General features: G+C 38.3%; 3 protein-coding genes across 3 annotated transcripts; all 3 read left to right on the top strand.

The window, feature by feature from the left end:
• The first annotated feature begins 27,069 nt into the window (after window positions 1-27,069).
• Window positions 27,070-36,945, top strand: CCNJ (cyclin J). Its single transcript, XM_027710977.2, has 5 exons — window positions 27,070-27,387; window positions 29,113-29,323; window positions 31,767-32,066; window positions 32,153-32,312; window positions 33,783-36,945. Exons 1-5 carry the CDS (start codon window positions 27,319-27,321, stop codon window positions 34,192-34,194), a joined length of 1,152 nt encoding a protein of 383 aa, XP_027566778.1. The 5' UTR covers window positions 27,070-27,318; the 3' UTR covers window positions 34,195-36,945.
• Window positions 36,946-57,758: 20,813 nt separating this feature from the next.
• LOC113982534 lies at window positions 57,759-80,352 on the top strand. The gene is made up of 13 exons (XM_027710839.2): window positions 57,759-57,770; window positions 58,240-58,557; window positions 59,363-59,439; window positions 65,519-65,594; window positions 69,113-69,244; window positions 69,863-69,986; window positions 72,249-72,309; window positions 72,412-72,458; window positions 72,895-72,970; window positions 73,908-74,009; window positions 74,529-75,446; window positions 76,246-76,356; window positions 77,469-80,352. Exons 1-13 carry the CDS (start codon window positions 57,759-57,761, stop codon window positions 77,776-77,778), a joined length of 2,364 nt encoding a protein of 787 aa, XP_027566640.2. The 3' UTR covers window positions 77,779-80,352.
• Window positions 80,353-88,530: 8,178 nt separating this feature from the next.
• BTAF1 (B-TFIID TATA-box binding protein associated factor 1) lies at window positions 88,531-132,647 on the top strand. The gene is made up of 38 exons (XM_027711016.2): window positions 88,531-88,708; window positions 97,001-97,124; window positions 98,175-98,289; window positions 101,117-101,263; window positions 104,692-104,855; window positions 105,133-105,269; window positions 105,899-106,010; window positions 107,274-107,342; window positions 109,529-109,618; window positions 111,688-111,783; window positions 112,062-112,238; window positions 112,769-112,909; window positions 113,045-113,169; window positions 114,012-114,132; window positions 114,207-114,311; window positions 114,547-114,696; window positions 115,278-115,420; window positions 115,605-115,779; window positions 116,245-116,448; window positions 117,342-117,768; window positions 118,809-118,999; window positions 119,915-120,068; window positions 120,158-120,267; window positions 122,096-122,297; window positions 122,697-122,845; window positions 124,689-124,841; window positions 125,348-125,469; window positions 125,663-125,830; window positions 126,011-126,088; window positions 126,170-126,299; window positions 126,952-127,093; window positions 127,259-127,389; window positions 127,835-127,954; window positions 128,717-128,869; window positions 129,440-129,651; window positions 129,802-129,961; window positions 130,550-130,720; window positions 130,962-132,647. The coding sequence occupies exons 1-38, from the start codon at window positions 88,695-88,697 to the stop codon at window positions 131,106-131,108; spliced, it is 5,529 nt and encodes a 1,842-aa protein (XP_027566817.1). The 5' UTR covers window positions 88,531-88,694; the 3' UTR covers window positions 131,109-132,647.
• Window positions 132,648-133,751: the final 1,104 nt, after the last annotated feature.

The raw sequence follows: 133,751 nt of genomic DNA, 5'->3' as shown, positions 1-133,751 counted from the left end.
AGATGAGAAACTGGCAAACCCAGAGAAGTTTGAATCAAAGTGAACTGCAGTGATCTCTTAACGCACAGAAATGCTGAGAAAACAAGATCAACCTCAAGCCTTTCTCTAAATGGGGAAGATTTTACTCTTGGTAGAAAACTAACTAGAAATCACACACCATTGCACATACTGTCCTGATGCAACATTACATAATACATCCTGAGTACTGGTCTGGTTTTCTTTTGCAAGGCTGGTGCTAATTTCCGTTTTGGAAGGTGCAGATAAACTGAAATATCTAAACCGCCAAGTTGTTCTATGCCATAACATAAGGCATGGCATTACATATTCTATAACACTACAACTTCTGTCCCTTTTTTGCATTTCTAACAGTTATGAGTACCTGTTAGTAGAGCTCTCCCATGAGTTTTTACCATCTAGGAACACATGTCCATACCTACACACTTCAGCTCAAGTTGTTTACCCTCTCTGCCTCAGTGCATCCATCAGTTGGAGTGAAGGAGTATGCTCATGGGGGTCCTAAAGCATTAGTTATTTATAAGGTTAATTTGTTTTTTTCAACAGCTTTGTACAGTCTTCGATATAAATTAGGAAATTCTTGAGTTTCTTTTTCAAGAACTGTTTGACATTTCTCATACATCTTTTTTCCCATGAATATTAGCAGTACTTCCTGCATTTCAGTCTGAGATACGTACATACACTTCACACCACAATCAAATGGGAGAAGTAAACAACATTCAGGTATGAGTGCTTGCTTCCTGTAGGATTCTGTGGAAATCACAGATATCTCCATGTGGAATAGGACACAACTTGTTTCCTCTCAGCTGCTTGAACAACTTCCATTCCACTGCTGATAAATCTCTCCTAACGAAAACTGTACCAACCTTGAATCTAATGGGAAACTACATTCCTTTCTTATTCTCAGATACCTTTATACTTTTTTGTACCTCTACTATATCACCACATGTGGAATTCTATCTGGATCTTCTAGAAATTGCTCTGAAGATGTCTCAAAATGGTATCAAGTTAGACACTGGAAGAAATCTCTCCAGTTTTATCCAATTTTGATCCATTTCATTGGCTCCCTACAAGGTTTCAAATGGATTTTAAAGGATTATTCTTAGACTAAAATCTAATAATCTATTGGTTTAATATAGTCAACAATTCTTAAATTTTGTGTCATCTTGAATCTTTAGCTAGCAGATCCTCTACTGCACTCCAGGTCTGACAAAGACAGCAGCACAATAGAGTTTTATGGGTTTCCCTTTCCCCATCCACGACGTGGGGGAGCCCAGCTCTAGTTCCTTCTCCGTCTGAAGAACCATTTCCGACGTCTTGTGGGACGGGGAAGGGGAACTCCAGAAACAGGGTTTTTCAGGCCCCGAGCCTGGAGGGGAGAGGTGCCCTCCCCTCCCCCCAGCACCCACGTGGCTCCATGGCAGGCACAGAGACAGCACACCGGGCGTGGAGAGGAGGCAAGAGAGAGTTTATTGTTGGGAAGGGGTTTATAAGGCTTTTAGGAGGGTCAAAGGGGAACCAATCACGAGTTCAGGGTCACACAGAAAAAACCATCAGGTAAAGGGTCAACAGCCAATAGGAAGGGGTTAAACAAAGGACCAATGGGACGCCTCAGGACACCTTTCCCAGGACACTCCTACATGGGAGATAACAGTTGCTGTGGGGGGTGTTGGGAAGAAGAAACACGTGTTTGCAAAGGGACCACAAAGAGCCATTTTAAAACATGTTTAAACAAGTTTCTCATCAGATTCACTGCCACAGAGTTTCTCTGCATAGCCCCACAACTATGTCATTGCATTTAATCTTCTCTAATCGCTGTGCAAATGAGTCCCATTTCCATATTCATTCATCTTTGGAATTTTTGCTGAGATTATTAATATAGAGTGGTAGCTTTCGAAGAGTGGAGATAGAGATTGTAGGAGTCCAAGCCATATAGTACTAGACTAACTCTGAAGTAGGAATTTACCATGGATAACCCTTCATATACCATCCTCAATCCCTTGATAAACTGCATATTCTCTTTCTAGCTATTTCAAAAGGTGTATTGGAGACAGCAGGTGCCAGGTTGCCTTTTAATTGCACCCCATGGCTTTGGATTTCACAGCCTAATGGCAGGAGATCAGTTACACTGTGCTGACATAGTTTAGCAACAAGCTAAATAAAGACATTTTTGTTTTTCTGGCTCCTTAATCCTTGTGAGAAGTGTTGGCTATTATTTTAGTTCTGTGCCCCACAAGGCTTTCCAAATTTTCCAGTCTTGTACATTGTACCCATTCCTATTTACAGAATCAGGGCAGACTACTGGTGTGAACATGTTTGTTGGTTTGTAATGAAGTGTCTTTGTATTGGGGAAACTAAGCCTTTAATTAAAACCAGCTGGCACTATAAACTGTTTCATGCTCCATAATACTTGCCGTGGTTTTCAGTTAGAGATACGTAAAATCAGGGTTTTTCTTCATCCTAACTGAAAACTCTGTTGATGGTTTTCTGCTTAAAGGTGGAGTGCTCCATCCCACCCAAGAGATGAGTAAAACAACTACATTATAACATTTTTGTTAAATGCTGCAGCATTTGCCTCACAGAGAGTTTTACAAAAGAACAAATAAACCATGTGACAGCCATCTTGTTACTGTTTCTGCATTTCCAATCAGCCAATTTCTTTGAGTTATAATAAATGTAAATACAGAGTCCAAAAATTTCAGCAAATATCATGCTTCTCGATAGCATGTGTATGGGCAGTTGATAAGGGAGAGTGGTCAGATGAGCACAGTTCTGAGACATAAGAGATCAAGAAGTACAACATCGCCATTAAAATAATATCTCCCATAAGCAAAATCCAGTCATAATTATTTTACATTTCAGTTATGAGTTAGCTTTGCTAATGCTATTTCATTATTTCCATTCTCATGAAATCTATTCCCCCAAATTAAGTGAGTTTGCCCACAACATTGTGTTTGTGAAACTGCAAATATGAACCTGTTAAGTATTTGCAGAAAGAGACTAGAGTGATTAATAAGGCAAAAGATTAGGAGCGAGGCCAATCTGGGTCCTAATCCCAGCTGAGCCACTTATGGTGTAACCTTGGAGAAGTTACTTGACCTTCATGTTTCTTAGCAAACTCTGCTGGAAATTGGATACCAGCTGGACCTCAGAGGATACCAGACACGTCTGCTGAACTCTTCCCAATTAGCAGTGTTAGAATAACAGTGAGCAGGCTTGCATTACTATTGTGGGGTATATGCACATAAATCAAGGGTTAATGACCTTCTTTCCCTTTCCTGAAAGGGCTAAACTGATCCTAAGAGGTGACCTACACACTACATGTCCTGTCCAATTGTTGGCTGTATCAAACATTAAAATAATGGTGCATATGAGGCAATTAAGATTTAAAAAGATTCCAACTCTTCCCTTCCACCCAGCATTCTTCTGCACTTCCAGCAAGGACATTTATCAGATTATCTGATTACTATGATTAGATTTATAGGCCCAGACTCTGAGCTGCATCCATGATAAACTATCTGCAGTTCTTTAATATGAGATCAGTTCTATGCAACTGGAAAAGGCAACTCCAAGAATTGGTAATCCCTTAGCTGAAGTATCAGTCTGGCCACATTTACTCCAAATGCACCTGCCAATGATCCTATGCCAGTGACTTTATATCATAAAGAAATTCCTCTTGTCAAGTGTATCCCAAAGTCCTTTCAAACAACTAAGTTATTTTCCTGAACTGAGCCTAAATTTTCCACTGGTATGCTAGTAATATTTGTTCTGCTTTTATTTAAAAGAAAAAAAAAGGAAAGGAAAGAAAGAAAAAAAATGAGATAAAGGAAAGCAAAACCACAAAGCACACCAGTCCCACATAATCCTCAGACTTCATTGTTCACTGAAGGGAGGATAGTGAGAAGAAGAGTATGCTCAATATGACTGCCATTATATATAGTTCAGACATGGTTTCATGCAGGTATCAATAAAAGAAAAATCAAAACCTAATACATAAACATGGAAGTAATTTGAAAACACAAATGATAAATCAACACCATATTATTGTATGAAATCTTCCATATTTCCTATAAAAGAGAAGATAGTTCTCCATAAATAATTAGAACAGTAGCTAATTTGGTACAGTATAATAACTAATACAAAATGTCAAAATTATCAAATTGTGAAGAAGCTGTGATGTGCAAGCTTAAATAAAATATCCAGCATTTTGGTTTTTATTGCAGTCCTCAGTCAGTACATTTGTTGTTTTTTTTGTTTATTCACAATGGTATAGAGCTGTACTTTCCAAAACAAATACACAGCACCTTTCTTACAAAAAAAAGTCTTTGAAACTCCTCTATGTGACAATACATGCCCCTTTAAGCCTTGTGGGGGAAGGAGAGTAGGGAATTCTGACAGATAACTGCTATTGTGTTGCAAAGTTCTCCATCCATTATTTACTGTTCTATTATTTTACAACCAAATTATTTTCCAGCAGAGCAATGGAGACACACACATCCTTGAGTGCAGTCTTGTTGTTAGTGCTTATTTGTCTGCTAAATAAAAAACTAATACACCTATCTTACTTCTTTTACGTCCTCTCTGTATGGGATCATGTAGGGCCATAAAAGACCTCAGTTGTTCAGTTTAACCAACAGATGACTTATCTAAATATGCAGATACAACACAGATGCAAATACTATACCAGCAAAGAAAAAGCAGAGAAGAAATGATGTCCAGATGTCCACAGTCTGATAGGATTTTTTCTGCAGTTGGTACAGCTAATGCCTCATCAATTTTTCCTCTATGCCAGGACCACCAGGTCAGCAGGATCTGCTGGTAAATTTTGTGAGGATCAGCTCTCCAGGGAAGCAGATAACATCTCAAGGTTTGGCACTCAGCATCACATCTTCTTAGATGGAAAATGTGCTGGCACATTCCTGCTGCTTTCCAAGAGATCTGGTGAACATCTACAAACATAGGATCTCTACAGGAATATGGGAAAATTTCACATTTCTGCAGTGTTTGGAAGTCCCAGTAAAATGTATCCAGGGAAATAAACCAAACTTCAGCTCATCTTCTTTGGCCCTCCTTTTCAGTGTCCCATTGCCATGATATAGTTCACAGCAAAATCTGACATTTGGTAGGCGCTACATTGTCTGTGTCAGAAAAGGTGCAAGTGCTAACTATTGAGTTGTGGTAGCATTTATTCCACCTTTCAGATTTGTAATTTTCCACCTTGTTCTACACCTGACCGAGAAACTCTCAGAAAGAACTCGTGCAGTAAATGCAGCTGCATTGGTATGCTGGAGAATACAGTTTTATGCCTGCCTTTTCTAGAAGTCCCTTGCCTGGTATGCTGACTAGGCCCCTGAAACACCATGTTACCTCTGTTTGGAATTTCAGTGTCTCATTTTCTGAATAAAAGCTAGTTACATTCCCAGCATGCAGAAACACACAGCAGTTGGATCTGCCACCCACTGTCAATATGCATAGTGAAGTATCATGCTGAATTCTTTGAAGAATTACCTTCCAGTTTTCTTAAATCAGGCACCCAACGCTAATTTCAATTTTATTCTCCTCGTGCCCTACATCCACTTCTGTAAGAGGAAGGCAAAACTTATCTCAAAGATTTTGTAAAGAAAACTGTTAATGAAGAGACAGATATCCTTGTAACCATCACACACCCATGAGAAAATTCAAACTTAACTTTTCAAAAGGGATCTAACTAAACTGCAGTGAGTGAAGTATACGTAGATGCTTCATGCAGAACACTGAGAAAGAAGCAGCATCATGTAAGCAAACACTGTTCTTCCTGTGCATCAAGTGAGGCAGAAATCCTGCAGAAAACAAAATGAGCCTGCTGGGGATATGTGGTCTGTCCTGCTCCAGGCTGCAGTGATCAGGCTCAACAGGGACCCTACAACAGCCCTGTCTGCTTTATTTCATATCCCTTCCACACACACATTAAATAAGCAAGCCACCCTGTTTTACTCTTTCCTCACTGGCCTCTGTTTTGCTGACAGTATCCTTACTTGAGAATTTCAGCCTCGGTCAGCACATCCCCACCACTGTCCTTTAAAATTTTCAGCTACAGGGAGCTCCCCACACTCCCTGTTCACATCTTTTCCTTGTAGTCCCTCTCGTTACTGTATTGCTATTTTAGCCTTGGGTTGGCCCACTCCTTTCCCTGTCTGCAATGCCAGCAGTTTCTCACACTATAAGCCCGTGTTACCAGTGAGGAGTGAGGGGAGCTCCAGCCCAAAGTCCTGCTGTTGCCAGCACCACAACAGCTGAGGAGCAGCACAGCCTGCACACGTGCCTTTGGCTTTGTGGCACACACCTCATCTCCCTCACTGAAGGGTACACTGGTGTTTGCAGTGAGGTGGAACACACTCCTCCTCTCACTGGCTGGTGGCACAAGATCTGGTCCCTCTTCATCACCTGTGCTACAGGCAGGTCTGTATTGAACACCAAACCTTGTAACAACCCTCCTGCTGACAGACTCCAGGGGCCATTGCTGTGGTGTCTTTCCAACTGATTCACTTTACCTTCCCAAGGCACCTGATCATTTAGTGTAAACCACTGTCCAACACCCTTGACAGAGATGATGTAAAAAACTAAAGGCTGTATCATAAAGGCTGTGCTGAAAATGCCAGACTAAAGGACCACCCAACCCAGTATCTCTATCACCGTCTAAGTTCACAGAGAGGAGCACAGACCAGAGCAAGATGCTTCCTCAAAAAATGCCAACATCTAAGGATTTGTATCCCTGCATGTTATAACTCCTAACAACTCTTTTAATCCATCAATTTCTCTAATTATTTATTTGAAGTCACCTATCTGGCAGATGATAACACACAGGGAGCAATCGTTTTGTTTTCCTATGCTACATTATCATGTTCTTTGCCTACCTGTCTTTACGTAGAAAAAATAATTGTCTATTTAATTATTCTTTATATTCAAACCATCCTATGTATTGATCTTTATTAGCACTCTGGTTTTCTCTGAGAGGGGAGAACTGAACTGCATCCAGCATCTAAGATGTGAGCACACAAAGAACATCTACATGCAAAACTATGTTATCTCATTTCTTTTTTTTAGTATTTTCCTAATAATTCCTGAATTCTGTCTCCTTTTTCGTGGCTACTCAGCATTGAGGTTACATTTTTATGTGCTTGTCTGTTGAAGTTCCTGAACAGTACCAGCTAGTTCAGTCTCCATCACTATGTATTTAAAGCTGAGATTGGTTCTTGCCATGTGCATGACCTTGACCCATATCTACACAAATGTCATTGTCCGTTTAATCACCTGATAATAGCATGAAAGTTTTTTGCTATTCTTCAGAAGAACCTCCTGTCTTCATTAATTTCAGTTTTACTAAGTATCACCAGCAAACTTGACTTGGCAGCCTTAATTACTTTTTTTAAAGTAATTACTATGCTAAGTCTATAAACATATACTTACAAGCAAATAGATTTTTTTCCAATAATAATGGTAAAAGTTCCCCAAAGATTAAAAATGCTTATGACATGCATTTACCTTCTTCAGTTGAAGTTCATTAATTTCTGCATGAAAATTTCAAAGCCAGATTCCAAATCTTTAACAGGAAAGGCAGCAGAAAATGTTGTCTGAATAAGAAGTGCCAGAACTCCGTATTTTTTGTTGTTTCCATCCTCAAACATTTCCCTTGCACTTTCACCACCTCTTATATCTTTTCCTATAAAATTACCTTCTTATTTTGTTACTTCCCATCTGCTCCTGTTTACATTTTTATCTTGGATTTTTCTCTTCGTTTCAGTGTCCTTCTTTTGTTTACTCTGCTTCATGAGTTTCTACCCTTCTTTTTTGCTTGTTTTGTAGGATCCTCTGCAGTTCTGTGTTTTTCCATTATTATGATTACAACCATTCCATCATTTAATGCTTATTATTTTTATTGCCGTACTGAATCAATAAACATTCCTATAAGCCCTGATGGATCTGACAAAGAGCTGAACACTTGGCCTAAGTCAGTGACAAAACATAATAGGGAAAAACAGTGGGTGTGGAACTGCAATGTAACAGCAAAAGAGTTAAGGGGAGTAAGCTGAAACCATAGTATGTCAGTCACTTGGCTCTGCTGACTGGAGATGGTACATTGTTTGAGAGGCAATGTGGAACTTCACGGAGTTGTTAGATTTTCCACCAGTATATAAGGGGGAAAAAAAGTACTTGTAGAAAATTAGTTACTGAATAAATAAAAAAATCATAGAAGAGATGCTTCAGAAGTGTAAGTCTTAGGGCAAAGCTAACGTGCCAGTTTGGTGTCATTCCCACCTAGCCCCCACTTACTCTGACATAACTGGGGAAAAGGGACACACATGTTACTGCTTGGAGATGTGTTCACAGCTGCCTTTAGGACATATTATGGAATTTGGATGTTGTCCCCTGATATTAAATCTGCCCTCAAACCTGGAAAACAGACTTTTTAATTACAACTAACATTATCTCCTTATCCTGGTTACAGAGCAGTCTGTAGTGCATTTCTCTGTCTGCCAGCTAAATTCTCCAGAACTCAGTCTTGCCTCCTTCTCTGAGTTTGATGGGACAGAAAGAGCAGAATTAAAGGAAGACACCAAGAAAATACAGCATACCAGCAAGAGGTATATCAAGTGTTTAAGACTTGCCACATTCAGCTCTGAACATCTGATAAACCAAGGAACAGCTGAGGTAAGTATGCTAATTCTTGTAGCAGCCCTGCAGGGAAAGAAGAAAAAGGGGTTCTGAGGATGTTGATGTGACATATGGGGCAGCCAGGTTGAAGTTGCTTCCAGTTTCAGAAGCAGAGGAGTAAGCATCCTTTTGGAAGGCTAAAAACCTAACTACAACACAACCTGTGGATAGAAGGCAACCTGTGGATGATTCCTCATCCAAAAAGGTAAAGTCAACCTTCTTCAAAGAATAAGTTATTTTTATTATTATATATGCTTCTCTGAAGAATAAATAATAGGAAACCTCAACCCATATAATGCAGAAGGACATCTCCACAGCAGTAACAGGTTTTCTTACCTTGGATGGGGGAACCAGGTTTTCAAGTGCTTCAGTATTTGTACTCAAAGTTAAAAACAAACAAACAAAAATAAAACAAACAAAACCCCCAAACAAATGGGGGAAAAAACGAAGCCAAAACCAAAAAAGCCACCAGACCTCCTTGATGTACAGGAAAAATAAGTGAAACAAAATCCTACATTTGTTAAGGATTCCCTAATCCCTCTAAAGAGATCTGTGTATCCTGTCCAGAGCAGCAGAAGCACTAAAGATGGAAGATCAATATAAAACAGTCAGTTTTTCTGAGCAGTGATTTTGGCATTAAAAGCTTGGAAATCGCTGCAAGAAAATTAACCTCTATGCAGTGTTCTGTAACAAAGAAATTTAAAAAAAAATTGTCTGAGCATGCTGCCTGAAAAATTACAAGAATATAACATTAAATATGAAAACAAATAAAATTCAAAGCAATCAAAGCAAACATGAATATTTTTCCTTCACAGCAGCAATGAGAAATCACATCTTGTGAGCATATAACTGATTTAGAACATAATTCTGCAGAAGCTTCCAAGAGTGTAGAAGAGACTCATGCAAGCAAAAGCTTGCATGAGTTGCATGTTCAGCAATGCCGGTAACAAACTCAGTGCACGATAATGAAGACTTTAAACCTGTTGGGCAGTAGAACAGGTTATTTTGGTATCCTTAACACCTATTCTATTTTGATGTGCTGCCAACAACGGAGTTGCAACACCTTTCTGAAGCTGATTGTGAAGCTACATTGCTTTCAGCTAAAGGAGGGTAATGTCCCTTTGTTTAAGAATAGCTGAAACAATGGAAAACCACCATCCCCAGAAGAGGTCTCTGGAGAAAATGGACAGGAATACTGGGGGGCGGTTTCCAAGGATCTGCTAAAGGTGGGAGTGGTGAAAGACCAGTTTATATAGCAAGATAATTGAGAGATTAAAAACAGAAGAAATACCCAAGGAGCACTCCAAGAGAACAGCAAAGTCATTACACAGGGCTGTTGCTGCAATTTTTCTGATACTTTATTTTTGCATAGTCTTCAAAAGAGAGACAGAAAAATAGCATGGTTGCTATGAAACTGCTTCCTGCTCTTTGGTTACTCTCTATCTACAGGATGCAAAAACAGGATGGCTCCAGAAAAAACCCAGCCACCTTCATCTCCACTGTCTTCTCCTGAAAGTGATAATACCCAAACTATAAGGAAGCTGTAGGAAAGGGTGAGGCTGTTTGCAAGAAAAAAACCCTTGAGTTGGTCTTATAACTTAGCAGGGAGAAAACTACAGATGCTTGCAAAAAGAAGTCACTTAGGAATTATGGTCTGAAGAAATTAAAGTAAGAGCTGATTATTTCACAGAAAGAATTAACCAATTTCAAAGGTTTCCTGGAAAACAAAACTCATTCCATGAGGACACTGATTGCTGGAAAGCAACAGTAACCACCCAGCCATGCAGAAAAGACAAGTATCATCACTTACTGGTGGAAACAGCAACACAGACCATCAGGGTGGCCTATATTCTGTGGAACAATTTCTCCAGAAAAAAGGAAAGTCAAAAAATAGCTTTGGCCAGCTTGAAACTTGCTAGACATTCTCAACGAATGGGATATATAGCTACACCAACCAGAAAATACCAGCATTTCTCTGCCCCATGAGTAACACACAGATATCCAGAAGGTCAAGAGCAGACCTGTGCCATGACACAAGAGCCCATTTCTTTAAGTGCAATTCTATAAGTTGCCTTGCAAGACTTCAGGAGATGTAATACTACAGTGCAAATTAATAGTTTTGGAGAGAAACAAAATAAGAGAGATTAATTTGTGAAACCTCCTGCTCTTTGTGGTTTTTGCAGTGCTGCAAAATATATTGTCAGAAGAGAAGAGTGTTCACCAGATTCTTTTTAAAGGCATCTGTCAGTCTGAATGAGACAAGGTGGGAGTGGGAAAGGGAAGGCTCTCTCCAAACAGGTGGGCAATGGACAAACAAGATTTTACTCTGGCTAGATTCAGTAGAGATACTACAGATTAATTGACAGCAGAGTAGTTTACTGCTGCATGTAGGGCTTGGATTTGTAGAGTAACAGATCACAAGAACAACAGAACTATGAACAGAAAGCAGCTAGTACTGAAGAAGATGAAAATCAATCATTGGAAGAAAAAATAATGGAAATATTAATACCCTTCTGTGAAATACCCTTCTATGAAATGGGCTACACAAATGCAGCTTTTAACATGATTCAATACCAAGATTTTCTGAAGCGCAAGGAAGCTTTGCACTTGCATTTCCTGAGTCTTTGTATTTCATCCTGTAATCTAAGTTCACTACCAGAAAAAAACCCACTTCAATCGTCTTTCACTCACCTACACTTCATTAAGTGTAATATTTTAATTCTTGTTGTTTCCAGATTAAAGTTTCCTGTTCTTAGAAGACTGTCTGAAATTCTCCTACTATCACCAAAAAACTATTGAGCAGGATTTGTGATCTCAAGCTCCTGCCTTGAAGAAAAGAGGTGCTTCATGATCATGGTAGCTACAGAAAGCAACAACAGAAAGAGCAAAAGAGACAAAACTGCCTTCTAATTATCTAAGACCCACAGAAAAACAAAATGGCTACTAAGCAAGGTGATTGGAGAAAGAAGGGATGAACTATTAGTCCAGTTTTCCTTAACACTCAATAACTACTGTTATGACTCTGAAACAGAAGGTCTCAGTACCTGTACTGCCTGCCTGGTTCTCTGCTCAGATATTACTGCCACAGTGGCCAGTCTGGATGCAATCCTCTCAGTTTATTTCTCAAGTAGGAATCTCAAATTCAAGCAATGCAATGGTAATGCTAACTCTCTCCTGCAACCACAGCTGTCCCCTTACTTTATGTAATGGTCCCCTCTCTCCCTCTTCGCCCCTTTCCACTGGAGAAGAACCAAGAAGTGTCTGATCGAGCCCCAGGCAGACACAGTTCATTCCCCTAGAAGACCCCCCCCAGCAGAGGGTTTTCCCAGAGATGTGAGCCAAGCCAGTGAAAACACATGAACTTCACTGTTTAGACCCACAGACATTACAGTACCTGTTGGCCTTTATCACTTACACAACAAAATCTATGTCTGGGAGGTCTCCTGAATTTTGCAGTTGGTTTGTTTCTGATCATCTGTTTTGCAACCACCAAGGGGTACTTGATCCCCTGCAGTCAGCTGCTTGCTTGCTAGCCAGCTGGTCCACAAAATTAGGCATCCAGTGAGAGGAGATGGGAATAAAAACATGCCAGAAAGTCACCTTCCCTCCTGTCTTCCTTTGGACGCACAGCAGAAGCATACAAAGCAGACCAGGACTGGCCAGTGAGCGCACAGTGCCCGCAGTGTTACACCACCTCGAGGTGTAGCAGTGCTCAGAGCTCTGGGAAGCGTTAGTCAATTGCACTGCAGCGGTGGCAAATGGAACCTCAGGGAGATTAAAGAGATGAAATGACCTGCTCACAGTCAGATAAGAGACATCTTGCAAAGCTAACATGTAAATCCAAACCATCAATATACCAGTTTAACACATAATAACCAGGTCACTCACCTCTTCAGTTTTTTCAAGAGTTTGTCCCTCAGAGCTGGTGTAGACCTGTAAAAGTTTGTCCCCGTTTTTTCCAGAGCGTTCTTCAATCTTTTCCAGTCTGATGCAGAGGGGTTACAGTCAGACTATTCTGAGGGCTCGCAGGTGTTGAGTAATACATTTGGTGCATGTAGCTGGGTGTGCAAGATGCAAGCTGAGCTCTGGGTGGTGGGAGTCCGAGAAAAGAGGCCGTGAACAGCCTCCCTTTGCATAACAAAGGGCCTGTGGCACCGGCCAGGGCAGAGGACACTCGGATAGCGGAGGAACCGATGGCTTCAGACTTTCACGCGCCCAGACTGTAAGGACACAAAACCCCCAGGATTTCCTTTGTTCAGGGGTCCTCCTCGGAGGGTCAGTCTCGAGCTGACTATTCCTTTGTTGAGCCAAGATTAAATTATTTTAAGGACCCACAGGTCTGAGACTCTGCTATGGGAAAGCTGGGGTCGAGCCGGTAAGGAAACCTGGTCTGACTGTGAGTGTGGTGAGTGCAGGGAGTCAAGCGGGGCACCCGTCGGCTCGCTGGAGCCGCCGCTGCGATGGGACCTCGGTCCCAGCTCAGGTGGTGTGAGACTGACCGACAGAGTGGCTCCTGGATGGTCGGACAGGAAAGTTTCCACAGGAAAGTTTCCTTAACACAGATACATATAGTAATCTGAAATTTCAGTGTAATCTTAAAGATACTTAGTCCAGGCTTTCCAGATGAAGAGCAAACAGAGGTTTCAGCTCTCCAAATATCAGTAAATTCAACACCGAGTCATCTTAGGTAGAACATGACTATGTCAACAGCCAGGACCGAGCAAAACAATTTAAAAAAATGTGCATTGTGTGGTCATCCAACCACAACCCAGAGCTCTGAGCCGAAGAGGAAAGACTCTGCTTTTTACAAATTTCATTCAACTAAATCTTTTAACTGTCTACACAGTGTTTTCATATGTGTGTTTTCTATATATCTATATATACCTAAAGCTTTTTTCCTCCCATTGATAGAGGTTTAAGAACAAAAAGTTGAAAATGTGGTCAAAGCATTTAACTGTAAGTAGTTATCAAAAGTAAATAAATCAAAGATCATGGAGACACATTTGGCAAAGAGTAGGAGGAAACTATGAAGAATTTTGCTTGAAAGAGTGTAGTCATGCTGAAGAGCAAGTTCAGACTAGTTTGGAGAGACAGTAACAAGGAAATCATGTTCACCTTGATTTATTCTGAACGAGGCCAGTGAGTGATTTCTCATTTATCATGAAAGTGATAAGTGTTCTACTCTAACTGATCCCAGCAGAATTTTCACAGCGCAACTGCTTAATGCAGAGACACAGAGATAAAATGCTGCAGGGATGTCCAGACATCACATAACCCGCGATATTCTGAGGGCTCATTCTGCCCTGACAGCGGCGGCAGAGGTCAGACGGGAGAGGGACGGTGCTTTAAAGTGGTTTGAACCGCAAACACAAATGATAGAGAGTAATAACACTCTGTCGACATGAGCACAATCATCTGTCTACGCTGTCCTCTCACAGGGAGGAAGAAGGGGGACGGTGCAGGACACATCCGAGCCCTGTTGGGAGGGATTTCTCACCTCCCTGAACACTGCACGTTGCCACTGTCATTCCTGTCAAATTTTTGCTTCCCGCGGTTTCTCTCCTCTCAGGATTTCGTTATTATTGATCTGGTGACGCCTGGGGCTCTGTCTTCAGGCAGAGCAGGTAGGGAAGGGAAAGGAGAGAGCTGAGCTGCTGGCCCGCGGTTACCAGGCTTCATCTCTGGTCCTGGTGGTCCCTCTAGAGGTAAAACAGCAGCGCTGTTTCCAAGTCTGCTTATCCACATATATCCCTGCCGAGTTGGCAAACAAGGAAAAGAGTGTGAGTTCTGAGAAGCTGGCATGTAGGTCTCATGCTCAGATTCAGCTGCTACAAATTACCAGGTTGTAGTATGTATGCATCAGGTTGCACAAACTTAACACACCTATCAGCTGAGCATGGGCTCTGCTGCTGCATTCAGTTCTGCCTCACCCCCAGCTCCCCAAACCCCAAGGCTGAAGACTTCAATAAACTAAGAATGATTATGCTTGATGGGTTATCTATTTCTTTTTCCATACATTCATTCCTTTCACCTGCAGCATGCATGTTTTCATTTTCAGACACTAAAGGGAAAACTAAAACATTTAAATGAGGACTGTTATGTGAATAAACAAAATTACATTATTGATGTTTATTGATTTTTTTATGCCCTCCAACTCAAGTTCAATTACACTCAGGAAAAATATCCAAGTGTTACTAATGAAAAACATATACACATGTGTGCACATATATATACACAAACACATATATATATAAAAGGAACATTGGATCTTTTGCTTCCTTCTCACAGTGATTGCATATTTGATCACAACAAGCTCCTCGAGAGAAGAGAGAGCAACAAAAGCTCTTTGTCTGATTGCTCTGCTGCCGATTGACAGCATTTCACAGTCTGGATGCCCAATTTCACACACACATACACACACAAACACATATGCCTTCTGCTCTGCAGTCGCACACAGTCAATGGAGCTCTAAGTCAACAGCTTGTCACTTAGTGTTACCAGATGAACTGTGTGCTTCAAATCAGCTGGGCACCCAAGGGAGTTGCACCGATTTCGCCACTGCATTTCAGGGCAGCTAAGCTGGATCCTTGGTGAAGAGTACAGAAAAAAATGTACATGTACAAACCTGGAAACCAAAGCTGACACAAGCCTGAGAGCAGTGCCTTGCATTGTGCCTAACAAGGCTGTGGCAATCTATCTGGGACTGCAGCTACGTAGTCACAGGCTGCATTACTCCAAACCTGAGCCTTTGCTATCAGCACTAGTTTCTCGCCACAACCCTTCACTAGATCCCAACCAATCTAAGCATCATGGGAGACTTTCCACGATACGCGTTGTGGAGTTAGACATTGATACCAGCTGTCTCTAACCAATATATCATTCATTACCCAGCAAAATCAAGTCTTTGTGCACATGCATCTACTGGATAAATTCATTTAAAAAAACCCAGAAAATTCTCCGGCACCCTTTAGCTGAAGTGACTAATCCCAATGGCACACACGGGATGTCCACAAATACCAGGATGGTTCTGTACCTAGAATGACAGGAGATTCAAGAATCTACTAATTCTCTTATATATGAAAATGATCCTGAATCTAAGGCAATCCCATGCATTCTCAGAGTTGAACTTACTTTCAACTTGTTGAAATTAATTTCAATCATTTCTGTTTCTTTTACAATAGCACCATGTATATTATAACTGTTTCAAGTGAGGTACTTCAAAATACTTTGCACACAAGCAAACCTGACAGGCTTCCTCACAGTAACCACCTGGCTACATTTTTGTCCACAGCACATAGAAGCACCTGGCTTTTCTTTTATACTGGGGCAAGCAGCTTCAAATCACATCACATTATCAAGAGCTTGAAAATGACCTGTAATCTGTCATAGCTTCATATTCAGTAACTCCAAGCTGAAGACTGGAACTTAAATGCCTCAGAAGCACACAAAAATTTGTGGGCATGTGGCAGTCAACATCAAATTGCTGTGAAGTAAAAGCTGCCTGTTTTTGCTGTTCTCTCCTTATTCTCATTACAATATTACTCTGACTTGGGTTTCTGCATGCAACATCTTAATTTATTTGAAACCATTACATGTACATATTAATCTACCCAGCTAATTTTGCTAACAATATTCAATGCCATCTTTTAAAATATGTGAACAGGGTTTATCCCAGATATACACCGCAAAAGGTTCTGTTAGTAGGAGTAAACCTGCAGCAATCAATAAAGAAAGTTAGGAAGAGAGCTTAGGTTTTGGTTTTTGGTTTTAATATGTTGTTTCTTTATCCTCTTTAAACCAGGACAATCTGTGAATACTACTGAAACAACAGCATCATTAGATACTATAGGAGAACTAGAAGGCAAGTGGCAGTGCTAGATTTGACAGCTCTATAAACAGAAACATTTCATTATCAGGAAAAGGGCCATGGCAAATTCAGCAAATTCCATCCCAGAGCCTTCACCATTGTTGTCCAGGGTTTCATGAGCAGAAATCACAACAGTTGCCATAGCTGTCCCTATCCATGCTCTTCCTAAATACTGGTCCTCAAAGTAGCCTGTAGCATGACATTCTCCTAAATCCATTTGCTTCATATGCAAAAAGCCTGCAGGCAGTGGGACAGTGTTTGGGAACATACTGAGGATGGAAGATTCACTAAAGGCACACTAAGGCAAGCAGCATCCTTTAGGCTTCCAAAGAGCTTCTCTTCCTGTGACAAGTGGGACACATTCAGTGATCTGGCAATTAATGCGGCCTCTAAGCCTTTTTAAATAGCATGCATACACAATTATTCAGTCTTCTGATTCTGAAGGAATTTATATTCCTCAATTATGCCATTAATATCCCAGGTAAATAAATTCTGTGAGATAGAGAGCTACTCTCCCAGATTATAGCTATTCCTACAACTGGGAACAGGAATGGTACCAGAACAGTTTCTGGTGCATGTGGCACTGAAAGTAATAAATTATTCAGTAAAGAGTATCCAGGTTTGACAACTTAAAAACAATAGCTTCTCAGTATCAAAACTTCAACTGACTTCAGCGGGAACAGAACCAAACTGTTGCAGTAACTAGCATCATATTTAAAAATCTGGATTATGGGTAGCCCTCAATTAAACCTTGGTGATAAAATACTTCTGACACATTTAAATTATGCTAATACAGTCTTTGAATGTTTTATTAATTCCACTGAGCAACCTGGCTGCTTCCCAGCCAGTTGGAAGCAGGTCAAAGCCAGGCTAGGCAATGTTTTCAGGGCGGGCTCTTGCCAGACATGAGTAATTACCCTGGAATCTTACTCCTGAGAACTCTTTCTAAATGATGTGAAAAAATAACCTACATTAAACTGCATTTTCCAAATGGTCATTTTCTCTCCATATCAGGCCCTTAGTTAAGTAAGTAGTTTAGGTGTTCATGAGAAAACCCTGGTTGTAATGATACCATATATTCTTCTACTTCAGGAAGAAGCTAAAAATAGGAAGATAAGACAAACACTGTGTTCCTCTGCAATACTGCTCAGTTCATCTAGCTGTTCATTATACAGTTAAATAAAACAGTGATGATTCCATGACACTATAAAATTAATCTTGATACACACATATAGATTTATGTTGCAAATAATCCAAATTTGGAAATAGCTGAAAAGAGGTGCATGCACTCCATACCACTTCCCCTACATCTATGTATCTACTTTTCCTACTTTGTGATCTATGGAGACTTCTCTGATCATATGCTGCTGGCTTGTTCCCTCATTTTTTCTGCCTAAAGTATGTCTTAAGAAGTGAAATGCACACTGCCATCATTAAATTTTACATCATGACTTCAGTAGTTTAATGGCAAACACAAAATCCCAGTCAAAAAGGATGGGGACAGTGAAATAATGTTTCTCCTCTTGTGAGGACGATGTTGTAGCTATGCTGGAGAGCTCTGTCAATCTGCTTTGTGTTCTGCAATCTCAAGAGTATTTCACTACTTGCCCTCACTTAACTGCAGACCATTAATCAGTCAAAAATGTATATTTTGGCTTTGGAAAGTACTCACAAACCACTAGAGAAATGCCATGAAATAATATTCAGTATTACTTAACCTGAACTCAGAAGCAAACCCAGTAGATTCTTTTATTACTTCTCCTCTGTTTTTTCTTTGAATTCAGACAATCTGTGTTATGTTTCTACAAAGTTGAGCAATAAGAATGTAATTTTATCTTTTTTAAATAATTTCAGTTTCCAACCTCCTCCATTGATGGTAAAAAAAAAAAAATAAAAATAAATCAAAGCCTTCACTGTCTTTTTGCTTCCAGTAACTACATTGATAGCTGTTCCATCTTATGTACTCCACTACATCACGTTACCCATTTGATTTCAATTTAGCATTGAGGTGAGCAAGATCTGTGGGATTTGCATCCAATGATTGCATGGCATGACTGTCACTCAGTTACTTGGGCCACAGTTAACTTCTTTACAGAACAAGGAAGTGGAACTCAAACACTGAGGATGCAGATGTTCTTATCCATAGGTAAGACCAGACTTCCATAGGCACCAATCTATGTGCTGTTGGATCAGACAGCAGCAAAAATTTGATCGATAGCAGGATCTATACAGATCATATTTAGATGTGATTGAAATAGTAAGAATATAAATTACAGAGCTTGTACTGGATTTGTCATTTTATGTCAGCTTTCAGAGGCTGTCAAAGGACAGGTGATTCCTGTTCTTATATAATGTAATTGTAGCACCAAGACATAAACAGCACAAGCAAAACCCAATAAGTGTTTTAAACTGAGATGAACTATCAGAGAAACTTTATGCCAGATCAAAGCTTTGGGTCATACAGCAACATTTTTAAACTACTTGTAGAAGTCCAAAAGTTGGACTTCACATTCTGTTAAGCTACAACCCAAATTGGTTCCAGCATCAGTGGCTCTGTGTCTGCAGCATTACACCTCTGATTTTCATAACAAAATTAATAACTTAGATTTAAGTAAAATGTGGGTGAGGTTTTTTTCTAATTTCACTTCTAGATCGTCATCACGGAAATGTTTACCTGAAATCCTTAGTACATGGTCAGGTAGTAAAACCTAACTGTTGGAAAAGTCAGTCTAATCTGACGTGTTTTTTTTCTCCACATTTAGCCCCTGTGATCTCACAGACCTGTTCATCCAGCAGTCAACATCTGATCCTGTTTGAAGAACTAACTTTTCCATGGTGACCCCGACCAAGCACAGTATCACTGTTTGAGCATAGCTTTGAATATCAGCCTCTAAGAACTTATTAGCTCATTGCCAATGCTATTTATCACCTGCTTCTGCTCTTCTCCGACTCCATGCCACCATATGACCCCAGCCCTGTTCAATCATCTGCAGCCACATATTCACACCAACATTGCTGAGATGCATTTCCCTTCACCTTCTGCGGTCCAGAGCTCTTGCTCCCCTACAACACCACAAAAACACAAAAAGCCAGTTTTGACCATGTAAACACACTGTCACAGGCTCAGGATAACTTTAAATGGCACTGTTCATGTTCACAAACCTTTAGAAGAGGATCAGAACTCAGTTCAATTCAATTCTGATGGTTAATTAAAAAAAACCAACCAGAAACCAACAATAATGCCACTTGGCTTTTATAAATCAGTAACACAGTAAATTACAAACTGCAGATGGCAAACTTGAAAGAATTCTACAAGCATTTTCAAGCAAAGAGTAATTTAGAAATTGTAACAAACATCCACAAAACAAACATCCAGCAGTATCAATCAATTTATTTATTACAAGCAATACTTACTCTAATCACAGTCACATACTAAGCAAAGTAATGGCTCAAACACAAAGATTGACTTTTGCCATCTGTTTTGAAATTGTTGGACTACCATTCAAAGAAAAAACGCAAGCTGGCATTTCATAAGACTGAGGCTATTAGTGACAGAAGAAAAATGAAGTGCTAGTTTGTTTTCTTGCCAAAGAGAATCTTGCAAAAATTTAAAATATGTAGTATGAGTGTTTCACAGATACTGTTTATTTACCATATTGATATCTCAAATTTCAATCTGAGATTTATATTGTTTTTTGATATGCAGTGTTTGCACTCAAAAAGCTAAGCAAACATGACTCCATTTTGTCAACAGCACAAAAGAGATGGTTCTTACACACTGTCCTTCAAAGTAACTCTGGAATGGGACAAGAAAACGAATATATGACTTCATTAGAAATCATGCACATGATCACAGCAACGTGCATAGCAACTAAATAGAGCCCACAGACGCACACTGACTCGACAGCACTTTTCCTCCAAGTCTGAGGTTGATTAAGGTCTCACCGATTCCTTTCACCTCTTACACAGTGGTGGTGGACATTGCCCTTCTCCTAGAGCAGAACCTGTCTTAATAATGCCTCTTTCCTTAGTGTTAGAGAAGCAGTCAGTGCTGATTAATTTCAACAGAAAAAATACCTCCTACTGAACCCTTCCTCTCACGAGGTGTTCACTACCTGTTAAGGGCACAGCTTTTATACATCTGCATATGTGTTCATCAAACAGTCCCAGAGACTCTAATTCAAAATGGGGGTCATGGTTTCAGATGGAAATTACCACTGGCAAGGAACTGTGAAACCAAACAGTTTGGCTTCATTTTAGCCTTCCATCCAGATATCCTTTCAACTGGACTGATCATTTAACAGGCTTGTTAAATCAGTCATCAGAGTTTTTTTACTGATGTCCAAGTGCATGTATGTTTCTGCCTTTTTAATAATGCAGTGGGTGTAATGAGTCACAATGTAATGAGTGAAAATAGAGTACTGACTCATGTCTGTTAAAACATGTCTCAACGAGATGTGTTGTGACGAGGTAATTATGCACTAAAGAGCATAAGATATTAAGAAGCAGAAGTGAAGGTCTACTCATCCGTGAAGCTCAAGAAAGGTACATCCACACACTGGCTAGATACAATATTGTTAATCAGCTCCTTCAACACTTGACCACGTGCCTGACAGTAAAATATATCCCAAACATACAAAAATCTCAAATTCTTTCAGCATATTGAGACGCTAAGATTACATTAGGAGCCCCTGGGCTCTGGCTATCAGAAGAATTGGCCACAGGCCTCAGACACTGATGCAGAACCAGAACCCAGACCTCACTGTGATCCACGATCATGCTGGGAAACACTATTCGTACTTACTGCAACCCCAAATCACTGACTCATCCCTAACACAACTGAATAAGGTGCAGTACTTCTAAATAATGGATCAAGGAGCACAACACTTTTAACACACATAAACCCTGGGGGATTTGGCAGGATTTACCCCAGCCACAAATCTGCTGAAATTTGCCATTCTTCATTTTTGGTCTGGTTTGTTTTGGGTTTTTTTTTTTTTGCCTCATAGACACAGAGTAAACCATGCTGTGACCCCGGCAAACATCCTGGAAGGGAGCACAACATAGACCAGCCAGCACTGAAGGGAAGCTGAAGACTACTACAGTAGCAAGGTGAACATGAGTCAACAGTATGGTCTGGCACTGAAGAGGGCTAACAGTGGCCTATGTTAACAGAACCATAGCAAAAGAATACAAAGAAGTGATTATTACCATTTATTCATCACTTGTTGAGCCACATTTAGAATACCACATACAGTTTTGGGGCCCCCTTCTCCCCCCAGTACAACAAAGACATTAAGTCATGGAGCAAATCCATCAGATGGCCACCAAAATGGTTAGAGATTGGAGCACTTGCCCTTTGAAGAGGCTGAGTGATCTGGACCTGTTCATCCCAGAGAAGATACAGCTCCAGAACGACCTTAGAATAGCCTTCCCTAACCTAAAAGGAAGTGCAGTGTTCTACACATCTCTGCCCCACCGCTGTGCACCTAAATCAGGACAGATTAAAGAAGCTCAGCAAGTCCTCTGAAAAGAGGACAATAATGGTTACTTTCAGCAGTAGCAGTTGAGTGTTCATTAGCAAGAAACTGGAACTGTGAAGTTTTCCACTACGGCCTGCTACAGAGATGAAAACCTACTAGTCATGTACTCGAACAAAAAGCACCACAAAGACCAAGTGCCCCTGCCCCAGGTCTGCATGCAGTTCTTTTCCTCGGTAGTCCCTTGCAGGCAAAAGCATTAACTTTTGTGGTACTCTGCCTGGGCTTCTAATTTGGCAGCCCTACATATTGTATTAAAAAAAAAAAAAAGAATTTTTGATGGACTCTAAGTTTGAAACGAAGAGGAACAGGCCACTTTGCCCTACCTAAATTCTGTAGACATAACTAAATCAAAACATGTTTGACAGGAACAACGGCATATTACTAACTGTTCTATCCCTCCATCCCTAAACTAACTGCACAACAAATAACCTTTACTAAATTCCAGTCAAATAAACTGAAGACTTCCAAGCAGGAAGTACATTTGCTTTAGATGCAAAATTCCTCCCGTCTGTCTTTTTAGTTACTGACAACCAAGAGTGTGACTTACAGAAAAGAACCATCCTTCAGTACAAATTACATCCACCAACACTCTTCCACTTATATGTGTTTCCTTCATCCAACACATTACCAAAAACATATACATTTATCCTAATGCCAAATAAAACATTCATGGGCACACATTTTTATAGTAGCTTCCCAGAAGATGGGAAAACATTTAAAGCCAAATTGCTCATTAAAATGCTTCATGAAAAGCATGTATCATTCTCAGATGTTTTCTCTCTTAATAGTCATATTAACTAAAGTCAACCGTTCCAAAGGATTTGGAACTATTTACCAGCTCAGTTCAAACCTATTAATCACATTTCAGTAGCTATTCTGGGAATCCAAATCCCCAGACAATTTGAAAATCTCACCCACAGAGTACCTTTAGCATTCAATACAGTCTTCACAAATACAACCCTGGAGTACTTTCTTTAGGAGACTGTCCTCATTAATGCTTCTGAAGCGTTAGGACTGTTTTACCAACATGGCACATTTCATCTACCACCACGCTGCAAAAGAGCTCTGTGAGCAATTACAGTCCTGTCTTCACGGTGATTCATTCTCTTTAATTAAATGCCCCTGAAATATTACTGCTATGAATGTCATCAGATGCAGCCTCCGTTTGAAAATAAGATGAACAAGGGCAGAACAGAAGCAGAGCTAACATTCTCAGCACCAAGAAACTCAGAAAATAAGTTTGGACAATTTTTTTTTTTAAATAATTCTCAGTTCTACAAAACTGAGATTCTTTTACATTATAACTCAAAAAGTACAGTCCTTCAAAAAATGCCTTTTAAGGAATTACCATCTCTTTATTCAGATAAGAATGACCAAGGAGCAACAACAACAAAAAAAAAAAACACAACCAAAAAACAAGAACGAATAAACAAAACCACAATTAACATAGCAACTGAGTTGTTATTTAAATATTTCTGTCAGTGCTATGTCACTCCAGAATTTAGCTACTATCCTGGGCACTGCTTACATAGCTGAAGTGTTTGATTCATCCCATTTTGCCAGTCAAGACAACCCCAAACTTCAGAGACGTATCTTATGACAATGGGCACAGAAGTAGAATAGTGTGTCAGTCTTTAGAAACTTGTACTCTGTGGCTGATGTACCATTAAAACTAAGAACAATACACCAGAAACAGATCTTTTTTTATTAGGGGGTTCTAATGTAGAGAGATGATGGTTTGCAGGATCAGAGCATTTGCTGTACTTGGCAATTACTTCCAAGTTCTTAATTTGTATTTTAAAACCCACATTTCTTTTTCCACAGGCCAAGAAGAACCACCAGAAAAACACGAGGAAAAAGCAGCTTAAGCACATAAATACATGCATCAACTCCTGAGATACCGATCTAACCTTCCAGCAACTACAAAGAGAAGCCAGCTCACCCACCACGTCTGAAACTGTGTTAGGACTATAACCTGTGAATTACAGATCCATAAATTGTAAGACTTCAGCAACATCCTCTTTAGAAGATTCCACAAAAACGATACAGGCATTTTAGTCCAGATTTCACAGGTTACATTCTAGCCTGTTTTGGATGTAGTTCAGAGTAATAATTTTTCTTGGTGAGTTCCAAGAATAACAGTGTTTCTTGCTACTTGGCACCTTTTCAAAGCACAGACAGCAGCTCTCAAAGCCAATTTCATTCCCCCCTTGAGATACATGTATTTGCTTAGGTGATCCAGGGTCATTTACAGAAAGAGGATACCAATTTCAAAATGGTTTCATAACATTTAATTCTGTTTTCTGTTCTCTCAGGTTCCATATAGCATACATACTTCACACTTTTCTGTTTCTCGCTAATGAAAACTTAAGGACTGCTACTGAAAGTCATGTTTAATTTTCTCTGTTTATTCTAAAGACTTACTGAGTTGGTTTTATTCCATCCTGACTTACATACAGAGGACTACAGTAGGAATACTTAAAGCACTGCACACAACCTTGACCATTAAAAGTAGACAAAATCTGAACCAGTCAAAAAAATACCACTGGTTAGTGCTTTTAGGATAAATTATAAAACATGCAAAGAAGCTGTATTAACCTATTCTCATTACAGCTGTGCTACTCACACTCCCATTTAAACCCCTAAATTGTGATCTTGCAAACTCTGAAAACAATCAGCCGCAGTTTGGCACTCCAAGACTGTACTCAAATCTTCCAGTCGGGGCCAATGCACCAACTGAGGTCATAGAAGGGGAGCTCCAGGATCATCTGGTCCAAACTTTCTTGGCAAAAGCATGGTCCAGACAAGATGGTCCAGCACCCTATCCAACTGAATCTTAAAAGTGTCCAACGTTGGGGAAACCACCACTTCCCTGAGGGGATTATTCCAATGGCTGATTGGTAACAGCTGAAAAGATGTATGCTTCCTGCAGATAACGACCTGGCTGTACTTAAGCACTTAGCCTTTTCAATAGGATGAGTTTCTGAATGTCTCCAGGAGAAGAAAAATGCATGCCAGGAGCAATCCTGGCCTTGGGCGGGATAATGCTCTTTCCAAACTTATGTTTTCATTGCATGAAAAGCAGATACACATGTAACTGTTCACAAGATCAGCAACTCAATTAACATAGGCTGTAATGGGAACTTGGGAAAAGTATCTGAAATAGGTAATTCCACAGCTCACTCAACTTTCTAGAGTGGCAAGTAACAGCGACATAATTGTTTTCTCAGAGCACATAGCCTTGTGAGGATGGTGTTTCCTACCCCGGTCAAAAAAGCGCACCTGAAAAATAAGCCAGCAAGTATCAATATTTTTTTTCCCCGCTTCACAGTTCATCAAGAGACTAATCCACATAGCCTTTAAAAGCTCTAGGGGGAGGTAGCAGTGCTAGTAGTCATAACAGCAGAAACATCACTTCCCTCTTTCAGCCCATTGTAACAGGTTTTTAGCATGTTGGTGTTTATTAGTTTTCCCCTCTTCATGCAGGCAACACATTTTTGAAGGCCATAAAGATTTTGTAAAAGACAAGGTCTCCGTTTGGAATCTGCTTTTGAGATTTATCTTACCCTTCAAACATACTATTTGGTATGGTCTTTCTTCGAGAATAAACAATTTAAAAACAATATATCTGCAAATATCAAAATTAGCTGGAGCATGCACTTGCCTATAACATAATGTTATAGGCATAAATTAAAACTGTCCAAAACTGCATCCTCAAAAACAAGGGTTCCCACCTATGAGCACACACCCTCAGAGGAAAGGGACTACTGCAGTTCATAGACACTCATGTTGAAAGGAACAGGCTTTTACAGTCCCCACCACAGAGTAATTAAGCTGCTTATGTCAAAAAGTTGGTTTCCATTTTCTTAATTAAAAAGAAAGGAAAAATATCTGAGCAAGAGTAGAAATGAAAAATTAAATATACTTCCTCAACATAAATTGCATCCAAAGCACTTCTTCTCCAACGCTTTGCCTTGTACCAGGTTTTACATTCTCATTAGCTGGTTGTTTGGATATTGAGAAATTCAAATACGTATGAAACACCAACTATTGCTTTTGTTTCCGTAGCAGGGGGTTACCGAGAAGTGGCGGCACCCAGGAAAAGTCTTTCTGAGCACAGAGCAGGTGCCGAGCACCTCCTGCTGACACGGGGCAGGAGCTCCCGGTCACCAGCCGCCAGGACGCGGACCTTGCGCTCGGGTGAGCGGCACAGGCTATCGACAACGGGATGTGTGCCACTGCAAACCGTCCCACTGGGATTTAGCCAGCAGGGAACAAGCGCTCGGCCGCGAAATAAATCCAACACCGGAGCCTCAGAGCTCCTGCAGCCCAGGAGGGCTGTGCGCCCCGCACTGCTCCCGGGACAGTGTGCCTGCGGGGCAAGGGCTGAGCGAGGGGCCGCCGCCACCACGTGCAAACACTGCACAGCTCAGCCAGACGGGGAGAGAACCGGGGGAAAGGGAGGGAATAAACAAACAAACAAATAAACAAAACCCCAAACTAACAAAGAAAAAGGTCTTATCCAGAGCTCGGGGCGGGGGCTGAACACCGCCGTGCTCCGGCCGGGCGAGCCCCGCCGATCGGGACAGCACAGAAACTCCACAACACTCACCCAGCCCGACCCCCTCCCGGCCCGGCCCTTTATCGGCGCGGCCGCGGAGCCTCCGCGGGCCCGAAGCCCCCCCGCGCCCGGCCAGCGAGCGCCGCGCGCTGATTGGCGATCGGCGGGCGCGCCGCGCTGTAAGGCGGTTGGCCATTGGCGGGCGGGAGGGCCGTGCTGTAAGACGGGCGGCCATTGGTGGGCGGGCGGCCGCGTGCGGGCGCTGCCCGGCTTTGTACACGCGCGGCCCTTTAACAATGGGCGCGGCGCGCGGCACCGCGTGATGGCGGCGCAGCCCCGGGGCCGCCGCGCCGCGCTCGGGTGTCCCGGGCCGGGCCCCGCCGCCTCCCCCGCGCCCGCCGCCACCTCCGAGCCCCCCTCGCCCGGCCGTGCCCCGCCGCGGGAGGGGGTGGCTTAACGAGCCGCACTTGTGCCCCGCATGGCGGCCAGCTGGGCCGGGGGGCCGGGGGCGCCCCGCGGCAGCTGATCGCGGTTAACCGGAGGCGAGTCAGAAAGGGGCGAGGGTGGCGCTGCCCGTCCCGCCCTCAGCCAGCGCCGCTTCCTTCCCGGGGCCCGGGCCCGGGTGCTGCGCCGCGCCGCCGATGGAGCTGGAGGCGCAGTGGTGGACAGGACAGCTGGCGGCCGACATCCACCAAGCGCTTCGGTACAAGGTACCCCGGGGGGGGGTGGCCCCGGCGCCTTTGTGGGGCTGCGGCGGGCGGAGAGCGCGTGTGGGGCGGCCCCGCTCGGCCGCCGAGGCTCGGCGGGGTCGGCTTTTGTAAATCTTGTAAACCTTGAACCCGCCGTGCCTTCCTTCCCTCCCGCGGATGTTCGGACTGTGTGCCCTGACAGCGGGTCCGAGCGGCCGGACTGTACCCTCGCTGCTCTGGAAGGCACAGGGGTCACGGAGCGCCCGGTGCTGCTGTCGGGATGTGTACGGCGGTCCAGGTCTGAACTCCGCGGGGAGCGTGGTGATGTTATTGGAACAAAAAAAAACTCAGACAAACAAAAACCCGATGGTACAAACGCTGGGTGCGGTAAGAATAGTAGAGGGTTTAGGCAATCTCTCGGAATTTGCTTCGACTGACTCAAAAGTTGCTCTTTCGTGCTACTTTCATAAAGCACATGTTACGCACAGAGCTGAAAATCAGTTTACAGAGACTGAACCTACTGAAAACGTGCCTTTGCTGCCTGATAGTAGTCGGCCAGCGGATTATTTTTCCTGAAGGTGTGGTGGCTACTAAAGCAACTTTTTTTTTTGGTGGGGGGGGGTATGGGGACGTGAGAGAAGGACAAGGTCATTTATTTGCTACCAAAGTTATCATTACTAAAGCTAAGTTGCTGTGGAAGGTGAATTCTGAAGCTTAGTAGGTGGAGGGTTGGTTTGTGCAGGGTCTTTTTAACTTCAATAGCATGTTTCAGAACTTTGAATTCACATTAAAACTTTTAAAAATTTGTGTGACTCCATTCCTACTTGATGTCATCAAGTTAAATTAATCAAGTTAAATCAAGTTAATTTCTGCTGGAAATGTAATTTTACTCAAAATCCTATTTACACATTGTGAGTGGGCTGCACAATCTAACTCATAAATTTATTCATGATACTGCTGTATACAAGAGGAGGTACTGACTACTAGGCAGGAGCCTGAGGAACGATGTTTTCTGCCAGTTCAAATTTTTTGCTCAAAGTAGATCATGCCACGGATTTTTCTCAGCTTTCGTGTTGGTAAGGCTTTGTTTCGAGGGGTCCCCCCTGGAAGTCTGAGACGATGTGAGGTTTGTGTACACTTAACTGTAATCGGTGTCAGTGCAACATCGGTCAGGTCAGCGTTTAAACACGCGCATGCAGCAAATGTTGGTACGTGCACTGCCCATTCCTCTTCTTAAGGTTCAGCTAGCTGTTAGTGGTCTTTTCCTGGAAGCAGGAGATTTGGCAGCATTGGAACTTGCAAATACTGCGGTGCAAAGTCTGGTTGCTGGGATTGAGCTGTAGCAAGAGAGGGGTTGAGTTAAACTATTGGACTTCGAGTTGAAGCAGCTGAGGAGTACTTGCATACCCTTGCTGTGTCCCTGCTGGCAGGTACAGCCTTTGCAGCAGAGGTAATACAATAGAAACTGTAAAAGCTGAAGTCGCTCTGGCAGATTGCCCAGTTGAAAGATGTTAAATTTTAAATTGTTATACTAATGTTGTGTAGAAATAAAGTATTTCTTAGTTCTTCTGTAATACAACAAACAGATTTTGTTCTGTGAAAAAGGAGTCCGAGATCATGTGAAGAGAAGGAAGAAACCCTTTATTCCATGATAAATTGGAGAATATCAGCTATATTAATTTGATACCAATTAATACCAAACTAAAATGATGGTTTTAATAAAACTACCTGCTGCTGTCCACTTAGGAGCTGAAGCTGCCCTCCTACAAAGGCCAGTCTCCCCAGTTACACCTCAGAAGATACTTTGCAGACCTGATTGCCATAGTGAGCAATCGGTTCAGGCTCTGCCCTGCTGCACGACACCTGGCTGTGTATCTGCTGGACCTCTTCATGGACCGCTATGACATATCCACACAGCAGCTGCACGTGGTTGCTCTTTCCTGTTTACTTTTAGCGAGTAAGTATGTGGTACCAATCTTTATATAGATTATAATAGAGATATATCATCTACAGATAGAGATATATAATTGAGATACGTAATATAGGTTGTACCGCCAAATGCAAGTTGTGTCTTGGTGGGGTAGAGCAGATGGGGGAAACAAAGTGAATATGAAAGATGAGCAGATTAGTGTGTATCAGTTTGGCCCAGTTGGTAGAGCCTTTCTTTAGACTCTCATTTTGATTTCTGTTGGCACCTGATGAAACTGAGGGTAGAAAAAACAAACTGATTAAAACTAATGTTTATGCTTGGAAGCAAATTATTCTAATGTGAACTTTTAGAGCTATGTTGTAGGAGCAGAAAAACTGTCTTTCTAGAGATATCTCAAAATAGGTAGATCACGTGGTGGAAATGAGAAATTTGCATATCTGATTAAGGAAGAAGTTAAATAAACCATATGTAGACTGTGCTGCATTCTGCTGATGGTGTTTGTGCTTCTGGAATACTTCAGATTTTGTAAATCGCAATGTTCTCTAAGCAAGCTAAAGCTAACATAAATCCTGTATTGTCACATACAAAATGTAATACTGGTGAAATACATTTGTCAATGCACAATACTCTGAAGACAGAACTAATTACAAACAGTCATTATGAACAGTGCTGCCTGTATTGACCTCAGCTAGATTCTTGTTGTGTCTATCCATCTTTCAACATTTGTGGACCCCTTTTCGATGTCCCTAAAGAAATATGGGTGTGGTTTGCTGGGAAATCTGCTGGCACTTGTTCTTAAACCAATAGATTCAAAGAACCTGGTCCTAGCAGCAGAACTAACTGTTGGTTCAGTTTCTGCTGATCTATTTCTCTGAATCTATTTTCATTTTCTCAAGTAAGGTGTATCACACTAGCTCTAGGCCCTCTTCACTACAACATTGGAGCGCTATGGTGTTGGCTGGTTTTGGTGAACAACATCCTTTCATTGCGTCCCCTGTCTCCACCAACACAGCTATTCAGCAGAATAGTTAAACCAGAAAAGCATTATTTCAGATTCTTCTAAAGGGTAGACATTGACTAGGTGCCACCAGCCAGCAATCTTCTCTTGGCAAAGGATGTCATGCTGAGTATGAAAGCCTTGCCTCAGAAACCACTGTAATCCATTTAGGAAAATGGATTGGCTTTGAACTAATGCCAGATTTTCAAATTAAATTCATGTTCTGAAGAGAATTTGTTTTTTTTTTTAAATGACCTCTGCCATCTTTCATGACAAGCTGCAAGTGGCTCTGAAAGCCTGGAATACTCACTCTTCTGAGAAGCAGTGTATGGATTGGTTCAGAGATCACAAACTAGAATGCTATTTTAAACTTTTGCCCTGAGTGGCTTAAACAAGCAGTTTAATCAGTGGTGTAATAAGTTATGACACTGATATATCTGATAAAGTTATATAAGTAATAAGAGAAATTATTATGTGACACCTGAAGTTTTTATTTCTGTAATTGCTAGAGTATGAGAAACAAAAACTAACAGACTGGGACTGGTATTGGATAAGTACCTTCACTGTTGAAAAAAGCAAACGTTCACGTATGTTCAGTCCTGCAAAACTCAAAGAATGTGCATTTACAACATATGTAGTACTGAATAGAGTGTAAGATGGAAAGAATTTGCAATGAAATTGAAATAGCACAACCATATGGCAAACTGTATGGAAATGTGACACTTGTTTCTTTTATTAATGGGTTTTCTACGTACATAATTTTGCTTTAGGCTAAAAACATACACGCCTGACAAGTTAAAAGTCCAAGGAAAGCTGAAGCTGCTAGCAGTGTTAAAGTTGAAACTGTGTATGGCAGAGGGGGTTTTCAGATGCACATTGCTGAAATCCACTTGTTTGAACTGCTGGAGCAGTTTGCCAGCTCTCAAATCTAAAACTGTACTTACCGTAGCAGGCATTAAAAGCAGCCACATTTACTAGAGCTCTAACTATGCTCTAATGAGTTCTAGAAACAAAAAGGGTCTGTGAGGGTGGGAGGGTGATTAAAGCCAAATGCTGTGGTGGTTGTTTGCCAAGTCACATCACAGGGGTATTTCATTGATGATGGGGGCACATTACACAATAATTTGGTGACAAAAACTTGCATATGCAGTGCCAGTGATGTCCTAACACATCTTACTTTTGCTCTTGGCAACCAGCTTCTGTGTGCCAGCGTGAGAAAACCAACAGGAAACATGGCACTGCACAATATCCTACCCAGTGTTTGACATTAAACAGCTAGATTTCAGCAGATATAGTACATACCCCTTTTTGTCTCTGATGTATTCCATTTGAGCTTTGCATCTGCAGGAAAGTCTCAGGCTTGTTTGATCTAGTAGAATTGAAATATGACCAATGAAGACATTAGATACAATCCATTTTATAGTTCACTTGTGCTGAACCTTTTTTTCCCCTCCTCTTTCTGTTCACCTGAAGGTAAATTTGAAGAAAAGGAAGACAGTGTTCCCAAACTTGAACAGTTGAACAGCTTGGGCTGTATGACTAACATGAATTTGGTACTAACAAAACAGAATTTGCTTCATATGGAGTTGTTGTTGCTAGAAACATTTCAGTGGAATTTGTGCCTCCCAACTGCTGCTCATTTCATCGACTATTATCTTTCTATTGCTGTCCATGAGACTGATCTTCATGATGGCTGGCCAATGGTCTGCTTAGAGAAGACTAAGTTATATATGGCAAAGTATGCTGATTACTTTCTGGAAGTATCATTGCAAGGTGAGTTATGGATATAAGAGTATGACTCCTTTGTTGTCTTGACAGATAACATCAAACTTAATCTTTTTCTCATTCCTTCTTTCTAGATCATGAGTTTTTAAATTATGCTCCATCTTTAGTTGCTACTGCATGCGTAGCTTCTTCAAGGATTATCTTGCGTCTCTCACCAACGTGGCCTACCCGCCTGCACCATCTGACTGCCTATTCCTGGGATTTCCTGGTGCCCTGTATTGAGCGACTGTTGATGTAAGTTAACAGCACCAGCTTTTTTAAAGCCTGTTTCTGCATCTGTTGTTATGCTTAATTGCTGTCAACACTGCAATTAAATTTCTTTCTTAATTTCTATTTCTCTGTTCTAAAAATACTTACGTATTAGGGAATATTGTTAGGTAATAGCTGTTTTGTTCTTTCCGAAAAAGAAACTTTGTCAGATCTCTTTCCTGTTCTTTCAACAAACAAACCTCAGCCTCGCATTTCCACTGAACATCTGGGATGCTTTGAGAATCTTAGATAACTTGTTCCCAATCTCTCTGTTCTGCTCAGAGAGCAAAAGGAGATGGTGAAGCACACCGAAGGCATAGGAGCTTCCATACAGAAGACTTAGAAGTTCAAGGCATGCTCCAAACAGATGATGGATCAAATGTGCAGACTGTTTGAGTGGCCAGCTTCTGGGGGAGGAAATGACAGGGAGTTTGTATCTATTTTTGCTGTATCCATTCTTGCACTACAGTGGAGAGATACAGCTGACATGAGATAAAGATGTCAACGTACGCCAAGTGAACCTTACTGGGAAAGGATGTTACACAATCTGCTTTCCCCCTACAGAAGTTTGCTCTTGCCCAGATCTGAACATAATTTTGATCAGTAGAAGCACAGTGGTATCTAGAAGAATCACACTGGTGTTAGAAGTGTGACATTGTGACCCCAATGGCCTCTTTTGGTTTCACTAATGTGTGTAATGAAAGTCAAACTAGTACCTGAAGCATGCAAGTGCTGTTGCAGAAGTGTTTTCAGTATTGCTCTGGAACAGTTTGTGGGGGGAGCACCATAACAAATTAGGAATGAAGTGTGCACATCTGCTTAGCCTCAGCATAAGAGCAAGAAGGAGTGTGTCTAGATATACTTCAGACAGGTGTAAATCAAAGGGAATTCAAGTGAGCCTACTGGGTGGTGTAGAAAAAAGGGGAGAGGAAGGAAAAAAAAAAAGTTTCTGCTTCCCAGAACAGGATCCAATATCAGTATAATCAGTATACATGTGAACTTTAAGTACTGTAATGGAGACCTTAAAAACATTTCTGATATCCTATCTTCAAAAACTTTATGCTCTGTTTAATTTAAATGAGGTAGAAGTAGAAAATACCTTCCAATTTCAGGTTATGATAATCTGGAAATTTATTGGGATAATAAAGTACAGTACCAAACTTTACTGCACTTTAACTCTAGATACTGCTGTATTATTTGTATTGTACTTGGCTATCATCTGCATTTTTATTGCTATGCAATGAAGTGAAATGCTGAAAAAAGACTGTACCCTAACCAAATTTTAAAACCTTAGATGATTGTAAAGGGTAGGCTAAAACTATTTTCTTTCATCTTTTAAAAAAGCTTTGGAAGATTTCAGATATTTGCATCATTTTTAGGGTACTCTTAAAAGTTAGCCCAGAAAAGTTAAATTGTATCTATTTTGATGTATTTTCTGTTCTCCATTTGTTTCAGTGCGCATGATAATGACGTGAAGGAAGCAAACAAGCAAAAAGGACAACATGCTCAGTCTGCCCAACACTCTGTATTTCAGCCCCCAGCCCCAACCCCCCAGCAGGCCAATGCTCAGCAGCACATACCCCACTATCTCCAGGCTCATCAGTCTTCATTACAGTACCACCATCAGACATCACAGCAGCAAAGCTGCCAACAGATACTGTCATCTAATCACACAGCATCTTACCCACTTCAGACTTGCCCTGCTGCCTTACAGTCCAGTGGTCAGGCCCGAGGCCACGTACAGACTGGTGCTGCCACGTCCTTGGCTGTGCCACTGGAAGTGAAGCCATGTATTAGTGTCTCCTACAACCGGAGTTACCAAGTGAATGGACGATATTCCTGTATTACTCCCTGCTTTGAGAGGTGATAACTACAAAATATTTTTGTGCTTGTTTGTTTGGGGTGGGGAGTTGTGTGGAAATTGTTTCATTTTTTTGGTTAAATCTCAAGTTTGAGGGCAAAAAATTGAATAAAAAAGGTGTCTTTCCAGGAAAAAAAGGAACTGGATTGGCAACCAGTACCACAGCTCAAATACAGACTGCAAAAAATAAGCACTCAGACCATCCTCTAGAAAAGACTCTGTATGCTTGGGGATAATAAGTTCTTACTCTGACACTCAGCATATTCAGTTCTTCTAAGGCGTGTCTGTGAAATACTATTCAAAAGAAAAATAGCTGTGGACTAACTACAGACTTACCTTTTAATGAAGGAGATAATGCAGTATTATTTTGAAGACATTTATGCAATACCACCATACAGTATTAACAGTTACCTTCTATTTACTGAAACTCAAGAATCCACTGAATGCCAGACTTCTACAGATACATGGTGATCACAGGAAGAAACAAATCTCATTTGGCTGACTCCATACTCTTGCCCCTTTTTCACCACTTGCGTTGGATATTTGCTTTAGGCTAAGGCATGTGAGGTAACTGGTATTTTGGCTAGTTTTTAAGTTTTGTACCTTGCAGGAGAGACAATATCTTTTTGCCTCTTTTCTCCTCCCTATCCTTGTTATGTTTAAAGTAACTCTTTCATACTAACTCAGGGAATTTTCTATTCATTACTCTGTGCTGCTGGTTTGTACACTAATTTGGGTATAACTTGAGGAAGGAAGGCAGAGAGGGAAGATACTATAGCAAGTGAAGTGGCTTTTCTTCAGGGCATCTATGCAGAGAACCAAAGGGATATGTCAGTGTTCACAGAACATAGCTGTGAACTACTGCCCAGCAGTGTGGTAATTGAAGAAAAGAGAAAGTTTCAGCTGAACTTGTACTGTACTAGAACTTCTGCACTGGCTGTGATTGCTCTGTGTACACACACGCAAACACGTGTATTATTAACCAACAGAAAGCATCCTCCAGTTGTACTGACAGTGTCACTCGTACAAAACAAGTACAGTTAAATGCTTACAGAAATCCAGTTCTGTCGGGCTTAATAGCGGAGGGAAATTCTCAGGTAATAATGGGGCAACTTTTTCTTCTACTATTTGGGAGTTCTAGAAGAAGATACAGAGATTTACTCTTCTAAATGGGTGGATCAAAAATATATTGCAGAGCGAACTGCTTTATCGCAATTAAGGTGCTAATTACGTAACTTTATGGAATTACACTCTCTCCTGTGGAGTGGATAGTGTGAGGGTAGAAAGCTTCACTCATCCAACTCTTGGATGAAAATGGTGGTAGAGATATTAATGGAGATGGTTTGGGGGTTTTTTGTTTGTTTCTTTTTGTTTGGTTGGTTTTTTCCCTAATACAAGAGGATACCTGACTTTTTCCTGTGGTAGAATGGAAGAGGTATGGATGACAGGACTCTTACTATTTAAAAATATCTTTATAGTATATAGGCTTAAGGGCTTTTTTTTTGGTTGTTTTATTTGTTCTTTTACCACCTTCTCCCCTGTCTTAGTGGCAGCACTTAAAATTGTGTACCATCGAATGACACTGAAGTATTGTGAATCTTACAGAGACTGTTTTGAAAGCAGGGGCAATTAAGTTACAATATTAATATTAAAATGAAGCCTTTATGACTATAATGTTCAGAATAGAGGGAGGACAGCTGTGTTCATTCGTTCTGGTATTGAATTATGTAACATGCTATGAAAACCTATTTATTGTTGAGGAGAAGAAATCCTGTTTCTCTTGTTTTTGTCTTTTAAATCCCAATTTTTGTTGTGGGCTTTTGTAGCATAGATGTGCAAGTCAGGAGGGATGGGAGGGTGAATGGAAAAGATGACCCCCTCTGTTTTATGCTAGAGAATCAACTTTGAAATAGGCATAGTGTGATCAGTTCTTTATTAAAGTGCCAGTTGGTTTGAGTTTTTTTTCTTCTCCTCTCCTCTTAATGAATATTTCCCCATGTCTGAGAGTAGTGTTAAGTAGAGACTTTCCACCTCATAAGATGCTGTGCTTTTTACTTGGCACTGTTACCCATTTTAGAGGGAAATGGACTTCTTTCTGCTGGTTTGATTTGTTGCAATGCTGTATCCAAGTCCTCAGTGCTCTAACTACCTCTGATGCTATGAATGTACAGTCTTGTAATAGACCATGACTTGAAATAACAGCAGATGCCTGTAGCAATTTTTTCTGTAAAATCTTTAAATCAGCTAACTTGTCATCTTTTTTTGTGACACAGCAGTATAGGCTCTTCTTTTTTGGGGGTATTAGTAAATTTATTCCATAGGCATTCAATATATAAAAATTTAACTAATACTTAACACTGGAATTATAATGGGTGGGGGGCTTATTCAGTTAGTTAATACTGCAAATTTGCATTTAATAGGGTATTATTTGACTATTTTGAGACATTAGGTCAATTGTAAAAAGATCCACTACATGCTGTTTGTTTTTAATTTATTACTTAGTTTGCAGGTTTTTTCTGACACTACAGCTGCATCATGACTACAGAGAAAATGTACACTGAACAGTTTCAATCTATATTATTTAAAAGGGCTTTACCAGTGTACATTAAAAATACACTGTTCTTACTATTAGAACCAAAATGTGTTTTTTATGGCATAAATAAGAATGGTGCTCCTAAATGCAAAATGTCCAAAACAATGGAATCTTTGTGAGTGCTATGCATTCAACTTATTTTTTAAAATAAAACTAGTTTTGAGTAAGAAGGCTCCAGTGTGTATTATGCTTGTGTGTGTGTGGTTTTTTAAAATATGTAAACTGTCTTGCCCTGGGTATGGGCTGAAGCTGTAAGGACTTCTTTCTCTCCCTCCCCCCTACCTTTCTGTAACACTATCATCAGCTTCAGGAACACACTGACTTCACAATTGAAAAAATAGGAAGGAAATCATGCAGGAAGAGGCTTTAAAACTAATTGCAGCCATAGCATATGCTAAATATTTGTACACTTCAACAATGTGTCTAGTACAGAGCTGTAACAAAGGAATCAAGAACAAAAGGACTGAAGTAGTTCAAGAGCCTGGGGGATGAACTCATTTTGTTCTTATAACAAAATCAAGCAGTGATACTGGCAGTCTCCAATTTCTAATACTAAAAATCATTTAGGACACGTAGGAATAGCCATTTGTCAAGAGCTACAAGCACTTACGTTATTTACAATAACTGTGAAGGCTCAGTCATGCTGAAGGCAGCATAAAATCACATGATGCATCCTAGCACAAATATTTTTGATTGTTTTGAACTTCTGATAACTGCTTCTTAGTAGAAGAAATTCTAGTTTTTCCTACCAATGTGCACATTTCACATTGGTAATAAGGTGGTGATCACGGCTAGAGTTCAAAAATTAGGTAGCTTGCATAGAATTTAATTCCTCTAAAGTTAGAAAATGAAGTTATGAGGCCTCAGTTAGCTTTCACCCATCCACTTAGGAATAACCTCTGTGAAAACCTTTTTTAGAGGGCCTAGAGCCAGAGGGAGAGCAAGCTCTACTCTGTCCCGCTAAGGAACAAGGGCAATGCTCAGCATGATGGTGGCATGCACATTACATGGTTACTTTGATCTGGAAAGTTTCATCCTCACCCTTAAGGCTGAAAAAGTCAAGTCTGTCTAGACTGTCTCCTTGAGATTTCAAGGTTTTATATTTTTTTTAATTGTAATTACAAAATAGGAACTATCCCTGGCATTTATGAGTCTTAAAAACTACCAGGACTGCCAGATACTTTTCAGCATTTCAGTAAAGTCTCAGATTCAGATATTAAACTGCAAGTCCGAGGCTTTTTTTGTGTTTGTACATAACCAGAAAATCTAAATCTCTGCTTCCCGTGACCCAGGTTCATTATCTACATTAAAATATGAGTATATTTAAGCATTGCAAATTTAGCTTAAAAGATGAAATTTCAAGTTAACATTTGCATGACTGGCACATCACCAGGAATAAAGACTTTTTGCAACTGTAGTACTGCTGTTTATACAAGCCAGAAAGTAATGCAGTATCCTCCTTTAATACTTCATAAACTCTACAGTCTGACGGTTCACGGGAACAAAAGTCTTGTGAGCAGATAAGGCCTTATCTGAGCGAGCACAAGTGCCCAGTTAGTCATCTCGTACTACAAGGCTGTCAACAGCAATTTTTGAAAACACGAAGTAAAGCAGCAATAACAAAATACACAGCTATTTTTAGTCTCCATCACAGGGATATTTTAGAAGTTATGGCACAAGCACAGTTGTGAAGTTTACGTTACACATTTTGCTCTTTCCCTATAATTAAATGGTAGATAGTAAATTTTGATAACTTCAATAAACAAGATATACATTCTGACAAAGTAAAGCATTTGCTACTAAACATTCAAAACAACGTATTAACTGAATTAATTAAAGGGTAACCATATAGAAAGTAGCTCCAGGTTTTAGAAATCCACAGTGCAACCAAGGATGTGGACTTCTGCTGCCAGTCCTACCAAGATAAGAAGGGAACCTTAAGGAAGACTTCCAGGTGTTAAAATTATAAACTTGAGATTCAGTATATAATGTTCATATTCATCACTGCAAGTCAGTTAAATTATCACACCTATTAGCTGGTGTATGCATTTGAAAACTGTTTAGAACTATTATTTGCTTTTCTTTGAACATTTGCATTTACTCTCTTGAAGGAGCAAGATACAGGAATACTTCCATAGAACAACCCATTAAAGCTCTCTTAAAAGAAAGTATGCACTTCCTATCTTCTATTAATAATTTAAAAGACCACTCTAAGGCTATATATTCTATAGGAATTTGTTCATGCTAATCAGTCAGTAATTACTAGGAGATTTACTAGGAGCTATTAGAATACCAATTTATAGTTTATTCCACAAATAATGCATGGTTAGCATCTTCCTGGAACAAATAACAATTTTTTGTGTGGTACTGAAATGATGCATTATGGTTTTGCCACATTTTGCAACCAAAAAGCTGCATTTCCTAGTTTTCATTCCTTATCTAGATGATTGCTATAAGTCCTTCCAACTGAAATATCGAGTCTATTATCTTTTTCATGAGAGGTCAGCAACAGTAACTTTGTTTTGAGACATAATTTAACTAAAGGATTCTTTTTCATGCCTGATAAGAGAAACTTAAGAAAACCCACAAATATTTGAATATGGATGAAAACACTTATCAAGAGAAAATTCTTTGCTAGGAATTTTGGAAAAATAAGTGCCAGGCTGATACTCAGCTTCAGTTACTAGCTGCAAATGCATGTGTGGCATCTGCATACAGTGTCTGATAACTGGGGGAAAATTTATTACATCTGCAACTGGGAAGGATTATTTAAGAGGACAAAACAATTGTTACATATCTTTATCAACAACCACTCTCTGGTTAAAACCTTTTAATATATAAAAGGTACTCTACTGCATGTGCAATGCTTATAGTTAAAATGAAGCATTTTACAATTACCTTTTATGGACTTTGTTACTTGTCAAGTATTACATTTCAAGAATTATTTTCAAGATGTATTGTCAAGAGTTATTTTTTCCTTATCAAGAGTTATTTTCTCCTTAAACACCTTTTTCTATGCATTGAGGTATCTCGGTATCTTTATCATATTTAAGAAAACGAAGATATGTAAAACATTACTTAGAAATTTTCAGAAAACTGTAACATATAATTGAATAGAAGTATTTGAAAATTATTGTATGCACAATGGATATTGTATGCACAATGGATATGCACACTGTACACACTGTGGATATTCCAGTACTCAAGCTCACCAGATTGAGTACTTTTAAGACTTACCCTCCTTTCAGCTCCCCCTCAAATTTATTAATGAGACTCCACAGCGGAAGAGAAAGACATTAGGAATCTGCTTCTTGTCAACACAATGTCATGAAAGATTTTGCCAAATCCCTCTTTTACCCTCTTCTACAGTCATCTACTTACATATTTTTATTCCAACCACCAATCAACTATTTTACTTAGAGAGGAGCTTTCTATTTATTTTGTTTGCTTTTAAAGTGGTAACAGCAGCAAAGCTTTGCTAAGTGTTGCAGTGTGCTTAGATGCATAAATTTTGCAGGAGGGTAGATGACACTCCAGATGGTTTCGCTGCAGATCTCCAGAGATGGAGAAATTCTTCAGAAAAGCCACAGAAACTGTTTCCAGGGAAAGTGCCTGTATTTTGGAGAGCACTTCCATGCTTCTGGCCTTGCATTGTATCTCAGCGCTCATATCTCAGTGCACACTCACTGGGGTGCAATAAGGACAATCTCCAAGGACTTGGATATTCCATACCCTTCTAGCAGAGATTATGAATACCTAGACTATTTTCATTGACAGACAAAGGAGTGGGTGTGTCTCCTAAGACTTAAGAGAACTAGCTGGTAAAAAGGCGGCAAGCATGCAGCACTACACCTAGGAGAGACCACCAAGAATTTTTTCCACATCCTCGATCAGCTAGACTGTGAGAACACAAAACTAGCTTGGAAGCACTTCCACTGCAATTTTCTCTTGGCAAACGCTGCCTGTTTTGTTTGTTTCCATAAGCCATCCCCTGTTTATATATTCCTGTTTACACTTAATGTTAGTGCATGCATTGGTTTATTTTTAACAGGATACTATCTTATCTCCACATTCTTGCATTCTCCCCATTGATGAAGCATCAGCATTCTGGAGAGCATAAAAATGTATCAAACTTCTTGTAACAGATCCCCTTGCAATACAGACCCATTAAGAGAATCCAAAAGAATTTTTCTAGTTAGTACAAATGCCATTTTCCCTCCTATATCAGCACAAAACGGATATCAGCAATGACGTGCACCTCCATTAGAAAAGAAAGTAAAAAGGCTATTTAGCTTCCTTATATACTTGCAGTAACATTATAAAACAGATTTAAAGCAGCACTTTCTTCTGCAACCTTTTACAAATTGTTCTCTTTCCTTTGAAAAAATGTGCAGGACAACTCTGAATAAATCAAAGTCAAATATGTCAAAAGAATAATTACAGCACAAATCACAGCTGTCTTGAATACTACTGTATATTTAAAAACAGGATTAAAGTAATCAACTTCCATAAGTATTTAATTTTACCTCACAATTGCAGTGACTGCACTGACAAATTGACAAAAAATGGTATTGCTTAAAAAGAGTCTAAGAAGACCAAACAGCAGAGGGATGCAAAATAATAACACAAAGAAAAAAAAAGTGTTCTTATTCATCTCTCCATTATTTAAAAAAAAATAAAAGCAAGGAACATTTAGTGGAACTGAAAAGCAATGTATTTAAATCAAAATTAACTAGAACAAATTATCACAGCTTTCAATGAGGGCAAAAGTTTAGCAGGATTTTCAAGAGATTAAGCCTTTACATAGCTAATGAAATCATTCAGGATTTAAGCCATATACTAATGGAGGCAAGGAAGAAATATCTCTTAATGCAAATTAGTCAATAAGTGTCTATGAAGGGATTTCTTGCACCTTCCACTCAGAGAATCTAACTAAATGAAGAAAGGAGAGGACTTTCCTAGACTTGATACAGTAAAGCAGTTACTTTTCAGTACATTTTTCTGTATAATAGATGTATATTCAATTCTGCTGAGTTCCTCATATGCTGTATGCTTTCTTAGGAACACAAATAAAAATGTGCAAACATTTATTGAATTGAAGACTTACTTCTAAAAAAGACATTCCCAAAAGCACCCATGCTTTTTTCCCCAAAATACAGAAAATATTTACACAAGTATTGCATTATTTCTTATTGTTTTTATTTCCCACAGTTGAATTGATGCAACATTACATGCAGAAGTATAAGGAATGAACTTTACCAGAAATCATGTCCCCTCTCTGTAATACTGTTTCTCTCCTAGATTAAAAAAAAACAAAAACAAAAACAAAAACAAACAAAACCCAAAAAGTGTGTTTTTAAGAGAGTCTCTTTCTTCCTCTGCCTCACACACTTCCTCTAGAGCTCTTTGAGGAAAGAGTTGCCAGGGTTTGCATAATTAAGCTTGAAAACTCTCCTGGAACTGCATTATTATGTGGGTATTTCTATATACTGCTTTGGCTATTATAGCAAACCATACAGTCTTTATTTAGCTAGCAATTAAAGATTTTACAATTTTCCTCTCTGTAAAGAAAATAATGATTCTGCAAGAATTTAAATGAACTTAAAACATTGTTTCAGTAATCTCCCACCTCATTTACATTTATTATGCAATTTTTACATCTGATGTCCTCTAAATATCAACATCATTTTCATCCAGGGTGTTTGATACATAAGGTATTAAAGATACAAGTCAAGAAAAAAGGAACTACAAAGATTAAAATATATGTAGAGTATGCATGTAATAAATAGTAGTGAAAGAACAATACACATTATTTAAAAATCATCTATAGGAATTATGATAAAAATAACACTCTACTGGTTTAGCTTCCATAGCCACTACCAGCAAGTTATCAATTACAGTGTTAAATTGTCAGTCAAAGACTAAATTCACAAATTCTGGGGTTTTTACTGGATGCTAAAAAATAAACTCATACTTACCTAAGCTGGGATAAGCATTCAATAGCTCTTGTGACAGACTCAGCACTTTTAGTACAGTTCATTACTAAAATTCTTTTTCCTCTGTTGTTAAACTTAAAGTTATTATTTATTCTGTTTGGAAACAGTGCTTACATTTCTTTTAGAAATACATGGTCTTTGAAGAAGTGTTTCTTTTAGTGTCCTATGAATTAGAACATACAAATTACTTTGATTTGTAACTTCAAAGGATGACTACAGAGGAAAATCATGTAGGTAAATAACGTGTGCTCCAAGGCATTAATCTATCTACACACTTCTGTAGGAAATAAATGTCTTATTCAAGCTGTATCCAAGTAAAACTTGTTGTATAGTCACATGAAATGCACTACAATTAATTTATTTTTGCTGATAGATCTGTATTACATAAAATCACTTTGATATCACATAAGAGATGGTATTTAAGTTATTAAATACATTTTATTTATAATACATTATATGAAACAAGAGGAAATTATAATTATTTATATCTTCCTCAAAGGATTCTACTCACTAAGTTTTGGAAAAGGACAACAACACTTGAAGAGATGAACAGCAGTGGACTTTTCCCAGGAGATATATCCTGTGACAAATTCTCTTGGGAAATGGTCTTTTGCTAGTCTTCTAGCCTCAGAGAAGTGGAAGGGAAATCTTTGCATGATGTACTGAAACATTATAATCTAAGGAACTTGTAAAATTAAATTCACTTGGCAGTATTAGCTTTACGGTTGGATTCAAACCTCAGGGTTCTTTTCCAACCTACATGATTCTGTGGTTCTATTCTGTCATGTTAAAATGTCCAGTTGTGCTGATTTAAAAGTTAACCAGCAGGGGAAATGAACTCAACTCAAAAGAGAGATTATAAGTCAGAATAACAATTTAATAAAATAATACAATAAGTATGATTATACAGACAAGCAATTTGGTTTTAACCCACAAAACCCAAATGTATAACCCAGCACCCTGGGACATGAACAAAGTGGTGTTCCTTGGGCCCCCCCCGAGTCCAAAGTAAAGGGAGAGGGGAAAAAACCTGCTGGTGGGAGAGCTGTTGCAGTCTGGTCAAAAGTGGTGATTGGTCCAGTTGAGGATGGTGGTCTCAGTCTGGTTGAGAGCGGTGAGCTGCACCTTCCTCTGGATCCCACGAGTGGTAAAAGGGTTCCAAAACTCCAAGTTTATATATTCTCCAGTTCAGGCAGGAATGCTCAGTCCTTCCCTCAGAGCGGGGAATTCCATAAAAGGGTATGAGGACAGGAACATCTACAGGCCTCTACTGCTAACAGTTTCTGGGAAATGGCATGGAAGGCTATAGAATACACAGTTTTGGGTTACACCCATACCATGATGAACTGGTCTCAGCTGTCCTAACTAGGACACCAGTATTCTGCAATTCACTTCCCATGACCCTATTCAAAATGAAAAACTCAATTTAAATAAAAGAACTCTAAAATAGCTGATTAAACATTTTATTTCAAACACAGCTATATTTGCAATACCCCTTAATTCACTTTTTTTTTTTTATAAACTTCCTACTTTGTATGTTCCCAAGATAGGCATCAGCTATGGCTGAATGCAGAGTCTGGAGCTTGAATAGAATAGAATCCAAATATTGTAAAAGAACTTTCTATTAATCTCAGAACTCCTTGTGTTGCTCTGAGAAACTTCATTTCAGTTCCTCCTTGAGGCCTCCATGCCCTCCTCATCATGATGGAAACATGCCCCCACCTTCCACTGTAGTCACAAATCAGACAAAAGAAGTGCTTCCTACAACGGTTTTGTAAAAGGCTATTTTGGAATCGTGCTAGCAAAGTGGGCAGCTGTCTTCACATCAGCTCCAAGACATACAGAGACACAAAGAGTTCTCATAAACAGTAACATTCACTGCAGTTGTTGAGATACTATCTACTACTGGACACTGTAGAACATCATCACTCTGAAAATTTAAAAATCCTATCACCTTGCTTTTATAACAACCAAACCTCCTACAGAGTTTTGTGAATACCCCAGAAATATTTTGTATTTAATTTTGTATGACTTTCAATTGCTCTAGAGGAGCTGAGAACAGAATGATAACTGATCCAAGCCATTTCTTTCTCATATGGGCGGATGCTGTGACACAACACATCGTATCAAAAGCAAAGATGATATAATTGAGAACACAAAGCTAAAACTATTTGTTGGCAAACTGAACAAGAAACAAGTAACAGTGCTGCTGGTATAGAAACCAGCACTGGCTCCTCACGTGTTAGCTTGGATCTAGCCAGTTTTCTTAGCTCAAGATGGAGCATAGTGTTGATGCAGCTGTACAGTTTCCAAAACCCATGGAAGTCAGACACATAATTTTCATGCAGCATTTCACTTTGAACTAATAAGCACTGCTGGATCCAAGACAATGCTCTGAACATCAAAGACTCAAGTCCTAAGCTCAGAGTTCACCTTTTCAAAACGCAAAAAACCCCACAGAACAGCAAAATAACTATCCCAAATTATAGCTGCAGCATCCAAAGCAATTCCTGCGTCAGGTGAAGGGTTCTCAGTGCTATGAACACTTTCTCATTTCACCACCTCTCAAACTTCCCTGAGCATCGTGGAAAGAGAAGCTTTGCATTTGTCTGCTTTGCACTGAAGCGTTTGGGAAGTTCCCTCTGATGACAGATTTTGAACTGTCTGGAGAACAGTAATATTGCAATATAGGAAAAGGTTGTCAAGACTGGAAACAACAAGACAGAAGTCTTGACAAGGGGTCTAGAGCTCAAAGAAGAGAAAACCCAAAACTTTAAAATATTATAAAGGCAGAGATGTCAAGTTCTGGTTACACAGGTAAAGCAACACTTTTCCTCATTAGGATATTAGTGTTTTTCTGTCACCTACTGATACCTTCCAGCTCCCTTTTAACCTTTTAGTTTACTCATACGATATTCAGTAGATGAGTAGGTGAAGAAGTAGCAGCTTCTTCTGACATATGTACATACAATTATAAATTTATTTGAAATTACTAGAATTTTTTAATCTACAGCTCTTCAAGTAAGAATGTAATGAATGGCCCTGTGCACAGCTGTCACTGACAGCGCAGCACTCATGTGGATACATATGTGTACAAGAAAGGTATACATTAATTTTATAATGCCTATAAAGAGAACAACTAGAGTAATTACTCAGGAAGTGATTTTTTTAAAGGTCATCATGCTACAAAGGGTCTGAGAATTGAGACAGTAGATATCTCTTACTATCAATATATTTCATGTCAGTTATTTATATCTCATTATCAATATTTGTGTCAGTTGTTTATATCACAGGCTTTATTTCCATTTAAGTTCTCTCTATGACTTGGGAATCCACACAATTTTTTTCTGGCCCCAAGAGTAACAATGAAGAAATACATAAATATCGGCAGGAAACTACAGTCTCCACAAAAATGGACCTCAAAAGCTAGTAACTCCCAGAATACACCCATCCTCTGCATGAAAAGGTTTAAGAACCATGAATTTCATTGCTAATCTTACCGTAAAGACAGAGCACTATGAAAATATTTATTACCAGGAAAAGAATCCCAAATTTATTAATTTAATGGGAAAGCTTCAGAAATAGGTGCAAGAAAAATTTACAAGAAAACTTGCATTCTAGAGATAGACTGAAGAAAGTCAACTTAACCTCATAAATAAAGTGTCACCAACAGCCTATCAGCATCTGCTCAACAAGAACAGTGTCCTAAATTAGTAGATATGGGCATATCAAAAAATGAATCCAGGAAGTTCACTCTTGATAAATTTAAACTTGATGTACATGACAGAAATAAAACATTGTGATAACTAAATATTAGGACAATTCTTCTAAGGGTATGATAGATATATCATCATGATATCCAAATTTTAAAATTACTAATTGAAAGAGGAGCCATAAGACTTTTTTTACAAAGGAAAAGACAGAAGTTCATATGAGTTGGGTTGCTGAAGAAAGTCAACTCAGAATTTCAACACCAACAGTATTTCAGAGAATGTCAGGTTTCTTGGGAAATTTCTAATTGTAGCTGGAAAGTTCACAGTTTAGAGAACCCAGAATTTTTCCCAAATCAGCAACATTTAAAAGGAATAACGTCCATACTGCTTTAGTGCCATTGCCTTTGCTGACTCTTGCTCTGCCTCAGGGCTCCATCTCATGATAAATTGTGGCAGCTCATTGTCAGGGCTCACAATGTTTCATGTTTCTATACAGTCTCCTTGGTAAGAATGGGACAGAAGTATTGCAGTCTACAACAATCAGCATGCTAGATGCAGTATCTAATCAAAAGGTTAGTTTTCAACCTATTTTTAAAGTTTTTACCCAGCATTTCACTTTGAGAACATTTGAGGGAAAAATAGTTAATTTTGTGCAAAGCATCATAGATCTAGTTATGTATCTAACACCTATGAGTAAAATTTTTCTAGCTGGAATAAAATTCTTATTGGATTTTGATCACATAATTTGTACTGATAACTCATATATCTAAGATGCTTCTAATTACAGTTAATTGAAATATAAAAGAGGGAATATACATAGATCTGACTTGATATTTAATGTTATAATGAACTAAATTCTCTGCTACATAAACAGAACAGGAAAGCTGGATTCAGAAAATATAAAAAAAGCCAGAGATTAAACTTAATACAACTTATCACATACAAGTTTAAACAAAGACTATGTCTGAAATACCAAATCCCTGAAATACTGTATGTGGTATCTCCCTATAAACAGAAGTTTAACTACTTAAAATTGTAAATTGCAACAGCTGGAAGCATTTACACTCTCTAATATCTTCTTCAGTAACAAAGTTAAATTCTTCTTGCAGCTGTTCAGAAGTATTTTGGAATGGTTTGTTCCTTGGATACTACATACTGTGAAAGAATGTAAGAGCAAGGCTGGAGGGTTTTACCAATTGTCTCAATTTCAAAATAACTTTTTTCTTAATTAACCTTTACACAAATTTCCTTAAGACATCTGATATATCTTTCTGGCTAGCACCAATAGCATAAGCATATGCTAGTTTGTGGCTTATCTGAGCAGAAATTATTTATCAGGTCTAATTTAAATGTCTTTTAGTTGTAAACAAATCCACAGGTTTTTTTTACTGGAGTGAATTTTTCAAAAGTAAAAGAATATGTTAATGCTCGTTCTACTTCCTTTGTTGTACTTTTACTTTAAAGCGTACATAAATATTTTTCTGCATCAAAAAATCGTCCTTTTCTAATGAGTAGTATTGTAAATTAAAGATGTTCCTTGCAAAGTAATTTCATTTATTTTTTCTCTTTTCACTGGATTATCAGATACTTACTATCCCCGTTAGTTACGAGATGCATCAGATATGTGGAGCACAAGCCAATGAACTGTACAGGACACGTGTTACATCAGAGTTCCAGCCCCTGCACTCTCGAGTTAATCTGAGTACATGCAATAAACCCAGGGCGTTCAGAACACCCCAGAGTTACTGAGCGTGCACAAGACATCTGTGCATCCTGGAGAGGGCAGGACCTTTATCTCAGTCACACAAGTGACCTTTGTGGAACTGCAGCAAAAGATACAGCTTTCTCAACTTGGTTATTCTGGGAATCTCAAGCAACAGTTCTGCACTGGCGTTTTAAATAACTATGATAACTACCAACGTTTTTTCCCAAGCTTTGCTTTTCTCTATTAAACTTTTTAAAAACATAATGAGTCGTAACTTGGTCCCTGTTATTTGCAATCTTGAAGCCAAAGAACTTGCATGAAAAATATTAATAGTACCTACAATTACCCTGTCTCCTAACACAGTACAGACAATATGTATTTTCTTCTAAAAAAGCATGTAAAAATGTGCTATCAAAGTCTGCTAAACATTACCATAATCAATTGCATCATCTATGAATACCATCATACATGAATACGTAGGGTATTTGGGATCAAACTCAATGGCTTTAGCTCATATGTGACTAGCCATCAAATGCCAGTAGCTATTTCTGCACTGATATTTCTTGGCACATTAAAATAAAACCATCTAGCATTAATTGCAGAACATTTAAAGGAACAAATGATGATTGCAACAGAAATTTCTTATAATGTATACAGTTTTTTAGAACACCCTTCAAATTCTGACAGATTAATCAGGTTAACATTATAGCTATCTAAAAATGCCAACGAGGAAGAACTAAGAAACCCTAAACCATCTTACAAACAGTTCCCACTGTTCTGAACATGAAATTCCAACAGATGAGAACCCTGATAAACCTTAGAAATATACAATTCATTACCACCTGCATGAAGCAGAATTTATCAGCTGAGAAACAGGTGCTACAGAAAAGCACTTCCTTCATCAGGTGCCCATGATGAAGCATGCATGAGTTTGCCTGACATCAAAGCATATAGTTTCTCTTTTTCATCTAGAAAGAAAGGTACATCTAGATCAAAATCTGTTGACAGAAGAGAAAAGACCATTCAATAAGAGTGTGTGTGTGTATATGTACATTTTTTTAAATATATTTGAAGAGTTACCCTCTTCCCTGCTCCAAATGAAGTGAAACTTCCACTTTGTTTTAATTGACCATAGAAACTACGTGGCTTTCAAAGAAAATTTACATTTCGCTACCTCAGCTACAGCACCTCACCTGCACTTTAACATCTGAACTGCTGATAAGCATGTATTTTCCTGAAGGAGGATGGTTTCTTGAATTTAGAGTCAAGGAAGGAGAAAAACTGAATTCTCTAAAATCTTTAGAAAACTATTCACAAAAGCTTAACAAACCAGTCAGAGGTCAGTATTGCAGCCTGTCAGATCAGAGTTCAGAAAGGACTTTTTTTGTGGGGAAAAAATCACATCCTTTGGTCTCTTTTCAGGACAAGGACAATGGTGTTCAGAACCCAGCCCAGACTTCATCTGCTTTTTTTTAGCAATTGCCTACTGTAGCTGTAACAGAATTGCTACAGAAAGGGTACAGTCATGGACTTGGGCACTTCTACTACAAATCAGGCTAATTTAACTTCAAATATTTTTCTTAAAAACTGTCAAAAGCACAAAAAGCTCTAAAAAAACCTGTAAACTGGCCCACCTTGACTGATGACAATTTTAAAAGCATCTGAGCACCTCAGAACCTTATCTGTGGTTATCCCAGTAACACCTCATCAGTTAATGAATGCCACTAAGCCGTTTCAGTACAAAAGAGCAGAAAGATGTACCCATAAGAGCATTAGCCACTTTTACACAGGCATTACAGTTATTTGACATCTAAATTACTTTCAAAGTGACTGTCTAGAACAGTTACATTTTGTAGATATACCCCCCCATTTTTTAAGTATTAATGACATTTTAATGACTACAAATGCAAATTTTCATAAGTGAGTCATGAAAAGATCTGCACCATGATGTAGTGCCTCTATCCAGGAGCAGATTTTTCTCAGCAATTATTTTAGATCACTTTAGATGAGTGGGGGGGAAAAAATATTGAAATTTCATATTATTGAAAATAATAAGCTGTGGACTCCCCATCCCTGGAAACACTGAAGGCCAGGTCAGATAGAGCTCTGAGCAATCTGGTCTAGTGAAAGGTGTCTCTGCCCACGGCAGGGGGGTTGGAATGAGACGATCTTTAAGGTCCCTTCCAACCCAAACCATTCTATGATTAATTGATTCAGATTTACTTTCATGAAGAGTGCTTCTGTGTGATCACAATTTATCCATTTGGTGACAGTTATTTTAACATCTAATCTTTATCCAAATTTTAATACATTTAACATATGATTACTGATACTATAAATGATAATTCTTCCTGAACTTTTATCTGTTACTAACACATTAGTAGCCTTAAAAGATATTTAATCAAATTTATCAACCAGGTTTGTAATTTAAGCGATTTTTAAAGTAAGATTTATATCAGCTGAACTAATCATACTCCTGTAATTCAGTTATTGATATCTCTTATGTTTTCAAGTCTTGAGGATTGATGTCAATCCCCCTACAAGCAATAGTATTTCTCTGAATTTTATAAGAGTTACAGAGACCATGCACAGCAGAGATATTCACAGTGAAAGTGAATTAGATAACTGTATCTTAAGATTAAGATCAATTTGGTACCCAAATCCTAAATATCTAATGAATATCAAATTTCTGATGAATATCTGATATTCATCAGATAGCACTTTAAAAACTAAGGAAGACACTGATGTGCTGGAGACTTGCTTTCCGTTTTGAAATATTTTTATAAAATGCTTGTGGATTCTGAACTTTTGGGGTTTTCCCTCTGTTCATTTCTTTTGTGGTAGATAAAGGGCAGAACAAACTAACATACAAGAAAGTACAGAAATGCTTTGCCATGATATTCCTTTTGCCCACTAATTTCTGTATAATCACAGAATCAGAATTACATTGGCCACACACTTTGAGGGTGGTGCTGGAATAGACCCAAAGATTCCTTTTGCTATTAATTCATAATTTGATGGGCAAATGAACTCCTTCTATAACACAAATTCTAGCTGAAACTAACAAAGAGAGTTTTACATTCTTTTCATTAAGCAATGACATGATACTGTACACTGACTGCAAAGAGTACCTAAGATGGCATTTTCCTAAATTACTTATTAATCTCTATAATTTATAGATTTTCTGGTCTATAACATGTGATAAAAATAAAGTACACAGTTACTAAAAACCAGTTCTATTCTGAAGGATCTTGGACTACCCAAGAACCCTTATATTAAATTATTACTTTGTATACTACTACAGTGTAATTCCAGAGAAAGTAAAGATGCAGAAAAATGGACAAGAAGGTTAATTGTATTACTCCTCTCTACCAATACTGAAAGAACAAGGCATAAATCAAACTCATTAATTTCCAGTTATTCTGTGTTCCAGCATGTGGTTTAGAATCTGCAGGATCTAAAGAGGAAATGAGAGGAAGAGATTTAGTCAGGAAACAGAAACAAATAGCTGCAGGATGGATGAAGAGTGTCTGAGCAGAGGGAAAGAAAGTCAAGTAGAAATTGTAGAAGTCTGAATTTATAAGTACTGGTCCCAGCTTTCAGTTAGGATACCTGGCAAGTAGATGTCTGATCTGGGTAAAAAAAGCACAGTTGCTGTAGGGGGCACTGTCATCCTGGACTTACTCCAAGATCAAGGGAATCACGAAGAGAAGTTGTGTGAGAACAAACAGAGAAATTAAAATGGGGTCACAGGCAGCTACAGCAGGATCAGGACGTCTAGTAAGTTCCACAAACTTATGTCAACTACTGACACAATACAAGTGAGCAACCATTCCTATATTTATTGTATGTTATTATTATATTATATGTTTAATAATACACCTAAATGCAGATACAAGTTTCCCTACTGATCTCAGTAAAATAAATATTTATACGCCCCAAGGAAAACTTGTTCTACCAGATGTTACAGTCAGAGTGGTTCCATTAAGTATACAGCCATGCACAGCCATGTCACTCTAAATGCACACCATGTGTGCTAGACCAGATTTTCCTGTTCACAGCAGTGCCATTTGTCTTATGACACAGAATAAGCAGTAGGAAAAAAAAAAAAAAAAAAAAAAAAAAAAAAAAAAAAAAGTAATGGATCAGATTCTAGGTCTATCTAGGCACTATTTCATCTCCAATAAAGACAATAAAATGCATCTGCAACACAAGTAAATAATACTTCAAGTAGTCTTTCAATATTAGGTAGTCTGTATTTTGCATACTGGTTAAAATTTAGTACCTTCATATGCATTTAAGCTATTTAAAGCTTAAACTTTTCTTCACAAAACACTAAGTCATCAAACCATGGGAAATGCCACCAAGTTCAATGGGACTATTCAATATAAGCATGTAAAAATAAAATTAATAGACTTTTAGCTGACTTGTTAAGTTTTGCTGCACAATCGCAGGAAATATGTAAATAAGTCTTTTTACTGTACTGCCTTCCTGCAGATCCTGATTTACAAGTTACTCTATTTGTCGTCTTCCAACATGCTCAATGTCTCCAGTAAACTATGAAAAACAAATGAGGAAAAGCTTTCATTGATGTGTAAACCGCATATAGTTTTTTTTCCTACATGTTAACTGACCAACTTCTGTCACGTTTTTATTAGCGAGTGTAAATTTTGATAACCTAAAGTGCCAGAAGCTTCTTACACGCGAGATTTAACACGTACAGTTAACTTCCCAGCGGGCTGTTTCCTGAGGGAAACCCGGGAGCGGGAGCGGGGCAGGGCCCGGGCCCCGCTGGGAATCCGGGACGCCCCGACCGCGCCCTCTGGTGGTGACGGGCCCGGCCTGCGCTCGGCAGCAAAGGCGCGGGGGAGGTTCCCAGTTCGCACTGCTGCTTTATTCAGTGGAAATAATAATAACAGTTTTTTAAAAATTACTTTTATCTGCATAGTTTATTATTTACTACTATATTCTTTAAAAAAGCAGACTAAAGTGGAGGTTTCTTGGTTTACGATACGGGAAGAGATTAATAACCAGCAAAACAAACCTATCATATTCAAACCAATATTTAACACTTAATTGATCAGAAGTATTGAGTAGTGTCACACTGTACCATTACAAAGAGAACGCAGCTCTTGTTCCGAGGGCTGCTTTAATTTTTTTTCAAAAGTAAAGGTTACCTTTTCGAGATCTTTGGTTTACAGCATGGCTCAGGTGTGAGTACCTGATCTTCTTTCAATCAATAACTGCAGACAAGCATTCCTCAAAAATGTACAAATACTTATTTGAAAAAAATCCAAGCCAAATCACTGGATGCAAGTGTTCTCTTTTCAAAAGGGACTCTGCTCTCAGCTATGGTGATGCAAACCCACACATTCAAAAACAAACCAAGAGGTATTACAGACTTATACCAGCATTGCTATTAACAGAATTTTGTCTTTTGTCCTTTTCAATTTTTACTGACATCTCAAAGACTCATATTAAAAAGAATAGAGTCTATAACTTCAAGGAATGATTCAATTAAAAATGTAAGTGCTGATGTTTAGTATTTATACAGGAGATGAAAAAAAGAAAGTTATGCTAAAAGAAATATGCAAAGATGAGCAGGTATTAGCTATCAGTTTGTACGGAAAACCAAGAGGACGAATCCAATATGAAATGCATCAGAAACAGTCTATGGAAAGCAGATTTCTAAGTTTCATAAATGAGGCACCCCAAACTGCTGCACCAAAGCACCTACTCAAGGACAAGACTGAAGAAAGCCTTTGAGGAAATAAGATACAGCAGAGCAAAGAAAAAAAAAGTAAAAAATATATCCTTAAAATATTTAACGTACTTGCTTCATGAGCCATGTTAAATGATACTGTATCAAGTAGATGTCAAAACATATTAATAAGCAAATTGTGATGACCAACACTACAACAGCTGTTTTACTGTAAATCGTGGTTTAAATTTTCAGAACATGTTTCTAGTTCTGACAACCATCCTGGCTGTCACCCACTGACAACTGAGGGTAGTGTGCAGGAGTACCTGGGAATAATAAATTTCAAAATCTTTAAAAACAAAAATAAATTGGCTTAAGCAAGCAAGATGATTAACTGTTTTTTAAATCCACATTTCTTGCACATCCTTGACTGAGGAAGCTGGTCTATTTCAAAATATCTAGTTAGAAAAGAATTTGGCATTAGCTTTAGCTGTGAGGGAGTTACTCTATTTAATCCATGCTGCTATTGTATCTGACACTACACTCAAGTGACAGCCAAGAAAAGCACAAGCTTTGGGAATGTGCCATAATTCCAATGTACATATACTGCTACCACCAGAAAACTGAATCTAAATAGGGCTGAGTGATAACAAGAACTTGACTTGAACCTAGAGAGTCCCTTGTGACCTACAGATGACAAGGTTTAGTGCACAGACCAGCACCTTTTCCTTTTTGCCCATAAAATAAAGCAAGTATAAACTCCAGATCACAGAACAAAATTGATGAAGAACAGTCATCTCTGACTGAACAAAAACAATGCATATTCTTCAAGCCATGTATGCTCATACAAGACACTTTTTAATAACAAAGCTGCACTATGAGAGGAATGTACATGACACACAGAGGGTATTGTGAAAAAGCAGTAATTGTAAAAAATTACCTATAAGTTAGCAAAAAACCCCCATCAAACTGCAGATAAAATTCCTTGCAAACATATAATCTTTGGTTATAGAAACAGCAACAATGTAAGAGTACAGAGAAATTGAACACCTATAAAGTACAGACATGGGCAACACTGACACAACTGAGCAGTCCCCGTTTTAAAACGGGCAGAGCAGAACATGAAACGATACCGTAAAAAGCTGCAAAATAATCATTGGAAGGCTGGAAAAGTTTCTTAGAGGGATTTGAGAACTGTAGTAAATTACGTAGTATTCAAATCATGTTTCTGTCTTCTTAAGCCCACTGAAATAAGAACCACATCCAAAATGACTTGGCTTTCTCTTGTAGAGAAAGAGAAATCAGATCCAAGAAACTTAATTTAAAACTCCAAGTAAAATATGTTGATGATTAAATATGAGTTTAAACAAAGAGGAGGAAGTTGATTCTCCAGAGAGATGTAAAGAGAGCGGGAAGCTTGTTTGTATTCTAACTTTGAATATGCATATAAATCAATTCAATTGATCACCCTGAGATATAAGGGACTCATGCTGAAAAGTAACATGCTCTTCCCTTGTCCTCACTGCAGGCATCTATGAAACAACACTAAAATAATTCAACACAACAGAATTTTGCAAACATTACTCCAGGTTCAGGCAGTAATCAAAACTCTTAAAAGTTACTATAATGCACAAGGTAACAAACAGCTCAGAAGACCCTGAAATCTGTCAGTGTTGTGACATTCTACTTAACCTGTGGAGCTGAGGAGTTCCGGTTATTGCCTGCTTTCCTTGTTTGCACTACCTGGATAAATGGCTGCTAATTACCTGATTGCCTGATGTATTCTCTCTATCTTGACATGGCAACTTCTGGAATTGTTCTACACAAAACATTCAGAAGAGATAAAAACGAAAACAGCTATTTTCTTTGTTAAAAATTATATACCAGACATATATGATATATGTATTGGCCTTCTTACTCTACGTCTATGAAGATTATTTTACTTAAATCTTACTGTAGGTTCTAAAAACACTTCCTCTGATGTTGTCTTTGTAACTTGCAAGCAATGAAGTGACTGCATTCACTATGTCACACCTTGCTCAGTAGGGCCTTACTGACAAGCAGGTTTTCTAGCAAAAGAGAAAGGACACTCAACAACTGATACAAGTTATCAATTAAAAGTATTAGATTTCAGAAAGTTAAGTGTAAGAAAGTCAAATTCAACTATTCTTCAAAGATTAAGTATTATAAGAATTTCAAGAATTTATGGCCCTTTCTTAAAAAGGCCACATTATGATTTCACAAGATTCTTGTGGTCTTTGGCTTTCCCTCAGATTGAAATACTTTAGGACTACAGGTTTTATGCTTTCCATCTTGAAGACATAGAAATATTTTTTGTCCGTTTCTGGAAGTCAAAAAGACAGCATAGCACTATCCTTGCATAAACTCTTGAAAACACTGCTACGAAACCCTGATGTGCTCATCAGTGTTTCGTATGTTATGCTCATCGAGCATATGTGCTCATCATATGTGTTATGCTCATCGAGCATAACACATGAGTAGCTTTCACAACACTCACAAGTCTGAAGAAAATCCAAGATATATAACCTGCATTTTAGTATTCCCAAACTGTAAGTTTTATACTCCAAAACAGAAACAAAACTCGTCATAGTTACCTCTAAGAAACAAACGCTTTACAGAACCCAACAACTACCCAAACAATTAAAAGATACAACGACAATTTAGTTTGCTAAAAAAATACTGGTTTACTATTAAGTTATAAATTCATTAACCTCTTTAGTACTTTTTTTTTTTTGCAGTGCAGATACAACACAAACATCTTCATGGGTGCAGTTCAATCCACCTTCTGACATCACACTTTGCTGTAAAGCAGAGAGGGCAGCCCATGGCCCACTCTGCTCTGTACTGAAGGTTTCAGGTCCCTGTGGGCCAAATGCTGCAATATCACAGAACAGCAGTGCAGAAAGCCAAGTGATGAAATGCCACGGAATGCCTGGCCCACTCTAAAATAAACTGCAGAGGAATGTTCAGATTGCACTTCAGCAAAGAGAGTGAACATGACTGTTCTCACAGAAAAGTTACTGTGTGCAGAGTTGCTTGGTTAAGCCAATAATGCCTCATTGAAGGCATGATCAGTTTTCCTGCACACAACAAATGGATTTAGTTCAGATTTACAATTCTACATGGAACTATGCCACAATATTTTAGCTTTGCATTGAGTTTTGGGGGAGCTGAGAGGTGGCGGTTTTTTTGTTTTAAAGAACATGAAGATATTTCTACTCTTATGCATAGCCCAAAGATTACTACCCTCTTTCTAACCTCAACTCTCAGCTCTAAAGCATTAACTAGAGACCTTCTGATCAGGACCCATTTGTTTGAAGCGTGCATTAACAAACAAGTTGTAACACGTATACTGGAAAAAAGAGCACTGCTTCAGAGTCCCTTCAATTCAGCAGAGTAAGCAAAATACTACATAAACACTGCTTTAAATTGTGCACTAAAAGAGAGGAAGTAGCAGTAAGACACTAATGTATATCCAGGAGTTAACAGTTGGGGGGGTTCTCCAGTACAGTAATTTAAAAAAGAAAAAAGGAAGAAAACAAAACCAAGTCAAAACACAAAACTGCTGAAATCTGTAATAGTCCTAAAAATGTTAAAAGTATACTGTGTTGACAGGCATGAAATTACTCTATTTCTTTAATACCATAACAGTATTTTCAGACTATGTTGCAGCTCTGTAATTAATAAGGCGGTTTATCAATTATGCAGTAAACAACTTCTACTCTGACATGTAACACTTCTGTCTCGTATAAACAAGTGAACAGGAACCACAAAAAGGTTGTTACCATTTTGCAGCATCTGTATATTGTCAAATACTTAAGTATTTTTCAATGACCAAAAAATGGACAAGAAGGTAAATTGTATTGCTTCTCTCTACCAATACTGAAAGAACAAGGCATAAATCAAACTTATTAATTTCCAGTTATTCTGTGTTCCAGCATGTGGTTTACAATCCTGTGCTGGAGGAGTTTCAGAAACTATATAAACGCCGGCCTGAAAGTGGAAATTAACGCTATCACCACAGAGCGCACGCTGAAATAAGTGGCCCGGCAGTGGCTCGCCCATTACCCCACCTTCCATTCTAACAAGAGGAGGGACGGCACGTCCTCTCCCCTCACGCCCTCCGAGCAGCGGGACGAGAGCTGCGAGCACAGCGCGGGAGCGCGAACCGCGGACGGGCCGAGCCAAAAAAAAAAAAAAAAAAAAAAAAAAAAAAAAAAAAAAAAAAAAAAAAAAAAAAAAAAAAAACCACCAAAAAACCCACAACAAAACCCAAAGGAAACACAGTGAGAAAGAGCCGAAAACGTCCCTGAAACCAACAGGACACATCTCGACTCAGCGAGAACCGCGAACTCCCGGGAAAACCTGAACCGCACATACCCGCCCCCGCAGCACGTCCCACAGCACCTCCCACCGCCCCTTCGTCCCGCCCGCCCTCCGCTCGCGGGGCAGCTGCGCACGCGCGGAGACACTCCCGCCCCTCGTCCCATTGGCCGGCACCCCATTGGCTCCCCGCGCGCCCCGCCTCGCGCGCCCCGCCCCGCCCGCTGCCAATCCCGCGCAGGCGCAGTCGCGGCCGTTTCGGGAAGGTTCTGTGTGGCTCCGGCCCGCGCCGGCTCCGCCCGGGGGATCCTGTCCGGGTACGGGCCGCCCGCAGCCCCGCTCCTCCCCGCCCCGCCCCGCCACCGGCTGCAGCCCGCGCCCTTCCCCTCACAGCCCGCCCGCCCCCCGCAGCCGGGCCGCGACCTCCCCCCGCCCCGGTGTCTCTGTTTGTCCCTGCCCCGAGCTCAGCCGCTGCCGAGCCCCGGGCCGGACCCGGACCCGGCGCTGTCCCGGGGACATGCGGCGGTGAGGGACAGCCTCACGCCGCCCGTAGCCTGTCTCTGGAGCGGCGGAGATGGGGCAGCGCCCCTCGCCCCGCGCTCTCCGCCCCGGCCCCCCCGAGGGCGGCGGGCGCCGGCGGTGCCCGGGATCCCGCGGAACCGGACCCGTCCAGGTCAGGGTGGGGCAGGGCACGGTCCTTCCCTCGCTGAGGTGCCGGCCTCGCCTCTTGCAGCTGCCTGGAGGTTCTTCTCGTTGAGACGAGTTCTAACTGGGAGCGCAGGGGCGGGACAGACCGCTCCGAGCCGCCGGAGCGGGACGGAAGGGGCTGCCAGGAGGATCTTCGTCCTTGCAGCGCTGCTGCCAGAGTTAGAAACCTGCCGCCTCTCCTCTCTTTCTTGTGATCTCCTGGAGAGGAGAGGTGAGTTGTCCTTCGCTCTTGTCGTACTTTAGCGGTGGAGGAATAGGCTAGCTTGCAAGGTGCAGAACTTGTTCAGGATGGCTTCAAGCCCCAACTGACTGCTGGGTTTATTTTACTCGAGTCTCAGCCCTGTGAAAAGGCCCACTGATGGAGAAAGAGATTAGCACCGTGTTAACTGCGCGGTTCTCTCTCCTTTGCTGCAGTGCCCACTTTCACCGCTGCCTCCTGCTCTGCCTGCTCCTGCTTTCAGCATGGTAAAGAAGAATACTATCCCTGATGGGTAAGTATCCTTCACACTAAGCAAGAGGCAGGAGCGGGCACAGCTCTGCCCACAGAGAAGGGGCACTGATTGCCCCAGGCGCTTTCTTGCCTCAAGCAACCTCACCACCTACAGCCAGGTAAGGTAGGTATCTTCTCCAAGACAGGAGCAGCCCAGCCATTCATCCCCCAGGTGAGTATAATGCTCCAGCCTGTCTGTGAACACTTCTCCTTCGTCGGCCAAACACAATCCCTTCTTCCTAATCTTCTTATCCCTAGTGTTTATTTACTGGGGAAGTGGGAGAGTAGTCCATACTTCTGACTACTTGGACGTTTGCTGTTAGGTGTGGAGGAAGAGACGATAAGATGGGAGCAGGTGATTGCATGCATAAGATCAAGGAATATGTTCATGAATTCAGGTCCAGAAACATCCTGCATTTTTCTTTCTAAAAAGAGGACAACGAAAGTGTTGTATCAGCAGAAATAATCATTAAAAAACTCCAAATGCACTATGTAGGCTTTCTGATCACTTGATTGGGAGTGCATATGGGGACCACAGAATGACCTCATTTAAAACAGATACAGTTCTATTCTTCAGCTCTAATCAAATAAACAAACAAAGAGGAAGTCCAAGTTTAGAATTTTAACCCATGTGTTACTGCTGACATCAGTACAAACCTTTTGGATAGGAGAGCATGCTGAGGTATAAAAGTACACAGTAATGGGACAATAACTTGCAGTTTATATGTTATTTGAGGAAAGATTGACATTATCCTGGTTTCTGGGTAAGTGTTAAATAGGTTTATTAAGAACATTCTTAGGAGGAGCAATAAGATAAAAAAAGCATGAGTTCCTGTAATATGGGTTGTCCTAAAAGCAATAAATAGAAACAAGAGATGAACAAAATTTAAAAAATAACTTCAAAAATTTGAAGTTTTTTTTCTAGATGACAAACTCAGGGATTAAAATTAGAATAACATGTAAGAAAAGCTATTTAAGCATGTCTTTCTCTGAAAGTTTCTATGAAATTTCAGTTAAATTATTGACAAAGTTGAGTAAAGTGGGCAAGTAGTGGTGCAGAAATCCAGAAAGAATTAACTGTCCTTGTTTTCTCCATACATGGAAATTATTACTAAAACTTTGAGAATCAGGTGCTCATTTCTCCCTTCTTATCTCCCCTTACATCTGAACTGGAGCCACTTTCAGGCTGCATGGATTTCTTAAGTATGGAAGAAGCAGAGGACTGTTCAACTTCTGTAACTGGAAACTAACACTTTCAAGGAGAGAAACAGCTACTGTCAAGTATTTGGTTATAAAGTTAGTATTACCATCTGGCAAAGTGCCTGATACTGAAGTGCTTTCAGCTTCTCCAGATACTTAACCTTTTTATACTACTAAGAAATCAGGCTGGACATCCACAGTATTGGGGGTTTGGCAATAAAGAAGTTTAAGGAATTCTCAGCCCACTGGTCTCATGCAGCAGGATATTGATGCCATCCTTGTGCTGGCACAACATGTTGTTTTTCTCTGTGAATTTAGTAAACCAGGAAACCATAGCAGTGAACCCTGGAAGGAACTAAGGTGATCCTGCACGTGCAATTTACTGGCCCTAGAAATAGTTGTTGGCAGAAATGAGATCGTGGTACACTGTAGCATAAGGACAAGTCCAGACAGTTCAGACTGTGGAACCACAGCCTCAGTCATATCATCTTGTTCTAACAGCAGTAGATCTAACAGCGACACTTCCGATTTAATGCTACTCTAAGAGAAACAGTGGAATAGATAGGAACACTACATGTAGCCATTTTTTAAGAGTGTCTTTCTGTTACTGCCTCAATTCTTAACACTTTTAATCCAAGTTTCATTATGCTAATTAAAGCAATACAATAATTTTGATCCAAATGACCCCTTGCTCTGGCGTTTCCACCGTGGAGTCAAGTTCTGGTTCTTCACGGTGTCTGAAATGGTATAATTCTTCAGTGGTTGTGGACTATGATGTTTCAGTGGAGAACTAGACAGTAAAAGGAGTCCAAGTTGCATAACAAATAGTTTAAAATATTGTGATATTTTTACGTATTTATACACTTCAGCATCCAAAATCCTGCTGTGGGTATAATTACATAAAATCAGATTCAGTTCTGAAAAGCATCTGCAGAATTGTCACCTTCTGGCATGCTACCCTTGAATGGTGTAAAAAAATACCGAGTGGGATCTTTTTGTTACAAGGACAAAGCTGAATTATTTTTGCCTAAGCACCATAAACAGACTTCTTAACTGAAGTTCTCCTGTGCAGACTTAAAGCATCAGCATTTTTCATTTAGACAGGGATATTAAAGAATGTGGTGTAAAGGGTTGTGCATGTTCCAGGGTGGGTGGGAGAGAAGGGTTACCATAATGTGAGAGTTTATTTGTAAAAGTGCTTCATACCATCAGTATTGAATCTGGTATCTATGGAGGTATGGAAGCCACTTGGCAAATAAGGCTGTGTGTATATCATGCAGTGTCAGAAGCCAAAAAAAAAGAGATTCCAAGTCGTGGTTTCTAAATGATCTTGCTACAGATGACAGTATTTCAGACTTGAATTTCTCTACAGTTAGAATAATTATCCCTTTTGAGTGTTTGGGAATTCAGTTTCCCAGGTAAGTTCTAAACTTATAACTGCTTCTCAGTGAGAGATGCTCATGAGAGGCTCAAGAATTGTTGAAACCCTTGAATTGTTGAGCACAGCTTCAGATAGTGCTCTCTGAACGTAGTTCTCCACCCAGTGTAGCTTTTGAGTATTGTATACCTGTTTACACTGGTTTACTAATGCTGATTAACTATTAGATGAAAATCATTCTGAATGGATGCCTTAAATTCAGTACTAGTTTCTCTTACTCTGGAAGAGTGGAACACATTATTGGCTTTAGAAAGACCAATGAGATTCAGCTGTTTGCTGTGAAGAACTTGTAGGGTATCTGTTGACAGTTTCCTGTGCTTTATATTTTTGTATGACTCCATCACTGAGATCTGACAAACTAAAGACATGAAACTTTAAAATTATTTTCAATTCAGTGGTTCCATTACATTGTAACTATGAATTATTTTAGGGCTTTCTTATCTAGCTTGCCATTAAAAATATACATAGTATCTTTATGGGGAACATACTGTATTTCTTTAAAAATCACTAGAAAATAAATGGCAAGGTGTCCGTTTCAATGATTCATTATGAATATCAGTAAAATACATAATTATTCAACACAATTTTGAAATCTATTTGAAAAGTTTATTAATTCGATAAGAACATCATCAGTAGTTGTTAAAATAAATCTTACTATTAATCAGTTCTAAAACATAGCACATTATACTGGAAATTAAAGCTTTTGCATGACCTTAACAATAATGTTAAACTAAAATATGAAAAAACTGTGTGTTCCAAAGCAGATAAAATATGCAGCTGTATGCAGTCCATACTCAATCAGCTACTTCATGTCCAGATTGTTTTTCATTCAGGTCTCTGTCAGCTCTTAGTCACTGGTACAGGAGGAATGATGGTGCCAAGTCTTGCAATAACACCTTTGACTCCTGCCTTCCTTCTTTCCACCTGTATTCAAGCAGGGCACAAACTATGTATTAAAATTCTCATTCATACTTGTTAAAATGTTTAGTTATGTCTTTGCTCTTGTAAATCCTGTTTATGTGACTACCTGCTGCTCGTCTCTGATAATTTCTGCCTTTTATCCAGACTTATTCTGTAAGAGTTTTACTTTCTTTAGTCTGGGTCACCTGTTCCTTTGTTGACAACAGAACAAACTTGAATTTATTTCCTTAGCTAATCTGTGCTTAATTTCAATCTGCTGGGTTTATTTTGAGGTAGTTTTTAGTTCTGCAGCAATATGCTGAAATTTCCTTTTTAAATATTTTTGAAGATAACATGGAACACATACCCTTTATATTTTTGTTGAAGAATGCCTTCTGCTCATTTCCTACCAGAGAGCTGTCAGCAGCTTTTCAGTTTCTTGCTGATTTTGCGGATTTTTTTTTTCTGGTAGGATTTAAATGGCTTTAAATACAAGTGAATAAACCCCCAAGTTTATTAAGGTCTGGCAACAAACTCTGTAATCCTGGGGCATTGTTCTGTCAGTCCCCTAATATGAAAAAAGTTCAGAATTTTTACAAAGCCTTTTTTACACTGCTAATTAAGGAAAATAAGATTTTAAAGCCCTTTTTTGATCATCTCTTATTCAATTCTAAGTGCTCCTATTTATGATAATTACGGTTGATTTCCATTCATACTTTTCCATGAGAAAGCAGGTTAAAACAGCGCTGAATTTCTGGTCTTAATTGATTCATACACAATTTATATATCATGAACAGGAATAAATGGAACATAGTCTCAGATTTTTGTTTTCATGTTTTACAGCAAGTGTCCAGCTACCAGACTCCAAAGTTTAGAGTCTTGAAAATTCACTTAGGAAGACTCATCAAGTCAGAACACTTCTATAATACACAGTATGTTATTTGTAGGGGACTGGTTTTGTTCCCTAGTTGCAATTATGAGATACAAACTTCCTGCAAACATTTAGAATTTAGTAAAAGGTTTACTGCAAATACCTCTCAGTGATTTCATCTCTAGCTCACTTTTACACCTTCTTACCTTGTATCTGCCTTCTACACAACAGCTGTTTGCAACAGCCTTCCTAACAATGAGTTATTATTACTCCTTTGTTATTTCATTTGTTTTCTATTAAACTGAGCATCTGTATGCCTACACTGTGAGCCTTGATCTGTTCTTTACCTCATGATGAAGATAAAAGAGATAAGTTAGTGCTAAAGACATGGATGTAGTAAATCATAAAATCTTCATTAGTATCAATTGTGCTTCTGGTCACCGTGCCGTAGGTTTCCTTTGTTAGCTCCAAGTATCTGTGAATCGTGATGTTATTATTTATATACTATGACAAGTATAATTATGGATATTTCATTGAGAATTTTGCCAGCCAACTTCTAGTTTTTGTTCTGATATGGGAATTGTGAACAAAGCAAAATAATCAGTGGTTGGAATATTTTAAAATGAAGTATTCAGTTTATTTAGTAAATGATGTGGTTTTATGGAAATCAGAAGGGAATATAGAAATTGTTATGCTGCCTTTAAAGGGAGATATTTATTCAAACATTCATTTCAAAAATTGTAAGTGAACGAACACCAGTGTTAAAGAATCTAGTGGAAATGTTTTGTATTTTAATAGTTGAGGTATTAGCTGAAAATGCAAAAAGGCTGTCTAGATTTTAGGTCACTCAGCTGCATCATCTGAGGTTATAGAGATAATTTACCTTTACAGAAGAAGAGAAGTCCTAAATTTAGTAAGTAACCTCTTTGAAGGTAAAATTAATCTGTTGATTAACTTGTTTTCCTCTTCAGGTAATCCTTTTCATATTCTTTTAAAAACTGGAAATCTCTGAAATGTGATATATCAAGAGCTTTTTCAGTGCAGTGTAGTACCTGTGAATACCAGTTCTTTGTGGTTTTGGAATTAGTAGTGGTTTTGAGTGTTGTAACAAACCTTCATAATAGTAGGTGATTTTTGGTAAGTTATGGTGTGATGGAATATTCTCTGTATTTTTCAAAGTGCCAAGAGAAAGTGCAGTTAAGAGTGTTTCTTTGAAAAATAAGCATATTACAAAGAAAACACATTTGCAAAATATACATTTATATTGTTAATGAAAGAAAACTTTGCATTTGTCAATCAAATGACTGATGCATGCATATGATAATTTTATAAGGTGTTTGATTCAACAAAGTTGAAAAATGTCCATCAACTATAACACTACTTTTTTACCTGTTGAACCTTACACATCTGCTTTGCTTTATATTAGTGCTACTTGTTGTAAATGCTATCCTGCCATTAGGAATTTTTCGGAAGTTGAAGACGAAGGAAGAAAAAGACTGTTTTCAGATGTCCTGGGGATACCTTGAAACCACTTCATGGAATAATTGCAGATTTGGAGACCTAATTATAATGTATAATAACAGCAACTTTTATGTGCTTTGTGCTGCAGGTGTCTTTTGATGAATCATGCAACTTGAAAATATTTAGAAATAAATATTTGTTTCATTACAGATGGAGGAGTTTGACACCAGTTGGACAACCTATACCAGGAACGAGATTTATTGCATTCAAAGTACCTTTAAAGGGGGTATGTATAAGAATTAACTATAGATTGGTTGTACTAGATAAACTGGAAAAGTAATGAAAAATAGCATGAATGTTCATGCAAACTTTGAAGGAAAATTTTTGAAAAATAATTCAGATTTAGCCCTTTCAGTAATCTGCTAGTGGCTTCTTAAAAATATTTATTTTTTCTATTTTTTTTTAATACTTGCTGTTACTCTTTTTATTTATCTTTTAAAAATCAACGAGTCAATCAATCAGCACCATTCATTTCATCACTAATAAGTGGCCTAAATTCATAATTTTATATAACATCTTTTTATGGCTGTTTTAAGAAATTACATGGAAGGGGCTATGATATGAATAACAATCTAGGCATTGTAAGCCAAAATACAATTTTATGGAAATCAAGCAGTCGTTAAAGGATACCAGCCACTGCAGAACTTCTAAATAACTTACTAACATGAAGTGTCATCTTAATCTGCTTAATACACTGAGTCAGGTCTTTAAACTCTCTGATTATAAAAAATGTGGAGGCTGACTTGTTTTGACTGTTCAGTACTTTGGTGCCCATGCCTCTTTGGAGGCACAGGGCAAATTTGTCCTATTTGCCTTTCTGTATAAATTAACACAAGTGCTGTATAAATTAACTCTTACAGGTCCTTGCTTTAGATACAGAGGAAGTAGAAGTTTCTAATTGCTTTTAAAGTTCATTGCTTTGACATAACCTTAGCAGTTAAGAGTAAATATTCTGTCTAAGCTGTTGTCTACAGATTGCACTCTAGTATTCACACAAAAAAGTTTTGGTTCTTTGGCTGTATTCATACGCATTATATTTTCAGTCACCATTCAGTTCACTTTTGTCAGCAATGACTGAAGTGGAATGCTTGCAGGACTTGCTTCCTGCACCTTCTTTTACAGCTTTAGTATCATGGTTTGGTTCCTTTGACACCAAAGATCTCATACTTAACATTGGTCTTTGTCCTTCACGATACAGATGGACTGTACAGTAGTCTCGTGTCTTTCTACCAAGACCTCCAGTGAACACATCAAATCGTGAATATAAAATCCCGAGATTTATAATTGGCTTCTTTACTATTGGGGTTTTTGAGAGAGGATTTTTTGCATCATCAGCTCCTGTAACTCCACTTGATCCAGCGCTTGATCTATGCAATTTTTGCATAGATTCTCTATTGTAGGCAGGATTTGTTCAGTGCATATGTATTTCCAGTTCCTGTCACTCTAGCTTTCAAAGGAAGATATGTTATTGCTCACTTTACTCTTTCCCTGTAGTTCCACTGATAGTCTGGAAGGAGCTACACCAGAGATCATAAAAAATCATTATCAGAGAGTGTTCATAGCAGTATATCACAAGTAGACACTTATGTCAGCGTGTTAGTCCCTTCCAGTCCTACTGATCTCATGGGGCATAGATCTCTGTTCTGTGAAGCTGTCTTTGAGCTTGGCCAAATATAGTCTGATACCCAGGAATGCAAAATCTCTTAACATCTCTGTCCCTTCAATTTGCTCAGTCTCAACGATGCAAGACAGAGAAATGACAAGTCTGCCAGTGACCATGTGCTTGAAGCTCGTGGAGTTTGTGGCAGAATACACATAAAACGTTTAGCTGGCTAAACTGGGGTGTCTTTGCAGAGGGTAGTAGTCAATAAATCTGTCTGAAAATGCTGAAGACCTGATGGGTCATCATCTGTCAGAAGTCCTTTTATTTATTAAGCTGGTGGTACAGACCTCTTAAATATGCAACAGTTTTCTTATTTGTTACTGATTAAGAAATTGATGATTGGTGATTTCACCCAAAGGGAGAAAATATATTTTCAGAGTTTGAAGGCTCAAGGGTTATTGTCATAGCAGAAGATGTGCTGTTAGTAAAGACTTCAAGATCATGTGTTTACCTGAAAGGATTTTCTATCCCTCCTTTCAGATCATCTTTATAGTGCTAACAGTAACATTGTAGTGTAGTAAGAACAGGGCAGGTTCTTTCCCATGCCATTAGAAGGATTTTTAGAATTGATAGAGATTTCTCTGATTCTCAAAGCCCAGTTAAATACCTCAACTACTGAATATTCAGCAGAAGTTTTTCAAAAAATTCCAAAGAGCCTTTCAAAACATAGTATTTCATAACACATTTGACTGTTTACCTAATCAAACAATATGTTTGGAGAACCTTATTTTTGTAAATTACATTCCTCCTCAGTTTGTGTGTCTTCACATAGTAAAAGTTCTTTAATATTCTACTGTAGACCTTTTGCAGATTCACCTTTTGTCACCTCAAGGTTGTTAAGTTCAGTTTCAGATTCTACTAAAAGTCACTGCTGAATAGTGGTGAGACAACTGACTCATGTTCATTTTGTTTAAACTTCCACAACTTCCACTGTTTTTTCAGCAGTGCATAGGTGTCTGAAATACATAGGACCAAATACTTTATTATATGCTTTCTACCCTTTTAGCTTAAGCTTCCTAACCACATACAAGTTTTGACAGGACTGCCCTGCTGTTTCTTCTTTAATTTGTTTTCCTGTCTCTGTTTCCAGACTCGAGACAAGTGCTTGCTAGCATTTTAGATTATAATCTGTACAGTCAAAACAAAAAATGGTTAGTTACCCTGTAGCATCTGTGGTTCTAAGAAGTATGTGGTCTGTGGCTGCCTTCCTTTCCATTAGTTCTGAGTCCAGTCTGCTTGAATTTCTTGTTGACAAAGGAACTGACAGGTGGTTGAGGCTGCTGCATCTTTTGCCACTGTCTTTATTGGTTCTGGCTGAGCCTATGTCAAAAGGCTCTCACAATGGACAAGTGCACTGTTCACAGAAAATCCAGTCTTGAGTATATGAGGCATTTTCACACCTAAAGTGAAGAACACATTTCAAAAAACACAGCTACAATAGGGTGAGTAAACATTTTTCTCACTGTTTCTATCAAATGAATTATTCATTATCCACCAACATGCAGTTTTCTTAGTCACAGTATTTTAGTCATATTAAATATTTCCCAGTGCTAAAAGACATGCAAGTACACTCTGTCAAGAGATGAAGCAGGGATAAAAATGTCTGCGCAACATTTGTGGGAAGACAGTTAAAACCTTTAGAAATGAGATCTTGTATCACAATTTTTAATGTTTTATGTGAAATACATTTAATTTTGAGTTACTGTGCAGGACAAAGTTTTTTGGGGGAAGTGGATTTGGTGTTTTGCTTTTTACTGATGTTTAGTTACATAAAAATCAGTATATACATGATATATTTTGCAGAATTTTTATGTCTATGAAATTAAGAATGTTTGTTAACACTGTACAAATTGAAATGCTCACAGTTTCTTGCATATTCATCTGAATAGAAATACATAAAAAATCTTTGCTTTCTTTTTAACTGGTCTCTTATCTGTATAATACATGGATGTGGTTCTGATATTTAAACAGTCCCTTTCAAATACTGATGTTTCCTAGTACTAATTAAAACAGCTGAATATTACAAATGTCTTGTTATTTGAATGTAAAAAGAAAATATTTCTTTTCCATTTTCTTTGTAGGCAATTAACCAGAGGCTCACCCCAACCCAGAAATTTACACCAAAAGACTTAATTGCTGCAATGAAAGCCCTAAATGTGGAGCTTGGATTAATTATTGATTTAACATATACCACCCGATACTATGAAGTTAAGGTAATAAAAGCCTAATAAAAATGTAAAATAGTTGCTACAACTTGTGTTTTGAAGTGTTTACATGTTTGCTTACCTTGAATTGGAATAGACAAGTATGCTATCTAGAATAATGTTGTGTCTCCAATAGAAAATAAATGTTTTATCACAAAGGAAATAACTGCTTTTCCCAGCTAGTTGCATTTGTGGCTTATTTGTATTATGGTAACTCTGAGTATTGGGTAAAGACTTCAGTGCCAAGCACTACAGAAAAGGTGCAGAAGAGTTACACTCTTTGTCCTGAAGACATTCTCATTTATTCCTAGGGTCTTTTTTTACTGATCCTCAGTGGAATTCACTAAGAAGGTGTACATTTTTAAACTACTTTATCAATTTCAAAATTTTTACCAGTATAGTCCAAACAGTTGTGATTACTCAGCCTGCTACTGAAAAGGAGAATAAATGTCAATGGTATTTTCTCAGGCCATATCTCTATAGAATTGTGTCAAGTTTGTTTTCACTTTCTATTCAAGGTTTGAACTACTGGTTTACATTGGCATTATGTTAGATACTGCTTATGGTTTTTCATTGATACAAGATTTGAATAATGTTTACTATTGTTTTTTTCCTTTTTGTTGCTAGGATTTACCTAAAAGTGTGCAGTATAAGAAACTTTATACTGTTGGACTTGAAGTCCCTGATAATGCTACTATTCTACAGTTCAAAAAATGGGTCAGAAAATTCCTATGGGAAAATGCAGGAAATGGTAAGTATCAGCATCCTATGCTATAAAAAACCTCTGTATTTTATTTTGGTGCTCACTGTATCATTTACTAATTTCAGTAGATATTTATGAAACTGGGGACCTCAGACTTTCCATAGCACTTCCCACTTTATTATCATAATAAGATCCATTATGTGAACCACTACCTATCTTTTATGCAACCACAACAAGTCTTTTTCAAACATGACAAGTAACTTAGATGCCCTTCCAAGTAGCGTTGTGTTTGTGTTGTGTGTCAAAGTAACTGCAACAAGGCCTTCATGTGTCTGACCCAAATTGTCCCCCACCAGCTGAGTGCTGTAGCTGCCAGCCCCTGATGGATGTTCTAAATAGCACCGAGTCTCTCTGATGCCTCTGGGCACTGACACGTGTGAGCAGCTTAAGTCCATTTAGTCTGATGTAGTGTTTTTTTGATTTTTGAGTCCATTATTGCCCTCATATCTGAACAATTCCTGAAAATCTTATTACAGACACAGTGTCAATGTTTCCACAGTGTGGTGTGGCTCTGCTGCTGTTTCAGTGCTTATGCAACAGGGCAGTTCTTGCTGAGATTGTATAAGTTGCTTTTTGTGAAAACAAAATTTTGCCACAGTGTGTTTGCAGCTTTTAGACTCTCACTTCTTTTGGTAGTGATTCTTTGTAGGCAGATTTTACCTATGTGTTTATCCAATATTGGTGGATCGTTCTTTCAAGCTTTTTCATGCTGTTTGCTGTGCTGACTTTGGCATTTTCTGTGAGAAAGTAGAGATATGAACTGCCCAAGTGCATACGGTGTTTGCTGCAAAGCATAACTGGGGTTTGGCTGTGAATGGTCAACTCTGCTTTCTGAAAGAGCACTGGCATAAATTTCAGGTGTGAGAGCCTGAATTAGAAGTAATGGGAAAATGGAAAGGTAAAAGAAGAAGCCTTTGTCCTTGCTCAGAAAGTTAGTTTGTTACTTCTTCCTTTGCTCTTTTTTGGCTTAAGGAAATTACTTGGTGTTTATTAGTTTTCTGTTGTTTCGATCTAGTGATTTTTTGTGTGTGACAAAGAATAGTCTGTGTTTGAATCTAATATGGAGAGAATCGATTCCTGATTTGTTACTGGACAATGACCCTGCAGTTACAGTTAGTAAGAGCATTGTGGCAGAGCTTATGTAACTTTTGAGTTGGGAGAACTTTCATTTTTATGGTAACTTACTCCTCATAATTTGGCCTTTGTTTTAGAATACCCCTAAAATATCTCAGGATTTTTCTTACAAAGACTTTTTGAGAAGTTGGGTTTCTTTAATGTTTGAACTGTTAGGACATCAACTTACAGCAAACTTATATGGCAATGTGACTGTCCTGATTTGTGGCAAACAGTTATATTTTTTCTCATTCAAAAATTTATCTAAGTCGTGTTTCAAAGACCGTTTGTCAGTACTGTCTCTGTCCAAACTTTGTTCTTCTGTTGACGAAAGGTTTTCTTTTAAAATCTACCCTAAAACTCTCAATCAGTTAATATGCATTTATTCTCAAGCCAGCTTTGCCCTTTAAGTATCGTTGTTCTCCATTCCCATCATTACATTCAGTATCTCAGATTTGTTTTTACAGACTAAATCAGACAAGCTTCCTTCTGTGACCATCATAGTAGTCCTTTCTATACATATTTGATTTTTTTTCATTACATTTGAATATGAATATAAATAGTCTAGATGAGGTTTTACCAGCATGATCATATCAGTGTTTCCCTATTTCTGTTGGAAATAACTCATTTGAAAAACCCTAATAATAGTAAGTTGTTCTACTTTTTAACCTTTAGCTGATTAGCATAATCTTTTCAAAAAAACCAAAGATTTCTTTAGAGATTACTGGTTCTCCTTTTCTCCATATATTTCATACTCCAAGGCATTTCATACTTCCAGGTGCTTTATGTATAAGTTAAGTTCTTCAGTTTTACATTTGCTTGTTTAGATTTGCTTTCAGACCCATATTTCTTTTATTTTTCTCCTGTTACTGCAGTTATGGCTGAGGCCAGGTGCTTTAGGTGTCATCACTCTTCCTTTTTTCCTACATTCTGCAGTCAATCTCAGTCTTCACAGGTTTGGAAATAGTGAGCTAACTGCTGCTAGAGATTCATCATGAAGCCTCTATGTATCTGTTGTTTTACAGGCGTGACAGTATAATTTTGTAAATAGCAAGCATTATTTATCATTACTTCTCTAGAAAAATAGAGATTTTTTTTGTATTTAACTATTAAAGACTCTGTTTTCCTTTTTGATAGAGAAGCTCATTGGCGTTCACTGCACTAATGGAATTAATAGGACTGGCTACCTTATATGTAGGTAAGGTTGTATAAACACAGAAATCGTTGTCCACAAAAAATAGCATCCTTATATTGTTCTGTAATCCCTTTGGGACAATAATATAATCATATTTTTCTTCAGATACCTCATAGACGTTGAAGGCTGGGATCCAGAGGCAGCAATCCAAGGTATTTATATAGTTTGAACTAAGGCACGTGTCAGGTTGTACTTCACAACTACTACAATTGTACTCACAAATACTACAATTCTGTTTTAGTATCTTTTCAGTAATTTCATGTGCTGGCTTACACAGAATATTTTTTCTGACTTGATTCTACTCCAAGCAAGACTTGAGCATTAGCAAATTGACAGCATTGGAGGAGTATGTTTTAGCTGCTTTAAATCTTTTTTTTTCTTTTCACTTGAAAGGGTTTCCAGTCGTAGTTTGCTACTACTACTTTCAGTTGTTTAAAAAAAATGCTGCAATGATGCCAACTTGCTAAAGTATTAAATACAAGTTAGAGTTGTTTCAAATTCAGCATCTCATGGTGAACAGAAACTTGCCTTTCGCATTTCTCAGTTTGAACACATTTCATTAGACTGTATTTTCTTTTTTTCCTTTAGCTTTTGGTGATGCCAGAGGTCATCGCATGGATGGTCTGGTGTATCTCACAGACCTCAGAACACAACCAATGCGAAGGTAAATGCTTTTAGTGGTGTGCTTAAGATTGTATGTGTCATGGTATTCTTAAAAGTTCACTTCCGGTCATAAGTCAAAATTCCCTCTTAAACCTTTAATATGCAACTACACATAGATTGTAAAATATATATGTAATTGTATGTGTATTGTCATATGAATAACATGAAGTGCAGTGTACTTTATTCATCTTTTGAATTTCTGAGATTCAAAAGATTGTTTGTAATCTGACAACTACTATTGAACATTTCTGTGGTTTTATCATATGTGACAGGTGTATTAAGTCTGTATTCTTTCATTACAAGCGGAAAGGAGCCATTGAAGAGATGTCTTTATAAGCTCTATGATCTGCCTGCTGTTCTTGGCATTGTAGAACCAGATATTTAATAAAAAAAAAAAGAACAGTTTTACGAATAAAAAAGTATGAGAAAGTGGAAGATTGTTCTCATCTCCTCCATTCATAGTAGTTGTATCATGTTTAAGAATTTTATGCTTATCTCTTAGGAATAGCTGACCTTTCCATCTTCCCAAGGTATTTGTGACAGTGATACCTTATAGCAGTAAATTGGTTTTAAAATGAATACCTGACTGATTTGCATCTTTTTAGCTGAAATGAATGCCCTTTGTTTTAATCCTATCATTGTTTCATAGTCTGTGCGGGATTAAGTTGGTCCCATGTCAGATTTTTAATAAGTGTGGTGCTTATCTCACATCCTTTAGGATGTTGTTCTAAATATATGAAGCTCGGGTATTCTCTTTGATTTCCCTGCAGCTCTTTCCCAAGTAAATTTATAAGATTAAAATTTGCTAAGTTGTGAATGTCTGTAAGTTTTGCTGAACATAAAACTGAACGGAAGAATTTTATGTGGGTGTTTTTTTCACTATGTCAGTCGTATGTTTTTAAAAAGGAAGCTTATGTGAAATGTTTTTTTCTTCTTAGTAACCTTGGAATGGATGTATGGGATGCAGATGAAGATATTATTCCCCCACCACATGCAATGGAAGGACCTGCAGAGCGGTTCCCAAATGAAGATTTTCAGGGGTAATAGGCTGAAATGTGGAAATAGAACTCAACACCCCCACCACACACAAGGGGGAATATAATTGTTTCTTGCTGAGAATAACTACAGATACTCAAAAGAGATTTTATGAATATAGCCTGCTCATGTAAAATATATTTACAGAATGTGACATAACAGTTGCAAGATAAGCAAAAGAAAGGGAGTGTGTGCTCTTAGAAGTCTGTAATTAGTTCACTTAAAAAAATTTAGTTTTACTTTGCCTGTCCTTTATTATTCTACAATAATCTGCAGTTATTTTTATTAATTTTGAATCACTGATTTTGCCTGTTTAACAAGCGGTATAGAATTACAATTGAATGTTTTTCACAGCTTCTGCTCTGACACAGAAGGTTTTATAATCTTACTTACAGTTTGGACTCTTATTAGTTTTGATACCTGACTATTTGCAATGTCTTTCATATAAATTCTTGGTTAAAAAGGAATTGTTTTCATTGATGGTTTTTAGGACTGTTCTGTTTAAGACAAAAACTTCTTTACAGGTCTGGGAAAAGATTAAGAATTTATGACGACCACTCTCACAATGATTTGCAAGGACAGATACAGTTGAGAGATTTTGACTTCATTAATAAGGAGCCTGGACAAAGACGAAGACCATTTCATGACCACCAAGCTCAGGATGAATCAAGAGCGTCAGTGCAGATGAGAAACTGGGACTACAATCGGGGACCAGAACAGAGACAAAGACCCTTTAGTGATCACCAATTTTATGATGATTATCAAGAAGACACACAGCTGAAGGACCTAGACTTCAGTAACAAGGGCCCTGGACAAAGTTTGAGACCTTTTCATGGACACCAGTTTTGTGATGATTTACAGGCAGAAAGACAGTCGAGGGACATTAACAGAGGCCGTGGACAAAGGCAGAGATCTTTTCCTGATCATCCATTTCCTAATGATTTGCAGGAAGACAGGCAGTTAAAGGATTTTGATTTCAGTAGCAGGGGCCATGGCCGGAGACGAAAACTGTTCCATGACCACCAATCTCGTGATGAATTTCAGGCTCAGATGCAGTTAAAAGAGTTAGATCCTGTCAGCAGAGGTCCTGGCCAAAGACTAAGATCTTTCCATGACTATGAGTCACATGATGACTTAAAGCCACAGATGCAGTTGGGAGATTTTGAATTTGTTAAAAGGGGTTGTGGGCAGAGGTTGAGGCCTTTCAACGATCACCAGCCTCACAATGACTTACAAACAGAGATGCAGCTGAAAGATTATGATAATAAAGGCCCTGGACAAAGGCGCAGACCTTTTCATGACCATCAGCCTTATGATGGCTCACAGGAGAAGAATCAGTTAAAAGATTTTGATTATGTTAATAAAGGACACGGACAAAGGCCAAGACCTTTTCATGATCATCCAGGTCATGATGACTTGCCACGTGAATGGTGTTCAGACAGGTAAAGCATCCTTGAGCTGAAAAACAGAATTAGAGAATAAAAGTGTAAACCTCAGCAGTTTGAAATTAAATTTCAGATCAAATATTTTTTTAAATAAATTATTTTTAAATCACTTAATCATCCTTTAAAAATAATATATAATGATAATTTTATTAACTCTTTTTGTTTTGACTTATGGAAGAGTTTGATATAAGCTGGAGTCTTGCATCTTTGAAAGCCAGTGTTTCCTAAATTAGGTTTGCTTCTTTGAAGTTTGTGTTTCCTTTACCTTTTTAGTCATCTTGAAACAAAACTCTTTGTCCTGCTTTGTTTTGTGTAGAAACTTATACTTAAAAAGCAATCCTCAAAACAGAATAGAATAAGAAATTTTATTTATGCCCTCAGCTAAACAGAGATAAACAGCAGTGCTACAAGGAAGTTTGACTTGCATTTGTGTATTCCATGATTTGTTAGAAATCCCTTTGCTTCTGAACTTGCATCATATTCTTACAAATATGTCTATCACTTACTAGTAAACCTATTGTATTGACATATTTCAAACTATTTTTAATATTTCAGAATGTATTTCAGATATTTGTTGGACTAGTAAAATTTGATTTAATTTCTTCCATTGTACAGCTAAAACAGAGGATGTCATTACAATGAAGCATACCATTTTAAGGTGTTAAATTAATACAATCATTATAGTTTTTATTTTAAGTCAATTTTATGAAATAAAAATATCTTTATTTAATGTAATTTCAAAATCTTACAATCGTTTGCAGTCTTCTTAACATGCAGTTCTTTTGATTATTTGCAGAAGTCAATCATTTTGTTCCCATGAAAATGTAGCAGAACCTCATTTCTCCTCATCTCCTTCACTTCACAGAGATTATGGGTCAGATAATGATGACTTTAACAGAAATTACAGGTAAATATCAGATATTCTACATTGTTTTCTGACTTACCTTTCTGTTGTAGTTTCCCAGCTAGAAAATACAAATTACCTTCAAAGCATGAAAATCTGTTAATATATTTGCTTAAATGCAGTTTAAGCCCTTGAATCTGCACACTGAGCAGATAACGTGACTAATTTGTGGTTCACTGATACTGACTTTTGAGAGGGATTATTGTGCGAATCCCATGATAAGCACAGTTCAAGCTAATGCACAACAGAATATGAAAAGCCAGTATTAGTAAGCAAAAAAGCAAGATATAGATGCTGTATTTAAATCTTAACTGCTGCTTGCAACAAGCTAATGAGTTTTACTGTGAGGGATGGTCAGACACTGAAACAGGTTGCCCAGCGCAGCTGTGAAATCCACATCCTTTAAGACAGTAAGAATGGACAAGCCACTGCATAAACTCATCTAATGAGACCTACTTTGAGGTGACCCAAGGTTCTTCTAGAGATCCTTTCCAGTTTAAGTGAATTTATGGTTCAGTGAGGGAGAAAATTTTAAAATTATAAAGATTGTTTTGAATTTGCTTTATACACCACTTATTTTACAGAGCAAGGAAGGTACTTGAGCGTCAAGAGAATTTAAAGCAAAAAAATATATTTTGTATATGCATTTTTAGATCCTCCGGCATGTATTTTGTAGCAGAGTGAGTATTCTATTGCAGAAGAATCGATAATAAAAATCTTAGGCATATTATTGCCTGTTGAGACTATGTACTAAAGAGCTGTTATTACATATTATTCACAAAAATGAAAACATGGGCTTAGGAACAAAAATGGCCCTGAGGTAAAAATACCCTCAGTAAACAGGTAATTTTAATTAGAAACAGCCCTTGAAACAAAACACCTACTACTAGAATTACTTACTATAAAGGGCTGTAATTTGAGTCACTAGAATTGAAAAATTATTATAAACAAGTTTGCGACATCCATAGGATTTTAATTTTAGGGGGTAAAAACAAGAATGAGGGTTTGAATTGTTCTTTCAACATTACATGTTTAGTTTCTAGTGGTGGCCAATAACAATAAATCATCTGTTTTATTTCTAAGAATTACACTGTTCACATTTGTTCTTCTTGCAGTAATCGACCAAACTGTCCTGAAGACAATAGGAGAATGCATCCCTCAGAGGAAATTAGTAGAGGAAAAAATAGATTTGCACCATACTCTTCACAAACAATGCACCCATCTTCATCTGTACACCAAGAAGATAGTTCAATAAACTATGAAAGAAAACCTTTTCAAGGTGAAACTCCCAGAAAGATGGAACAGAGAAAAAGATTACCAGTTGTAACAGTTGATTACAATTATGGTCTGCCACTAGACTGTGGACCTGAAGAAGAGAAATCACATTATGATTTACCGCCACGAGACCACTTCAACTGGAACTGAACAAGAAGGACAGTGTTTGCTCAGCTTGCTCAGATTTACTTTTACCCATTTTCCTTTGTTTGTGGACCATTTCTTTTTTTTAAACAAATTAGTTAAATGCAAATTTCAGTAGTAGAGAACTGGTCTCCATTGTAAGATTAGCTTCTACTGATGTTTGGTTCTTTAGATTTATTAAGGTGTATTTGTTAAGTGTAGTTGGAGACAAGGTCTCGGTACACGTGGAATTAAAGTAGTCCTTCCTTTTAGTGAAGTTGGAACCCTGTACCTTAAAACAAACAACTTTCTCAGTGTTTGTGGTTGTCTTTTGTTTTGCAGTTTTTCAAAATGTATGTGATTTCCAGGTGCAAAAGTCATAATAAAACACTGCATTATCAGGTAGAGTAATTGAAATTATAGGAAAAATACTAAGAAATGGACAAAGCAAAGTTATGTTCAGTTCCTCCTTTCATTTGAAAACAGCAGTTTAAATTATTGCTATCAGTCACTGCAGCATTGGAGTTTAATTCCATATTTTGTGTACCATCAACTGAACTGACCTAGTTGCACTCTTTTTCACAGCAGAATTTTCCCAGATTGCTAAGAACATGGAAGTAAATGGAGTTTGAATACTCTAAATGCCAGACTTGCTTTTCAGTAATCTGAATACCCATCCTGATTGTATCTTTTTTCGTGATCCCATAGGGTATCTATGTTTCAGAATAGCCCACTGCAGGTAAATTTAACCGATTTCTCAGCAACAAATCCGGATGAGGTGGGTCGTGGATCGTCAGCTCACCTGTCTCAACTGGCCAAGGCCACTGGTGCCTATATACTTACACCTCCTTGTTTGTCAGTCAGACCTGTCTTACTCTCCAGCTCTGTTTTTCACTAGTTTCTTCTTACAGCACAGCAGAGCAATGTAATCAGAATAAAAGAATAACTTCTTCAGGTGAGATCCTTTTAATAGTCATGTGTGGAACAGTCTCCTCTGAACTGCCTCTTCAGTGAGTCTCACAGAGGTAGGGCAACAGTAATGCACAGTATCACCAACTGCTCCTACTGTGGATAAAAAAATCGGTTCATAGGATGGAAAACAGTATTACTGTAATACTTAAGTAAATTTTAAAACTTTCATTTTTCATTATTATTACATTTTAATTGTTATTTTAAAAGGCATCTCAATAAATAAGGATAAAGGCAGACCATTATATTAAGGTAATTAAAATGAATGCAAGATAGTTAAGTCGTACAGTTAAGACACTCAAAAGCAGCAAAGCTGCAAAGCATCAAGCAAGAGGGTGTAGGTATACACTGGAAAACTGCAAAAAAACCCCTGTGTTCATAGCCAGAACCCACAAAGCTTTTTTGTCTTTTAGCAGCAGTGTAAAACCAAGATTTCTGAATTCATGGTTCTGTACTAAAAAAGACCTAGATTTGAAACGTGTGGAATATCTTGCAACTCCTGTTGTTTTTGTAACCCAGCAAAAAGTTCTCCAAGTCAAAGGATTCTGTAGATACAAATTCAAACTGCAAATGCTTCATTGCCTGTGCAACTGGTAGAACAACTTTGGCTTTGTTCATTGTACAAAGTAAATAGTTTTCTCGTTTTCACAGCAGCTAGTCAATTGTATTTCCCATTAAGTCTCTGATGGTGAGCTTCATTCATGTGATCTCAGGAATGAAGCTCTGTCTATATAAACTTGTTGTGGAACTGAGCACTAAATGTTAAGAACAGGCATTTGTTCTTTCACTTGCCTTTTTTTTCTTTCTTAATGAGGAGTGAGTTGAGAATCTTTATCTAGGCTTCTTTATTTGGAAGCAAGGAAGATATGCAACATGGGCTACTATATTGCTAGATCCTTTAAAAAAAGTCAACAAAAACCCCCACCCTTTCTGGTACTCCCCAGCAGGGCCCTAAGAATTAGAGACTGATATTGGAAGCATTTGGAGGGTTTTTTTGTACCGTGTATGCAGTATTCATAAAGTGAATAAAGAGCAGCAAATATTTGCCCTTCTTATTTTTGTTTTGGGGTTTGTTATTTAGGATTCAAGTGACCCTCCAGTCAATCCTTTGTTACTTGAGACTGGAAAGATGAAAAGCTGATGCACTGGAAAGCTCAGAGCAAGAAGAAAGAAACGTGGCATAAGGAGTTAGGATCAGCACTAGCTATTACTAGCCCCTGTCAGTTCCTGCAGGACCCAGGGAGAGTTCAGATGCCAACACTCTGATGGTATTATTCCTGTTATCTGACAAAAGAAATGTCACTTTCATACCTATGTTGGATTTCTCTTTTCAAAGAACATTAATAGACACGTTTCCACAAATGGGTTTGGGATGACTATATGAAAATAGACATAGTTTTGTTTGTATATTTATTTATGTATTTATTTAGAATTTAGGATAAGGTTTTTCACCCTATTGTTCCTAATGAAATTAGGCAGAGCTAAGCCCACATAATACATTACAAACTCCAACTGACATTTATCTCAAATTCCACAGCTGATTCATCACTGTATGTACTATTTAACTGCTAATTGAATCCACATGGTGGAGAATGAAATTAAATGAAATAAAATGTTTTCTTGTTTTGTAAACGAGTATTGTATCACAGTGGCAGCCATAAAAAAAGCCCACAACACTTTCATTTATTTCACAGTTCTACAAAAAGGTCATAAAATCTTGGTCTTTTTTTGTGTATATTCTCAGCAAACCTAGAAATAGTTGTTGTATCACAGAGCAATAAAAAGCCAGACTTCAATGGACAGTGTTGGTCTCCCACTGCCCTGAGTGTGAAATCTTGAAGAAAAAGATAAGTATACAGAAAATCCAGATTTAGCACAAAATTATTTTAAGGAGTTGTATCACTCTAATATATAAAACTATTGAACTCTTCTGAACTCTCAGAAAACTTCTATTGCTGTCCTGCAATCATATTTTCATTGGAGGCCAGATTTTTATCAGATGGTGAAGCGTTGGGGTCATCTCGCCCTGTGGTATGATCATCCTGAGTTAGGGAATGTTCTGGTGGTTCCTGGAAAACAAAAAGTTCAGATGAGCTCTGTGCAGGAGGCTGAATCCCAAGAATGGCTTGGGAAAAAGAGAGGTCAGCTCCAACAGAAAACCAGAACACAAGGATATGACTGAATTTGTATGTAGAAATCTGCACTGTATGTACAGCTAATTTAGTTTTCTGTGTGGAGAATAAACAGCTATCTAAAAAAGGGCTAGAAAAGGTTTGCATGTGACTCTTCTCTCAGCAGGGGCAAAAGGTAAATGACCTACAAGGAACCACGAGTACAATTAAGATCCTTCCCTGTTTATTTGCCTCAGAAGTCACTGCTAGCAAGCTGCAGGCTTTTTTTTCATGTGCAAAAATGATCAGTGATGTGTTAACACTTCAAATTTGGGATGCACTACTACAACCAGTGTGCCAGGACCAGCGGTTCAATGACCTGAGCAATAGCTTCTGAAGATCAATTCTCGCCTTAAGACAGCTTATGTGAAGCATCCAGAAATGCAGATACCCAAAAATCATTTCTGGCTTAGAGTCTGCTCTGGAAAGAAGGAATGTATCCTCCATCTGGAATTTAGCAAGGGGATATGAATCCCTGGACACAGTGAAGAGCAGTTTATTTAAAATGTGCAAACAGAAAGCAATAGCTTCCACGCTGTTATCAACCACTAGAGCTTGTTTCCTCTCCAGGCTGACTCTTACTTACTCCAGTTGTCAGCAGACCGTGCTTTACTAGTTCCAGTGGACAGCAATTACCAAACCTGCAGATCCCTTTCTTCTTCTTATGGGGACCCAGAAAAAACAGATGACAAAAAGGAACCAGGTGAGGAAGCAACTTGTTTCTTTGTTCTCCTGAGATGAGAAAATAATGCAAGGAGAACAGGAAAAGAAATATTTTTAGAAATAAAAAGGAAAGAGAAGGGAGAATGAAAATTAAAATGTCGGGGAGAGGGTTATCAGTGTGAGGGAAGAAATGTGCAAAAGATGCACGTGTAAAAAGCTGGTGAAAGATTACTGAGCATAAAGAGGCCACATGCTGGAAGAGTTCCTGGCAACTTCTTATCTGGGTCTCCTAAGCTGTGCCTGTGGCTCTGTGTGAGCACCATGCTGATGTAAATAACAGTTATCAAAAAAATACAGGAGCACTCAGACCTCTAATCCTTCAATGAAGTCATATGGGAGCTTAAAACTAATTAAGGCTTCTCTCTAAGCTTTAAATCTAGTCTATGTGTAGTATAATATCCTGAAGATATTCCCTGTAGAATCCAATGAGAATTTCAGATAAGCAAGTAAGAAACTACTCCACAAACCTGTTTCACACATTGAAAACAAGCTTGGTTTTTACTGGGTATCAGGAATCCCATAATTTGAGGAATTCGAGAATAAAATCCAATTTGTTTATTACAGGTACATACCTGTCCTATCTCACACTTTCAGGACAGCATCAAAACACACTATAAGGTTGCTATTACTGTACCCATCACACAAAACTTACAGTTATAAATTAGTTAAAGTGTAACAAACAAATCTCAAGTAATTGCCTCTATAAGTACAACAAGCAAGCCAATACAGAGTCATACAGAAAGCAGGAGACATTTTATTCCTTTATGAGGAGCACTCAGGACTGAATGTTCCACAAAGGAAGGTGAAAGAGCCCCCAAGACAGATAAACTTGGTAAATTTGACACAGGTAAGGATGTTCCCCATATAGTTCTTCAAAGACCTCTTCTAACATAAAGAGAGGTTTTTGCTTTCAGTTATAGTACCAAACAAAAGCCTATACAGCAAAATTAACCCTTTAAGGAGAAGATAAGAGAGTACAAGGGGTTATTAATATCTGTTAATCACATCTCAGTCCATCTTTAAGATGCACAAAGTAAATAGAAGAAACAAAGTATAAACTTTGCTATATCTGACTGCTAGAGCTGATTGACCCTTGTCTGCATATCCCAAATGAAAAATAGGACCAACACATCATATTGTAGCTATTTTATAGCAATTCTGGTATACAGGGAATGGTAAATTTTGATTTTCACATTACATGTGAAAAATAGGCCTAAAGTATATTCTGAGAAACAGTGTTTGCAAATTAAAAGAAAAACATTAATTGTTTTCTATCATTTAAATACAGTAGTTATAATAAAATAGAGCGAGAGCAAAGAGTATGGCCACCAGACTTGTTTTTAAATCTAATTTAAACTCATTAACTGCAGCAGAACTTGTGATGATGGCCACAGATTAGCTTTCTTTTCTATCTTTGAAAAGCAACAGCTTTTGGAAAGAGCTGGACTAGATGTGAAACCTCTGGCCTTGTTTATTCAGCATTATAGTGTGTTTCTGAATCTTTATGTCCCTGATGACAGAGGTGCTTTTCTATCTATGCTCTTTGTATTCAGTTTGTGCACACTGGAATTATATGCACTTTTTTTTTTTAACTGCACAGGCTAATGTCCCTCTTGCATTAGCTCATGAAAAAAAAAGAGGACAATTAGGCTACTGAAATTAAATAAACAAAAAAAATCCTTAAGGCCACACAAGCTTACATAATAGAAAAACTTAATAATTTCTTTCTTCATGTTATTTTCATGTTACATTTTTTCAGGGGCATATGTAGAAAGACCTGCACATTTATAGGGAGAGTTTGACCTCATTACTTCCATTTTTCTTTGTCTCTAACTGTGGCTCATTTTTGCCTGTTACCTTAATCCAAAAAAGCCCACTCAGATACTCGACAGGAGCTTTTCTCCCCTTCAGTCTTCTTTCTGGATTTGAAATACTAAATTCATTTTTACATATGTACGAATATCTGTGTATAAATGTATGTATATGCACATTATAAACATATATATAAATTTTTGTATATAAATGGAGATCTCTGCTCTCCTAAACGTCAGTGAGAGAGCAGGTATAAAGATGAAATTGTCCATGTGAGTTACTATTGTTAATCTCTGAATACTTCAGAGTTTTTAAGATGGATTTAGTGAATGTACATTTACTTTAATTACTTTCCTGACATAGAAAGTGGTGTAGTTTCTAATTAACACCATGGGGGGGAGGGGGGGGTGTCAAAAGAGGGAGGATTTAAGTGTAAACATAAAAGTTTGTTTGGAAAAAAGAACAACTCTATGAAGTGGATAGATAATACCATTTCCTAAAAAACATGCCACAGGAACAATAAACTACTCAAACTACAAAATATTTATTTAAATTAGGAGTCTGGATAACAGCTAGACAAAACTAAGAAACTTTCAGTTTTTTAAACATAGAGAGTACCCAAAGACTATCAGTAATTTAAGTCTTCATCTGCTGTAAGATAGGGTGGAAAGTAAAGCTAAGTTAGAAAATGAGAAGTTCAGGATCGTGGAACGAAATGCTGAAGAAATTACAGACCATGGCTAACAAAAACAAGGTGGTTGTACAACCTTGTACAACAAGGTTGATCAGTTGTACAGAATATCTGTTTAAAATGGAAATGGGCAAGAAGCAACACTTCTGAACAAGTCCATGCCATCTCGTGAGATAAAATCCCTGGGAACAGAAAATCACAAAAGGGAATCACAAGGGGTTTTTCTCTCTATCACATCAGGAGCCTCTCATTCAGGAAAATTGTCCCAAATTTACAATGTTAAATATGATCAGAGGTAATGAAATCTAATGAGATAATTACACAGTCCTGGTGACATTTGGAACCTTTTAGATGTTGGTGATTTTCACTAACTGATGGTTATTACAATCCTCTTTGATGTTGAGACATGGGAGCCCATCAAATTTTTTTCACAAATGTTGCTGATTCGTGTTGTGAGTGGAAGTGGCTTTGCCCTGATTTGGCTCTCAGAATTCAGCATTTCATTGGTATCTCTGAGGTGTTTTCGGACTACAAGAGCTGTCAGTCAGAATCCAGCCTCCAGCCACCATCACTTACTGTGAGGAACTCAAAAGGAAGGCCATGTACAAGTTGCCATTTTTTAACTGGCTTTCAAGAAGGTTATGCAGCTAGTAAAAAAATCTCCTTGGAGTAAAAATAAGACCATTACATTCTGAGAGTTGGCATGGAAACTAGTGAAGCTTAGATGATAAGAAAATAAATACACCTTTAAGTAAAAATTAAGCTGAATAGCAACAAAAAGTATCAATTAGCAAGAAACAAGAGATTATTCAAGAAAGTAATAAATCCTTCAGCAATCAGAAATCTGCTTTTAGTGACACCACTAAAGAGCGGTCTAACCTACAGAGATAAAATCTCAAATAAAACCAAGAAAGATTAAATAATACTTGAAGAAGAAACAGTTAAATATATAAAAATAAATAAGAATTTTAAAGTATGTTAGAAATAGTCTACAAGGTAGCTGGTCAATTTGCAGATCTTAGAACACAAAGCACCATTAAGAAACACATGTTGCAAAGAACCTGCACAATTTACCTGCATAAAATCATATTACATAAATGTATCTCAGAGAAGTTTTCCCCCAGATTATCAAAATAATGATAGTGATTAAGACACCAGCAGAGAAGATGTCTGAACAAACTGCTAAGCAGGGACAAGTTCTAAGACTAGCTTGTCTTCAGACAAGACTTCCAAGGGAATTCAGAAATCAAATAAGATAGCCACTAAAATGTGTGCAAATTATTATGAAAATAATCTTTACCAGACTAGAAGGCATCGGATGTTATACCTACCACTACAGAGAGGCTGCTGGGATCCTAAGCAAAACAAATCTAAAAACCTTCAGAACAAAAAAAACTAACTGGAAAAATAAAAATTGAAGACTAGAACATGCAGAAGATTATGTTATGTCAGGTCTAATCACAAGGGATTCCACCTGAAAAACTGTGCTTCTGTCATCTGCTATTTGCACAGCTGTAGCACTTGGGGACTGCACCATTTTTTTCCCTGGGCTCCAGCAGCAGACAGAGCACATACGAAAGCTGCAGTCACTATGAATCTGCAGACTAAGCAACAAGAGTTCACAGGTGAACACAGTTGGTAGGAGGAGGAAAACAAAAACATTTGAGATGAATGCAGGAAGTACTGATCATAACATACCAACTGAAATTATTTATCTAATATGGGAACAGGTCTGAGAGAGTACGCTGGCACAGAACAGATCTGCAGGGGGGATTCTTTTAACAGAAGAAGAAAAAAGAAGAAAATACATGGCTTCTCCTTGAAAAATGGGGCAAAAACCAAATATGCAAAAAGAATTTATATGACTTATAGAGCAGGTGAACAGATGCATGGGCAAAGAATTGGTTTTCATAGGGTGTAGGAAAAGGATTGAGCAGAAGATATGGGTGAATAGTTAAGTAACAACACGCTTTACATAAATGTCACATCAAAATACAAAAATATGTGGTGTGAAACTTGAATGAATTGTGTTTCAGTCCAGAATGCCTACTATTATGTAAATAACAGATCATTCTTTCTATCTTTTGCAGATTGTTTTGCTGGAACTGCAGTTTATCATAATTCCTGCAAGTACTCGGTGCCTAAGACCCACCCCCAATATTTTCCCCGCACTTATTTTTATCAGGTAGGATAACCTCTATGGAGTTGTTCAAAACAAATTTTATTGCATGTTTGATGTGCCCTCTGCCTTGACTGCTATTAAAGCAATGCACAAAATATTTTTAAGGAACCTAAGAGGAAATAGAGTGTTAGAATTGCAAATAACACCCGAGGATCATTTCAATAATGCCCACAGCAGGACAGGATTGCTGCTGATACCTGGCTAAACAAACATGGAAATATTATCAGGGATGTTTGCTATACATCCATGTCAACAGCACTGAATAGGCAAGAAAAATATCTCCACTCTCAGCCTGCTCCCTACCCCAATTCCCTGTTGTTCTTCACCATCGCATGGCGAAATAGCAGGCCCCCCATCCTGTGAAAACATGTAGGCACATGGGACAGGAGTAGGCATATGCCTCGGATCATGGCCAGGGACCTAGGCAGAGACACCTGCAACCCATGAGGGCACAGGATGGCAGAAAGGAAGGTGTGCACAGTTTTTGGAGTACTTCGGTAAGAGGTTCTTGGCCTCCGGCTAAGCCCACTGGCTTTTTATGTGTATTCCGCTACAGGAGGCACATTGAGCTGTCTAAAGGTAGTTACTGCATCAGAGCCGTGACAGGGAAAAGGCGTTATCTGGGTCATTGGGTCTAGCACTGTGACAAAAACTATGTCTACCACTGAAAAATGAATCTGTGGTTTGCTCTGGCCACGCTCTGTGCTGCAGAGGCTTCGGGCTGACTCACATTGCCGGTGTTTGGGGCCACTGTAATGCCAGCTCCCGGTCACCACAGAGCTCCCACTCAACGACAGGAGAGGGGACAGTCACCTGGAAAGTCACCTGGGACAAACTTTATGTAGGACTGAAGTATGGCGTGCACCTGCATGGATAAAAACAGATTGAAGTGACACTGTACCAGTGTCTTGTTTATCGAACTGTAAAAAGACAGTGATCACGCAGATGGCATTATGTCTGTTGGGAATTCTGTGTTAGTGGGGAAGGAATGAGCCAACCCATACATGAAGAGTTAACTACCCCGGTGAAAGGGAGATCATCCAGAAAGGCTGGGGCAGCAGAAATCCCGATAGAAAGGCTGGGCATGAAACACACACCTCAATGGGCTTCAGAAGAAAACTTTTATCACACAGCATTATGGAAGTTCACATGTTTATTCAAGTTTATGCCACCACTTACAGGAAAGAAAAACCTATTATTGTGTTTCCAGCTTATCACATGAAAGGTTACATACGTCAGCTAACTTGATGTCCCCGTCTGGGACCATTAATTCAACTGATTAATCGAAGTCTAATTTCTTAAACTGCATCTGATGGAAGCTGATAGCACGCACTTGGGAAGCCTGGTTTTTCCCGGAGCTCAGGGGCACTGCTGGGCGGGATCCCGGGGATCCCTCAGCACCGCCTGGAGCCCGCTGGACCGGGAGGGACACGGCAGGAAGCGGAAAGGAACGCGGCCGTTCGCAGAGGCGCCGTAGCTGGGCCGGGCCATGTGCCCCCTCGGTGCCCGGGGTGGCTGGTGCTGGTTAATACCCCCGCGGGCATTCACCAGCCCCGCACTGTGGGGGCTCCGGGATAGCGCCCGCCCACAAGCCTTGCGAGTCCGCCCGACTCGACCCGGGAGCGGCGCGGGGCACGCCGGGAGTTGTAGTTCCCGTGGGCCAAGCGTTCGCGCCGCAGCACCGGGCATGGCCGAGGGGCGGCGGACCTCGGCAATGGCGGGGGTGCTCCGCGAGCTCGCCGAGCACCCGGCCGCCCTCCCCCGCCTGGCGGGAGAGAAGTGCCACGATCCGGTGCACTGGGAAGAAACGCTCGTACTCCGCGTTCTGGTGCCTTTGTTCTCCACTCTGGGTGGGGGACTGGGGCACTATCTTTTGAGGCCCCCCCGCCGCGCAGATGGCACGCTCCGGCGGCGGCGGGCGCCCCCCCAGCCGGCCCGGCGGCTCCATGGCCGGTCCTGCTCAGTGCGGGCGCTGCGCGGGCCCGCCCTCCTCGCCCTTAGAAGCGCCCCCGCCATTGGCTGCGGCCGGGCGCCCTTGCCAATCAGGAAGCGGCTCTCATGGAGGAAGGGAATAAATACAAGATGGCTGCTCATATAAAACCAGGCATTGGGCTTCGCCCCGGCGATGGGGGAATCGAGGCTTTAACCGGCGCTCCGAGGGTCCCGCGTCGCTCCCGCCCGCGCTGCCGCCGCCCCGCCGGGGGGAGCGACACTCCAGCCGCCGCCGGCCACTGCCGCGCTCAGCCGCTGCCCGCCGATCGCCGGCGGGGCCGAGGCCGGGTGCGGCGCCCCAGAGGCCCCAGCGAGGCCTTGCGCCCTCCGCCCCGGCAGCGCCCCGGCCCCCGTGCCCGCCGTCCCGCCGCCCGCCGCCAGCCAGGCCCGGCCCCGGGCGGCCATGGCCGTTTCCAGGTCGGTGGGAGTAGGGAGGGATGGGGGGAGGAGGCCCGGCGGCGGCGGCCTGGAGCTCCTGGCCCTCGGTGCGGCCTGGCGCCGGGGGTGCGGCGGGAGGAGGGGGGCCCGCTTTCCACCCCCTTTCGCCTCGGGAGCCCGCAGAGGCCTCGCCGGGGCCGCCCCGCTGGGGTCGGGAGGTGGCTGCGTGCTCCGGCGCCTGGATGTGCTGCCTGGCCTGGGGTGACTCCTTTTCCCCCCTCCCTTCCCCGGGTTGCAGGGGCTCTGCTGGGGCGTCCCGGGCTTCCTCCTGCATTGGACACCTTTTTTTTGGCTAGTCCTTCCCAGGGTGGTTAAACTGCTAGGAAATAGGCGATTACGATATTGAGTCTCAAAAACTGGCAAGAAACCGGTTTTGCCTTTCGGAACCCTTAGTTGTAAAGTAACCAAAATAAAATAGACTTTCATGGAGAAAAGTGATTAGTGTGTTCTGGCTCTGCCTCAAGATGTTGGGCAGTATCTGCTTACACACGTGTGCTCTGGGGTGTGCCAGCGTTTAAAGCATTCACAGATACAGAGGTATGTCTTAACAGAGCTGTTTTATAAAAAACGCTGAGCACAAATTCCTGCCTTTTTTCTTTTTTTTTTTTTTTTTTTTGTGTGTGTATGTGAAATGGGCACGTTAAGCTTCCTAACAGGATAGTTGAAAGGAAACTATAAATCCAAATTAAGCTTGTGATAGATTAGCTCCAAGTCACGTGTTGGTAGTATCTCTGTACTTCCAAAGTGCTATCACAAAAGTAAATTCTGTTTCTGAAGCTGCGTGTGAATAAGTTTACAGTTCTGTGTGCACACTTATAATGGAAATCCATTCTTCATCAAAATTTGTGGCAGCAATACACCTTTTAAGACTTCTAGTGGCAGGTGTTTTATTTTGAACATTATAGTTTCTACAAAGTATCCCTTTGTTTTAGTCTACTCTTATTTTTTAGTGAACTTGTTACACACTTGTTGGGATTTTTTTTCTCCCTGCCTCCCACCCCCCCCCAAATCTGTCCATAAGAATGTGGAAATAGTAAGAACTGCTGTTATAAGACTACTGTGTATGTTAAAGTCATCATGTAAAATAGAGTAGTATTTCAATTACATTGGGACTGGTCAGTCTGCTTAAATAACTTTGCTAATGTACATATGATATGGGGGCTAAATGGAATACCAAATGGAGCTTTTCAGGTATATGCTGAGGCTGTGTCTGTTGGAAAGGCTGATTTCTGTTTCAGTTACCGAAAGGTTGCTTTAGTGGAAAGCAGCAGTGCTCTGTGCAGAGATGTAGTTAGCACCTGTTCGGGAACTCAAAGGACAATTCTGATTTAGATTTGGCTCAGTGTGGAGCACTAAAGAAGTTGGTGTTAATAATAGTGTGATATTGCTTCAGAGTACAGTTTTAAAATCCAAGTATTACACAAGTTGAACATAAAGTATAGAACTAAAGTAAAGGTGCTGTAATACTGGTGAGTTGGTATAGAATTGTTTCACTTTCACAGAAGTACACATTTTAGAGTGCTGTAACATCTTGATGATTCCTGGTGAACACCACTGTTTCTGTAATTGTAAGAAGGGATAATGTGTAGATTTGCCTTTGTGTGTGGTTTTAATAGATACAGCAAAGCCCGTCTGTGTCCCTTTGAAGCTACACAGCAACTCCTGGTAAATGGACCTTTCTGCAGGGACCATGGGAACACTGATACAGTATCACTGCTGCTTTTGTAAATAAAAGAAATTGTCTTCACCTTTTACTTCAGAACATTGAACTTCAAAGGTCCCTTCCTTTCAGGCTGCACATAATTGTGTACTTATGTGTATGTAGCAATGTAACTATACTTCTGTAAAGGGTGTACGTGGTCCAGCTTCTTTACCAATTCCATTTACTTGTAGAGATCTGCACTTTTGCTCTAGGTAGTTAGTTACTTTTTTTGATGGACCAACATAATACTTCATTGTTGATGACTAACTGTGCAAGTTTGGAGGGTGAGGAAGAAGCTGATTCAATTTCATTAGGGGTAGTTCTATTTTGGAGCCATATTTTAAAAATAAGGGTTTTTTGGAGGTGGGGGTCAGGATAGTTTTACATTGACAAAACAGTAAATTATCAAGTGGTTGTTTTCCCAGAAAAGTTTAGTTTCTGCTCTTTGGCCAATTGAAAACTTTTCTCAAAACCCAAGTCTGTTCAAGGAGATCTAAGCAAACATAGGGAATGATTTGAAATGGCTCAAAATTGGATTGAGAATCAATTTTGTAATTAGTTGTAACCTGTTGACAGAAAAGTCTCATATTTCATTCTGCATTATATGTATACATGCTTGTTTGATCAGATTCTGCTGTTACGTGGACTGAAGATCTGCTTCTGTTTAAAATAGACCCAAAAGCAGAACCATAGATACTTCATGCTACAAGATGTTGCAGAATAGTTACATTGTATATGTTTATCTTTTTGGTAATTTTATCCTGAAAAGACTAATGAATACCATCCTTCAGGAGTAGGGATAGGTGGGTAGGAAGGTTGATGTTCCTTCTGTGAAGGTGCAAGCTAATTTGGTAGGCCTTAGCTTCTGTTTCCAGTCTTAAAAGTATAGATGAAGTAGTATTAATGTTTGCATAGCTAATAAAAAAAAATCTTGATAATGGAACAGAGGAAAAGTTTTACTTCAGCTTCATTCCTACAAAGTGCATGGTCCAAACGAACAATTGTAGTGGCTCACTAGTGATCTTTTTAAGATACTTCAGTTGAAAAAGTAATACTGCCAAGAAAACAACAGCTCTCATAGACTACTCAGGATGATTTGGTCTGTGTAAATTTACTACTGCTTTCTAGAGATTTCAGTGTTTTCATTTGTGTGAATTTGTGTATAAATGGTAATATGTAGATTAGGAACCTAGTTTTAAATAAATAGTAATGTCAGAAGGCTGTGAGACTAAAACTCCTGGAACTAAGCAGGCCTCGTGTATTGCTCTCAGCTTTTGAAGTGTAGGGCTGTGACTTCACAAGAACAAATGGCTGCACGGGCTGCCATCATTACTTATGTAATATTTCAAATTAAATACCATCAGAAATATCTAAATAAATCAGAAATATCTTTTATGTGCCCTGTGTATCTTTTAGAAATGCTTTTCTAGTCTTATCACAAGCTTTCTCTATAACTAATTCAGTTTTTAGCTTCTTTGGAAGCTATTACTTTAGGCTGTTCTTGCATGAAAAGCAAGAGTTAAACTGAGCAAGTGTGTATTCAGTGCTACTTAGAGGCCTGTGCCTAAAGCATCAGACAGATGCTGTATAACCAATGTGGTTACAGGAGTTCAGAATCAAAAGAGGGGGAAAATAGTGTAACTTTTCTGTTGTTGGTAGAGATTAACTTGAGGACCAGAACAGTCGAGTGCCTTTGACTGTGTTGCTGTTTGTGGGAGGGAGTGCTGACAGTCATGGGAAGGGAGGAAGCAGAAGTAGCATGTGCAGTGCTGCCCAGACGAGATAGAGCCTGAAGTTTCTCAGACACTCTTTTCTAACAAACTGAAGTGAGAGTTGAAAGTCAGGATTGTACATTAAGAATGCCAACCTGCTCCAGTAGATGGAACTTTATTCTCACCGAGGAGCTTATCAATACACTTCTTCTATTAGTATGTCTTGACAGCTGTTTCAATTTCCTGTTCTTTCTCGTAGTGTTTGTAATGTAATTGGCCATATGTGTTGGGGTGCATTGTCAGTTGTAGATACATATGTAGTAGTTTACAAGTAAAACTGGTACAGCCTAATGCTGTAGATCATATATGGAATATACAATTCTTATGGAATTAATTATACTAATTTTAGCATTTGGTTGACTTCCATATGCAACATATAATACTGTGACCCAGTGTGGTCATGGAGCTCTTGTTTTATTCTGGATGTTCCTTCAACTGCTGTGTAGGAAACAAGGTTTCTCCATTGTCCTCAATCCCGCCTTCATGGCTATAATTTACCTATAAGAAGTAAAATCACAATCCATCTTTATGTGTATCATTGCACTTCTGGTTTTTGTTCTGAATTCTGTTCAGTGTTTTTTCTCTTGCTGGCTGATTGTGTATTTGAAAGTTGATTATCAACAGTTCATGTGTACTTTAGTAGAGGCTTGAGTGTTTAGGGCTGTGATGCTGACCAAGCTGGGATTTGACCAAATGATGAAGTGACAGCACAGGAGTGTCGGGTCAACAAGAAAAGCTCAGGCATCTCCATTAAAACTAAGGTTGAATTTCACAGTGACTGTCAACCCTGGACAAGTCTAAATTTTAATTTAGGGATGTTTTCTATTTTTGTACTAAGAAATAGTGCCTGTGAGGAAGCTTCTGGGTGTTGAAATATGATTTCAACAACAAACTCCTTGGAGTATTCCCTTGCCTTCTGATGGGTACTAGCTAGCAGTTTTTCAAAGAGCTCTAGGCAGAGTGTTCCAGGGACGACACCACTGAGGATTTCTTGTACAGTCACACATTTTAATGGGTTGGAGGATACTCTGGGGTAGTTACACAGTATTCTGAACCAGTTGGCCTTTACTGCCAGAGATTGCTCTCTGGACAGTTACACATGGTGGTGCACACAGATGTGAAGTCCAAACAGATCACTTCATTGGCAGCAGTGATCAGTTTGCTGTCCCTTTTAAGCCTCAACTGATTGAAAGCAACACATTAGAATTTTGGTCATTTGGAGTCCTGTGGGGACCCAATCCAGTCAGAATACTTACTCTGGGCCAGTTGGGATCTTTATACAATTCAGCTGCACACATCTTCTTTTGCCACCATTTTGAAGACAACTGTTCATAACTGTAGCTTGACCTGGTCACTGATTATCCAGCTACTAGCTTTCTAATGCCTCTATCGCTGAAGGGCTTTGTTTGGGGTGATACTTTTGGCAGCAAAGAACTGCAGATTAGCTCGAAGAACAGAACAAGTCACTTGTTGCAGCACTTGCCGACTGTGCCTGGGTTTGGGTCATGTCTAGCTTGGTTTAATGCTGAACACGTGAAACTGGTGACTAGAAGATGGAATCACCATGGTACCTGGAGAGTGCCACTAAGTTAGTTTTAGTGGCTCTTTTGTAAGTGAAATGGCTCAAATGCTACTGGATGCCTGTTCTTAAGCACCTGCATTGATGTCTTTGTGTCAGGAACATTTCCAATCAAATGTCAGTGTAACAGCTCATAAGGTGTTTCTTAGAAGAAAAATACTTAATTTGAGTGTAATGCTGATTGTAAGAACTTTAATTACTGCTTCCAATTGTGTCTTGATGATATACTTCATCAGGGACTAGAAAATATCAAATTTCTGAAGTGAGAGGAAGAGTTTATTTATGCCTTTGAGTAAGGTAATGCTTGGTAATGAGCTCATAGGGGTTGTGTATGGTTGCTGTCCTTTAGGTGAGATGTAGTTGATGAGGGATTAGCAGATGACAGAAGGATTATCTGAACCATTGCCTATGAGTTAAAAGTGAAGGACTTTTAAAAAAAGTGAAGGATTGATCACAGCAGTTAAAGTCCAGGAAAAGTAGTTCTAGAGATGTATTTAATTTTTAGCATTTGTTGGTATTGAGATTTTTTTGTAACAGTTCATATAACTTTCTTTTTAGTCTTTTTTTCCTCAAAGTACTCCCTGTATTTCTGTTGTTTGCTTTTGTCTTCCATAGGCTTAGAACAATTTTTCTGACAGACTGCATTGAAATATTTAATGAAGTAATTAAAAATGTTATCTGTATTTTAGAGCATCACACTCTTACCACACTGCTTCACAGTTCTATGTTACATTTGTGAATGATGTGAGCCACATGGTGCCTGCTTACAGCACTGTCTGTAATGAGAGGCAGGAACCACATGCCATGAGAGAACTTAGTTCTTTTTGGCTTTAGTAACTAGTTTAGAGACTGTTAGTTTGTCCTGAGAATGATGGCCTTGTCAGAACTTACAAAACTTCTTTCCAAACTGCAGATACTCAAAAATAATTTGTTTAGGATCTTTAAGGTTTGTTTTTTTTTCATTCTTAATGAAACTCAGAATGAAAGCTTTAATTTAAAAAAAAAAACCAAAAACTAGCACTACTGATCAGTGGCAACTTTTGCAGAGCTACCCTTCCAACCCAAGCAGAATTCAGGCTCTGCCATACTCTGCTGCAGCAACACCAACACTTATTTGGAGCTATTAAGATTTTTAAATTATCAACAGTTTGGGAAGTCTACATCAGGGGAGTCTGGGGGAGAGAAAGAAAGAATGATTAGCATGACTAGGAGTACTGTTAGTCAGATGTTGTTAGCTAATTCTCTTTCCATTTATCTTGCTGGGTTGAATGCTGAAGCCTTCCTGTTTGTGAATATATATGTGTGTGTGTGAGACAACTGAAAGATTTTTTTTGATTTAATTTGCATTTGTGTGTAAGTTAAGTGTATTGCAATTTAAAATCACAAATTACAAACCAAGCATACTGCAGGTTGAAAAAACCCCCAAAACAACAAACTATATTTTGTAGGTAACAGAGCTTCAAAAAGTTGTGGGTTTTAGGAGTGAAGATGTAGTGTTGTAACTAGGTTTGGAATTCGAGTTTTTGAGGGTAGGCCAACTTAGTGGTTTCCTCCTGTTTTGACACATGACGAATTCTTGCTGAGGAAGTGGTCAAAGTTGCACATTCGGCTTGACTTTGAGATGAAAAAAGATAATTTAATAGTTAAAGGAGTGGGTGGTGCTAAATGGCAGACATGAATATGGAACCCTGAAGTTTCACGGAGAGATTAAGAATGAAAGAGGTGAGAACAAGCAAGTTAGAGTAAGGAGTGATGCCTCTGAAAGCTACCATATTTTGTATTGAATAATACTGACTGCTGCAAATCAGGTTGGGCTATTACTGTCAGAAATACTAAAGAAAAAATACTGATAAATAACTAGATACCAGTATGTTTCTCATGACTAGTCCATATGTCAGCAATTTGGAAGAGTGTGAAACTCTTTCCTCCTTAACTGTCTAATCACATAAAATTGCTGGCTTAGATATATTTGGGGTTCAATTTTTGTGACTTTGAAACAATTTACTAACTAGTAAATCATAGCAATTGAAACTATTAATCTGCAGAAATTGAAATGAACTCACCTAGTAGCAGGAAAATAATTATTTCGAAGCTGACAAATATCAGAAATGTGTCTAAAAAACTAAAACCTGAAATGCTTTTGATTTAGAATTTTTTTAAATCTAACAAATATTTAACCTAATACCTCTAATTGTGAGAGTATGAAGAAGGGTTGTTTGGGGTACCAGATGAAACTCATCTAGGTGAGTGTCAATGCTGTGTAAAGTCCAATTTCATATTGTTGCAATGTTTGGAGGAGTATTTCTATTATTAAGGAGCAATTCTGATCGCACTCTGTGGACAGATTCTAGATCCATACTCAGTAATAACTTGTTATTGCCCAGGGAATAAACTCAGCGCTCCTTAGACCTCCAACTGACCCAGTGGTCGTGGAGGAAATAATGAACATTTGTAACTTCAGTCATAGATTTGAATATCTAGATAGTTTTTTACATGGTAACTATGTCAAAACAGAGACTTTTATTTCTCATTCAGTAACTCTAAACAAGAAATAAGCAAACTGTTCTAAAAATAGATGATTGGGGTCTTTCACTAAATACCGAGTTACTGTGAAAACAGATCTGCTGGTTAAATCCCTGTATTTCATGGGAAGGACAGAAGCATCAGATTATTTCGAAGCTGTTAATACAGTAAGGTCGGTTTTATATGTTCCAGGTAATTAGGGAGAAAATAGGTGAAAAATAAAATTTGTTATTGTGGAAAAACAGAGTCTGATGTGATAGATCACAAGTTATGATGTCAAAAAAAGTGATATTGAACAATAGCAGCAGTTGAACCCTCTGCTTTTTCTATCAGACAGAATTTGATGTTGATCACTTACAACATAACAGCATTTATGTTTCAAGATTGAAAATGTTTTGTCACAGAACGAAGACAGGAATAACTAATTTTTTTTCTTATAACTGCAGGTTTTTTAAACTAACATTTCTGACAATTTCTATTAATTTTTTTTTGCTTGCCAAATAAATGTGCTTTTAAAGCAACTGTGCTTACTATTAGAAAAATAGTACATTATTCACCCTGCCAACTGACAGTCTTCAGGCAAACTTCTCTTCTGTTTGAGTTATATAAACTGAAAAATGTGGGGGAATATTAATAGAAATGGGCACTGAACTATGAATAGTGTAACATTTTCAGTTTTTGTCAATCATATTTAGGCTTGATCGTCTCTTTATTTTACTGGACACCGGTACAACACCAGTAACAAGAAAAGCAGCTGCACAGCAACTTGGGGAAGTAGTGAAACTGCATCCTCATGAACTGAATAATCTCTTATCTAAAGTAAGCATCTTTTTTTTTTCCCCCTAGTATTTAATGGTGAGAATAAAACTAGTTTAAAGGAGTGTGGGTTCTGTGGGAAGAAGAAAAAGCATGGTAGTCTTGTGTTCTCCAAAAGTAGGAGACTGAAGAAAACTAGGGGTCTGCTGCTGTTAAACCTGCTGTTTTATCAGCTTTTGAAATTATTACAAAGTGAGGTTTCACTTTGCATTCTGTAATGATATAATTCTGTATATCTGTAATCTGTAAATTCAGATTTTCCTCTATAAAGGAAAGCTCTTCTGCCTTAAAAGATTTCTGCTCTTGCCTTTACAGATTATTACTTGTGTGATAAAGCATTAAAAATATAGAAGGCTGCATGTCTTTGAAAGAGCTGGAAAGTGGAAAGAGATTTCCATTAGTTTGAGACTTCAATCTGACCAAATCCAGTAAAATCACTAAAAATAGTCTGTATCTGACTGCTGGATAAGGCTCAGTGATCTCAGTTCTGTTCTTATTGAACAGGTGCTCTCACCACAATTGATGGTATCAGAGTGGCCAAGTAACTGAGAATATCAAACTACTTTCAGAGAAAGAAATAGTTTTTCCAGATTTGTGACATAGTGATAAATTAGTTTGGAAGAGTGTATATTGCTCCAAGTGACCCATGTTGTCTCTCTTCTTGGGTTAAATGACTTCAAAGTTTTAAGGTCTGTTAATCCCTTTTGAACATTTCCTTTTAGAAAACAATAAAACAAATTGAAATCAGAAAATATATCGAACCTTGTTCACTAACTGGAGGAAACCAAACTTGAGTTTGACTGATGGGAGTAAATATATTTTAAATTCTTAATGTCTGGCTCTGCCAGGAGTTCTGCCAGGAAATGAGCACTATAGAGAAGGCTGCTGGCATTTCTTGGTTTGTTTTCCTGTCCTTTGTTGTTGGTGTTTTGACTGCTGTCTTAATCCATAGCATTAAAAGTAAATGTGTTTTAATAGAGTGTAACAGCTGATGGATTTTATGGAAGTACATTTTAAGCAAATATCTATTTACCTATTAATCTCTCCTTAAAGGTGTTAGTGTATTTAAGAAGTACGAACTGGGATACTCGTATTGCAGCTGGCCAGGCTGTTGAAGCAATAGTGAAAAATGTACCTGAGTGGAATCCAACTCCAAGATCAAAACAAGGTGCTCCTTAAACTAATTACGTGTAACTCGTTGTTTATCTTATGCAAACTGACTGCAATATGAGACTTTTCAATGGAACTGTATCATTCTGGTTTTTTATGAGCATAGACTTTTATATTCATGTAAGTGGGACTGTTAGTAAACCTCTTTGGCTTTAGATGTTCACTTTCAGTTGTACCTGACCTTCGTTTCTTCGAAGATTCCTATACTTGTGCTCTGTACCCTCATAAAGCTTTTATAAACAAAAGGAATAACTAGTAAAATGATGAAATGTTTAACCAATCAACTTTGTCACGATATTTTGCAGGAACTCTTTTCTTTGCTGTACCCTTGCTCAGAGCACCTTTCTGAGGGAGATGAAATGACAGCTTGCTCAATCTTTTTCTGTTTGTACTCACTTTGCATCTGAAATTGTCACGTTAGGGATGTTAGTTTATTTTATTGTCAAGTTATGGACTTACTGTCAGTGATTTTGTCTAAACCTATTGGTACTGGCTATGTTCACAGCTTTGTGGCACAGGTTCCAGAAATTCACTGACTGTTTAAATTAAAGACAGACAAACACACACATACCCCCAAAGCAGCAACAACAGAACTCTTATCTGTTTTGAGGTGATCTTGTATTTGTTTGATTTAGTGCCTCCTGGTTCCGCTGATACAGAATTTGACAAGCAGGTTCTGCATTTGGCTTAATCCACTGTCTTTGTGATTTTTGTAAAGCATCACATTTGCTCTCCTCCAACTTCTCTTCATATTGAAGAGTTGCGGTCTCTTCAGTCTTGCCTCACCAGACAGCTGCTTTGTCTTTTAAATATCTTCTTTTGTCTTTGTGCTGTTTCTTTCTTGTCTTCCTTGAAATGCACAGAACTGCACACAGTCTACCTACATCTCTAGAATACTGATACTTACACACAGTGACAAAATTGTGTGCTTTGTCATGTCTTCAGTGTCCTTCCTGGTGATGCCCAGTACTTAGTTGGCTGTTCTGGCTTTGACTCCTCAGTGAACTGGTGAATACAGAAAACTGTCAAAAGTCCCTACAAAATTTGTATTGCATGTTAACTACCAATTCAGAATTCACTGTTGTGTAGTCATGGTTTAGGTTATTCATTTTGCACCTTATCTAGTTCTTTGTCCATTAGTCTGTTTTGAGAGTTTTCCTTGGATTTCCTAATGCTGTTGTGACTTTGGGCTACCCGAGAGCTTATTGTCATCTCTGTGCTTGGAGAAGAGTTTGTAGTGAATTCTTTCCCATTGCTAAAGAGTGATAGAATTGGTTCTAAAACTGATCCCCAAAGGACTCCAAAGCTGACTTAGATCTTTAACCCCCTTTCAGTTTGTAAAAGGATGTTTTCCCCAGTTCTGTGCTAACTTGGTTCCTTTGGTTTATTTTTCTTCTGTGAAACCTTGCCAAAAGCTTTTAAATGTCCACTGGATGCCCTCTATCTACTTGCTGGAGCTCTTTAAGGACACTGATAATCAAGTTAATAAAAGGTGTTTGAATTTTTTCAGGAGCCATTCTGACTCCCAGTAAATCATATTTTTTCCATATACTTAATAATTTAGTTATAGAAACGTAGAATAGTTTGGATTGGAAAGGATCTTAAAGATCATCTAGTTCCACTCCCTTTACCACAGACAGGGACTTACTATCAACCAAAGATAGAAGTTGACTTCACTTGTCTAGTTCCAAGAATTACTTCTAGCATGTGTTTTGTACGCGGATATTGGGCAACCTGTAAGTCTTAGGGTACAGCACCTCTTTCAAATGTGTTGTCCAATTCTTGCATATCTGCCTGTCAGATGACTGATGAAACTGAAAAGGTAATAATGTGTGTTTGAGAAAAAGGTACCATTTAACAGGGCTGACAGGCTATGCAGGCATTTGTTTCTTTTATTTCAGTTAAACTGTTGGTAGTAGTCAAACACATGTTTCACAGTGTCTGGTTGCATTTAGGTTCTTCAGCTTGCAACAATCACTTCTCTTTTTGTATATGTGTAATGAAGTGTAGGCAATGTTTGTTTTGTGTGATATTTTGTGCACTTTGACTCCTGCTGTAAATGAACAAACTTTCATAAATGAGATGAAACAGAGCAAACTAAATGCTGTAATTCTTGTAGGCAACAACTGTATTTGTACTCTCAGTTGTAATTCAGGATGTGAGTGTGCTGGTTTAAGTGGGAATAGCCAAATCTATTTGGATACTAAGCTACATGTGACTAGGAGCCACAAAACATGCTAATGTTTGCATGTTGAGGAGAGGGAATATTTTGAAAGTGAATTCATAACCAGGAAATAGGAACTCCTTGTGAGGAACTAATATGTTCTGTATCAGTGTTGAACTGCACTGTACTTGAAGTTGGATTTGAGAAGAGCTCATAGTTGTCTTCAGCAGCCTTTGTTAGCTGACTTTTTCCCATACCTGTTAAGACTACTCTCCAGCTTCCCTACCAGGGATGCTTGGCTGTCAGGAGTATGCTGTAGGTGAGGTGCTTGATAGAACTATGTGAGTCATATGCAGTTCAAACTGTAAATTGACTGTATGTGTACAGAGAAGGACTAGTGTTAATGTCAAAGATTTAAAAAAGCTAAATTTATCAAGGGAAAAACTTTTAAATTTTTTTTCTACTCAGTTAGGCACATTGAGTGACCTAAGACAAAGTCTGTCTCTGTGAAAAGCGAGCCTTTGCACTTCATGAATCAAAATGCTGTATGTCTCATTCTTTTGGAGGAGAGAAATTATTTCTTGCTCTTGCTTAATCTTCTGCCAGAATTTTGAACAAAAATTTCATCATATTGTCCTTAATATTTTTATTTTCTACCTAGAGCCAGGCTCAGAAAGTCCTATGGAAGATTCCCCTTCAACAGATCGGTTGCGTTTTGACAGATTTGATATCTGTCGGTTGTTAAAACATGGTGCATCTCTTCTTGGATCTGCTGGTGCAGAATTTGAAGTCCAAGATGATAAATCAGGTATATCTTTATCTTTTACTTGCAGACAAGAGAACTTACTAATTTGCAAAAGTTTGTTGTGGCAGTTTTATGAGTCTAACCATCCATGGATTCTCAGAATGCTAGGAAATAACAAAAGAAAATATTCCTCAACATAAGTGGTTTGCATTACCTTTTTCAAGTTAAACAAGTTTTTTTTTTTTGGGGTGTGTGTGTATTGTCTGTTTGTTTTCTCCCTTAACAGAATTATGATGTGTACAGGGTGAAGAGAGTGGAAACCTGAAAGAGAGCAGAAAAAACAGTATTAAGGCTTCTTTATAGTTACTGTAGATTTCATTAAGAAGGGCAGGAATTATCACCACTTTTTCTTCATTTAAACAGTGTTCTGAAATAGAGAAGTAGAATGCAGCTTATTTAAAAGCTTGAAGGTTTCAAGTATAGAAAGATTGCATGAAAAATACTGTGACAAGACTGTTGAAATTGGAAGGTCAAATACCAGTGCCTGTGTCATGTCTTTTGTTTCAAGTGACTTGTCTAATTTTTATGTAACTTTTTAGTTGAGACTTGGTTTATATCAGTAATGACATTGAATTATTTTAATCTAAGCTACTTCTTTGCTATTACTGTACTTCCCTACTCTAATTCCAGTTCAGTGATGCTATAGATAAGGATCTGACTGCATAGCCCTGATTCTCTTCTTCTCTGTGTATTGAAGGGTTCTGTGCAGTGTACACTGAAGATCAGTAGCTCAGCAAGGAGCAGAACCTATGGCTGCTGAAACTTGAGCAGTGTCCTCTCTCTTAAGCCTGGCTGCTGATTTATTGCTTACCATCTTTTTTGCTAGATTAATAAGGTGTTATACAAGGTTCTTCTCTTCTAATGAAACCCAATACTTTAGTCCATAGAAATCTGATATTTATCCCAGTGTCATATGATTGCACATAAATAACTTTAAGAATGAAAATAAATAAAAATATAATATAACAAAAATAAGAAAATGAAACTAACTTTAGTTGCTACTTTTTTTTTAACTCGCGAGAAAACGCTTTCTCTTCTTTGTTTTGTAGCAGCTTCTCTTTTCAAGTAAGATGATATGAATGGATGTAAAGTAACTTAAATAATCTTTAGAATTAGCAGTCTGGCAATTTTTCCTAAGCTGATTTTATGAAAGGAAAAGTATTTTGTAGAGAATGGAAACTGTTTGTAATTGCCTGTCAGCTAAATTCAATGTAACAAACCTATTGGTGTAGATATAATTAACTATTAATTACTGCTCAACTTGGTGTATACCCCAAAATTGTGCCAATATTGGTCATCTACTTGCAAGTTTATGTGCTAATAGTTGACCAAAAAACCCCACAAGCTAGTCTCCTGACTGGTTCCTATACTGTGCATGTGAAGAGTGAAGTCTGACAGCCCTACAAGTTACAAGTTTTGGTTTACTTGGAGGGTTAATTCTACTCAACTGCTAAAACCTTCTATTTTTTTTTTATGTAGACAGATACAGGTGGTCCTGAAGTCTAGGTGTTTGGTAACTAGTGTTGAAGCTTCACAACATTCTTGAGGTAGCTTCTGTTAGCTTCCAAAATGAAACTTGCTTAACACAGAAGAAGATGGGAGCATAAGCATGATTTTCATAGGGTGCTGAAGCCTGTTTACAATCTTATCCTCAATCTACATTGCCATCAGAAGTGAGCTTGGGCAGAAGGAGACACCTGTGTCTAGTGTATTTTACAGGGAAGAATGTTTCTGCAGAAAATGAGTTCATATTCAACCTCAATACAGGGTATTGGATTAAATATCATTTGAGGGGTTTTATAGGTGGTTATTTCTTAGGTCTGTATTTTCCAACAGAAGATAAAAGTTTAAGAGGAAAAGAAACCTTGAAAATAAACCAAAACCAAACTAATCACCAACCCCAAAAACACAGACTGCCAAAAGTAACAGATCCCACAAGGATGCATGTGCTCAATAAAAAAGTGATAGTTCTTGAATCAGGCTTTGCTTTTATTTTTTTAGTGTGTTAACTTCTTCCTTTCAAAGTGCAATTTCTTGTCCAAGTCAAAACTTGGTTGTTTTTTAGTTTTTGGTGATTTGGGGGGTTTTTTGTTTGTTTGGGGGGTTTTTTGTTTGTTTGGGGGGTTTTTTGTTTGTTTGGGGGGTTTTTTGTTTGTTTGGGGGGTTTTTTGTTTGTTTGGGGGTTTTTTTGTTTGTTTGGGGGTTTTTTTGTTTGTTTGGGGGTTTTTTTGTTTGTTTTTGGGGTTTTTTTTTGTTTTTGGGGTTTTTTTTGTTTGGGGTTTTTTTTTTGGTTTTTGGGGGGTTTTTTTTTGGGGGGTTTTTTTTGGTTTTGGGTTTTTTTTTTTGTTTTGGGTTTTTTTTTGGTTGGGTTTTTTTTTTGGTTTTGGGGTTTTTTTTTGGTTTGGGGGTTTTTTTTTGGTTTGGGTTTTTTTTTTTGTTTGTGGGTTTTTTTTGTTTTGGGTTTTTTTTTTGGTTTTGTGGGTTTTTTTTTTGGTTTTGGGGTTTTTTTTTTTTTGTTTGGGTTTTTTTTTGGTTTTGGGCGTTTTTTTTTTTGTTTGGGTGTTTTTTTTTTTTTGGTGTTTTGGGGTTTTTTTTGGTGTGTTTGGGGGTTTTTTTTGTTTTTTTGGGGTTTTTTTTTGGGGTTTTTGGGTTTTTTTTTGGGTTTTTTGGGGGGTTTTTTTTTGGGTTTTTTGGTTTTTTTTGTTGTTGTGTTTTTTTTTGGTTTTGTTTTTTTTTGGTTTTTTTGGGGTTTTTTTTGTTTGTTTTTGGTTTTTTTGTTTTTTTTTTTTTTTTTTTTTTTTTTTTTTTTTTTTTTTTTTTTTTTTTTTTTTTTTTTTTTTTTTTTTTTTTTTTTTTGTTTTTGGTTTTTTTTTTTTTTGGTTTTGGGGGGTTTTTTTTGGTTTTGTGGGGTTTTTTTTTTGGTTTTGGGGGGTTTTTTTTTTTTGGGTTTTGGTGGGGTTTTTTTTTTTGGTTTTGGGGGGGTTTTGGTTTTTTTTTTTTTTGGTTTTGGGGTTTTTTTTTTTTTGGTTTTGGGGGTTTTTTTTTGGTTTCGTTTTGGGGGTTTTTTTTGGTTTTGGGGGTTTTTTTGGTTTGGGGGTTTTTTTTGCGTTTTGGGGTTTTTTTTGGTTTTGGGGGGTTTTTTTTGGTTGGGGGGTTTTTTTTGGTTTGGGGGTTTTCTGTGGACCAATTATAATTTAATGAATTTCAGGGACGATATTTTCTGCTTGAAAATTGATCAGTTTAAGTAGCAGTATAGTTAGAGTAGCAGGAAAGGTCTTCTGGTATCAGCGTGATGTGTTTTAAGAGACAGTATTAGCCAAGTACAATTTAATTCTGTAAATTTTGGCTTATGTTGTATACATTGAGCTAGTTTTCAGTAATGCATCTGTGTGGAAACCCGACACATCTTTCTCATAAAACCTTTTTCCCAGGTGAAATCGATCCTAAGGAGAGGATAGCGCGCCAGAGGAAACTGCTGCAAAAGAAACTTGGCTTGGATATGGGCGCTGCAATTGGGATGAATACTGAGGATCTGTTCAATGATGAAGATCTGGACTATTCCCCTTCTTCAGTTTTACTAGTAAACAAACAACCTGTAGGTAAAACCTTGGGCTCTTTGACTGCAAGGAATAATACAGTGGGTTGAACTTCTGTGGTTATAATATTTGTATTTTAAATATGGTTGACCTCCAATATGGTATGCTTTGCCCTTCTGAATTCTTATGTCCCATAGTTGCCTGTTAGTATTATTTGATGTCAAACTGCCTCTCAGAGTTTGAAATGGAGGGTTGGGGAAGTTGAGACCAGTGTGGGTTTGAGAATTTTTCAGGACTTTCATTGAAAGAATTGACAATGAATGACTTTTCTTTCAGACTCTTCAGGCTGCTGAGTTAATTGACTCAGAATTTCGAGCTGGTATGAGCAGTAGACAAAAGAATAAAGCCAAAAGAATGGCTAAGCTATTTGCAAAGCAAAGATCCAGAGATGCAGTGGAAGCTAATGAGAAGAGGTATAATAGTGAACTGGTTTGCTTTTGTTTCAGTTAAGCTGGGATTGTGATTTATCTGTTGAGAAACTTCCTACAGTCTTTGCATCTTAATCTTTTATGTGGAAATTGGGCTGATGGTGAAAAGCTTGTGTGCAGTATTTGTTCCATATACTTTAAGGAGCTTCAGAGGCATCTTGAAATAATGGGATGCTACAGTTGAAATTTGTGCTTTGTCCCTGTTATTAAATATGACTTGAGAATAATGCATGAAAGTGGGGGTTTAAGAAGATGTATCTTTAACTTTGTTATCGTTCAACTTTCTGATGTATGCTGTGTTCCTCACTAGTTTATAGTGGCATATTATTGTATCTACTGTGTTTATAAGCAGTGAACAAAATTAATGATCTTATTTAGGAATTGCTGTGTTTCTTGGGAAAATCTGAGAAGGATTGTCAGTTTGGGACAGCATTCTATCTCCTCACTGAATTTTTTTTTCATGTAAACTTACCTATCTTGCGTATTTCAGTGTTAAACCTCTCTGTTTTCTATTCTTGCCACACCTTATTGGATCTGAAGACTTCAATTGTAGAAGTAATTACTTCCCCTAAAGCATACTTCCAGTTCATAAACTTATACTTATTCCTTCTCAGCAATGATAGCACCGATGGGGAACCAGAAGAAAAGAGAAAAAAAGTTGCAAATGTTGTCATCAACCAGCCTGCTACAGACTCAAAAACATTGGTAGAAAATGTTCAAGAAGAGGTATGATGTATTGTTCTGCTGTTAGCAGGAATAACCATTCAGGTTTTTAGCAAAGTAATTTGAAGCAAAATTCCTTTGTAGTCCCAAATCCTTTAGTCATTTTAGCATTAAGAGAAATGGAATTAAGAATGTCATTGCCAGCTTACTTTTGTAGATAATGAATCAAGACAGATTCAAACTGTGTTTACAGCACTGAGGAAGAAAACACATTTAATCCACTGGTAGCAGTTTGTGACCCAAATGAATGTGAGTAGGGTGGCTACAGGTGTCAGACCTGGGTATTAAACTGTAAAACTGTGCTAAACACTTAGATGGTAGGATTACAGTTAGCCACAAATAATTTGATCAAAATGTTCATGTACACTTTATTTAATCTTTGCCTTACTTTAATTAGGCTTAATTTAGAATTAAGTTCTATCTTTAACAGTGGATGATGAAAAACCTGCATTTGCTTCAATAGACTAAAAAGCTGACAATTTAAGAAATGCTAAACCAGAATACAAATGGTTCACAGAAGTTTATTTCAGACTTTATCTAGATTAGTCTGTATTCTCCAAAAATAAGAAATTTCCAGACGTAGTTTTGTAATTACATTTTTATTTGGGAAAAAATGATTGGAAAATTAATTTGAAAGATGAATGATAACTGCAGGCTGAACAGCTGCTGATTGCTGGCTGCCTTTCAGTCGCTTTGTGTATGTGATGATGTGAACTTACTAATGGTAATATAATTTCCTTTCCACAGCCACGGCAGTTTCCTTGTAGGAAATTTTGGGATAGTGGATACGCTTCTGGTTTCCAAAAATGTGGAATGTGTTTTGAATAGGATACTGTTTATTACCAAATTAATTGACCCAATTTCATTATACGGTGTATTTGCAAGATGCGACTTGCCTATTATGTTCTTTAAAGGCAAAGTTTGTAAATTTAAAGGATCACTGGGGAGGATAAGAAACTTTGCTTCATTTTCTGCCTTAGCATGGTTCCTAAAGGGAGAATGAGTTCCAGAACATTAAAATCAATTACCATAGAGGAGAGTTTACACTACTAACAGAAACTGCATAAGCTTTTTAAGAGATCCAGTGCACTTAGCAAAGTCTGAGCTGTGAAAGAAGATTGTTTTTTCAATTCTGTCCAGTAATGAAGAAAAATACTTTAACTTTTGGAGGTTTATATATGCCATTTAAATACATGAAGATCATAAGTGTTCATCTGGTTCCTTTCTCTTTTAATCTCATACTTAAGAATTTTTTTATGCATTTAGGCAAATGAGTGGCCTCTGGAAAGCTTTTGTGAAGAGGTGTGCAATGACCTCTTCAACCCTTCTTGGGAGGTAAGACATACGTGCAGTATCTAAGGTGTAACTATAGATGGAAAAAACAAGCTTCAAGAGAAGTGCAAAAATTGTATGTGTGGAACTTGAGTATTTTGCTAGATATCAAAAACTACATCAACTGTAAATACAGATTACATAGCCAGGACAAATTGGCTTTTAGTGAACTTAAAGGGGAATTGAGAACAGATGTATAATGTATACTTGGGGGAAATGGCAAAGATGTAAAATAGTCACTGTAAGTGAGAATTATGGGAGTACTGAAATTCAAGCAAAATAAAAGCACATAAATCTATGGTCACAAAGATTAAGCAATTAAAAGCGACTTGGATTCATCAAAAGAATAGCATCATGTTTGTCTAATGCTAAGCTAGTACAAAAGGGAGAGAAATCAATCCTTTGGTAACTACAAAAACTATATTTTGTTGCTTAGACCACCTATATTCAAGATTCAAAACTGTTCTGCTCACCCTTTTATTCAGTCTTTATACAATTTTCCACTTTGTTAGAAATTTCAGGCAAAAGTGTGAAGTAGCTGATAACAATCTTACTTCTTGAGCAGAAGATAGAAATAACTGTTCTTACCTAACTTAATTTTCTTAAGTTGATATTCTGAAAAGTTAAATGTTAACAGCAGCTCTAACATCCTTATGTATATCTGTAGCACAGTGTCAGTGATGTCAGTATGGACAGAGTCACCTTGCTCTCAGTCTTGAAAACAGAGATAGATCATATGCAGCCAGCACAATTATTTTAGTCCCAGAAAAAGGATAATTCTATTTGTGTGGCATATTGCTGCATCTGAGCTAATAAGCCTCACCTCATTTGAAAGCAGGCTGTTTTGCAGTTGAAAGCCACATCCAGTTGTCATCTGGAATGCAGACATTCCCATGGCTTCCTTAGTACGTTTGGTATAGGGCACATACTTCTTAATTAAGGAAGTAGATCAGTACAGAATTGTTATTACTTTATGTTCTGGGTGAAGAATAGGTTAATCTACCTGACTTCATGTTTAAAATGTCTCTGGCAGCATCTTGCAGTGTCTAGAGGCAGCCTGAGTGATTAGTCCAGGCTGCTTGCCTAGCTTGACAGATGAAGTCAGGCAAGATGAATCCTACTACTGGTATTGCCTTCATACATTTGTCTCTTTTGTGTTTGCAGAAGCTGAGAACTTAACTAGCGAAGTCTACTTCTTTTGACTTGTAAAACCTAGCTCATAAGCTGTCTCAGACCAAATTAATTATTGGTGCATGAACAATTAGCATTTTAAGACTAGACTCTGGCTGTTTTTTATTGGCTTGCTTATACTTTTAACCAGCAACCACTGAGCTGTACATAGGGGATATGTATGCTACCAAATACAGAGTTCTAGTTGTTACTGTCATGAAATGAAATACAATAATTTTCTGCTAGCAACAAGCATGTATATGAAGTGTCCTTAAATAGAGTAAGTTCTGCTCTAATCTGTGTAAAGGTCTCTCAATGAAAACCTGGTTCAAAACTCTGCTTTTAAGACTTCATTATCCACTGAGTGGGCTTTTCTTGAGAAGCCAATTACTAGTCCAGTTAAGTGTCAAAAACCAGAAACAATAGCAGTTCTACTGGTCTTATGTTATTTCCAAAACTCTTCCTAGTTTGTTCAGCTGCTCATGTTTGGTGAGAACATGCAAGTGCTTACAATTGCTATCACTTGTTCACTTACTTTCTAGTATTTAGTCAAGCAAGGCAGGTTTGTAAGCTCTGCAGAATAATAATAGTCAAAACTTGTTCTGCGAACTCCAGAATATTCAGTGAGGATCCAAACTCTGTTTAAAAAATATAAAGAGTTGTAGAAAAATATTTATATTGATTTACTTTAACTTATAAACTTAAAAAAACCAGCAATACCTTCTAGTTTCTCTTTTCTGAAAACTAGTGTCTCATAGTGAGGTAAAAGGAGATGAATGTTGGCTATATTACTGCAAATATGATAATGTTAGGAAATAGAAGCAATTCTTAATTGGTTGATTTTGGGCAGATAAACATTTAAGTATATGATTTGATATAACTGCCTACAAGTCTAGTACTAATTCAGCTGTAGTTGAAATGTCTCTATTAAGAATACAATACTGTTGTTTCAGTTATCCAACATGGCTATCTCCTGTTCCCTAGTATTTTAAAATTGGCTTTTTATTTCACTTTTCTAGGTTCGACATGGTGCAGGTACTGGACTGAGAGAGATACTTAAAGCTCATGGTAAAAGTGGTGGTAAAATGGGAGATAGCTCTCTAGAGGAGGTAAGTTTCCAGTCATGTAGACTCCATACGTTTAAATGAAGTTTAGAAAACAGACTTGTTAAAGTACTTAAACTTTGCAGCAGGTGGGTGACCTGGGGGAATGTAAACCATGAGACTTGTCTGCTCAAAATTATCTGGTTGACATCACAATATGCACTGATGAAACATTCTTTTTAAAAGGCCTGTGCAGAAACCAATACTACTGTACTAGTATTAGTGCTACTATACTACTGTATAAGTAACCATTAATATGTTGATTGTGTATAAAGTTATTGAACACTAGCTTCCATACTGGAAAATACTGTTTTCAAGTCATGGTAAAGCTGTGCTGAAACTAAATTGACAAGTTGATTATGTAACTCTAGTGAAATCTTAGAGTGTCTCATTCTACTTACTTGAACAATAAGGTGACTCTGTGAATCTGCTTGCTTTGTTATGAGAAAAAGTTTCGTGTTTTTAAAAGGAAAACAGTTTTTATAAAATAACCTGACGGTTACAGCTTATTTACTAATAGTGAATCTCATCCAGATTAATACTGACTTTGCTGTAAAAGCAGCTGGGAGGGCTTGTGGTTTAGAGTGGAAGATTGAGGAGATGTAAATCAATCTATTTCAGCATACTTTGTACTTAGGGAAAGCAAAAGCTTCTATCTCTTCTTGCTTCCACGTGGGGTAGTATTTGTTCCATGGAGATTGCTGGGTAATAATAATGCAGGCTGCAATTATAAGATACTTTTTAAACCATTTCTTAACTATTTATGGAAAGGGTGTGTGTGCTCCAGCTGTTGTGCATGCCGTATGCTGGGTATAATTCTTTGACATGTATGGGAATATGAAATCCCTAATATGTACACTAAAATGACAGTTTTCAAGGGAAGTGGTGATCTAGTAGGCAGACAGTGGAGATGAGAAAGATGGTGCCTGAGCAGTTGCTTTTATGAGGCTTTTACTCTGAGATTGAAAACTACGGAGTTATTGGTCTCTCTCAGAGGCCAGAGCTTCAAGACAAGTTTGTTTTAAATTGCTTTGTTAAATCTGGTGCTGAAAAGCAAGTTCCTTTCACTGGGTCTCCCACTGCTTTATAGTTTATTTATAAATATGCTTCAGACATATTAATTGACTTGCCTAGGATGAGTTGACATGGGTTGGTATAGGTTATCTGGATGACTTTACCTTTGTATGCTGTATAGGAATAAAATTGTCTGTCCACCCTAACGAGGTGCTCTCTAGCTGTTGTGTTTTAACCCCAGCTGGCAACTAAGCACCACACAGCTGTTTGCTCACTCCCCCCCATGGGCCCCTCTACTGGGATGGGGTGGGCAATCAGGAAAAGAGGAAACTCATGGGTTGAGAGAAAAACAACTTAATTGAAATCAAGTAAAATCTTATAATAGTACTAATGATAATAACAGTAATAATAATAATGGAAAGGAGAATTAAATGGAAAGGTGAATTAAAACCCCAGAAAAACAAGTTCTGCACAATACAATTGCTCACCACCCACTGATTGATGCCCAGCCTGGCCCAAAGCACTGATCAGCCCCTTCTGGGTAACTCCCCCAATTTATATTCTGACCATGACATTCTGTGGTGTGGAATATCGCTGTTCAGATCACCTGTCCTGGCTATGGTTGCTCCCTGCTTTTTGTAGATCTCCTCACTGGCAAAGCATGAGACTCTGACAAGTCCTTGACTTAGTGTGAGCATGACTTGGCAACAACCAAAGCATCAGTGTGTTATCGTTATTCTAGTACTTAATCCAAAGCATAGCACTGTACCAGCTACTGAGAAAAACCTAACTCTATCTGAGTCAAAATCAGGGCACCAGCCTTTCAGTAAAGGTATTATGTTTTTTAAAAAAAATAACCGAAACCAACCAGTTATGATGTTTGCAGTAACCCAGGTGAGCTGAATTAGTACTGAGTACTTGCCTTGACTGACTGTGCAAGGTGACTGTATTGAGTCAGTTTGAACATTTGTTGTATCTCTTACAAATTTTAGCTAAAACAAGCGTATCAGAACTGTTTTATGAACATAGTCAAGGTGTTTGATTTTTTCTCTTTTTTACAGATGATTCAGCAGCATCAGGAGTGGCTAGAAGACTTGGTTATTAGACTTCTTTGTGTGTTTGCATTAGACCGATTTGGAGACTTTGTTTCAGATGAAGTAAGTTAAATTTGAGAGGCAGATCAGCAGTCTTCTGCAGGAGACAACACTGCAGCAATAGAACACTGACAGTAGTACAGCACAGATAACACTGTGCCTTGTTACAGTGCTGCTGCATGTGCCTGTTGTAACTACTCACAGATGCTTATTAAAAAGTAGCTGATATATAAATACCTTGTTTGTGTAGCAGTTTGGTCATCTGACTCTACTCAGATTGATTTCTCTCTTAAGTCAAATTTCATACAGAAGTATCTGTTTTATCATTTCCTTTTTCCTAGGTGGTGGCACCAGTACGTGAGACTTGTGCTCAGACTTTGGGAGTGGTATTGAAACACATGAATGAGACTGGAGTTCATAAAACTGTGGATGTTCTCCTGAAGCTGCTTACGCAGGAACAATGGGAAGTGAGACATGGTGGTCTCCTAGGAATAAAGTATGCTTTGGCAGTACGTCAGGTAATAACCCTCATGACAAATTGTAGAGACCTTTGGATCAAAAAACTCTGCTCCAGGTAGAGGATGTGGCTAAACAGTAGAGAGATATGATAAAACAAGTTTGCTTGCATTGCAGTCTCGTGGGTTATGAGATGTGTGACTGCACTTTTATATCCGGGCTGCAATTATATAGTGAAGCTGTACTGTTGTAACTTGATAAGTTACTTGCACAGAACATTATAAATAGAGGCTATGCTTGCCTAATTTTGATGATACTTTCATGTGTGAAGTAGCAGAGCTGAATGCTACAAGAAGTTTAGTCTATTTGTCGTTGGTATTCTGCAAACACTGAGCTTTGAGCTGACATTTGAGTTCATTCAAATTTATAACCTAGGTTTTTAACTTCATGAATGGTAACTTACAATACTTATAGTCTTGAATGGGTAGCTTTTCTTTAAAACAAACAGGTTAATTAACACAGAGTACATCTCAATTGTTTGGATCGTTACATGCTTTTTAAGTTTAAAAATGCTTTTGATTTTTTTTGACAGGACATGATCAATACTTTATTGCCTAAAGTATTGCCTGCAATAATTGAAGGTCTGCAAGATCTGGATGATGATGTCCGAGCTGTTGCTGCAGCATCTTTAGTACCAGTAGTGGAAAGCCTGGTCCAGCTTCAGTCTCAGAAGGTGACTGAACTGTTTTCCATAAGTTCTGATTGAAAAGTTCACTTTTGGTCAAAATGAAGAAAATAATGCTTAGAGGCAGCACTGGATTTTTTTCTCTTTTTTATATATAGTAATCTCTTTTTCTTATTTGTGTAGGTGCCTTTTATTCTTAATACCTTGTGGGATGCACTTCTGGAGTTGGATGACTTGACAGCTTCCACAAACAGTATCATGATCCTTCTTTCATCCCTTCTGACTTACCCTCAGGTCCGCAAATGCAGGTAACTTTTTAATTAGTATTGCTTCAGTGTTACATGCTTGAGTGTCCACTTATTTGCAAGTTGTAATAATGCTTGTCTTTCAAATCATGTGCCAAGGAGATGCCTAATTTAAATCAATATTTTAATTTTACTCTTGTTTTTCCTTAAAGTGAAGGTTAGGACAGTGCTTCTATTTTCATTATGTTTGTGAAATGCAACAGAAGAATTAAACAATTAGACATTGTTTATATGTGACTTCTTTACCTTCTCTCTCCATTCGTCTTGGCTATTTTAGTAAAGGATATTGGCTCCACTCATATGGTGATCCTACCCATAAGGAGCAGACAAACTCCAAACAAGAGACCAAATTGTGTACATTAAAACACATGCACATACCTGTAGAACTTTGCTCTTGGAACAGTTCTGGAGAAAGCTACAAACATGGAAATTCACATTAGTAGGACACCCAGTAATTCTGTGACTAGTTCCTCTCTGTTTGGGACTCTGGCAAATTAAAGAAATTGCATCTTAATATGTTAAATTTTTCATAATACACATGGTAAACTTACCTCATCTGCACTTAAGGCAGATGCTTTGTGCATTTTCTCTCTCATCTTATATGATTGGCATTGCTGAAGCTGGTTTCATTATTTGTAAAGTCATAACTTTAGGTACAACTTCAGGCCTAATAGTAAGTTCAAAACAGAAACAGCCCCTCCTTTTTTTTCTAACAGTTGAACAAAGGCCAAAGTATAATGGGTGGTGGGAAAAACATGGTAAAAATACATGCCTGAATTGACTAGTTTTCTAGTCAGTGGGGTTTTTTTCTCCTGTAACTGCCTTTCCATCTCCCCTTCCTCTAGTATTCAGCAGTCACTCACAGTTCTGGTCCCACGAGTGTGGCCTTTCTTGCACCACACTATATCTTCTGTGAGAAAAGCAGCTCTGGAAACGTTATTCACGCTCTTGTCTACCCAAGACCAGGTAAGAATTAGTTATTAGTGTTTTAATGTGATACCTGTTGGAATATGCTTAGTCATATGATATCCTTGTTTCAGAGTTCTTCAACATGGTTGACTCCAATTCTGCAAGACATGTTGAGGCACATATTTCAGTTTTGTATCTTGGAAAGCAACCAAGAAATTCTGGATCTTATTCACAAGGTATTTGCATGCCTTACCACATAGATATATAGTGTTTGTGTATCCTGCTCTTTCATATCCTCTGTGCAGATAAAAAATAGTGTGTTCCTGTTAATTATTTTGTAATTGGCCTATGTGATGCTTTACTAGAGAGTGAATGAGAGATGGTTCCTACAGTTTATCAGCGTATGTATGATTTTATGTAGACCCTGTAGGAATTTGTCATGATTTTCACTATGGTTCTTTCTTTCCCAAGGTATGGCTGGAACTGTTAAACAAGGCTTCTGTACAGTATGTGGTTGCAGCTGCTTGTCCATGGATGGGAGCCTGGCTCTGCTTAATGATGCAGCCATCTCATTTGCCCATTGACTTAAACATGTTGCTAGAAGTAAAAACTAGATCAAAAGTAAGTGAAATGTGACCTCACTAACTGTTCTGAGGAAAGTATGAAATTGCTTAGCTGTATATGAAAACACATTCTAAGGATGTTAGAGGGGAGTGGTGCTGCCTTTCTAGAACTCTAAATGTCAACTGTCTTATAAACCTCAATTTTGTAGAGCAAAAGAGTTCTTGTCAGGTTATCCATGAGAATAAAGCTCTGCCATGCAGTATGCTCTATGTGAATATTTCATAAAATCTTTATTTACATGGTTCCAAAGCCATCTGTTTGCAGGACTGAGCTAAATCTGAAAGCATTGTGTTTTTTCTGAAAACATGCTGAAAGATGTTTCCTTTTTCCTCTGTGTATTTACCAGCTATATGTTGAGTATTAGTCTTAATGTTATAGTCAAGGAATATAGCCTACATTTAACAGGACCATAGAAGGCTAGTAGTGGAGAGGTGATTTGCAAGTATTAACTACTTTAAGAAGCCTCTTATCAAAGAAATGTTCTGTCTTAGTCCAACTTTTATTGGAAGTGTTATGGAATATGAATTCATGTTTTCATTACAAACATACTTACTTGCAACCTCTCCATTTTTCCACAGGAAAAGGCAGGTGCTAAACTGCGTCAAGGTCAAACCCAGAATAAAGAAGTGATTCAGGAATATATTGCTGGGGCAGACAGCATTGCAGAAGATCCAGCAACAAGGGATTATGTTGTCATGCGTGCTCGGATGATGGCAGCAAAGTCAGTTTACTGAAAATATGAAAAAGATACTTAAAGCAATGTATTTTTTTTCATTATATATAGCAGCTTTTCCAAAATCTAATTATGTAGACTATTTTGGCATCTTAATTTTTAATCATTAATTGCTTTTTTTTTTAATCAGTAATTGTAACACTAAAGTGACTGTTCTTTTCCCTCTTGTCAGGTTGCTGGGAGCACTTTGTTGCTGCATTTGTGACCCAGGTGTAAATACTGTTACTCAAGAAATAAAGCCAGCTGAATCATTAGCTCAGCTCCTGCTCTTCCACTTGAATTCTAAATCTGCCTTGCAGAGGATTAGTGTTGCGTTAGTAATCTGTGAGTGGGCAGCCTTGCAAAAGGTAGGGTGTTTCTGCAGCAAAAGTAAATTTTACTTACTATCTCAATCCACTGCTTGTCATGAGCTACTTAGCCAAAATAAGATTTCGGTTGATAAGCTAAAATGGTATTTATACATCTAAATACTAAAATCATGATTCTTAGACAATGGAGGAATACAGTGCTCAGTAGCTAAATGCCAACTGTCAGAATTATGAATCAGTAAATATGTTCACATTTTTTCTACAAATAAGTCTGTTCTCAAGATGCTTGTTATCCAAGGTCAGCCTTCCTTTTAAGGTGACTGTCTTTCCTCTATTCAGTATCATTTCTAGTGGCAGACTGAAAGTTTTGCTCCTAATCATTTATATTCTGGGTTATTAATGTTAATGGTCCCTCTGAAAACTGGATTGAGCTGTTTAGCACCCAAAACTGAACAAAAGAAATTGTGATTACTCAGAATTGCAAACTGTCTTTTCCTGTTACAGGAGTGTACAACTGTGGCTATTTGTGTGCAGCCTCGTTTACTTGGGGTCCTTTCTGAACATCTCTATTACGATGAAATTGCTGTTCCTTTTACCAGAATGCAAAATGAATGTAAACAACTCATCTCATTATTAGCTGATGCACACATTGACATTGGAAACAGAGTAAACTGTAGTGTATTTACAATAGATCAAGCTAATGAGCTGGTAAGTAGAGGCATGCCTGCCCTTCCTTCAAACCTATTCTTGTCTTGAAATACATCTTCCACGTAATTATTACATAGACAATAACTTTCGGAAATAATGTGGTGATGGTGACTTTATATATCTCATGTCAAAGGATGTGTATGGAAACTTACTGTTTCCCCTGCAGTGTTTACAGTCTGACAAAAATCAAGAGCAGTGCAAGGTACATACTTAAGAGGAGAAAAAAGTGAGTGTTATGATTCCAGGTGTGGATTCACTATTGAAATCCACACAGAAGAAACTAAAGCAGGCTGGAACCCCTTCAAAACCACTGTCAAAAGACTAGGAAATAAATTCTAGATGACCTAGCCCCCTGCCTCTGACCTTTTAATCTCCTTTTAATGCCAAATCTTTCACAGGAAACAGTAGTCATCTGAGTGGGGAAAGGATATGGAAAGCCCTGCAACTACGTTGTTGTGCTGATTTTTTTTTTTTCCTTAGATTTTTATCCCAGTCTCTTTCCTCAAAAGAGAAACGGCTTAGAAACAACTTGTTCATGCATGAGGCCTTGCACATCCTTTTTAGATTCTTGTATTCACATTCTCCTTTGCTTACCTGTCACCTGCTTATATATTTCCAGAATACCTGGATAGAACTGGTAGATATGGGACAATCTAAACTTGGAGTGCCTAAACTGCTCTTTGGAAATTTAGACTTGAAATTCTTATAAGATGCCTGATTTTTCCCTTTGAACTGCAGTTCAAGATTCCAGAAACTACATCTTGGAGCACTTCCTGTTACTTGCTGAAAAAATGGAGATATTTGGTCAAGTGACTCATATTCTGCCATGAGAGGATATCCCGTTTTACAGTAAATGAAACAGATTTGTAATTATTTTTTTTCCCTTTTCTTAGGTTACTTCCGTTTTCAATGAAGTGACATCATCCTTTCCTTTGAATCCTAAAGTTCTGCAGCAGTTGGACAGTAAGCGACAGCAGGTCCAAATGACTGTTACAGAAACAAATCAAGAATGGCAAGTGCTGCATCTGCGAGTGCACACATTTGCTGCATGTGCAGTTGTGAACTTGCAGCAACTTCCAGAAAAACTAAATCCTGTTATAAAACCCTTAATGGAAGCTATCAAAAAAGAAGAGAATACACTTGTACAAAACTATGTGGCTTCATGTATAGCAAAGTTGCTTCAGCAGTGTACGACAAGATCTCCCTGTCCCAACTCAAAGATTATAAAAAATCTCTGCAACTCCCTCTGTGTGGATCCACATCTTACCCCACTAGCAGCATGTCCTGCACAGCCTCAGAGTAGCCATGAAAACTCAAAAGGTACAACATCTAAGAGTGCCAACATTCTTAAAATATGCCTGTGCTTATTTCTGAACTGTTAAAATGAGTATTTGAATGAGTCTTGTTTTCAGTGATTTTAAAATGCCAGCAACTGAGTTTTTATTAGTAATGGTTTTATTTAGGTATTTTAAACTAAATTCGTGTGCAACTAATGTGTATTGTTTTCAGAACATACATGTATAAAAGACTTCAGTTCCAATTTTCAGTTATTGACATTGTCCTCTTATGATCATATTTCACTTATATATGCTACAAAGCTTTTCTCTGGAATTGAGTAAGTATGGGAATTAGAGTAGCCTGTTTAAAAAAAGTGACTTGTGTTACATTCCATAGGCTAATAGTAAGTTAAAAAAAGATGAGGATGGTGGTCAAAATGAACAAATAATTCTGTATATGCAATGGTCATGGATTCATTAAATGGCTGTCCCGCACTGCAAATGTGTACATTGAATGAACAACACAAATTAAGATCTTAATAGTCTAAGATTCTCACCTGCTTTAAGGCTTGACCATTGTACATTTTACTTAGTCTTTATGAATGTCCTTCATCTCAGAGTAGAATAACATTATATGATTAAAAAAGAAGCTCTTTAGTATAAGTAGAAACATCAACAAATCCAAAGATACTGATGACACCTGTTACTGTATCATGACAGAAGTATTGAACTGTTTGTAAGGGACACAGAACGTAAGTTTGTTTAAACTTTAGAACATAATTCATTTTTATATGAAATAAAATTATGCAAACTTCTTGTATTTGATTGAAGTTTGTTACCTGTGCTTCTTGCTGAATAAGAATTTGTGTGGTGGTTTGCATGCTTTGATTTTTCATTCCAAGTCTGTAATGTGCTCTTAACGGAGTAACTGCATTCTGTACTGAAGTGCCATTGTCCTCAAGGATGGAAAAAGTTGGGCTTTTTTTGAAGTGCAGTCAGCAGGTGACTTACAGGTAGCTGTCACTTCTGCCGAGGTGTTAAACTGCAGCTTAAATCGTTGACAGCTGTTCTCTCTTCCTTTAGGGCCCAACTCTGATAAAGATGGAATGCAGCATACAGTTACTAAGCACAGGGGAATAATTACACTCTACAGACATCAGAAAGCTGCTTTTGCCATCACAAGTCGGCGAGGTCCTACTCCAAAAGCTCCAAAAGCCCCTATTGCAGATCTCCCCACAGGCAGCAGTGGAAGCATTCCTACAGAGCTCGATGAGGTACACTTCAGAAGTTTGAATTTGCAACTTCACAACCACCCCTCCCTTCTGTTACTTTGAATTCACTGGAATTGATATCACTATAATAGGGATGCCCAGGATCTCTTCGTGAGAGAACTGAGCTGATATGAAGTTTTGTGATACAAGCAGCATGTTTGTATTTTAAATCTTCAGTGTGTCATTAAGAAAACTAATAACTCCTGACACTTACGTTTACTGCAGATTAGAAATATCAATATAAATTCATACGAATAGATTTCCACAAACTGCTGTGATTGTGTCCTGTTACGCATGCCGGTCGTCTTGATGTGTGCTGGATGCCTCTGAAGAATTTAAACCAGTAATTGAAATGTGACTGGCTTTAGAATGTGTGTGCAACTTCCATACTTATTATTCTAAACTTTTTTGCTACTGTTTTATTAATTTAAAATCTGTATGTTTTAATAAGATCCTAAACAAGACTGTGATTCCTAAGCAGTGTTGTGGATTTTGTTCTTGATTTGTTACTGTTTTTTATCAATTCTGCTTTCCAAAGAGAGTGGAACAAAGAGCAGGGGTTTAATAACAAAGCAAGTATTGTTTTTCATAAGTTTTGCTACTGTTCTTGGTGTTACTGTATTGGCAATATCTAAGGTTCTGGAACTGGAACCAGTTGGAAAATATCATGCTGAAATGGACCTGTGTCAGCAAAAGCCAAATCTCAAATTGATAGACTTCAAATAATCTGTTATAAAAGATTTTTTTTTTTTTTACCTCTATGAAGAATAAAGTAACTAACTTGGGGGGAAAAAAAATCAGAATGTAGTGTCAGGTATAAACCAAACTGAATGCCTATATAATGGGAGCTTCCTTGAAAATAATCGTTATTTTTAAATGTGTCTGTCCTCACTACTTTGATAAATTGCTTAATTCTAGGCTCAGAAACCTTATGTTGTACAGAGAAGAGGAGCTGAATTTGCCTTATCTACTATAGCTAAACACTTTGGTGCTGAAATGGCAACAGGATTACCACATCTCTGGGATGCTATGGTTGGTTCATTACGGAACAACATTCACATAAATAATTTTGGTAACTACACTTCTGATTTAAGCTGGGAGGGCTGGTAGGCTGGGGGCAATATATCAGACTTAAACTGAACACCTTTTTGTTTTTACCAGACCGGAAGTCATTACTGGAAAAAGGAGATGCTCCTGCCCAGGAGCTGGTAAATTCCTTGCAGGTTTTTGAAACAACAGCAGCTTCAATGGATACTCAGCTACATCCTCTGGTAATTAGCTTTTGTATGAAACACTTCAGTCTGTTCATTGCTACTGCTTTAAATTATTGTTTTGTAAGACTTCTTTTTAGATCTTGTTCTATTTTGCTCAAGTAGTCCCTCATTAGTCTACCTCTTCTCCAAGTCCTGTATCCTACTCTTGATAAACTCAAGACATAGCCTTCAGCAGTTAAGCTGTGCAGTTGTAAAGCTTTTTTTACCCCGTGTTTTGTAGAATATTAAATTCAGTATTTGTTCATGCAGGTTGTAGAATAAACCATGAAAGCAAACGGCTACCTACAATTTAACCTTGGCCTATTCTTTTTTGGATAAGATTGTTTCTGAAGTTTGAGTTATGATAATATTTATGCTATTCTGTTGCACTGACATCAGCATCTTGGCTCTGCTTTATTTTAATCCTGTATTTCCTAAAACTGGAGAACGGACTGATAATACAATGCTTTCTCTTTGTAATGAAAGTATAGATAAAAATGTGGTTATACTGCACTATGTGGTTGACTGAAATTATTTGTCTTACAATAGTCTGACATGTAGTTTCTGTGGCTGGAGTGGGAGCAAAATGGTAGTGATAAAGAGAGTTTACTGCCTGACTACTGTGTAACAGGCTGAAGGTTGTCAGAAAGGCCGCCTGTGCAGGGAATGCAAAAATTGTGGGAAACTTCCTTCTTTGAACTGACTATTTCTACTCAGGAGAGAGATCCTGGAGTTAGAATGGTTCTGTGAAAGTATCAACTGAATCTAAAGTACTGGTAAAAAAAAAAGTTAAAGAAATGGAGGAATTCTTATGCCTGCATCTGAACACAGTTTTCAGTACTAGCCTATCTGCAGTACTATATTTCAGAATAAGTATAGTAGCTCTGGAGAGGCATAGAGAAGGGCAACAGGATGGTAAAAATACTTGACAAGGCTCCCATGCAAGGAATAAGTAGGCCAGAATTCTGGAAAAGATGGGTAAAATGAATGGCTGTAGAATTCTGAGCAGATGGAGAAGATTCATGTGGAATTTTCTAACCTATCTTAATAAACTGCTAAAATGGTTTTGAGTGCATTTTGCATATGACATGAGAAGACTTCCTTTAAGTGTATTTTATATGTATGCATATGTGTGGTGTGTAGCTATTGTGTAGATTAGTTTTGAGGGTGTTAATTCTTTATGCAGGTTTGAAAAATCACAGAAAGTGAAGGAGGGTGGAATTGGTTCACCAAAGCTAATATTTAGGGATCTTCACATTAGGAAAAACCTGAGCATCGGTTTAAGATACCTGATATAAAAGTGTATTTATACTGATGAAAAAGAAGACATAGATACACACATACCCCACTGGGAAGATGCAGATTCCTTCTGTGTGTCTTTCTTGTCACACAGAATTAATGAGATTCCTAACATGAATAATTCATCAGCCTAAACACAAATGGGATGAGTCTAGGACAAATCTGCTAGCTGGAAGGAATTCTTAAATCTGTGTCTGTATTTAAGTGATAATTCTTTTTTTTTTTTAATAAAAAGTTCTGAGTACTTAGTACTGTATTTTCAGTGTGAAACACATCCTTGCCAACTAAGGGCTTCTTTAATTTTCATTTGGACTAAACTCCTAGCTCTTTTTTTACTGTGAATTTTAACTGCATTGGGGAGTAATACTTGTTCAAAGTTCAATTGCCTGTTTCTTCTGAAACTATTTTTTAGTTTTAAGCAGTTAGGTCTTGTAAAGGAGCCACTGCAAGCATTCTTAAATGACTTAAAAAGACTGTTCAGTTAAAAAGTCACTAATTTGTTTATAATTCATATTAACCTTCCCCCCCCCCCTTTTTCTCTGTTCAGTTAATACAGCATTTGCCTCACCTTTACATGTGCCTTCAACATCCCAGCACTGCCGTGAGACACATGGCTTCCCGTTGCGTGGGTGTTATGAGTAAAATAGCTACCATGGAAACAATGAATATCTTTCTAGAGAAAGTTCTACCATGGCTGGGAGCGATAGATGACAACACCAAACAAGAAGGTGCAATTGAAGCACTGGCATGTATCCTTGCTTGAGTATTCAGAAATGCAGAAACTTCTTTGCTATTGCTTAATTTGGGTGAACAAAAACTGTTGCCAGAAAAAAAAGGGAGGAGGAATGAAATAAAACATTAAGCTCTTTTCCTCCTGTGGAATGAAACAGAATAAACTTTAGTTTCCATTGCCCTTATTTTATCCATCAGATGAAGGTTTGGTTTCTCAAACCATGCAGTTCACTGGGCTAAATGTTAATTGGGTAGATCAGATTTCCCTGCTTCTGCATTGCTTTGTTACTAGAAATCTTATTCATCCGAATGTAACGTATTAATGACTTTTCCATATTGAGTGTGAAGTCTGCTGGGTATATATTTGTCAGACAGTCCTGAACTGTTACAAACTATTTCCTTAATAACCAATTCAGGTGTAATGGAGCAGCTGGATGTTGGTATTGTTCCATACATTGTTCTTCTGGTGGTTCCAGTTCTGGGTAGAATGAGTGATCAGACAAACAGCGTACGTTTTATGGCTACTCAGTGCTTTGCAACATTAATTAGACTAATGCCTCTTGAGGTAAGCTCAAACTCTAAGTGTATTGAGTGTATGAAGTACCCTGGATCCACTTTTTCACCAACTGCAAAGTTCAGGCTTCTGGCTTATTAAATGCTGAATAAGTAAATGGTTTTATAGATGTTGAGTCCCTATCAGATAATGGAAGTGTCCTGTGTAAGTAAAATGAACAAAATGGGACCCTGTGTTAGCAATTGTCTAAATTAATGTTAAAATAAAATTTCTCCTTATAAGAAGCTCATTTTAACTGTGTACACAAAGTTAAAGGGTATATTTATTAATTTTGTGTGCAGTGCTTGTTCTGTTAGTTCGGGCTCAAAAGTTTTACGAGTTACATGTGCACTCTCCCTAGGTATGTGTGTTGCTGTGTATGTGGTCAAGAGAAATGCATAAAAGCAGTACTGCTTTTAAAGGAAAAAACAAAATAACAATAGGGATAATGTGGATATAAGTAGAGTCACTTATTTCTAGTTGTTAAAATCAAAAAACCCTGCCCTACATATTTGGGCCAAATATTGTGTATTATGATGCAGTAGAGTTTAATCAGTACAGACTTGCTGCAGTTTTTCACTTCTGCTACAATGTTCACACCTCAGACACTTTCTAATGTTGTGTATCAAGGACTACAATGCTTCTAAGTAACTTGACCACCAGATGGTAATAGAAGACAGTTTAGAATACATTTCCATGGTAATAATGAAAACCAATTGTCAATTTAATGGGTTTATTATATTTTTAACATAATAAAACCTTAGCATCTGATAACTAGCAATCTGTCTTAACAGGAGCACTTACTTTTTCTGCATGCTTACACTGAAATGTTGAAGTTGAAAGTTAGCGACGAATGAATTAATTTCTGGCATGTTCATTCTGATGCCATTGGCACCAGTGTCCTTCTTTGTATGTATCTTAAACACAGTCCTGTGGAATACATATAGCTTAGGTTTTGGGGGTTTTAAAAGCTATTTTAATAGAATGTAGTGACCATCTCTTAAAAACATAGCATACTTGTTCTAGTAATTGCATGCATGTGCACAATCATGTCATATTTCTTTTTCATAGTTACTAGGGAAGTGCCTTAGAATTCCCCTTTCTGGTTAAGGAAGTTCAATATCAGATACTGAACTATATTAAATATATATATAGGTTTTGAAGTAAAGCTAACTAAAGGTGGAGGTGGCCCAGAAAATTGGGGCGACAGATGTGATGATGGGAGAACTGTTTCCTCTTCTAGTGTATATTACTAGCAAACAAGAATGTCTGAGCCTGTTTGGCCCCCGGATGGATTCTTTGGGCTTCTGGCCTGATGTGGGAAGTACCTAGGAAGCCAAGATCTGCTGCTACAAACCTTGAAGGAGGTTTAGGTTTTACCTTCTCTCAGCAGTTTCCAACTGCTTGAATTCATTCTATGGATTTCAGTAGCACTTTAGATATAATTCCACTAAATAGGAGAAAAATCCATCAAACTTTGGATAGTAGCTTGTGGTTTAAGAGAAAAGAGTGTCAAAGGCTTCTCTAGCTAGCCAGATAAACTCTCTGATTAGAGGTAGAATAGCTCAGTCATAGAAGCTTGACAAGAATTTTCCTTCTTGTATCAAGTTTTTCAAGTGTGTCCTTTAGGGCAGAATTTGTCACATCCTGGATGTGTTGACCCGTAAGTAGTCAAACAAGTATAGCACAAATACAGTATATAAATCCTGAGTTTGGATTCATGCAGTTGAGAAGATTGCAGATCTTTACTGTCTGTTTTAAATGTCTAAACTAGTATGAGGTTTTATTTTTTCTTCTCTGTGTGACAACTAAGCCCTGTAGGCCTTACATTACTGCTTTAAAAATGTTATCCTAGGCTGGTATACCAGATCCACCAAACATGTCCGAAGAATTAATCAGGATGAAAGCTAAAGAACGTCACTTTCTGGAACAATTACTGGATGGAAAAAAACTGGAAAACTACGAAATTCCAGTACCAATCAAAGCAGAGCTCAGAAAATATCAACAGGTAACAGCTTATACTTTGATTTTAAAAGAGCAGTAAGTTGCAGTCCAATACAATTTTGTGGACTGGTAGGAGTTGTTCAGTATTGGCTTCTTGCTTGTGGGTTTTTTGAAGGTTGTTTTTTTAGTTGTGCAATGTGTATCTTGGACTCCTGAATAAGGAAGAAAAAATGAAGTAATGCATACTTCTTATACTGGCAAAATGATATTTATCCCCTGTCTAGATTCTGCTAGTTTTCTCAGGGAGTGGCCAATGGGCTGTGCCTTGTTTAGGCTGACTGTGGCAGCTCACCTCTCTAAAGCCAGGCCTTGCTGGACTGTTTGGACATTTACATTTTTCCCTTTATCCCCCCTGCTTTGATGGAATGGGCTGTAGTGGATGCATTTATGGTGGGAACCAGCTCGTAGTTTGGCACTGATGGATGATAGAACATATGGATGTTTGAACTGAAACATAACTACCTAAAGCCAGTTCTTACTTCTGAGGCACTCTTCTTTTTCTGATTTCAGGATGGAGTGAACTGGCTGGCATTTCTCAATAAATACAAACTTCATGGAATTCTTTGTGATGACATGGGCCTAGGAAAAACTTTACAATCCATTTGCATTCTTGCAGGTGATCATTGCCTCAGGTAAGCTTAAACAACATTCTTTAATGTTAGGTTTTAATGATAGGTTTTGTCTGGGTTAATGACTCTGGACATAGTCCTGGGCAACTGGCTTTAAGTGACTGTGCTTGAATGGGGGGGTTGGACCAGATGGCCTCCAGAGGTCCCTTCCAACCCCATGTCTTCTGTGAAAAACTCCTTTCTTGTGTTCTTAAAGGGCTCAGGAATACGCAAGAACAAAACTAGTGGACAGTGTTCCTCTTCCTTCGCTGGTGGTGTGCCCTCCTACACTCACAGGACACTGGGTGGATGAAGTAGGCAAATTTTGCTCGAAAGAATATCTTAATCCACTGCACTACACAGGACCTCCTACTGAGAGAGCAAGGTAATCTATCTTGCACTTATGACTGGGATAGAGTAAAATATCACACGTGGAATTTTGCAATTCACTTTACTACTGAAGCATAGTTCGTGGGCATGGGAAAACTTGTGATGGTACCTTTAAAGGCTGAAATAATAACCTATGTAAGGAACACTTTAACTCCTTTTTTTTTTTGTCCTTAAGATTGCAACACCAGGTGAAAAGACACAATCTCATAGTGGCTTCATATGATGTTGTAAGAAATGACATTGACTTCTTCAGGTAAGAATTGACTTGTTTTCAGAGATTTTTTAATAGCTTAGAATTTTAAATACTACTTAAACCTGTGTTCTTCTTTTCTAGAAATATTAAGTTTAATTACTGCATTCTTGATGAAGGCCATGTAATAAAAAATGGAAAAACAAAGCTGTCAAAAGCAGTAAAACAGCTGACTGCTAATTACAGGATAATTCTTTCTGGGACACCAATCCAGGTAACTGCCCCTTTTTTTTTTCTTTTTTTTTTTTGGATGAATAGCAGAAAACAAGCAAGACAGGTCTATCAGTCCATTTTATTGTACCTTTTATCAATCACCTTGTTCAAAGTATACATTGTAAAAAGCCTTTTGCTGCTAAATGCTTTAAATGACATCTTTCTCCTTTCCTGGTTTACCCATGTATAGGGGAATGGGTGCAGGTTTTGTGGTACTAATGATGTTCAAAAGCTGTCAGCTAGACTTTCTCTACCATTTGTTCTTTAAGTATCAGGCAGGGATAGTGAAATTAGCAGGAAACACAATTCTGAGAACTCCAGATTTGGGGCTTTGTGCTGATGACTTCTGTGCAGTATGTGTCTCATCCAGGACTAAGATAACTGGTGTTTCCCAGGTTTTGTTGTCCAGAAGAACTCAAGGTGTGGCTTAAGACAGCCAACACAGTATAAAGTCCATTTATATGTTAGAGTGCCTGTAGATGTATTCCTGTCACTCAGTTGGATGCAAGAGCTACCAAGCTCCTGCAGCTTGGAAGTGTGTTGAAGTGTTAGATTTGTAGGGTTTTGTAGGCGGTGTAAATATGTATGGAAGTTTCTCTGATAACTTTATTTCTTTTGAAAATAATTTATCAAATACTTCTTTTTATGTCCAGAACAACGTCTTAGAGTTGTGGTCATTGTTTGACTTCCTTATGCCAGGATTTTTGGGCACTGAACGCCAGTTTGCAGCTCGTTATGGCAAACCAATACTGGCAAGTAGGGATGCCCGAAGCTCCAGTCGAGAACAAGAGGCTGGTAAGGACCAAATGTTCAATCTTTGGTATTTTGTTTTTAGCCTTTTAAATGAGAACTGTTACTGAAAAGAAAGTGTGGTCAGTTCCAACATCAGAGTCTGGGGGGGAGCTGAATGGTTTGAAAATCTTTTTTCTTCAAAAATACAGCTTCTGTTGCCCTCACTAGGGGTTCTTGCAATGGAAGCACTGCACCGCCAAGTTCTGCCATTCCTACTAAGGAGAATGAAAGAGGATGTGCTGCAAGACCTCCCACCCAAAATTATTCAAGATTATTACTGTATTCTCAGTCCTCTACAGGTATGCTTAAAAAGTGGCTGAAAGTTTATTTTTTTCAATACAGTTAAGATCACAAAGGAACCACTTCTATATTCCTGTGTCAGTCTGATGTCAGCTCTGACATTCTCTAGGACCACAGGACTAAAAGGTTTTTCTGGTATGTGCTTAAAAAACTAATTTTAACCTAGTTGTAATAGAGTATTTCTTCAGTTTAATTTCTGGAATTTGTTGTTCAGGAACAACATCTAGGCATACGCAGGCTGTTTTTAAATAATACTTTCCAGGCTGAAAGAAGACAAATGACAGGAGATTCCATTATTAATGGTTATGTTGTGTTGCATATGAAATAGCTTTCTTGATGTATGATAATTCAGAATTTTAACTTGGAACTAAACTCTGAATAGGACTGTTCGTTTTCTGTTGGGGGAAAACACATTCATTTTCTTGTCTGGGGCCTCATCTGCAGGTTCAGCTTTATGAAGATTTTGCCAAGTCTCGTGCCAAATGTGATATTGATGAAACCGTTTCTTCACTGAATGAAGAGACTGAAAAACCAAAGCTTAAAGCTACAGGTCATGTATTTCAGGTACAGATTGCTTTAGTAATTTTTATTTCCTATCACATACACTCTTGATAACTGTATTTATGGGTTTAATAAATAAAAATGAAAATACTAAACTGAAACATTTATGGCTATATGATCTAAGTAGAATATTTATGCCTGGATTGTGATGAATAGCTGTTGTTTTAAATTATGGGTTTGTTTTAAGAAGCATAACCCTGTCTTGTATTTTTAATGTGATCTGCTCAACTGGTGTTCAGCTGTTTTGTGGATCTTGTAAAAACTGATTACTGAAAGAGCAAAACCTCAAAACAAGGGAGAAGTAATTTGGACTTCATCAGCTGGCATACTACAATGTTAAGATTCTAAAGCACAGAAAAAAATTTCCTTAAGATTAGATCTGAATTTATGAAGGTTTGTGATCTTACAGAATTGCAGATTAAGTCTTGGCTAATTGGAAACAATTCTCAAAGGCTCTGCACTGCTCCCAGACCCACCTCCTCTATTGCACACTCAGATGACAGTGTGGGAGATGTTAGTCTTTGCACTTCTCCTGCAACAGGGACCAAGATTACTATGCATGTAACAGTTATTGGATACAATTTGAAATACAGGTTTTATTAATGTAAACGTCCAACTTTATTTTCATGAAAATACACCGTAAGATCAACATTGTGAAATGTGGCTGAGTGGCCTCTGTACTTATAGTCTACTTTGTTCATCCTTTTTCTGAATCTACATTCTTGCTAACCATTTCTTTGACCTTCACTTCCTAAATAATTAAAGGCATTGCAATACTTACGGAAGCTATGCAACCATCCAGCCTTAGTGCTAACAACCCAACATCCGGAATATAAAAGAATTACAGAGCAACTTGCAGCTCAGAATTCATCCCTTCGAGATATCCAACATGCACCTAAACTGTCTGCTTTAAAACAAGTAAGTAGACATGTGGTTGTGCCTTTAAATTTTCTACATGTCTACTGATGTTATAACTTAGAAGGTTTTATTTAGGATTTTATCGGTATGAAAACTCTTCTTAATAAAATTAAGTAGCAAATGGAAAAGAGTACAAGGATATTCCAGGTATATTTTTCCTGATAATTCAAGGGGGAAGGGGGAGCACAATCTTACTTCAAGGTAATGATGTTTACATAATTTTTGCTGCCTTATTGGAAGCCTTTTATTTTGTTTTATTTCTGTCTTTTTGGTTGCAGAAAAATTTCTCGTGTATTATACAGGACACTATTACCTTGATAAAGTTAAATTGTATTACTTAAATTCTACTATAAGTAAAGCTAAATGAAGAAAATTACTTTTCTGGCAGTGCTTAATTTTTTTCATAGTTTGACACTGAAACCAGACTTTGCCTTTTGTCATTTAAGTGACTGTCACAGGCTTCCTTCTGTAGTTTCTCTCATTTTTACTTTTGATAGTCCATGAATGTCAATACTTACATGAGATCTACTGCCATTCTGATGATACACTTCAATGCTCTGTTACTTTAAGCTGCTGCTAGATTGTGGTTTGGGGAATGGTGGATCTTCAGAAAGCGGTACAGAAGCTGTTGTGGCCCAGCACAGAGTACTTATCTTCTGCCAACTTAAAAGTATGCTGGATATAGTGGAGCATGACCTTCTCAGACCTCAGTTACCTTCAGTCACTTACTTACGACTAGATGGCAGCATACCTGCTGGTCAGAGGCATTCCATTGTTTCACGGTACGTGTTATCCCCTCATAACCGTATGGGGCCAACTGCAATGAACTGTATGGTGCATAATTGTTCTTTTGTCTACCTCAAAGCAGTTAAAGCTCATACATCCTTTATTTAAATGAAGCTTAACCATACTTAACTTTTTCTTGTATGCAGGTTTAATAATGACCCATCTATAGATGTTCTTTTGCTCACCACTCATGTTGGTGGATTGGGACTTAACTTAACAGGGGCTGATACAGTAGTATTTGTGGAACATGATTGGAACCCAATGAGAGACCTGCAAGCCATGGATCGGGCACATCGCATTGGGCAGGTGAAAACCTCTTCATTTCCCATAAGTGTGGGTTTTTTCTTGCTGAACTCGAATTTGGGTACGATAGATTGTAGCGTATAAAAAGTGACATCTGTGGGTTTCCACCAAGCTTCTGTTCATGCTGATTTCTTGCAAATATGCCAGATGCTGAAGTGTGTACTTTCTTATTCCATCTCCAAATTGGTATGCCACCTTCTCTATACTTCCTGAGCTGCTGAGGAGAGGCCAGGAAAGAATCACCCTTCAGTAGAGGAAGAGATATGACTGAGGCAAGGAACTGAAGGGAAAAGCCCCACAGGGTTGTCCTTCTCTGATGCTTGAACAGGGAAAGAATGACTGCTGTTAGTCTTCCTGTACAGCTGTAAAAAGCAGTGAAGTCTTCCAAAGTACAGATGCAGTTGAAAATGCCTCTACTATACACTGGCATATTCTTTTCATCTAGCATTTGTCAGACTTACTGAGCACAGTTACTGAAGGGTAACTCCAAGCCAAACTGCTTCTAGACTGTCCATGATGAACACTGAACGCTTATGCTCTCCTAAATACCTAAGATGATACTTTATAGCTAAGTGTGCGCTTTTCTTTCAGAAACGTGTTGTTAATGTGTATCGCCTGATAACCCGGGGAACTCTGGAGGAGAAGATCATGGGTCTTCAAAAGTTCAAAATGAATATTGCAAATACAGTGATCAGCCAAGAAAATGCAAGCTTACAGAGCATGGGAACAGAGCAGCTTCTTGATCTGTTCACTCTTGACAAGGTAAAGAAACATTTTTACAAATACCTACCAAAAATAGAGTAAGCTTAAGGAAAAGCTTTGCTTTGAAGTGTAAAATTTAATCACATGAATGCTTTAAGTTGGACTGATGAACAGTAGACAGCTCTCTGAAAAACAGGAGGAAGTGATATTTCCCCAAAAGAATCATCAGACTTAAAGAATTTTTTTAGTCCTGAAAACGTTGTTCTGTATATTAACTGTATTTTTTTTTTTTTTTGCAAAGGATGGGAAAACTGAAAAAGCAGATACCTCTACCTCTTCTGGGAAAGCATCAATGAAATCAGTACTCGAAAACCTTGGAGAACTTTGGGATCAAGAGCAGTATGACACTGAATACAGTCTTGAAAACTTTATGCATTCGTTAAAGTAACCATCACATATTTGTAATACAACTGCTGCTAGTTCACATTTTTCTGCTGATATTCAGCAAACTTCAAAGCATATAGAGTGAACCTTTAGCTTAATGTGTAAATAGACTTATTGAAAGAGGAATCTTTAGAAGAGTGGCACCAAGTAGTGTCACCTGTTTCACTGGGAAGTTATTCTGTCTTAAACGTTTGCACTGTATAAAAGAACTTTAAATGTACACATTGTGAGGTGGTTTGAATTTTACTTGTTCTGAACAGCTGCAAATTCTTACTTGGTAGAAGAATTAAAACAAAGCAGGTTTTTACATTTGTTAACAAGTGTTACTTGTGTTTTGAAGTTAAGTCCACCATTATTTCTTTCTGTATCTATAATAGTTTTGTACAGTTGTTTCAGTGAGTACTTCAGGTTTTTCAGTGTACATTTTTCTTTTAAACGCAACTTGCTTTTATGGTGTATTAAAGCAATTTGCAACTTTAACTTACATTTGGATCATTTCAGGACTTGTATCACCAGAGGCAAAGCCTAGAAGCCTTGGAAGTATTGAATAATTAAATGGCACTAGGCCTGTGCACTCACCTTTTGTACATTGAATATAAATATATCATGCTATTCAGTCTTTTGACACCATCTTGAGAGAACAGCTCACTTGAACTTTTTAATGTAATGAGCTCTATTAAATACAGGTAGTGGCCTATTTGAGGCCATGTTTGCATCCTGTTAGCAAGGGTGTACTTTTTTAATTTATCTATAAGGCTAGAATATAGCCACTTTGAGAGATGCATGTATTCAGTATGTTTCAATCCTATATATTTTTTGTAAGTAAAAGAAGAAATTAAATATACAGACAGACGTTTTCCAGAAGTAGATTTTACACTGTCTAGGATTCTAAAATCCATGCTAAAGTGACTGTTTACTAAACTGATGCATGATTCAAAGCTTCTTAAAGGAATAGGGAGAACTTTTTTCTTTAGGAGAAAAAATATATATATAGAAATACCTACATTCAGTTTGAGGTAATGGATAGTTGAAATTGTGTAACAAAGATAGTAAAGGACTTTAATAGCAGTAAGTGAGATAAATATGGCTGTATGATGTGCAGCTTTTTATAAAAGGGAGGCAGTAGTAAAAGTGTGTTTCTAGATGTGCATATGTACCAGTATATGCACTTTTTATAAATATTAAATTATAGATAACTTACAGCAGTTGTCTGAATACATAGAATATATGTATAAATATAAAACCTAAGGTTTGTAGCTTGCTGTGTGCTTAAGCATCAGAGCTTAAAAACCACCAGAGACCTCAACTATTGTAAAATAAGATTGTTTTAAAGCTATATAAATCAAGACAGTTCTGCAACATTGGAGATGAATTAATGTCACATTTCAGTAGTTATGAACTGCCAGATTGTAACTAAATTAGCATTCCACAAAAATAAAATAAACTGGGAATATATAACTTGGTTTTGTCCATGTTTAGTTTTTTGTTTCTGTAGAGAAGACTTAGCTGGCTATATTAAAAAAAATAATGCTTTTGGAAATTACAGCTGGATTACTAGTATTAGTTCATTTCTACCTTCTTACTTAGAATATTTCTGTTGTGCTTTTAACTGATGATCCAAGCAGCGAAGACAAGATAGGGCTTGGTGTTCTGTTTGCAGAGAAGTTACAATGCTGGAATACTGCATACTTGAAGATAACTTGGTGCAGTAATTTGGTGACAGTGCCTAGAAATAACAAGATATTTGAATAAAGAAACCTCTTTAGTCATAAAACACTGCATATGTTTTTCTTCAAGAGTTTTGTTCATAAGAGTTCAGTGGTAGGAAACTGTTCGGCTCCTGATGGAAAAGAAATACACAGGTAAAGACTGTCTTAAACCAGTTATTTATCACATTGAGGTTGCTATGCAACCATAATAATTTTAGTGATGGCTCTCTTGGATATGACATCAAAAAGACTTGTGCACCTGGAGAAAGGGGGGAGCAGAACGTAGAATAACTGTTTCAAGATTATTATATGTACTGACTGACCTTAAGGGTTCTGTGAATTAACACTTTCAAAATGGAAACCAGCAGGAACACTGCACCAAGGATATAAAACATTGGTTTTAGTTACTTTAATATTTAATGAAGAGCTCTTCTCTGCTTTCCAAGCCAGCAGACCATTTGTCGTGATTGGCTTGTTTGTGCAGTGTTCTCAGTGCACAAAACTGGATTCATTTACAGCAAAACTCAAGGAAGAAATAGCTCTTGGAATGCCTCTAGCTGCAGTCAACCTGTTTGTTGGGTATTCAACTGGACCAGACCAGGGTCTGGCCTGGAATAGAAAAGGTGTTTTTTTATTTCTAGGCTGAAATAAAAACTTCAGAGGTGTCAAGGTCTCAGCACCAACCATATTGCTCTCCAGCTCTACCCCTACTGCAGACATAGAATGCAGATGTAATGAAGACATAGCCTAAATCTTGACCGGCTGGAGGCCTGAAAAAGCCCATGAACTGTGAGTAGAACTGCACATAGAGTCATAGAATGCTTTGGGTTGGAAGGAATCTTAAAGGCCATCTTGTTCCAACTCCCCTGCCATGGGCAGGGACACCTTCTGTCAGACCAGGTTGCTCAGAGCCCCACCTAACCTGGCCTTGAACACTC

The sequence above is a fragment of the Pipra filicauda genome, unplaced genomic scaffold (assembly GCF_003945595.2).
Source record: "Pipra filicauda isolate LSUMZ 115617 unplaced genomic scaffold, ASM394559v2 scaffold15_size4787011_pilon, whole genome shotgun sequence".
NCBI lineage: Eukaryota > Metazoa > Chordata > Aves > Passeriformes > Pipridae > Pipra > Pipra filicauda.
Note: the sequence above shows the minus strand (reverse complement) of the source record. Positions and strands in the feature narration are given on the sequence as shown.

Coding starts and splice junctions, on each gene's coding strand:
- CCNJ (XM_027710977.2), top strand. CDS start 27,319: ATGGAGCTGGAGGCGCAGTGGTGGACAGGACAGCTGGCGGCCGACATC. Junction 29,324..31,766: donor TTCCTGTTTACTTTTAGCGA/GTAAGTATGTGG, acceptor GTTCACCTGAAG/GTAAATTTGAAGAAAAGGAA. Junction 32,313..33,782: donor TGTATTGAGCGACTGTTGAT/GTAAGTTAACAG, acceptor CATTTGTTTCAG/TGCGCATGATAATGACGTGA.
- LOC113982534 (XM_027710839.2), top strand. Junction 59,440..65,518: donor AAGAATACTATCCCTGATGG/GTAAGTATCCTT, acceptor GTTTCATTACAG/ATGGAGGAGTTTGACACCAG. Junction 72,459..72,894: donor TCCAGAGGCAGCAATCCAAG/GTATTTATATAG, acceptor TTTTTCCTTTAG/CTTTTGGTGATGCCAGAGGT.
- BTAF1 (XM_027711016.2), top strand. Junction 125,831..126,010: donor CCTCCTACTGAGAGAGCAAG/GTAATCTATCTT, acceptor TTTGTCCTTAAG/ATTGCAACACCAGGTGAAAA. Junction 130,721..130,961: donor ATCTGTTCACTCTTGACAAG/GTAAAGAAACAT, acceptor TTTTTTGCAAAG/GATGGGAAAACTGAAAAAGC.